This window comes from Onychostruthus taczanowskii, unplaced genomic scaffold (genome assembly GCF_017590055.1).
Source record: "Onychostruthus taczanowskii isolate IOZ18803 unplaced genomic scaffold, ASM1759005v1 scaffold7, whole genome shotgun sequence".
NCBI classification, from domain to species: domain Eukaryota; kingdom Metazoa; phylum Chordata; class Aves; order Passeriformes; family Passeridae; genus Onychostruthus; species Onychostruthus taczanowskii.
Genome location: NW_024504786.1, coordinates 14,280,326 through 14,423,309, shown reverse-complemented (window position 1 = coordinate 14,423,309; position 142,984 = coordinate 14,280,326). Strand labels below are relative to the sequence as shown.

The following is a 142,984-nucleotide window of genomic DNA, read 5'->3' as shown; positions in this document are numbered from 1 at the left end:
TAAACCTCTCTACACCCTCTCTTTCAAGCTTTTCTAGTAGAGACCTCTCCCACTGTTTCAGGTTTGGTCTTCCCCAGGCTCAAATCTGAGTACTTTTGGGCACCTCTTTCTAGATGGCTGTTTTCTGGCTCTGACCACCTGCTGACATGCTGAGGTGGGACAGAAAAGAGAGGAGGGAAATTATAAATCTAAAAGAGCTCAGTTTGAGGCAAATAAAAATCCCAGCTGTTCTGTTATCCTGCGATAGTCTATAGGCAAAAGTACAAGTCAGCCAACTCCAAGTTACTCCATGTGATAAAAAAAGATGCAAGAAAACAGAGGCTATGGGGGGGAAATGGTTCTTTTCCACTTGCACAGTTTTGACATTGGCCCTTTACAATTAAATAAACTAATATTGTTATTTTGATTTGTGGCTCAGGGAACTGAGTTAGTGATTACATTAACAAGCAATAGCAATGCAGCCATATGCCTCACAGGATAAATCAACCCTGTTTGGATTTACAACTGCATTTTAGTTTCAATTTTTCAAATTCCATAACCTTGAGTAGCCAAATATGTAATATTTTTCAACCTTATTGTTATTCTTATATCATTAAAAATTTTTAGAAAATATCAGCCCTCCAACAGAGTTTTGGCCAGGTTGAAAGCTGACTATTTATTCTGAGATGATTTCCAGTACTTTCCTTCTTTCACTCAAACAGCCATACTGTACATCTCATATACACCTGCATGACATTGTCCAGCAAGTGTCCAAGTTCAGTCCAAGGGAGCCAGATGCAAAAGAAACACCAGCAGAAGGTGAACATAAGGAAGAGATGGTGTCAAAAATTGAGTGCACCAGTGGCTCCTCAGAAAACAGTGAGAAAATTCAATACTGGCAAATATTTCAGTCCTGGCTTTGAGTGAGCTGACAAATTTTTCTTCCAAGAAATTTAAGATAAGGGGAATTTTGATATTGTGGATTAGACAAGATAACCTTTAAAGATGGCTTCCAACCCAAACAATTCTATGATGAAGAAGTAGATGAGGTAGCAGTTACTCAGGAAGAAGTGCAGACAGCTACGTAGAAGAGGCACAGGCAGAGAACTGGCTTTCCCCTCTCCAGAAACAGCAGTTTGGCTTCATGGAATGGGCACAGCATGAAGGGGAAGACTCCAGTTTAAATAAGGAGGAGGATGCATGTGAGTCACTCCTCTTGGCTACTAGCCACCTGTTTTCAAGAAATAGTGTTTCTAAGTGCTGAACAGCTCAGCCCGTGGTCTTCACCCAGGACACATGGGCAGGACAGTGGGGCTGGGGCTGCAGTCAGACCTGCCAGCCCTGATCTGCCACTGCCACCCCCAGGGCCATTAGTGCCACCCCTGTGCCACGCGCCCGCCACAGTGGCAGCAAGCATGACTTCCCAGGCAAAACTGGGTGATGTGTTGGCAGCTGGTTTATTGTCCTGCAAGCAGGTGTTGGCAAGGCCCTGCTCTGCATATGCCCACAGCTGGCTGTGGAGAGCCTGTTGCATGGAGAGCCAGCTGTGGGATGTGGGGCTCTCTATTCCAGAGGGGAGAGGGAAGGAGAAGCCCCAGGGCTGTGATCCTGTGCTACCAGACTGCTGCAGCTCAGTCTGCCCCATCACCAGGACAAATTGCCAAAGCTTTCAGGAAGTCTAGTCAAATTATCAGACAATCTTGCTTTCGATACACTTTTACTGACAATCCCAAAGATATTGAAGAAAAGTAAAAAAAAAAAGCATGTTTTTCCAATATAAAAAGCATTGCAAAACCCTGTCCCTACTAGGTTCATTTGTAATTCCATCATTTTTTTTTCAAATCCCTGCTAACCAACTTTCTTTGCCATTACATAACTCCATTACAAACAATTATCCAGACCCGTGTTACCACTTTTCTGAAGATTGCTATTATGCTGGTCTTCAGTCACCTGGCACAGCAGCGTCTGTATTAAAAACACCGTGACTTTTAAAGGCCTTGTGAGCCAGCCTATTCTGGCTGGGATTTTCCCAGCTTCTGAACTTCCTGGATGGAAAAAAAATCACTGCTTACCTTGTCTTTGTGCTGAAAAAAAGGAATTAATGACTGTTTTAGATAAACAGCAGTTTCTACTTATATCCAGAAGTCCACAATGTGCTCACCAGTTCTTTTGTTTAATTTGTGATAACATGTCAGCCACCCAATGTGCATTTCCATTTCTAAAAATTTGGGGGATGAGGCCTCATTCTTAGCAAGTACCTTTGTATTTTGAAACAAGAGCAGCCGCCATGATGGTGTGCATTGCAAGCACCGTGTGTTATCACACTGCAGCTCAGCAAAGTTTTTCAAGTGATGGCAGGAACACATGCTGGCTGCTTCTGATTACACAGAAGACCTAGTTTTTATGAGTTCTCAAATTTCATCCAGTGGATATACAAACAGATGGCCAATCTGTTTCATTCTGTACTTATCAATAAAGGACTATAAAGTCACAAAACACACAGCATCATATGAGATGGGAGGCATAGCAGGAAGGCCATAAACTGAGCTGCAGGCAAACCTGCCCTTCACCCTGGCAGCTTGCCAGGGCAGGACTTTAGCAGAAGCTAGAATATGGTTGTGCATTGCTTGGCCAGCCCAAGATAGAGCCTGTGTCAGTCAAATGTACTGGCTGGTAACATGGGTCTGTATACTCAGTGCCCAGGCAGGAATCACCACTGAGATGTTGAGTACCTTCAGATCTTTAGAGCCAGCGGGCTGGGAGGAGGGGTTAGTCTGTGCCAGTCCACTTAATCTACTTAGTTCTTCCTATTTTCTTAATTTTGCACTTTACTGCTTCTATGATCTCTGCCTCTTCTGCTCAACACCATTTCCACAATTACTAAATGCTAAACATGGAGACTGAACAGGAAATAAAAATTAAAAAGCTGTCAGAATTAGCAGGGTAAGACCAAAAGAAGCTTTCAGGTGTCACACTTTGTCCAGCCCTGCTCTCTGGAACAGTTTCCCTACTTTCCCCAGGACATTTCAGTCTGTTTTTTCTTTCTTCAAATCAAGCCTGAAAGCTCTTCTTTCCCCTTCAGATCTCAATTGGCTTTCTCAGTGAAATGGCTGTGGCTCCATGTGCAAACGGAGTGACACAAAACCTAAGTGTCCTACCTGGATCTAGGACAATGGTGGCCTTTAAAGAAATGGCAAGCCAGTTATCTTCAGAGTGCTGAGCTATACCTGTGCTAGCACTTAACCTTTACTTCCCCAATCACACAGGTACAATAGTTAGACCTTGCTGATTTTGTTATACCTTTGGAATAAGTTTCCTTAAAATAGCCTAGCCACAAGGGCGTAATGATGTGCACAGCTGGGCAAAGCTTTCTGAGCAGCAGGAGGAAAAAGAAAGAACATATGTGGGACCAAAATGCTCTGAGCCTGCAAATGACTGATCTCCAGTCATTCAAATGGCTAAAGATTAAGGACTCACCCAACTAGATCAGGAAAAAATCCAGACAAACAACCCCCCTCCCAAAAAGACAAAACAAAAAACAACCCAAACCGGAAAAAAACACCAATAACAAAAACAACAGCAAAAACCTCCCAACCACCAAAACCTATCAAATTTGAGGAATACCAGGCAAAAACAGCAGGGGAAAAAAAGGGATAAGGGAGCAATATTTATATCTTACATTCTGCATTTTCTCTCTGCCTTCCTATTTTACCGTGGAGCAAAGAAACCACTAGTCATTCTGTAGAAGGAGACTATAGAACTCTTATTTTAAAATGGAGCTCCTTAGTCAGGGACCTAGAGGTACTTAGAGCTCTTTTCCCACCTCAAGAATTGCAAAAGGGCTGCTTTTTTTTTTTTTTATTTTTTGTGCCTGGGAGCCTACAGAATCCAGACTTGCCAACACAGCACTAAAAGAACTTGATTTTGCTTGAAATGGGCTGCATTAATCTTCTTACATTAAATGCAGCACATTCTATTATGTGTATATATTATAGATCAAACAAAATCAATCGCTCCATTCTATCCATTCTACCCAAGGGAAAACATAGCAACAACATGATATAAATTCACCTCTGAAATCCTCTTCCCAGCACTTTTTCAAATACAGTAACAATAAACCAAAGTATTCCAGTCACTAAAGCTTCTACGATTAAATATCCACTGTCAGTCTAGCATCACACAATCCATTCTAACATTACACACCTTAAAGATTCCAAGTACTCCTGCGATTCCTATGCACAGCCACCATGGCATTCAGCACACTAATGTCAAAACCTGCTTCATCTCCTGTTCCAAACACTGATACAAAGGAGGAGTGTTGCAAACACATGAAATGACAGGGAAGGTTACTCCAATGTCCAAATAATTTGTTTTCTCTTGTATTTAACTTGAATATAAATTAATTGGAGAAAGCTTTGGTAATATTTTTTATATATTAGAGGGCATAAGAGCAGCAAATTCACTGCCAACACCATATAGCCACCATGAAACATATACCTCCCCCAGCCTCAAACACCCTCAACTTATTACCATTTAGAAATAGGTAGAGGGAGAAGGAAGGTCTGATCACGCCTTAACCTAAAATAACATTTTGCTTTGTCAGGTTAATTATACGTTTTGACATCAGAAACTGAAATTAGCAGGCGATTTTCCCCTGGGTTGCCCAGACACCGTAGAATGAATCATGCCTGCTCTGGTGCTGTACCCGGGACCACGGAGAACAAGGGATGGAAAGACCAACATATTTATTTCCTTACTCTGACCTCTGTGGCTAGAGAGTCATAGCCATGATCTGGCTTTGTAGGGGCTGTGATGTGGCTGGCTGGTATTGCTGTCATCCCAAGTGTGGCAGAAATGGCAGAAATGGCAGAAATCAGCTACCAATGGGTGCATTTCCACTGCCACAAGAGCATATTCACTGCTTTCCTTTGATCCTGGTGTGAACCCATGGCACCAGAGTTTCTCAAAATGTCCCTGAAACTTTCTGAAATTAATTTGATGTGACAACAGTGTTCAACACAAGGCATTCCCCTCGGAAAAAAATACAGCCAGACCTTTTAGCACTTAAATACACAGAAAACACTCTCCAAGTAACTAAGACATCCTCCTCCTCCTTGCAGCTATTTAGCACAAGATACCCTGTAGTTAGCCTAAGTCTTAAATCTTAGAAAGAGCACCCAGACACATATTTTGCTTGTCTCATTCTTGGTTTTTTTATACCTAAAGTTCTCCTGGCATTTTGTTTCCATGGTGGCTGCTTTTCAACTACTCCCGCTCTCAGGCCCCATTTCCCCTCATCCATTCACGCTGTTAAAAGCTCCCTACCTGGTGCGGCAGGGCAGCCTGAGGTTACCTCCGTCCACCCCTGCCCGCCTCCCTCGCTCCCGGGGCTGCTCCTGCCAAGCCTCGCCTGCTCCTCTTCCTCTCCCGGAGCTCCCTCTGCTGTTGGATGCAGCCGCGAGCCCGCGGGAAGCCCGAGCGCTGCTGCGGGCGCCGATGGATCTCCGGCGGGGCACGATAAAAGGAGCAGCATCCTTGCTGGTCACCCCGCAGGGTTGTTCTTTCTGGCCGGGTGTCAGAGCAATAGGAAAATTTGCCTTTATGTTCTGTCTCCAGCTGTTTAGCGTAGGACATGAGCGCAATGGTGTGGAGTAGCTGCAGCCCAAACTGCTGATTAATTACAAGAGATACTATAGGAAAGGAAGGGAAAACTCTGCCAAAATTTATGAGTGAAAAATAAGGCCCCAGCCTGTGAAAGCCATGTGCTTTTTCTGCCTGCTGTAGGCAGACTGGCCTCACACTATGACAGCCTTGCTAGAGGGCACCTACACACTGCAGGTGCCTGGAGATATGTGCCAGCTGCATCATCCCATGCTGAGCCAGGGCATGGGAGATTGAAGCCCCCAGCCCCATGGCACATGGGCATGAAGAGGGGGGATGCTCCCTGCAGAGCTATCTCCTCGCCAAACCCGCCAGTAACTTGTGCTGGTTTCTGCAGGGGCAGAGCCATGCTGCCCTGGTGGCCAGGGATGGTGCACGGCTCCATCCCACCCTGAGGAGTGTGACACGGAAAGGCACGGAGCTGTCCCCTGCTAACGCTGCCACGCTGGCACACTTGTTGCATTTGCCTTCGTATGTTGCCATAGGAACTACAGCCCCAGCATCTGCTCCTGCTGCTTCCTGCCACGCTGCCTCTGCACCCCACTGGGCTCAGCCCACTTCTGTTTCTCTGCCAGCCTGATCATGCCTCCCACTCACTCACGAACTCCCTGCCTCATCCTCTTTTTTGGGTGACAATCAGATTACTGCTGTAGCAGTTAATTATTGCATTAGTTATAATTTGCCTATTCATTTGTCTTTCTTCTTCCCTCCCACCTTGGAATTATTCCATCTCTCCATCCTTTCCACCTTCATACTACCTCTGCTGTTTGACTCCCATCCCCTTTTCTCTTGCACTCCTCAGGCACACAAAGCTTTGCTGCACTGCTCTACCCTTTCCTTCCTCTTTATCTCCCTACTACTCACATCTTCTGTGCTCTCTCCTAACACCTCTTGCTCCATCCTCTCTCCCAGTCCTCCTACAGTTTTTTTCACTTTAGACCCCCTGCCTACCATCTCAGGTTACTGCTTCACACAGATCTTCTCTTTCTTCTACCCCTGTGCAGGGGCACTGCCAGCTTCTCCCAGGTTTGATCCAGGCTTGTTCCTCTCCTACTCTCCTTGGCTCTTCTACAGTCAACAGCATTACTGTGCTCCTACTTATCCAAATACCCCAGAAACTGTATCTTCTGCCACCTCCTTTAGCCTTACTCAATCCTTCACAGCTCCAAATCCTCACTCTTCTCCAGGCTCCTTTATCAAGACTTCCAAGGTAAGCACCTTATAAATTTCCCCTTGTCCCTAAATCCCACCCTTACACACATTTCTTCCTTGTTCTCTGAATGGGAGAATCCAGCTACCTCCACAGCTAACTCTACCCTCAGCCTAAGACCCTGATCTATACCATTATTCCAGTGCTTGCACCATTAAGTTTCACAGCCTCTCACTCCTCCACCTCTGTCCCCATCCCTCTGGTTGTGTTGCTGTTTCTGGTGCCATTAATTGCAAATTCCCTTTGAAGCTGTATTCCTTTCTGTCTTATGGAATTGCTTTTCTTCTCTGCTGCCTTCTTTCTTTCCACAAAGACCCTTGGACCAGGACCCCAGTGTCCTTGTTCTATTCCCACCCCAGGCACATTATTCATCCTTCCTTGCCCTCATCTGTTCCCTACCCTCTCCACATGGGAGACTCCAGCAAGCCTATCTACTCCTTCCTCCCCTGTGAAGGACAAAATGTCTCCTGAGTGATGTTCTGGAGAGCACCTCATCTGCCTGGAGGGCTTCAGCTAACACCTACAGATCTGCTGGTCCCCACTCCTGACGGCTGTCTCTCCACCTTGCGTCTCAGCCAACCCCTATCCTTTCCTAGATGAACTGAGTGCTGCTAACATCACCTCCTCTGATTCTTTTACTTTTCCTTGCAAGTCCCTTGCATTTGCACACTCTGTTTTCCTACCAGTGAAACATCACTCTTTCTTGCTTTGTTTCTTTTGCTTCCACTTCTCCAGCTTCATTTCACCACCACAAAACCACCAGTGGTCATGAAATTGTAACATTTAAACTATTGCTGCAGGACATGCAGGAGGTGCATATGAGAGAGCAAATAAGGATGCTCTAAAGACATGGAATTTTCCACTTGCATTATATTTTCATACATACTTCAGACCATCTGTGGAAAGCTGTAAAATGACTAGTTTGAAACATATAAAATTGTGTTAGTTTACTTAAAACATTAATTTAGCAGACTCAGATCTCTGAAAACTCAGCAAAATGTGAACAGTTTTCTTGCATTTCCCAATTTTGCTCATCTTTTAACAACAAAAAGGTCTCAAAATTTAATGTGACTCAGAGTCTTCCCCTACCATCTGTGACTCTTGAACCCACATTTGGCTGCTAGCTTGGCATGTGTTACACTCTTCTGTAGTCTCAGGTACACATGTGCTTGTTAATGCAGCCTGCAGTAATTTGCATGTGTGTTCTCAAGTAAGGAGAAGTGAGGCCACACTTCACTATTTTGTAATGACACCTCTGGACCCTGAGATCAGTACATTACCAAGTCTTTTTTTGGCTTGTTTGCAGTGTTCCTTTAGGTACTTTTTGCACACTGTGTTGTCATGCTACTTATATATCTGGACTCAAATTTCCAGCTTTGAACACTCCCTGTCCATTGGAACAGCATCCTGGATACACTTGAAGTTAGCTTTGTGACCATCTCTTTCCTGCTTCCCAGTATTTGAGAAAGCTTCTTATATCTATCTAGTTTCAAAGTGCCATTTTGTGGCAATTCTGGCTGGGAGGAGACTGGCAGCTTTATGTTGCTGGTTTTCCCTATATTAAATTTCTATACTTTAGTTCCAAACTTCTGGAAAAAGAGACTGTCTGTGCTGTTAGCTCTCAACCACCTTTTTTTTTTTCCTCATAAAGAACAGCTTGTCTTACCTGTGCTTACTGCAGAATTTCTTCTTCACGTCTGAATACCAGTTGTTGAAGGTGTCTTTAAACACTTCTTGCACACCCTCTATGTGTGTGCCTTTTCCCTTGTGCTATCAATAAGTTCTTTTGTCTTTCCACTTCAAAACGAGCCATTCCTGTCTCTTCTGTCTGAGTTCCATTGCTAAACAAAATTCAGTTTGGTGCAATAGAGGGTGAAGGATGGGTACCCAAATTTTCAAATAACACAACCCTATGCTTGATGCTGCTGTGGCATGAGCTCTACTGGTACTCACATACATTGTTCCCCTGATCTGCAGTTGCTTCCATTGCAAATCCCTTTGCTTGGATGGCTAATCAGTAAATATGAATATTTATAAAATGACAATGAAATGTTACTAAATCCACAGTAAATTCACTGAAAACAGCCTAATTTTTCCAATTATGCCTACTTACTATGCCACTTTTTCTAGGTTTCCTGCAGTGACACTGGTCCATCACAATGCCTCCAGAGACACAACCTTCACACATGTAGAGTTCCTACACATTAACTGTGGTGGGAGTAGATGGCTCCAGCAGGCAAAAATTTTTCATTCAGAGCTTGTTTGCAGAACCAGAAATTAATCTCCAGGGGTTTAAGACAGTCCCACAGCCTCATGCCCAGCCCCAGGGAATCCACATTTTTCCCTTCTTTTATAACTAGGTTTTATTTTACACATAAACCTCTTGATAACAAGCAGCAGCTGCACAGAGCAGTGGCAGCCTGTGAGCGAACCAGGACGTTTCTTGTGCGAGAGGGAAGAGCCAAAATGCACCTAAGGAAGAACTCCAGGAAGGATTGGACAGTCAGTGTCTTGTGGTTAAACAAGGACTCCGTATCAGCACTACTCAGATGGGAAGCACTGTCTAAATTTGGAAGTCTGGAAATTGGGATTGGGAATAGAAAACAGGGAATGACTAGGGGAGATGCTGTGACCAGTACCCTCCTCCAGCGGGAGGAGCATGCTGGAAAAGGACAGACAATTGGAATGTATGTCAGGGAGCAGATATGCCCTTCGGAGCTCAGGTTCTATTCCTGCAATATTCCCCATTAAATTTTCCATCATAAGTCCAATACTTCTATGTGCACTGGCCAGCTCTTTGTGGTAACATCAGATATCAGGCAAATGATTCCTTCTATTGTCTTTGCATCTCCCAAAGGACCTTTGGTTTGAGTTTCTTTGCCAGCAAATAAGCAGCAAGAGGAGTTGACAGATCAAGATCAGTGATGATGGTAGGAATGAGCTGACCATGTTAGTGGTTGCTGTTTATTCTTTTCTGAACAAAGTACAACCAGTTTTCCCAGAGCTGCATGAACAGGAAGGAAGAGCTGATCTCTGCTTTAAGCATGTAATGAACAGGGATGAACTCCCAACTTGAGAAACTAGGGCTGGGGGTAGCTGAAGATCTCTTAAATTAAGATCCATTTCACTCTTTTTGTGTTACTTACTCCTGTGTGGATTTCCTAAATCTAGGAGAGCAGAATGTGTCTCAGAAATAGTGGCTGGTTTGCCAGGGGGAAGGACAAGGTGAGCTCCACGCTGCTGGTGTCCAGGCTTTTGGAGACACAAGCAAAGGAGGGTGCTTCCTCCCCTTTTGCTTGCCTGCACACAGCAGGTAGGCTATGTCCTGACCTCCTCCTTTTGGGCTTGGAAAGAACAGAGGAGAGATGGGCTTTCTACTCAACTCAATTAGCAGAGCCACTACATACAGCAGATTCCCAGATCATTGAGCTCACATTAGTATAAGACCCTTATATTTTCCTTTCCCAGAGCTGGATCGTTTGGAAAAGAGGCAAGCCACTATACCCATGGACAAGCTTGTTGTGCTCTCTGTAGCAAATGCATGGCTGGATTGGAGTTTGTCTCAAAGCTAATACAAAATCTGCCTTTGAAGTGCAGTAGGCATTACAGGGGAGTGGTACCTGCACCTCTGGGATGCCAACCTGCCAGATCTCACCTGGTTTGGACACCACAGCGGTGTCTTTGCTCAGCGTGGTACAGCAATTTTTAGAATACAGAAAAGCAAGAATAGATCAGACACACACAGCTGCTGGATCTCCACTTTTTCAAGATTTTCCCCCAGTCCATTCACTTGAGTTTTGTGGATGTTTTCTTACTGTTCCAATTCAAGTGTGCACAGGCTTGAAAAACACTGATGGAGGTCTTTGAAAACCCTGAATGCAGCCGATGGAGAGTTCAATCCTCTTCCACCTGGCCAGACACAATTGTGTGTTGACACCTGCAGACCAAAACTTATGAATTCATTTTCTGTCTCTAGGAATTTGACGGTAGGATGCAGCATTTTACTGCATCTCTGGTAAATCAGTGCCAATTTCACAAAGGACATGGGTCAGCAGCCAGAAAGGCTTGCACATATGACACAGGACCATGAGAGACCTCTCTTTCTGCTGCAATAAGAACTCGAGGTAAAGCAGGATATTGTCTACAGCAAGACTTTTATGATCTCTGTGAAAGTCGAGTAGACCTTGAGCTGCTCTGAAAACATCCCATGACATTGTTTATGAACTGCACTTCCAGAAGCTCTACCTTTATGAAACACAATGATACTTTTATTACAAACCTGGAAAACCCCAAGCTTTGAAAGAACAGCTCCTTTTAGGTCAAGAAAGCTTCTTTTACTTCACTTGGGGTATGCAATGGAACCACAGAAAACTGCATGGGTACACGATCCAAAGAGATCACATGGAGATCGCTGAAGGGAAATACAGGCCTCCCTTTCTTCCCATCATTGTGTTTGGAATATGTTTCCAATTGCTCTAGTCACAAAGCAATCAAAGAAACTTGTCTACAGTGGCAAACTGAAGATGCCCTATCAGACCACATTACAGGGTGCTACACAGTATTGAATCCTTAGTCACAACAGAAAAAACAACATCCACATGATTTTAGGCCACAATGCACTCAATTTCCATATGTTTTAACAGAAAAGAGAGCACAGATCTTCAAAGAAAATGAAATCTGCCTTTGGAGGATGCCCACGAACATGTTTCTTCACCCTATTAGATCTTTACCCAGCATCCCACCTTCCCTTGCATGAAATGGGGAAGAAGGGAGGCCACCCCCTGCAGCACCCAAGGGGCAAAGAGCTCACCAGCCAGACACCCTTAGCCCTTCAGACTCCAGCAAGCTCCAGTTCCCGCAGCCCATCCTTCATCATCTATCACCTGTGTTAGTAGGCTGTTCCCTAGGTTTGAGGGCAAACAAAAGCTTTGCTCATATGGTTTTGAGTGTGCAACATTTAGCATTCCCAGTCTTGGTCTGCTTGCATGAATGCCTGCTGGTTTTAACAGTTCTGCAAGGGAAAACAAAAGCAAAATTATTAAACAATGCAGCCATGGCCTCATGGTAACACAACAGCTGGGGCTGGCCACTACCACAAGGAGCAGCCTGGCCTCAGTGGGCTCAGGACCTGCTGTGGAGCTCTGGCTATGAATAACTTATCTGGAAGAACAAAGAGAACCAGTAACAGATTTTCTGTCATGCTCCAAAATCCATCAGAGCTGACTGAAGCCTGTTACTGCTATCTTCCAGTACTTGTTATAAAATGACTGCTATATCTAGCACTAAGAAACACTCTTTTTTATGAGGTCGCTCTTGCAGCATGAGTAGTGTAAAAACTGCACAGGAAAAATGTTTCCTTTTTTTTACTGCAAAGACACTTTGAAGATGGTCAGGCTAGGGAAGTAAACTCTCCTCAAACTACAGCACTTCTCCGACCTGAATGAGGGCTCCACGCCGGCCAGCCCAGTGAGCGCTGCACAGCCGCCTGCTGAGCCTCTGGGAAGGTGTCTGCAGAATGTGTCCCTTTGCTTGAAGGGCCAGGTGCTCAGGCAGGCAGAGCTCCCGCCGGCAGGGCTCGCGATCCAGCCGAAATCCCATCAGAGGGTGGCGGGCAGAGTATCCTAAACGGTCCCGAATCCCGGAGCTACCCGGCCCCTAGAACACGCGTCTCTGCCGCGGCCGGGGCCTGGCGCGGGCCGCCGGCAGGAGGCACCCGGGAGCCGTGCGGGGGCAGCGACACGGGGACCGCGCCGTGCCGGAGCTCCGCCGCCCCGCGCCCGGCCCAGCTCACGGCCCCGGGCACTGCCGTGCTGCCCCGGGGCTGCCCCGAGGCGGGGACCCAGAGCCCGCACGGGGCCGGGCCGTGCTCCGCCCGCGGGCAGCAGCCCCGCACCGCCCGGGTGCCTGCCATCGCCGCAGGGCAGAGAGCAGCTCCTCTCTCGGCGGGCACGCAAGGCCTTGCACCTTAAAGATCGCCTTGGCACTGCACTCCGGCACCGTCATTGCTGCTCACAAGGATTCGTGATGACGCTCTGGAAAAAGCCAATATTCTCCTGTTTCCATGAGCAGTAAGAGAGGCAGCCACAGGAGAATAGGTACCATGTTGTTCAAGCTGAGTCTGTTTACAACCACACCGTGAATGAACTTCAGAACGGTGGCAGGTTCTTAACTTCTCTTTCCGTTCTTATTGGCATTTTTTGCCAGGAAGGCATTACACACTGGAATATTAAAAAAAAAGAATAGCAGAAAGAGAAGGAAAAGCAAAGGCGTGCAGGGGAAACCCCACCAAAACCAACCAAAAAAACCAAACAACAAAATTAGGGAGGAAAGAAGTTTAGATCCCTAAAGTAACATCAGCTGCTGCCACTGCAGGTGGAGCCACATCCAGTCGCAGCTGGTCCCAGCTTGCTGGCCTGGGGCAAGGACTGACTGTCCGGGATGGGCAGAGCCTGCTGCTGCCAGGAGCCCCGTGCCTGCCGCCAGCCTGGCTGCACTCTGCCACTGTCATCACATCCTCAGCCCTGCCTGCCCTCCTGCCTGGGGCTCCACCGCTTGCGAGGCCCTGTGCTTCATTCCATAGATCTCCCCATTTCCACGGCTGTGACAGCCCACCCTGGCACATCCTTTCTCCAGGTATCCTGGGCACATGGCGTGGAGGAAGCACTGGGAGGGCTACAGCCATACCCACAGCTTCTGGGCGCTTTGTCAGCCCCTAATATACTGTTCCTCAGGGTCATGCCCTCCACCCCATGACAGCCTCGGGTATTCCCAGTAGTCCTCACACTGGTGGTGCCCATGCAGGGCTGTGCAAGCTCCTGCCTCTGTCAGCACAAGAGCAGCGTCCCATTGCAGCATCTCTGCTGCACCAGTGTGGCTGCTGGCTGCTACAGTGAACCTCTGCATTTTTAACCTCCCCACATTTCCAAGGGAAGGAAGCACTTCACCTTTTGCAGTTAATCTATTGACTGTTATGTGATAAAAGCCAATTCCTAGAGAAGATTGTTCCTCATGCCTCTTCTATCTGAATTTCCCATTAATAATTACTCAGTCTGTCAATCAGGTTTGTGGAGTTTTTTTTGTTTTTTATTTTACTTACAAGATAATTCTGTGTCTTTCTTGCTTCTCTCTGGTTTTAACGTGATAGCACACACAGACTGCACTGTGAACAAGTGAAACTGCATGTTCAAACTTCTGTGGAAACCACTGACAGGCTCTACATTTTATGATTTGAAGGTATTCATAATTCAACAGGAAGCTTTCAAAGTGCATACATATGTACATACATCCTCCTTTTTCTTTGATTTAATTTTTGCCTGCTTTTCAGAGAAAGTAGCTGCTCATCATATATCTGAACCATTATAATTTTTAAAGAACTGTAAACCTGAATTTATTTGCAATTGTTTTCTCTTTTTTTCCTACTCATCTGATTTTCAAATTACATTCCAATGAGTCTGTTTTAAATTCATTTTCCTATTGTTGAAAGACTCATGGACATCTGTTCTGCTCCTGCTGTGCTATCTGTATCCCTGTATCGATGACTGGAATCAAAATATCCATCTCTCTGCATAGTCCAAAGTCACTGTAAGATGGGCCTGACCTCTGTTCTGTAATCACATTCAAGGCATTTGACCTAATTTTACAGCTGCAGATAACTGCACAGTGCTGGCAAGGCTAGCAACCCCTTTGCTGTACCATCAGCAAACCCAGTACAAGGGGTGAATGGAAAGGTAAGAATGGTGGTAGAGATCTAAAAACCTCTGTAGCTCCCTGTATTCTGGTTCCCATTGTGGGACAGAGCAGCTGGTATGTTCTGGGATTGCCTGGGACACTTGGGCCAATTAAACAGCCTCTGGCTGAGCCCCAGTTGCCTCTCTACTTACCATTGCCCCCAGACACTTGTCCCAAACCTGCAGGGAGAGGAGGGAATGGCAGGGCTGTCCTGGACCATGCTGACACCACAGAAACGCCCTGTGGGCTCTGGGGATGGCGGCTCTACACCCCAGCTCTGGGGGCCAGCTGGTTTCCAGGAGCTGTAATCCTCATGGCACCATGGCTTCCATGCCTGGACTCCTGTTTCAGTACATCAGTCTGGGAAGACTTGCTCAGGAAAGAAGTTTCCCCATGCTTAGCCCCCACTGCCTCACCTCCTGGCAAGTCTGTCACGTAGAATGGAGTTCATCATGCTGAGCTGGGCAAGCACCCCAGGAGAAGGGACTAGAAAAAAAAGCCAGAAGAGATTTAATTTTGTAGACAAGGACACACACTTATTTACACAATGCCTGCAGAACACTGGTCCATCTTTTTGTTTTATTATTATTTCCTAAGAAAGCAAAACAAATACAACACACCAAGAAAAACTTTGCTGTTGCTATTACAATCAGCAAGATAAAAAGAACAATTCATAGTGGCCTTACAGCACAGGGCTACTGTAAGAATTGCTGACCTAGGGCTAATTTCAGCCATGTTATTTAAGGAGTCTCTTTACCTCGTGCTGACAGCATTTTGTACGGTGGTTCTGGGTGCTGGAACCACATCCCGATAGCCTGTGGGTACCTGTCTTTCCATTTTGTCCAAATACAAACTCTGGTTGAAGAGAGCAGCATTTCTCACAGCTGAAACACTCTCCCCTTTATGGGCAGAGCTGCAGCACAGAACCTATAACCTTAAACTGGTTTTCTGTGTGGTGGCTGTTGTCACTTGTGCTGTGCCTGGCACCCCTCTGTGGCACTTTCCCAGTCCATCTCCTGGCCTGAGGGCAGGCTGGGAGACCCAGCTGGTCGAGCCAGCTACCAGCAAGAGGCAGGAAGTCTCTGTGAGCACAGTTCTCTTAGGAAACTGCCCTAAACACTGAGGTGAGACAAGTTCAGTCTTATAAAAATAAATGTGGCTCCCCAGTGCTAGGGAATATTTATGTCACTTGACTCAAAATCAAAATAAAACCCAAAAAAAAAAAGAAAAAAAAAGGAAGAAAGGCAGTGGGAACCCTCAGCTGTAACATAACATGTACAATGTCCCCAGCCCCACAGTGCCCCTGGGCTGGGGTGGACTCTTAGAAACTGGGGGGCATTACACACCTTCTAGGGGAAGTGTCTCTGTTTTAATCCTGACATCAACCACTGAAATCTGTAATTAGCAGAGTGCTTTTCTGGAGCTGTCTCTATATCTGTAGAAAGGCTGCTCAAAGTGTGTAATTACTCAGACCCAACTGTCCCACAGGTGCCAAGTGAAGGATAGCCATGGCAAACTCCTCACAGCCATATTCCTGCTCCACAGGACAGGCAGGTGGGAATGCAAGCACCCTGAATGCAGCCTCAGGTGCTCCCAGGGATTTGGGACATTACTGCCACCATGCCCTGGGTCCTGGTGGCAGCTCCCATGGCATTGTGAGCAAGTGTGATGTACTTCGCCACTGCACTACTGAGGATTTTGCCCACTGTATTGTCCTGCCTGTGCCTGCTCTGCAATGTGCCTTACTGTGTTCTGAGAGCATCTACAGCCTTGAGAGGAGCTAGGAAAATGCCACTTCACAGATATTTTTCCTCTGACTCTTTTCCCTTTTCTTGGATCCTCTCTTTGTTTTCAGACTCACATGTGCTGAAGCAATTTGCAGTTACGTCTAGGTATTACATTGCCACTAAGTCCATTAGTTCATAGATTTCTTCTCCCATGGAGTTCCTGCAGCTGCTGCTGTCTTGGCAGTTAATTTCTTATGTATTTCCTTTCAAATCTGAATTGAATTATTGAGCATACATAATGAGGCACAGTAGGAAGAAAAAAGGCATATTAAAGCTGACACAGACCAGATGCCTCTTCCAGCCACTGCTGCACCAATAGAGAGTGTGGGTAAATGTCAGGTGAATGAGAAAAACTAGGATATAGACAAATACCTTGCAAGGATTTTATCATCAGCTACTTATATAAGGATTTTGAAAATTCCCTGCCCTCAGAGCATCACTGTTTCTCTGAACTTCCCAAGTATTGTCAGTTCAAGGGAGACTTTGAGAAGGAGCTCATTTACATTAGAAAAGTGTTGAATACTGTGGGAACCAATGGTTGAAAGAGTTCAGCAGAAAGGGCCTTCCTAAGGGAGCACAGCACATGAACAACAGAAAAAAATAACCAAAAACCGAGACACACAGTCAGCCTCCCTTCACCTCCCCAGCAGGATGACCTGCCCATCCTTGAGACTTCTCAGTGTCAGTTCCCTGCACCTTTGTTAGTCAGTGCCTGCCAGCACTGCAGCACACACACAGAGCACTCAGTGCCCAGGAGACACCGACTCCCCACCAGCAGCACCACAACATTGTAACTATTCCCTCCACTTTCTGCTCTAGCTTCCTATGGAAGGTCAAAGCCCTCACACTGAAGGTAGCCAGCAGCAGGGACTCAGCAGCTGCAGGGCTCCTGCAAAGAAAGAGCCTGTGAGTCAGAGGTGCGATCCACACGTGGGGGAAGAGAGTGCCCAGCAGCAGGAATATAGAACACATTACTGTAGAATAGGATGGGGACCCAGAGCTTATCCTGGGAGCACATCTACATCCTCCACCAAAACACTCATCAGGCACAAAGGGTCCTGTTTGCATGGACTGCATGTGCCATGCAGGGCAGGGAGCTTGGTACCCAGCTCCAGGGAAGCACAGCACTGATCCTAGGCCAGTGTCCTACATCTGCCACTTTGGCTTTCTGATTTAACCTGTGCCAGCACAGCTAGTCCTACAGCCCTCTCCAGTAAGCAACACCATGACCCTCAGCACCAAAGGCACTCATTCTTTATAAGCCTTATTGTGAGGTATACATGAAGGAAAATATGTGCACAACTCACAAGCAGGATAGAAACACAACTCTTTAAATCCTTCTCACCTCCTTTCTTGTTTCTAAGGCTCAAGGTCCATCTATTTATTTGTGTAAAATATACACAAATAAATAGATGCACATATTTTTCTCCCAGGTGTCATTTTCCCTGAGCTGAGAACTGCAGCAAGCACTCGGGTGGGCACAGCTGCCTTAGTGTTGCCCCTGTGCTGCCTAGAGGGGAACCTGGGGCTGCCAAAGCCAGGCGAGTAATGGCATCCCACTGCCCACCTGCTGCCTCCAAACCAAACCAAACCCCTGGCCTGCAGTCCCTGGCCACCAGCCTTCCTGGACCTCTCAGATAACCTCAACTGCACTTTTAAAAAATCTTATTAGGGAAGAACCTGGAAAATAGCTGTAAAGAGGAGCATATCAGCCACACATTTTCTGCATCCTCCTCTTCCAGCCTTGTTCAAAAGCACTGTGAGATGGTTTGTAGGCTTCTGTGAGTGGAGATGTTCATCAAAAATGTCACCTTCACCAAGTAGTTTCAGCTTGTTTCAGGGCTTCCTCATAGAAGTTTCCAATGGTTCCACTGGCGGCAGCTTAGCTGACTGAAGTGGAAGAGGATTTACACTTTCTTTTTTTTTTACCTCTCCCTTTTTTATTTCTTTGAATATTTGTTAAAGTGATATGAAGTTATCTTGGAAGAACTGGAGGTATTGACTTTTAATGCCAAGAAATAAGTAATGAAATATTTGTTCACAGAGTTTTAGCCTATGTGTTTATTTTTCAACTCTCCAAATTTCCAGTCTCCCTTGATGGTGAGCAGAGTCTACAGGCAAAGGCTTCTTGAAGAAGTGAAAACACAGAATTTTTAATATAAGTGGTCTATCACTTCTGTTTGTCAGCTATTTTATTAAGTGTTAGGAAAATAAGCAAATTAATTTTCCCACTGGTTTTATTATAAATAGATCAGGCACTTGAAGCCCTCCAGTTGTTTTACAATTTGTTTCACAAAAAGCAATCTGCCTTTCAATTCTGATGTTCTTCTGCATAGTAACAGAGGAGGAAGGTACAGACCTTTAGTCCTGATTTGTAGTTTGGTTTTTAGATCCACCTTCTTCCTTCTATATGAGTCACTTGTGGCAGCTGAGAGAGATTTCTCCCTCTCTGTGCACGAAGGAGGAGTTGCATGATACGTCTGCAGCAGCTTTTGGAGGAGAAGCCATCCCTCTGGCTACTGGCTAACACCTGCTCCAGCAGCCACCTGTGTCCCTGGTTCCCCTATGTATCATTTCATCCCTGTGCTATTCCTGGCCTCATCAGAGCTGATTCCTATAAACATTGTGTCCCGTAGGCTTTTCAGAAGGCTTTTCTTTCCAGCTCAATGGCAGAGGAAAGATGATGTTTTCAATCCCCTTTGACTGCAGGCTCTCTGAAAGTCCCCCAGGGAGGTAAACAATAGAGGCTGTTTATTAACAGAGGATCCAAGTGCAAAAAAGCTGCAGAAAGCAAACTGGAGTGAGGCATTCACTGAATGAGCCATGATAATCCTGCCTAAAAAATTGGTTTTGCAGAAAATAGGATCCAAATCAGGAAAAAGAACCATGTAGGTAAGCACTTAGAATGAGTCAGAGAAATATAGTATTTCCTTATTTTACATGTTAGTTGCTCATTTTTATGTTATCAGCCTGGGAATACAGCACTCCCATTAAGGTGATGTGATATCAGGCTGCTTTTATGGCAGAGTTTTTTGGGTAATCTGATTTGTAGAGAATTTGAGCTACTGCTTGTGTATCCTGCATGTATGAGAATTTCCTGGCTAGCCAAGGTAATTCCTTAGCTTCTTAAAAAGAGCAAACCCCCCCCCTTTCCCCACTCCCTCAGGGAAGAACTTTGATCACTCAAAGAGGCAGTAAGGTTAGCGTGCTCCAGGAGGGTCCCTGCAGGTTCCCACTCTGCACCACTCCAGCTCTGCCTGTCAATGTGCCCAAGCCCAGAGGTGGGTGGCAGGAGACACTGGGCATTGAAGGAGTCAGAAAAAAAGTTAGGCAGAGGAAGTTCAAAAATAGACAAGCTTTTCCTGTAAGTCTGAGTTATTTATTTAATTTGTTGTTGTTGGTTTGCGTTTAGGAACTTTTTTTTTTTCCCCTCAGTGATAGGGAAACAAAGAAAAGGAAAAGCTTTGGGAAACAGGCAAGAGAACAAAAAATCTTTCAGAGCAGAGAGGTGGAAAAGAGAAGGATTTAAGAGGACCAATATCAAGGATAAAACCTTCTCCTAGATACCCATCAGATTTTAATTCTGAAGAAAAAACAGAAACCAAGACAGCTGGAAAATTCCTTCCTCTTCTATCCAGGCTTCCAGCACTGCCATTTGCAGCTGGGTCCCTTAGCCCTTTCTGGTGCCCACCCCAGGGTTGGCATGCCTGTGATACCCACAGCCAGGCAGGGACACCCTAAGGGGTAGAACCTGGGCTCCGTGCCCCCAGAAAACCACATAGCCCTGTTGCCTTGGAACCCATTCAGTGCTGTGCTCTGCCTTCCCTGCCCCACCAGTGCTGCCCTCCTGGCCCATGGCATCCAGCCACAACCCCTCACTCTATGGGGCAGTGGAGAGCTGCACACAGACAGGATTTCAGCAGCAGAGGCTGATGGAGAGGAAGAAAGTCCAAAGGCAAGCCAACCAAACTCATGTATTGCTGACAAAAGGTGCATCCACACTGCCAAGGTCTCCTGCCATGCAGTGTCACCTCCTGGCTTTACTTACTTTAGTAAAGTGATCAGGAGCTTCACTCAGCTGTAAACCCCCAGGAGGAACACAGAATAACTACTATCTGCTGTATGTGTAACTGTCACCAGGATCAAAGCAGCATCTATTTCACCTGGAAAGAGGAAAACCCCCTTACCAATGCTGCTGGCTGCATACACCCCTGCATTACTCACATGGAACTGCCAGGATGATTTCCAGGCAAGCCTGATGAGATGCACAGCAATAACAGGTTATTTCATCAGTGGGCTTCACCTGAGGATCTCAGAGTGTTTTACATCACCTCTTGTCATCTTGGCAAACTCCTTTAAATGCTCCCCTTATGCCAAAGGTGGGATGGAGATGCCAGGGACTCACATGGTGGCTGTTTTAGGGCAGCGAATGAGATGCTGGGTACCAGGATCTAACTTCCATACATAGCTTGAGCCTGGCAGGAACATTCTGGGGTAGTCCTTCTGGCATGGGTGCCCCCACTTGGGACCAGACACAGCCCCTGTCCTGGAGCAATAGCTGGCATCATGCTCAGTGTGTGCTTAGCAAGTTAATTAGCAAAGAAAATAGAGGAACTTCCCCAAGCCTGCCCTCAGCAGCATCTCTAGTGAATTCTACTTTTTTCACCACAGAAAGGAGCGTCATCCAGAGAGGGAACATAGCCCAGCCCCTGCTGCACAAGCCAGCAGTGTGGGAGGGCTGGGGCCTCTCAGCCCCTGCTACCTCCACCAGCAGCACTGCTCAGTGAGCTCCTCACCTCAGACCCTGCCCTGCAGCCTCAGAAGATCTTGTTTGGTGTGTTCTCATTTCCCCTGGCCTCTGGTATCTGCTGCCTGTCAGTGACACTGTGATAGAGGCTCACATTCTGAGGTCTCACCTCTCTTTTTCACAGCCATAAAAGGGAAAGCAAAATGTTTAAATTTGAATGCTTTGAAGTTTTGCAGAATAAATAGACTTCTTCATGAAGATTGCAATGGGAAAAAATTCACAGTGTCTCTGTAAGACATAATAAATCTGGCATCCATTGCATTATCTGTGCATCCATGGCAAATAATACATTAAAGGCCTGAAAACAAAGTGCCTGGGGACACCATGCAACTAAAAAAAACAGGGAATCAGCTTTGCTGTCTTGGAAGGCAACTGGAGAATCCAAGGCACATGTAAAGATGGGATCAAAATCTACTGAGAGGGTTGCAGGACTTACAGAAGCATGACATTAATGGAATTCACTTTAAAGGCTCTTAAACTAGAAACATTTCTTTATAATGAGAGCTCTTTTCATACAGGATGCCCTTGGAGGCCTGAAGTGACTGTAAATGTGTACTTATGGAGTGTTATGGGCCTTCTATGCTGTAGAGAAAAAGGGTGTGAAAAATGGAAATACGTTTGGCATGGAGGCAGCTTTGGGCCATTTGTTTGTACTGTGTCTGAATTCCTTGCTGGCCTTGTTTCTAAATCATCATCATCACAAATCCCCAGCAGTTGAGTTATCTCCAATGGAAAAATGTCCAGGCAGGCAATGTGTAAGGAAAACACCCTCATACATTAGGCAGATCTCTCAGGCATAACTTCTAAACAAGTACTGGATGAAACTACAGCTCAAATGGATGGATTTAGATGCAGTTTCTAGCTACTTTTTAAACCTTTCTTGGATAGCTGGTTAAATGATATTTAGATAAGGCTAAGGCTCAAATGTATTGCTGTCAAGGGAAAACACCCACACAAACATTATAAATTATTGACTTGGGGAGACATTGCTCACTTTTGTTTGGAGAGTGTCTCAGCAAATATCAAAATCCTGCAAAAATGTTTCAGCTGGCCTGTGCTGTATAGAGGGTTATTCTCAGCTGCTGGGATCAAGCAGCCTTGCACACCCAGGGATGGTGGTATCTGCTGTAACTCATCTGGGTAGGGAACTTCTCACCTCCTTTTAGCTGCTTGGGATGGAGCACCATGCAGTTGGTGCTTTGCACCTTCCAACTCCAGCCAAAGGATGCAGAAAGGAGCTGAAGGAGGAGGAAACAGCCTGTGCCACATGAGGGATCTGAGGCAGAGTGACCTAATTGTACCACTGAACATCCTACCCCTGGAGCCTACTGATTAGCTCAGCCAGTGATTATTCCTTTTCCTCGAATCCCTGTCTAAAATATCCTGGGCCAAATACTAAGACAGACAGGACCTCTCCTGCCAGGACTGAGGCCACGTGCAGCATGGAGAGGAGAGCTGTCAGTGACACTGGGAGCACCTCAGCTGGCCTCACCTGCCCTCTGCCACACATGCTTGTCCCTGCTGTTTCAGAGCTTGTTGCCCTCTCTGGTGAGATGATGCATAGGGACCCTTGGTGCCCTGTGCTCCAGCCTTGGGGTCCAAGGAGAACAAGTTCTGGGAAACTCACCACTTCAGTCATCTACTGACCCACTAAATACTTCTCCTGGGGGGGAAAAAAATTGCAAAACCTGGGACACAGAGACAATAAGGCCTGCAAGTTTTGAGCAGATACATTTTTCATATTTAGGTGCACCTTCTCCCAAAGAGTCTTACCTTTTTCCCCCATATGATTGAGGATTCTTGAAGTGTACCTAAGGGGAATTGAACCGATGAAGCTCAGGGGAAAAAAAGACATTTAAGTAAACAAAGTTTTTTTTTATTTTTAATGAAAGCCCTGAGTGTCCAGCTGGCAATGCCGGTGCTGTTGGGCAGCAGGGGGGCCTGGCTGGTGGTGTGGGTGCTGCAGTCACCCTGTGCCACCCCGGGGTCACTGGGGTCAGAGGGTGGCTGTGGGCCTGTGGGGCTGACTGTCCCTGATGTGGGCTCTCAGTGTGGGCTGGAACGTGGCAGAAAAGGAGCCTTGTGCCCATGGCAGCTGCTCCCTGCATTGCCATGGCAACACATCTGTTTCCTCCATTTCCCCATTCCTGCCAAGGGAGAGCCCCAGCCCTTCTGGCATCAACACAAGCCCGGGAAAAATCCAAGTCTCAACAAAACACCTTTTCACTGGTCCCTCTCTGCCCAGGCCGCAGCCCTCTCTTCAATGACTGTAAAAGCCTTTACTCTGTCAAGGACAGAACATTCTCTTACAAAGAGTTTGCCTTGCTGCTGCAGCCCTGTTTTTTTAAAAAAGCACTGTAACCCTTGAGCCCTTGGAGCATAAGGGCCAGCAGAACCCCAGCACCCCTCCCCACCCTGGGTATCATCACACTCCATAAGATGCAGCAGCCCCCTGCTTCATCACCTCACTTTTTTCAGGCATGCAAGGTTTTATTTGCCCCCCTCAGACTCTTGATAAACACTATGGGGTTTTTTCAGGCTTTTTCACATTTCCAAACAAAGAATCTTTTGCTCTGCAAGATTTATGGCAAAGGTCCACTTGCAGCAGGTACAAGCTTAAGCTTCTTTTGATGCACAAGTTGGACTCACCAAGTCCCAGCCTCATTTCTCTGAAGAAAACAGCTACAAGTATTTGGGTGCTCACAGGAGAGTGTGGGTTATGGTGCTAAGGAGAGAGCCCCAGAGCTCTGGAGGAGCTGTGAACAGCACAGGTACTGTGCCAGAGCTGGATCATTGATGCTCAAGGTGCCTGGATGCTGGTGCCAGCAGGGATGGTGCCCTTGTGCAGCTGGTTTGTGACAATGGATGCTATCAGCGGGTTGGAAGCCGTGCCTCTCCATTTTCACAGCTCTGCGGAAATACTTGCTGGCAAAGGCAGAGCGTGTGCTCGGCGTTCCTCCGGCAGCGCATCGGGGCGGCCACGCCGAGCTCCCGGGAGGGGCTGCTGGGGCAGGAGCAACCAGCCCTACCTGCCTGGCCAATCCAGCCCTCAGCTGGCAGCACCGCTTGGCTGCTCCTCATCTGTGCAAGTACCAAGCCTTGCAAAGCCATGTCCAGCAGCTCAGAAAGTTTCTTTTCTTGTCTATTCTACTGATTCATGCCCCTGGTAAGCTCTCTGGTTTGAAAAAATATGTCCAGGCCCATGGCTTTATAGAAACTCTCAGGTGATTGAAGGCACAGGGGGAAAACCCCCCAAAGGTTAGGCTGTGTTTCCAAGGAGCACTGTAGCCACCATCTAGTAGCACATCTCTGCTGGGATTCATTTACCATGTCCTACCCCATGCAGAGTACAGGGCGGGTTCTGGCGTGCTGCTGGTGACAGTGAGAAGGGTCAGTGTTTCAGAGTGACACAGGCGGCACGCTGAGACCTTGCAGTGAGGATGTAGCAATAGATTTCCTGTATTTAAAGGAAATAATAACTTATGTCTCTTTGAGGCTGTCAGGTCTCCTCAGTGCATCCAGCACAGAGATGCTGCAGTCAAGTGGGTAAATAAACTGCCTCACGGGTAGCATCACCTTCAAAACACAGGTGAGAAGTGCTCTGCTGTCTCCAGCTGTCTTGCATCCAACCACAGTAAGGATGCCCCTCTCACGCTCCACCTCTGCATTGCAGAGGATCATGTGCCTTGGGAGAGGGACAAATGGATAAATAAGGTCACAAGTCTCCCAAGCACTAATCCTGCCTGTATTTTCTCCTCCATTTCAGTTTCCCAAAGCTGCTCTTTGCTTAGGGTATTATTTTTCTCTGTAGTTTTGTTTGCAACTTGTTCTGAACTCATCTACCTCCTAGATGTAGCCAAAAACGTGATCCTAATGATAACCTTGTGACTGTACTGAAGTTTTGTGCTACTTAAACTACTTTCTTGTCTCTGCTCACAGCAAAGAAACAGGAAGCGAGAGCTTTGCCAAAATATTTTACTAAATAAATAGAACTGCAGGCAGTCTCCACAAGCCAGTCCAACAGTGCCACATGACCCCAGCTGGCAAGAGACAAGGGTTACATTTAAATTTAATTTTAATTCAGAAAAACATCAACACTTATTTACCACAGTTCATAAAATTCATGTGACAAAATTCCTCTAACAGACAGTTTAGTAGCCCTCTTACTCCAGCAATGTAAAAGCAGAACAAATCAAGCTAGCCTGTGCTCCAGCAATACCATATCAGGCCAGCAACAACACATGCACTACAAAGTGACTCCTTGCTGAAATCTCAGGGTGCTCTGTGGCTCTTGGTGCGTCTGGAAGTCCTGAATTCCCTTGCCACCTCTATCAGGCTCCTAGGGGACCTTACAGTTGTCTGAAGCAGCTCAGGTCCACCTTTTGTGTAATTGCAGCTCTGTAAAGAGACATGGTCACTCATGTCCCATTTGGCCCATTGAGAGAGGTTTGGAAGGAGCCCCATCTTGCCATGACCATTCTTGGTGTCCATGCCACTGCCACCTGTCACAAGAAGGACACTGCTGCATGTGGTCCCCATACCCACTGCTTTAGGTGCATCTTCATGGTAGCATGGGAGAGGATGGACTGATAAAATCATTCTTGACAGTAGAATGGTTCAAGAGTGCCTGTAATGCGGGTGTTTGACTCCACACCCCTGGGATCACACACCTTGCCAGTGCTCCCCATGTGGTACCTGGGAATCCGGCCCTCACCAAGAGCCATCAAACCCCACTGTTCGTGATTAATTCACTCTTTGACGGTATTGCATTTTTGAAAACAACTTCCCTGCCAGCACAATCTCCTTCAAATGTGTTCCTGGAGCCAGAGGACTAGAGTGAGGACTAGAGAGAAGCTGGTCTGGGCTACCTTATGTGGAAGCTCTGGGGCCGTTGCCATTCACTGCATGTCTGCCAATCTCGTGTTCCCTCATGATACACCAAAGTTCTCAATCCCAGTGGGAACCAGGCAGGTCCAGCACAGATTTGTCCCTCAGGTGCTGTGCACCCAGTAACAGATAACAGCATGATGATGGGCAGTCCGTGTGATGGGAAATCAGGAGCTGAGCCTGGTGTGCCAGGCATCCCTGGGTGGAGGTGGACCTGCAGAGAGCTGCTGTGCAGAGCTGCCCTGCCTGCCCCTGCCCTGACACTGCCCCAGCAGGGGAGACACTGAGGGGCCCATCCTCACCCTCTTGTCAGACCCTCTTCAGTATCCATACTCCCGCAGTGTTCCCAGCCTTTGCCTGCGTGCCATGGCTCCCAGGCACCTGCTCCTCATGGGGATGGAGGCAGCAGCAGGGCAGACCTGCACCCTTGGTAGGAGGGGCAAGCAATCACGGAGGAAAAATAAGAACAACAGACTGTTTTTCATCTGAATCTTCAGGGCTTCTTGTACAACCCAGAGGAGAAAAAAAAATTTACTAAAGCATATCTTGCATTTCTCAAATGTAATATATGGAGATGTACAGACTCATGGCTACAGGGAATTTCCAGTAACTATTTGGCATGAAGTGAAGGACACACTGGCCCTAGCACTGCTGCTTGCTGGCGAGGAGAGGACATAGCTGCTGGTGGGGCTGTGCCCTGGCAGTGCCCTGGGCACAGTACCTGCTCCAGTTAAAGCCCACTCCCTAGCACACTTACTCAGGGAACTGCACGAGGTTTTCAGGGCTCAGCTATGTCAGGCCATGAACATCCCCTACTACCAGCACACTCCATAAACAGGGTGACATCTTCACCAGCAGCTGACATGGGCACAGGATCCCCTTGGCAGTTACACCTGTGCCATGGTTCCCACCCTGCTGGATGTGGCCCTGAGATGGTATCTCTGGGTTGGTGGGAAGGAGCAATGCTGTGAGGAGTGGACCAGCTTTCCCAGCCCTCCACATTTTCCAAAGGAACAGCATGGAGGTAAAAGCAGGCACTGTCAGGAAGTCTCCTTTGACTCTTCTGTGAGGCCCCCCATGCCCCAGGGGCAGCAGGTCCCCATGCCAGCTCCCTGCCAGGGCTTATCCAAAGGCAAAGCCCACTCAGGCTGCTGTGTTTACCACTCGCCTCCCTCCACTGGGACCACAAGCACCAGAGAGAGGTAATTCCTGCTCCATCTTGGCAGGACAGTACTGTCTTGGTATGAAACACCAAAAGTGAAACACATTATTCCTTACAACTTAAAAAAACAGAAATGAGGAAAAGATCCTATACCAAATGCAGGCAGCCCAATTGCCTTTGAAGCAATCTCCAAATCTCTTCAGATTTATGGGGGAGTATGTCAGATGCAAGGACTAGCAGCACCATTTCCCTGGCAGCGCAGGCACGTGACAGGGGGAAAGAAAGAGCCCTCACACTCCTGGCTGTGGGCTGGCAGGGCTCCCAAAACACCCCCCAAGCCCTGGCAGAGCACAGAAACCAGTGGGGGAGTTGCTCCAGTGGGAAGAGCTTTTTTCCTGGCCATTTTGCTGGCTGTTGGAGTCAGGCAATGGAAGGAGGTGCACAGGAATGGAGACCATGCAGCTGTAAATCCCGTCAAGTATAATGATGTTTTTTTAAGCATATTTTCTTGATTTCCCTCCCAAGGGACCAAACCCAAAAGATGGTTTCATCTTTAGGTAACCCAGAAACAAAGTGTTTCCCAAACAACACTGCAGTCTGACAATGGTCATTATTACAAAAGAGCATTTTATTTCTGTTTTTTCTGGGTGTACTATATTGCAATGTAACACTATGCAGGTCTATTATGATATTACAATTCTTGCTACAGAATTAAGTTTGTCCATTTGGTCAAATTTCAAAGTTTTTTCTTGGCATTCCTGCAGGACTTGTCACCACTTAAGCACATGAATTACTGACGTGCCAGAAAAGTGATATAAGACTTGGAGCAGGCGTTTTCCAATCAGAATTTGCAAAAGTTGTTGGTCTGGCTGGATGCACGAGGTCAGCACAAATATCCATCCTAATTTTGACAAAGGGGGAGATGAACATCTCCAGATTTTGATCACAAAGATTTGCTTGTCAGGCTTAATGTGCTATGAAGGTTGTCTTCTTACTTCTGATGCAATCTTTGTCATCTCTAATTCTGTTACCAAGGAAGATTTTTATTATTTTTCAGCAATAATGAAAAAATGCCTTGCTTAAATTCTGGAACTGTCGTACTTGTTAGGCACCTGATTAATATAAGTAGTTATAGAAACTCTTTGTATATATACAAAGCGTGCTAAAGTATTGTCCACAAAATGTCCATCCACTTTAAGTCAAATACTATTGGTCACAGAAAAGTCTAGTATGAATCACATGTGAATATACATATGAGCAGTACATGATTCACTGAGTAAATATGGCACTTTTACATATTTTCCTGGATGTTATAGAGAATTAGGAAACAATCTTCCATCAGCTGACTCATTCCTAAGCTACTGTAATATGGGTTTGGAAAATACACCCCAGAATAGACAGTAAGAGGTTTAGAAAAGTCAACAGTGCAGCTACCTGAGTTTGTTTCATTATGAAATTAACAGTAATGTGGTATTATATCATCCACTGTGAGCCTGAGGGTTGTCTACTCACAAACACCAAGCTGCCCAACCCTGCTATACATAAAACAGCACAGTTCTCCAAGCACGTGGCTTGGCAAGATGATGAACTGACCTAGCATCTCCAAAGGGACTTGCACTGCCTTCTTCTTGTACAGATCCTAGCTGCAGAGTCCTGTCCCCTTGTTACTCCCATCCTAGTGTCCATCCAATCCTTTAGAGCTGATCCAGCAGAAAATTAGTCCTTTTAGACTGGCATAGTTTTCTGCTGGCTTAAAAGGTTGATTTATCCTGTAGAGCAACCAGACCAGCACCAGACCTGTAAAGGTACATGAGAAGCAGCTGGAACGTGTTGGCAGGAATAGGGAGCATGGGAGGAGGAGGAAGCTGCCCCTTTTTGGTGACAGTGAGCTGTCAGACTGAGGATGCTGCCTCAGCTCACCAAATCCTTGGAGAAGATACAGTTATTAGTGTGAAAGTGCTTAGACTGGTATAGTTTATTCCTAGCAAAGTGAATAAAGATATGCCAGCACAAGGCACTTTATACTCATGTAACTGTGTCCACATGAGGGGTTGCACTGGTATAAATATCATCAGTTACAAACAAACCCCCACATCCCCTAAGTGATGTATTTACAAAAATGGCATAGAACACGTCTCCAACCTTCAGTTATGAGGTGTGCACAACTTCCATTCAGAAACAAGACCACAAACTACACATGAAACAGTATTACACACAAAATAAATTAGGGGTTTAAAATGCTACATCTAGGAATATAAAGACTTTAAAAAAAAAAACTTCAAATGTAATCCCATATTTAAAATCTAAGTAAGAGAATTATACAGCTCCACCAGTTACCTGGACATTTCAAACAGTTTACATTCATCAGGGACAACAGCACTTTGGTTTACATAATTAGGTTAATATGACCAATGAAATGTTTCTCTTCCTCACATAACATCAAAGTGAAATACATTTAGAATATATATACTGCCAAGCTGTTCCAGTAAGTGCATTCCACACAAAAGTTAAGGGTAGGTCTTATGATAGCTACATCAAATACAGGTCTTATATAGAACTAAATCAAACCCCTTAAAAAAAGCTTGATTTGATTCCTTCATGCCTGACCCAGTTTTGATTAATCTGGATCCTCTCCAGAACACAGCCAAGCATAAAAAATAAGTCTGACCTGGTACTGTGGCAAGCTCACACACCAAACTGCACAGCACACCCTGGATTAATGAGGAAGTTCTCACTGCAGTTTGTCTCCCCACCTCTGTAAGTTATCTCTTAAACCAACTGCATGCTTTTGTACCAAGCTCAAGAACTCAGAGTAACTGTAGCTCAAGACACACAATGGCAGTTAGAAAACATGTAAGAGCAACCAATCTGACAACTGTCAAATATTTTACATAAATTTGAACAAACAGCAATTCAACCTCTGCAATTTATGAACATCATTGCCTTCTAGAGAAATAAGGACTTATTCCTAGATTTCTTGTGAAACATTTATCAAGTGCCTGCATCTGACTCAAATATGTGTTGTTGGATACAATGAAGAGATCTCCTCCCAGCAAAATATTTTACTACTTTTGATTAGCTTAAATTAGCTTGTGAGCAGCACATCCCTTTAAAACCTGACTGAAAGAAATCAAATGGCTGGATTAAATAAACAGCTGAACATGGCTTCAGAGGATAAAGTTCCCAACCTGATGCACAATCATTGGAGATTACATTACTGTAAAAAGCAAAATTCCAACCGTAGGATTTACAATTTAATTACCCTCTGGGAGATGAAAACATAGCCTTCATCTCTGTCCTTGATGATGAGACTTGTGAGAAATTAATGTATTAATTTGATCTCATTTTTGCAAATCTGCAAATGTTCCTGTGCTGAGCTTGGTTTTATGCTACCCAGGCTAAATCAAGGAGCATATTAGAGGCTATTTACTCATCAGAAGCTTTACAAACTAAGTATGATTGCACTTTTTCTGGATCCCATTCCTAGAAGGTGCAAAGCAATTCGGTGGGAAGTGGGCTGAGGGGGCAGAGGGCACTTTCTCTCTTGCAGCACTGGTGTTTAAGGGAGAATGGGGTTTTTCAAGATAGCATTTCATCTTGCTGAGTTGACATTTCCAATACAGTGAGTTCACTGCACCCCTTCCACTCAAGTCAGGAGGAAATGGGCAGCCACATCCCCTTGCACTGTTAGGAAAACCTTTAATATGAGTCACTTTGGTCCTGATTCCACTGTGAACTGTGACCTTACTCTTCCTGCAGCAGAGAGGAAATCACAGTGAGTGCCTCCTGCTCAGTGCACTGTGTGAACGGGCAGCCAGACTGAATGGCCAACAGGCCCTGAAGGAGTTCTGCATGCTCCCTCTCACCTGTTAAAATACATAAAGAACCTTTTCTACTTGCTTAGACCATCTGAGAAAACCCTGTTGTAAGTAAAAAGAGATTGTCAGCCTAGATTTGATCTTGTTAGATGTTGAACACCTTCTACTGCCACTGAAGAAAAGAGGAAACAAAGGCATTCAACACCTGCAGCACCACCTGTTGAAGACCATGTCCCAAGGGATTAACAATAACTGGGAAGACAATATAATTATCTATTACAAACTATGCAACCCAAAGCATACATCTTAAACACAGTTTCCCTGGTGGGATTAGGAAATGGAAAGAAAAACCAGCAGACAAAATCATTTACTTTTACCAGTAAAAATTAAGTTACAGATGCCCTTCTTCTCAGGACAAAACAAACTAAAAATATCTTAAAACAGTGAAAAAATATGAGAAAATTTTATTTAAAAATATATGTACTCCTTACTCCAAATTTGTTTGTACAGAAAGGATTTGAAAAAGAAAAAAATAACGACAAATTAAATGCATATTCAGAGTATGCATTCTCTAGACGTTTTTGGTAGAAGTGTTATTTCTGTAAAACTGAGCAAGAGGTTATTCAGCTTTCATTTGCTCCCTGACATCAGAAGGCAAAGTTTCAAACAAGTTGTCCTCTACAGTGAAACCAGTCCTCTTCAGAGCTCTACACTCACCGAGCTCAGGTGGAAGGATTTCAAAGTGATTGCCTTTAATATCCAAGTAGGAGAGCAATGTCAAATTACCAATTTTAGGTGAAAGGACTGACAAGTTATTTTTCCCAATTTTCAGAGTCTTAAGTTTTTTGCAAAAGTACAGTTCATCTGGTACACTCTCCACTTTGTTGCAAGTAATGGAAAAGTACTGTAAACTCTGAAGAACTCCTATTTCAGGTGGGATAAAGCGAATGTCATTGTAAGACAAATCCAAGTATCTGATTTTGTTGCATAGGAATAGGTGGGACGGAAGAACCTCTATTTTGTTATGGCTGAAGGAAAGCCGCTCTAGACTCGTGAGCTTCTTTATATGCTCTGGGATGTAGGTTATACTGTTGTACCACAGCTTGAGAATTGTCAGCTTTCGCAGATGTTGAAAACTTACGATTTCTTCAATGGATTTGAGGTTGTTTTCCTTTAGATCCAATTCCTGAAGACTGAGAAGGCTGAAGACTGCATGAGGTATGCGCTCTAAATCACAATGAACCAATTCCAGCTGTGTCAAGTTGACCATTTTCTTCAGGTTGTTGAGCATCACTAACTTAGTGCCATCATTATGGATACACAATTTCTGCAGGTGACTCGAAACATCAACTGCAGATTGTGGGATTTTGGACAAATTACTTTTTATGTGAAGAACTTTTAGGCTTTTTAGCTCCCGAAAAGACTCCAGTGTAATGTTTTTAGAAATATCATGACTTAGGGAACCAATTAAATAGAGCTCTTCCAAATTTCTGAGGCCATACATCCAATGTGGAAGCTCTCTGATGTCATCAAACTTGACGCTCAAGATCTTGAGATTCTCCTTCAGAAAAGCCAAGGCGGCACTGTGGATCTTCACAGAGCACTGGTGCAATGAGAGCTCCTGGAGATTGTCCAACTGTGCAATGGTTGCTGGTATCATTACATTATTAATTATTTCAAGTTTTAAAGACTGCAGCTCAGTAATTTCAAACACTGTGTCTGGTAGTCCAGAAAGCATGAAAAGCTGTAGCTCCAAATGGCTGTGGGAGTTTGTCTGCAGCCTCTGTCGCAGTTTGTCTGCAGTCCACTCGTTGTTCAGGTTCAGCTGTTTCAGCTTATTTTCACTGACTTCAGACAGGAAGACAGCAAAGCGCTTGGAGTAGAGAGGATCGTACTGATCGATCATATGAAGCATAAAAGCAAAGTCATTCTTGACATCTGGGATGTCATCGATTCCCGTCTCCTGCCGAACATACTCAAAGGAATATTCTTTCAGTGAACGGTAGAACAGCCAGTACAGTGTGTAAAGGCATGTCAGGCCATAGATGCTGACAAAGCACAGGTAGCAGTAAGAGAGTTTAGAGAACAGATGTGCCATGGTGTGATTACAGCAAAAGTTCTTGTATCCTGTCATGTCTTCAATATCAACGTTACAGACTACTGTAAAATTAACTTCTGAGACAAGTGCTGTGTTGTAAGCAATAATAATAAGGAACTTAATTACCTTAAGTACAGTCTGGCGAACGTACATGACATAGAGTATATCACCCTCCTCAACATGCAGTCTAAATTTCTTCACCTTTTCAAACAGTGCTTTGGCCTGTTCACCTTCTTTTTTATCTAATGCCCCAGGTGTTCCCTTATCCACAACTAACTTCTCAGGGATTGATTTTAAAGACTGTGTCTTCACCAAAGTGCCTTCAGTGCTTGGCTGAGTAGTATTAGACTTGTTGATGTTGTTCTTCCTATTATCCTTCTCTTCAGAGTCTTCCCCTGACACTTCAGATAAAGCTCTTGTTGTCCAGGGAGAATCAAAACATTTCCCAAGTATTGAAATGAAGTGTTCAATTTTGGAGCTTGATCCAGGGAATTTGAACCAAAAGTTGCTACACAGCATGAAGACCAGTGTGTGTATAAGGACAAGGTAAGGGAAGTACTTGGCATACCAGTGCAGAGCCCGTTCATAGCACACCTGATTTATAAAGCTGTACTGCTGAAGGTCCAAGTCAGTCTTGAGTCCTTTCATTTCAACTGTAGCTGGAGGGGTGGATGGCTTCAGTGGTGGAAGGGGGGTGGTATCTGGTATTGTGTTAAACACATTTGAACTATTAGATTGGTTCTGGCAAGGCTGGACACGCTTTGGAAGGCATATTATCTTGTCTTGCATGACCTGGAACACACAAAAAGATATCTTTTGAACTGATGTACAAACAATGGTGGCAGCACCAATGGGTAGCTGTCCTTGGAGTACCTCCAGCTGCCAGGCATTCCTCCACACAGCCTGCTACTTGTCCCTACAGGCTGCACTATTATTATTCTCAACAAGACACTTGTTCTGTATGCCAAGAACTAGGCCACCCCTTTCTATCTACAGCTAGCTTTCCATAATTTGAATAAGAGGGCATTGACACAATCCAGAAAAATGAGAAATGTGGGGAATGCTTCCAGAAAAGACCAGGGATCTCCTGCTCTGCTCTCCCCAGAGACAGACTGTTACTGCCAGGTATATTCACCCTGGCCACATGATGTTCAGAGATAGCTTAGGCTTGACAGCAGCACAACTGCATTCATGTGGCTATACTCCCACACTGTGATGCTTTATCACACCAAAAATGGCTGACAAAGGGCTAATGTGAGCCTATCTATGCAGGGACATTATTAATCTTCAGTCTTAATAAAGACAGATAAGGACAGTCCTTTGATGGCATTTGTGTGTGCATGGACATAAATTTTATTTAGTTTCTCACACACAGACATAGAGTCCTCATAGAATCATAAAATGATCTTGGTTGGAAGGGACCTTGAAGATCATCCACTATTTCAGGGATGAGGCATCCACAATTTCTCTGGGAACTTCAGCCTGTTTCACTGCCTCAACATCCTCACAGTGAAGATTCCTCCTAATAGCTAATCTGAACCTACCCTCTTTCAGCTAAAAGCCCTTACTCCTTGTCCCATCACTACATGCCTGTGTCCAAAGTGTCTGCTACTGTGATATACACCCTTAGTTACGTCCTGGATTTATGTATCTCACAGTAAGTTGGAATAAAAACAATTTGTCTATTATTTCAGTCTTTCCACACATTATTTTCCAGTGTGCTTTCTCCAATCAAGCAGGTAAACTTAAAACAGATAATATAACCGATTATTTACTTTGTGTGGTTAAGCAAACATCTACTAATGCAAAATTTAGCTCTATATAAAGAGATTTTTAAACATGAATGTTTTATCAACTGAAAATACTTGAGAATGGAGAATACAGGCAAAACTATAGTGGATTTCATGTGAAATCTGAGACATAGTAAATCTAAATCCTAGGCTATGTAAGTGAGCAAATTCCTCTGAAATAAGAGCTCTGATAATGTATCCCTTAGCAAATTCCTCTGAAATAAGAGCTCTGATAATGTATCCCTTTAGCTTCATTTCAAAGTTGTGCCAAGAAATGTGAGATCCATGTTTGAACTTGTACTGTAACTTTATATTTTTGTGGAGTCATCCCAAACAGTATTTTTCATTTCTTTTCTGTTTTTGGCTCTTCAGCAAAATGTAACTAACAGTGACTGACGGTAATGTCAATTGTTTATGTTTCAGCATCCTCAGAGACATTTTGGAATGGAAGAGACATAATATTAGCTGTGGGTGTTGTTAATAAAATCAGCACATTAATTTCAAATCTCTTAAAAGCATAATGACAGAAATAATATTAACATCTGCCAAATAAAGAAAAACAGGAATTACAAAATTCCATTTTTTAAACTTTCAAACAGCAAAATGGTAACAAAAAAGACCCGAAGTTGATAATCTGTTTTGTTATGCCAAACTGAGGTGGAAACAGTGATGCAGACACCAGCCAAACCAACAGCTCTTATCTTATTTGGCACAGTTCCATTGACTCTAGTGCAAGTCTGCTGATTCACAGCTGCTAAAAGTCTGGTCTGTGTTATTTGATGTTGCTACTTAAACAGCTTTAATCCTGGGACCAGCACATTTTTGCTTTGTTCACGGTGAGCCCAAGAGATAAAACAAGATGGGACAGCATCCTTCCTCATTTGTGGTGTTTTTTCAGCAGCCCCAAGAGCACCAGCCGTTCCTGTCCCTCTGATTTACCTGTAAGGTGCAGCCGAACACTCCGATCATCAGCATGGCCACCGAGAGATAGTCCGTGAACACATCCCACCAGGGCTTCAGCACCCGGAACGCCGGCTGCTGCTCCGAGAACTGCCGGAACTCGGTCACAGGAATCATCCTCCTGCAAAACAGCGAGGCCAGCTCAGTCTCCTGCAGCTCAGACCCCTCACCTTGTGCCAGCAAGTGAAAAACCTCCTCTCTAAATGAACTCCCAGACGTGGCATGGAAGTTCCCAGCTACTGACACCCCACCCCAGAAGAGGGATGCTCCTGCTGTCCCTACACAGCTCCTGGAAGGGAGGAAGAGAGAGCCTGCAATGCCATCCATGCAGGCAGGCAAATCCCTCTCTGTGTTGACTCCAGCCACCTCTGATAGGTCAGTACGGCCTTCTGCATCCTTGAAAATCAGCCCACTCTGTAGATAGAGATGTTCAGCATCACACACATTAGCCTTGATCTGGCTGAAGGTCTGGCTGAAATGCTTGTCCTGCATTCAAACTTCACGCACGTTTTTAGTTATCATGTTTCACTCATTTCCACTTTATTCATAGTGGTTTCAGGAATGCTTTGGAATATTTTTGTGCATACTCAATACAATTTTAAATCTATTATGTTTTGAATGCAAGTTCCTAAAGTGGTTTAGGTAACCAAAACTACAGCCAGATCAAGGGCTTTATCTTCACCTCAGAACTGTAGGCTGACATCATCATGTCCTCTGAAAAATCAGGTAACACATGAGCATGTACAGGCAAAGCAACTAATATTAAAGTCTACAGCATACTGTGTAACTAACCCTGAGATCAAACCGGGACTGAAACTCCTTAGTAAGTTACAGTGGAAAGATAAATTCAGATGGGAATGTAACAAAAATACTCCCAAGGGCAATTAACAAAATTTGTCCATTAACCAACATCATAAATGCTCATCACAATCAGTTCATATCACAGTAACACTGGAAGTCTATAATCCTGATTCAGCTGCACACTGGGACCCATTAATGTGGGTTTGGTGACATCCATTTCTGGGCAGGCTTAGTGATAAGCACACACTTGCTGAGAGGCTGCTCAGGAACTTAGGGGATTCAGTTCATTCAGAGCCAGGGAACAGGAAGGGAATGATTCAAGCCCTAATGGCTGCAATTCATTGCAAGTGTACAGCCATCCTAAGGATTAAGAACTGACCCCCACTAACTGGCCATGCACATGTGGAAAAGGGTGCTCACTTTGACACCTTCTCAGGGACTGCTCTGTCTCTGCCTGCCCATCTGATCCTCAGGAGGTACCACAGTCCCCAGAGGCATAACATGAAGTCTGTAAATGAACTTGTGGTAGTAGCCAGGCTGGGGCTTTGCAGCTGAGTAGCATAAAAAATTTTGTTTATTGCTCCCGTCTCCGCATGCAACCCTTCCATGTTGCTTTAAGCACTACTTGGCCAGACAGGAGAATCCTCTCTCAGCCTCCTGTCCTTCTGAAGTCTGTCCCCAGGATGCAGGTGACAATGCCAGATTAAACCTGCACACACCTCTTGCACAACTGGCAACCCCCAAGATGAAGGCAAGCTGTCCTCCATACCACTTTTAAATTAACAGACCACCAGTAAAAATGATGGCAATGCAAGTCTGACTTCACACAGCCAGGTCAGAGGCTTGGCAGCATCCTTGCCAACAGGCCTGAATTGCTGCAGTGCTGGAAGAGGAATGCAGCATTTGTTATCAAATGGCAGGCAGTCAGGAACTACAATTCTGCTTTTTGTGTGCTTGTCTTGCAAATGTTAGCACACATATCAGGGAAGATATACCTCTACAGCAGAGAAAAGCTGGAGTGGCTGCTGGGACAAACGCTTGTTGCCTTTCACTCGTATGTTATAAACAGAAAAAGGAAAAAGTGGATCTCATCTATTAGAAGTGGCCCATGTAGCTCTAAGTACATGCCCAGCACTCCTTCAGCTAAACCTCTGCTGGCAGCTCCCAGTGGCACCTGAGCTGAAGAACATCATACACAATCTGTCTTCCATTCTCACATGCATTTCACTACCATTGTTAAGAATTTCCCCTCTTTTTCATTTTCACATAAAATGCAGGTGACTAGTAAGCTTTCTCTTTTTTTTCCTTTCAATCAAGCACTGAAAAACTTAGAAAATTCTCAAAGGAATCCACTAATACAAATGTTAGCTAAGCAGTTGCCATGCAACAGTCCTGCTCAAAGTTTTGTAACACATATACTACTGTTGGCTCAGGTTTTGAGGCCAGCTGGCTGACTGAGTGGAATGCCATCAGTATACCCAAGAATACCTATCAACAGATTGCTTTAAAATCACCACATTTTCTTCCCACCCCTGCAATAATGGCTTAGGAGCTCTTTTTCACATTCTGATTGCACAGCCTCTAGAAATCCTGTTTGTAATGCTTTTTTTTCAAAATTATAAACAATCTGAGTGTCAGGTAAAGACAGAATTATGTTTCCTGCAGTGGAGATTCTTGACAAAACACCAGTGCTCACATGCACAGAAATGTGGGGAGACGCAGGAGTCGCTGGTTAGACGCCCAAGCAACTGTGGGTCTGAGCCATGGTGTTATCAAAGGTGGCAGCACTGAACCAGGGGCAGTGCCTGACAGCAGATGGGACTGCAAACTATCTTGCAAATTACTGTGCAGGGACAGCTTTCAGACCAAAAAATCCTTTGGCTGTTGTTTTTTATAGGTTTCACTGTGTATTTTTAGGGGTCTTTGTTGTATCATATATTTGCTTTATTTCTCCTAAGTGATGTGTGGGGAATTTAGATGAAGGCAGATAGGTTCTGATAGCACAAGCACATGCTGCCCCGATGCCTTGTTCCCTTCAGAGGCTGTTGTTTGCATAGCGTGACTCCTCATTAGCAGAGTGCACATTCTGTTACCCGATTAATGGGCCAAGCAGAGGCAGAGCTCACACAGAAAGCCCTCTGAGCCACCTCAGAAAACCCATCCCTAGGGGTGGAAACTTTGCTGTCCAGCACCAGACATCAAAACCTGTCTGCCACTAATGTTTTTCTATATTGCTAAAAAAAGAAAACAAACATTACTGAATGATGATAATAGTACTGCACATAAAATAACAGTAAAAAAACCAACAACATCTACTGACAGACGATATTTTTTAGCTTTGGGGAAAAAAGATATTTGCAGAAACTTTAAATGGCAATTGAATGTGACGAAGTAGGAAAACCATTTTCCAACACTCACTGGAAGAACCCAATGGCTTCTCCCCTTGCTGTATTAAGAATCAAGGAAAATGCTGGAAAGAACTGCAGAGCAGCCTATTCTAACCAGCACTGCTGACAACTGCATGCAGAAGAAAATGACACCAAGTCACTTTTCATTTGTCTCCCACTTCCCTCTAGCTTGTTTTCCCATTCTGGCTTCTCCAGGGATGGAAAGGACAACTATCAGCAGCAACTCAGACCTCAGAAAAGACACAGCAGGTCCCTCCGGCTCAGAGCAATCCTGAAAAATCCCTCCTGGCCATGTCCAAAGCCCAGCTCTTTCCCACTGCTACACCCAAAGGTGCACCACTGCCAGATTCCTTTATAATCGCACACAAACCAGATCTACACAAGATAAAAGGATTTAATCAATCATCAATTTGAACAAATCAAGGTATGCTAAGAAGTCACACGGCAGCCCAAGTCACAGCACACCATTTACCACAGGACACCATCTCTGGGACAGCACACCAAGCACTGCAGCTTCTTATCTCTCCTTGTAACACGGAGATAAAAGACAAGGAGTTCAACATTTCAGCTGGTTGAACGTTTCAGTCTAAGACTGCATTACTAATTTGCATTCACTCACATCCAACGTTATTAAATTGCACAGTACATTGTAGCCGAAATGTGGCATCTGACTTATAGTAACCTACTTTAGTAAATACTAGAGCTCTAAATATTGGAAATTATTTTCAATTAAAACCAGAACGTGTTCTTTTTTTTCTCTTGCATTTTAAATAATCCTCAGACCCTAAAGAAAATAAAATGGTACATGAGATAAATCATCTGCTATTCTACTACCAGAAGGAAATAAAAAAGGAACTTGGATTAAAAAACAGTTGTACTGGCTGTTAAGCAGTGTTGTAGAACAGAGCTGTGGGTTTGCCAGATTAAATTAAAAAAAAAAAAATTAAAAAAAAAGAAAAAAAAGTAACAAAAATCCCAAAAGAAACAAAAGAAAAAACCCCCACAAGAACACTGGAGGGGAGAGAAATCAGTAGTGATTCTTATTTTAAAATTTCTAAGAAATGTAGAAAATTTGGTGAGAGAAAATGAATATGTCATAATAAGATTAAATACTTGAGTCCAGGTACAAGTGTGATACCTACTCTATCAGAAAACCCAACTACAGGAATCAGCTAATGCATAGGAGATTGGGGGCGAGACACAACAAATTCATGCGACCTAAAAGAGCTAAGGAGAATAAATAGATCCAAGTCAGAGACAAAAGTATTGGAACCAAATTAGACTTAATAAATCAACAGATTGAATCAAAGGCTGATTGTGAAGCACTGCAGCGTGGAGCAAACCAGCCTCTCAGCAGTTGGTTTGTATCAGCAGGAATAAAGGAAAGCAGTGAGGACAGTTTGGAAGTAAGGATGGCTAAGGAGAAAGCCGAGGCACCGGGCAATCCACATGATGTCCGTGGCAGAATAAAAGGAAATCAGTGCACGAAGCCGCTGCCCACGGGGAGCTCACGGGGCGGCTCGGGCTCTGTGGGCCTGACTGCCACCAGCAGCCCAAGGGACCCCGGTGGCACGGCTCGCTGTCACAGCACGGCCGCAAAGCCCTGGGGACAAGCCCTGGCCTTGGCTTAGTGCTCCACAGCACTAAGGGAGCTGCTCGGCATGGCTTCGTGTCCACCGAGGGGCTGTGCCCTGCCTTGCAGCAGCACACAAGGGACCCAGTCAGAGCCAGGACACACCGTGCCGGATGGGCAAACACATGGGACATGGAAGTGGCATGCCCCGTCATTAAGCTGCATTCACCTTGTGTCTTGAGAGACTCTTCAAAAGCAAAGACATTGAAGTTCAGAAAACAGCCCCACTGGGACAACCCTGAACAAAGCTGCCTTTGGCTTGCAGCACCTTCCAGGCCCCAGCCCCAAGCTCTTGCTAGGTGACAGTTGCTATTTTTAAGCGGATTCTCACAGAGTCACTTCATTCATTTCATGGAGCGGTTTGGCAGCACCCTCAGGACAAGTCAAGGGTCACGCTCCTGGGGAGAGCTGCACCACCAGTGACACCAGTATGTGGCACCAGTACGTGCCATTCCCACTGCCCCACCCAGGCTCTCAAGGCACAGCCTGTAGAAACACGGCAATTAAGAGCAGCACAGTGAGCAAAACAAAGGGAATAACTGGGAGGCTCTGCTTTTATCTCACCCAGGCAAGTCTGACAACATGTGTTCCTCACTGAGGCAGAGCCCCAGCAGCTCCTGCCACCGCTCCCCATGACAAGCTGGCCCCCAGCCTGCCTGCACCGTGCTGTCAGAGCTGCCAGCTGCTCCGCACCCTTCCCTAGGCACTGCTCGGTGTCACCCTATGGGTGACAGACAGCAGCCACCCCACGCCCTGGCTATGGCCTCCCTGCCCAGCAAAGCCCAAGAGCCTGTCTCTGTGCCCTGCTGACCCTCGTGTGACAGAGAATGGAGTCACTGCCGCTTCATGTGCTCAGGCAGGAGAGCAGCACTTGCCAGAGCTGTGTTTGCCATGCTACAGGTGTTACTCACCAGAAGTCAAGCCCTTGGCTATTCTGTCCTTCCACTAGTGGTTACTCAATCACATCACGTGTTGAAGCAATCAGTGTCATCCATTGCTTGTTTTGGGAGAACAATCAAAGCTGTGCACCAGAACTGGGGCTCCTGGGTGTCAGACAGGCAACTATCATCCAGAAAGTGCTGGTTTGGCAAGGACAGTGTATGAATTATATACCAGAGAGAAAAAGGAGAAGGAACATAGCTGGAGGAGAAAGAAATAGTGATATTGGCAGCTGGGAAGCACAAAAAGTTGGTGGGATTTCTTAAGCTGACTAGAAAAGATGTCAGCCAGCAGACATTTAACCTAATTTCCCTGACATCCCATCAATCCTCCTCAGATGCAGGATCAGCATCACCATGTCCCAAGAGTGGCACAGAGTTCAATCAAACCCCAGGTGGCAGGGGAACAGCCCTGATCCCCACTAGGGAAGGAGCTTTCTTCTTGGCATGAGGAGCCTTGGGCTAGAGGCTGCAGGACCACAACTGCAGCCCAGCTGAGTATAACACAAGGGTCAAAGCTCAGACGCCCTCAAGAGCCAATTCAGACTGGCGCTGCTTGGTCTTTCCCATCAGAGATCTACTGAAAGGACAGAATGCTAGGCCAGTGCTGCTCTCCTGGCTGTTTTAAACACACTTCATATTAGGGTAAATTATGAGATGCCTTTTGGGAATAGCGCTGCAAGAAGGTCTCTGCGCTGGTTCCCATACATGATTTACTGCCTATCCATCTTCATTAAAGGAACAGAGCACAGCTCATATTTAACACAAAACAAACTTGTGACCTGGCAGCAGGGACTCAGCAGAGCCCAAGGGCTGCGGGTCACGTGTGCAGGGGCTGCACACCAGAGGGTTTTTACACAGGACTAGGCATTGCACACTCCAAACCCCACCATCCTTCATTGTAAACATTTGTTACTCTGCACAAATATCATAAAGCCACTTTTCAAGTGTTTTGTGCTGTTTGGCCTCAGCTGCCATGGACCAGGAGGTGAAGTTAAGCTGGAGTGCTTCTCAGCACAGGGTCTGAGACTGCACTGAGAAGCAGAATTTTGCATTCATATTTTACCTGCTTTGGAACTGCACACTGAGACAGTTAAATAAGCATGAGTAGGGGAATTCTGCAGTCAGGTTGATGGTGATGTATTCTCAAAGAGCATATTTAAACAAAATCACTGGTCTGTGCAGAGCCCCAGGGCTTAGGGCAACAGTCTCCTCTAGACAACTGACAGACATAGCCTGGCATCAAAATGGCTTGCTGCTACCATCAGTCATATATTCTGTCGAATAAAACTTTGCTAAATTTGTATTTTTAGGTGGGACTGGGTGTCCAAAACAACCATAAGGAAAAACCTGTGTAATTTAACACAAAATTTGAAAAAATATCTAGCCATCAATTGTTCAAACCATTCTAGAAACAAACTTAGGAAAACAAATTGGATGTGAACCCTACAAAAATTGTGATCTTTTTATTTAATACTTTTCAAATCACCCATGCCCCAAAATTTGACCTGCTTGTTGGGAACACAGTTTTACTGCAGTGTGAACAGCTGCCTACAGCTGGCTCATTTATAAACCTTTGGAAACCGTGGATTTGTGTACTTTGATGTTAGCAGATGAACACTTCAGTTTTAAGCATGTGCCCAGAAACCCCTCACAGCTCCTGGCACTGCCTGTGCTGGCACCATGGATGACAGATCATGGACCTGCTTCATTTCATCACCTAACCAGGAGAGGACTAAAAGTAGATGCAGGGACAACACACCAAGCCAGGGAAACTAAGATTAGAGTAAGGGGGAAATATGATGATAAGGACTGAAATTAGTAACTCCTAATTCCCAAGAGGTTTATGCTCCATTCTTATCTGTGTATTCTCACACACATTGTACATGCAGTGAAATAATGTCTGAACGACCCTGACATTCGGTTTTGGTAATTATTTTGCTTCATGTTTGCACTAACCAAAATAGCCAGCATTTTGGTAAGTGTAGGTCCTTGGTCAGTTCCCCTGTAACATACAATAAAACCTCTACTACTGACTTCTTGTATTTGCAGCATTTCAGAAGACCAGTTTCCTTGCTAGGTTTTATTGCCATTGGTGTTTCCTGTAATATAAAATTAAATTTAAAAAATAATTTTAAAAAGGCATAAACCTTTTGGCTGGAAAAACTACTTTGAACACTGGCTTGTGTTGCCAGTGTTTGAAACATGATGGCTCCCTTTTTGTTCCGCTGACTGCAACGCAGATTGTCATAGGAAGAAATACCATCACTCTGAAGTAAGAAGTACAAACAAATGATGCAGTTTCTTAAACATAAATCCCATGTAAAGGAACTGGAAAGACATTAAAAACAAACCACTTGCATCCAAACAGTTATTTTTAACAGTCCATGAGTTTACTGTATTTTCAAACAAATTCATGTCCTTGTGGCTGAAGCTGGTGAGGAAATGTGACCTGGAGGAACAACAGAGTGAGTCAGGAGTTCCCACTGGGACATGGACATGTACAGCCTGTGCATGCCACATCAACCCCCCATGCCACCACTTCTCTAGCTGTAAAACAGAAAGGTATCCACTTTCTTTAGTACCTTTGGTGGGAAATATGAATGAATAGTACTACAAAATCATAACATAGCTTTTTTCCAGTTTTCTGCAATGCCTCAATCCAAACTGATAGCATGTCAGAACTCCCCTAAAAAGCCACTGAAGCGAATTTGATTTCTTACTACATGTTACTATTACACATTATACACTACCAAAATTAAAGGTTACAGTTGGTATTAGTTTATCAATCTGGAGAACAGACAAAATACAATTAGCTCACAGAAGACATTATTCCAGTACCCATAGTTTGGCAGTTCTACAAAACATGTGTGTCCCTCTGTGTCACAGCTGTTCAGAGTAGGGAAAGGGTGTCATTTTCAGATGCACTGACTGGGACAGCTACGCTGTGCCACCTGAACTGCAGCAAGGTCCCAACCAACAGCTGGAAAGCTGTATTCCATTATGTCAGCTGCCAGAACCGAGCTTCCCCAGAGCTGCAGCTCCACAGGACCACAACCATGGGCAAGACGCCAACAGGGGATTCAGCGCTGGACAGAACTGGAAAGGGTGTAACTTCCAGAAACATGCTGAATATCTAGCCCACTCCTTTCCCTCCAAGTTCCTGAGGCCCCTGCTGCAAGCACCCAGTTAGGTTTCAGCTGCCCACCTGCCTCACAGCCAGGAGAGAGCGTGGGGGGCATTCAGAGGCAGCAGCGAATGCCCCTGCTCTGCTCTTGGTACCATCTGCTGTGGCAGTGGAAGCTCAAAGACCCGAACCCAGAACTCAGAGGAGACACAAGGGTTGTAAAGAGAAGACATAAAGGACATAAAGAGGAAGCAACTTTAATAAACTACATTTCAAAATATATGTTGCAATTTCCACCTACATATACAGTAAGCGCTGCTTTGGCAATGAATCCCAGACAATAACCTTGTTGTTAGTTCCAACTGAGTCATAGCACTTTTTCATGTATTACACACCAAAAAGACTTCCTATTGTCAGCAGCTCTTTGACTAAAGACAAAAAAATGTTCAGTGCAAGATTCTGCCAGATAAAGTCTCAGTGAAATCATTAGGAGTTCTTTCCATACCAAGCAGTGGTCTGTGTGGAGCCTTGGCTTTGCTGAGCTATTTCTCCAAATCTAAAGAGAAGTACACTCCACGCATTTCCATGTCAAAGACTACTTCAAAGGCAATACTTACCATTTTTCAGCTCTGGGAGTAACATTCTTTGTTTATCAGGGCTATCACTCAAGATGCCTGCCCTCTTTCCAGAGCTGCAAAATGGTTTTAATGTGAGTAAAAGCCTTTAACAGCAAACCAAAGCACCAAGCAAGTGACAATCCAGTAAGTGATATTTTAGTACTCCTGAAATAATCTAAACAATTGAGAAAATAAAATCACATCAAGTTGTAATCAAAGTTATACCATGTTTTCCACAAACACTATCTAACATACTCAGATAATGAAGACAGAAACAATGCTGTTATAATGTCTCAGAACAGACAATATTACACAAATCAGTGCCATTCATCATCATAGAAATAGGTGCCTGAGGCTAATACAAGTGCTCATATTTAAAAATGTTCAGCTGATATAATTAAAAATTAATTCCTAATTGGGATAGGAAGCACAAAAGGTCCATTCTAGTCTTAAGCAGCTCAATCATCTGACAAGTTAGATAAAAACATTTTATGCAGTGACTGAGCCAAAAACATTAAAGAATTTCTGTTTTCATGATTTGGGAGACGTTTTCATATAAATAATCTTTTTTGCTCCTACTTACATGCAACACAAAAGAACTTTCTAAAACTTCACGATAGTCTCATAAAACATGGATCCCAAAACACCTTGATAAACATACAGGCATTCTCAGCCTGAAGCAGTTGGTAGATTTTCTTCCCCCAAATCATCCTTTGTTACAAAAATCCCTGACAGTAAATGGATGGTCTCATCCATACCCCTGAAAGAATAAGAAAGACTAAAATAGATAAAGCACGTAAATTGCATGTGATCTACATACACTCACAGAGATACACAGATACACTAGTAACTACAGAATCAGAATTGGTATTCACACAGGATGACTTTTAAAGATCAGGAACTGGAAAACCAACTACCTTCTCTACTGGACCTTCTCAGGACAGTGTCCATCCATAGACCACCAAAGAGGGATTAGCTGTAACCTCATTCCACCAAAAAGTCTGTTGCTGCATAAAACATTAAAAAAATGTAGTTTCTATCAAGCATAAACTGTAAGATAAAAGCAGTTGCTGGGGGGGATTCTGACAACACTATAGCAGGTGTGCAAGTATTTGAAATTATGTCATCATGGTTAAATGACTGCAAAGAGAAAATACTCTTTTTAGTCACGTTACACTCAAAAAGGGGCTTTTCCAAGAATACTGTCTGTGAACACTGGTGAAAACTACCTACCCCTGAGACAGCTCATCAAACATTCACATCAACTGGCAAATGTGATCTATAATGGTCCTTGCACAGAGCAGCAAACCCTCTGACAGCAACCTGCAGTTCTCAGCTGTTGCATTCTGCTGCAAACTGCATGTGTGTCAGGCTCTTACACTGCTGCATGCACAGGGCAGGGCTGGACCTGTGCTCTGCTTCACCATATGCTCCAGAGCAAGCAATTAGCCCACACTCCCACCTTCCTTTCAGTGATAAGTAAATAAATTGGAAATGCTCTCAGCATGTTGGCAGTCTTATTGCTGGGTTGTTGAATTCAGGAATTTGGGTTCTTTCATCAAAAAAAAGTCACTATGTACTATTGCCACTGAAGGGAGATGTGAGCTAGCATCTCCATTTTCAGCAGATGGCAGGTCAACCCAGGATTAGAAGTTGGTATAAAAGGCTGTATTCTGCTCACCTGGAAGTCAATGGAAAAGCTAAAGTTTGCTTTGACAGAGAGAAATGGATTTTTAATACTATGGTACAGAACCAAATGTTTTTACATGTTCTGGTTCAAATTCAGTGGAACTTTATACGCTCGTCTAACAGTGGCATTAGCAACTTGCCCTGGAGAACGGTGCCATGCTGTACTGCAGGGGAGGCCTTCGTTTTACTTTAAAACCAAGAAAGCACATGCACTGCAAGGCAGGATTCACCCAAACAAGTGGGAAATGTGCAAAACACATGCGTGGCATTATCCTACCTTTTAAAAATCTGACCAGATCAAACACCAGATTGTAAATCAGTCCTTCAAGGGAGAAGGAGACTGTACAGAAACTCTATACTGAAAAAATTCTGAATAAACCCTCATCTTGGTCCAAACCTATGACTCTCTGAATGACACAGTTGTAAAGTTTATGCTGTGTTTGATTAACTGCATGTGCCAGGCACTAAAATGTAAGATGAATACAGTGACAGAAAGTTCATCTAGGGTCTGACAGGCTGAAAGACAGCTCTAACACACTTTGCCTGCCTGGGGATGGGAAAGCAGAAGGGCCTGCCCTGTGTTATGAATGAAAGCAATGGAACAACTGACATAATCACACCTGGCCAAGAGGCTGAATCAAACCTAGTATCTTCCTAACCAGAAAGAGGTCCTAGAAACACAAACCCAACAAAAGTCACTGCACTGTAACTTAAATCTGCAACAGAGCTTTGTTGCACAAAATCCATGGGTGAACAGCTCAAGGATGAAGAAGAGAGTAGAGTTTCCATTATATCGAGCATGTGAAATCCAACACTTGTTAACAGTCCTTTGACAAATCATTTTAGAAGGAGAATGGCTTCTTTGACTTATTAAGAAAGGGTTTAAAGTATTTAGAAGGTTTGTTTTTCCTGAGGTCAAGTGTTTCATTTTCAGTGTGTTCTTTATTATATAGCCAGCCCTCCCCTGCCCTTCACAACTCTGACAATGGGGACAGCATCTTTCTACCAGGTTTCCTTAAAGAGGAAAAAAATATAAAATTAAACTCTAGCTCCTGTTACTGTGAATTGTTTGGATGGTAATAGAGTTGTTGTTTTTTTTTTTTAACTTCCCACAGCTCTCAAAAAGCCTGGGGTTGGGAAGTGCCTTTCTGGCGGTGAATATGGCCCACTTCAAGCAGCTGGGAGTGAGGTCAATGGACAATCAGGGGAACTGCTCCTCCCAGCACTCTGACCCAGTCCATTATTCTGGGTGTCACTGCGCTGTCCCTCCGGCACTGAGGCCACCTGAGCATTGTTCAAGGCTCCGGCCGGCCCAGCCCGGATGCTGCCCCCCTCCCCGGTCAGGGCTCCTTGTTGTGGGCCTCAAAAGCCAGATACCGAGGTGGGATGAGGCTGCCTCAGGAAATCAACTTCAACTGCTACAGGAACTGACTGCAAGATAGCTCAAAGCACTGAGTGAGCACTTGTAAGGAGAATTTAGCAGTCTCTGATTTCATTTTTCACTGAAATCCACCACTAGCCTTTTCCAATACTGGGGAATACCAAGTAAATAGATTTTTAGGCTTTCCATCAGAAAGTTTATTTCTAAAACTGCTTACTTGAGTAAATAATAACAAATAAAACACACAGAATGTTATACTATGGCAAAGCCTCTAGCAGGGCCTGTCAGCATTCAGACTGGAAGAAAACAGCAGCACGGATGCCACAAATTTAGCAAACTCAGAAAGTAACTGGAAAAGGAAATGATTCAGAAACCACAGGTGCTCAGCACCAGGCTGCTGTGCCTTGCTGGCAGCCCTGGGACACAGGCACTTGTGAGACAGCAGGAATACAAGGCCAGGTTAAAATTAGGGATCATCTCAGAACTGTGCTCAGCCCAGCTCTCCAGGCTGATCTGCACAATAGGAGCAAACAGGTTTTTCCAGAAGAAGACAGAGCCCAGGGGAGTGCTACCCTCTTGACTGCTTTCATCATACCAAAAAGAAAAGTAAAAGCAGGTCTAATACACCCGAAGGCAGGAGCGGGGGCGTGACGGGTAGGGAGAAGGCAAGATGTATAATTGGTTGAACTGGAAAAGGAGATTTTTAAATTATTATTTATTTCCACTGTTGTCACGTTTTTCTCCACTACGTTGCAAAGCACTTTTCTGCCTGTACAATCTTCTAGAGCATCATTCAAACCAACAGTGCTTTATGGGAGTGAACTTTACATGGTTGTCTTTAAACAGTGGTGCTAATAATACTGAATCTCTCGTCACAGGAAGTACTAACTCCAAAAGTAAAAAAAAAAAAAAAAAAAGAAATTATTAAAAAGCCAAACCATAACTGACATACTTATCTGAGCAATAAAAGTCCTTACTTTTACACACTTCAACCCTCATGAAATTCTGGTAGGATACATTCAGCGGTCTTTCATAAGCGTCTCATTTTGCTTGGTCAACTCTTTCTAATGAACTGGACTAACTGCACTTGGTGAATAATCGGCAGACCTGCCCATCATCCTGCGACAAGGCAGAGCTGGTTTTAAACCGATATAAAATCGGGATTTTTTTTTTTTTAATCTCTTCAAAAACCGAGATACCGACGCCGGAGCAGCCCCGGGGAAGGCACCGCCGGGCGCGGTGGCAGCGCGGCTGGACCGCCGCCTCCCAGTCCTGCTCGCATCCTCCCCCTAATGCGGGCTGGTCTGGGGCTTACTACCGGGGAAAATAAGGCCATGGGCTTTCCCCAAGCCCTTTTCCCCTTTCCCAAGCCGCCCGTCTCCACGGCGACTGTTTCCCACCATTGCCCCCTCGGCGGCCCCGCTCCCGGGAAGCCCCGCTTGGCTCCGGGCCGCCGCCGTGCCGGGAACCCCGGGGCTGCCCCGCCCGGCAGGGGATGCGGTGCGATGGACGGGGCGTGGGGGCTGCCGCGGCGGCTTCGCGGCGCTCCTCCGCGGGAGAGGAGCCGGCGACGATCCCAGATAAAGTTTGGCTCCTCCGGCACTGCCCAGGTTGGGAAGCGGCACCTCGGGTGCCGCCGGCGGGCAAAGGGAAGCCCCAGCGGCCGCGGGCCGGGCCGGGCCCCGTCTCTTCTCCCCGCGGGGGCGCAGCGCCGGGCCCAGCGGGGCGGCTCCGTTCCCGCGCGGCCCCCGGGGCCCCCTCCCCGTGGCGATGCCCCGTCCCCGGCGCGGGCAGCGGAGCGCCGCGGGAGAGGCAGCCGGGCGCGGCAGCGCTTACCTGGTGCTCGGCCGGGCGTGCGGCTCGGGGTCACGGGCGGCAGCGGCCGGGCGGCACCGCGAACATCCCGCGGCGCGGTGCGGGGCTCAGTGCGGCGGGCAGGGCCGGGCCGGGAGGCCGCGCTCCGCCCGCTGCCGCGGAGCCGCCGGTAACGGTACCCGGGAGCCGCGACCTCCGGGCGAGCCCGCGGCATCCCCGGCCGGAGGAGCGGCGAGGCGGGGGCTGCAGGAGCAGCCGCGGCACGGACGGGCCGGGCTGGGGCTGGGGCTGCTGCACGGCCCGCACGGAGCGCGGTCGGTGCCGTGGGAAGCAGCGGCGGGAGCCGCGAGTCCCCGTCCCCTCGCGGGCGGCGGCTTCGCGCCGCGTCGGGAGAATGACAGCACAAATTGTGATGGAAAGATCTGGACCTCAGCACGCAGGGCCGTGGAACGACTATAAAGAGAGCAGGCTGTAAAGCGCCTGGGACTGCATTAACAATGGAAAAGTGTCTCAGAGAGTGACAATTGGAAACACAAACTTCTGGCCCAGCAATTCAAAAAGCACAGTCTGAAAACTGCTGCTGAAAGAAACCACATGTTTAAAGGGACTTTGCTCTAACATTTCCAGAAAGATTTACGTCTCTGGCAGAGCAAAGAGGCAGGACAAATTGTGCATCAGAGGGAAGTACTTGCCCTCCAATAACTTGCCCCTAACCTTAGGGGTAGTGTGTGTATCCCCCTAGGGACACTACAAATATGTAAACAAGGAAATACAAATATATAAGCCCACTGGGGAGGAGTTAATGAAAACAAACACAACATGATGCCTCACAGCTGTTTTGCTGCAAAAATATTAACTACATTAGGATGTGAACCAAAGGTCTGCCAGGGATAGCTGTGGAGAATTCTGACTTCGTGTACTTTGTGACCGTCTGCTACAGGGACTGCTGAGGGCAGACTCAGGTTCCTCATTTGGGAATCATGGATGTGATTTATAGCTGTGGGAGTTCAGTTCATCATTTGCCTGAAGTGTTTGCTTAAGTGCTTGGTTGTGCAGAGCTGCTTTTCTCAGCTGAAACCTCAAGGCTTTCTAAGGCACCTCAAGAAATCAGGGTCTGAGTCTGACAGCAGCTGGAAGAGGATGTCAGCACAGCTCCCTCACAGTCCTTCAAAGCTGCCAGCCTAAAATATTTCAGCATTATTGCGCCATTACATAATTTTAAGTGTTCCCCCCATTCTTTGTGGGATATGGATAAGAAATAAAACAGGACAAATTAGCAAGATTTCCACACTGCCAAAAGCACTGGGTTTCTTTTTCTGAGCTGAAGAAATAGTTATGGTGACTGCTGTGTTCATTTTATTGGTTTCTTTCCATTACTCTTAACTCCTGGCAGTAGTTTAGAGAATCCCTCCCTGTCCTGGATGGTTTCTTCTTTCAAACATTTGGAGGCAGTTGTTCCGTTCACCCTTTCATCATCGCTTAGCTCATTTAATCTTTCCTCATAAGTCAGTCCCTCCTGTTACTTAATTGTGGTGCTGCTTTTCCCTGAACTCCCTCTTAGTTGCTCGTTTATTTTACGGTGACATGGTGGCCAGTAATCCTGCCATTGTTAACGTTTCCTGTTGTGGACTTTTGGGTTATTTTTGTTCAGAGTTACTGCATTACTTGGAGGACTGAGCTAAGCTTCCCCTGTGAAGAATAATTACAGGCAAGGTCATTGATACTGCAGTAGAAAACATGGTCCATGGATAAATATAGCTGCTGAGTTTGGGGATGGAGGCTTACTGCAGTTCTGGTGGAAGAAGGCCCAAAAATACATGTTTGATAGTAAACACACAACTGGGGCTCCAAATACCTTTGCTCTAGTGGAAAAAATTTGCTGCCTGCAGAAAACTATAATTCATTTGCAAATTCCTGCATTATTTTAAGACCATCTAGGCCGGTGAAATCTGAAGTAACTTTGGAGTATTTCTTTTATTAAAATGGTAGGCAACAGTAACTGGATTCAACCATCTGTATGAGTGCAAGGTTTTGACATGCTTTGATTTCACTGTTGCCTCTTTTTCATTGACTCCGAGGAATGCGGGACAGATCACATAAGAAATGTCATTATTCCAAACTTAGTACATTTGCCTTTTACTGACAATTGGCTTATTCTGTCATTCATAACTTACAGATTCTCCAAGTGTCATTGCTGCTACTGAGTGCTACCTTGCAGTACTTACACTGTGACAGAACCAGGCATAGGGTTTGATTTTCACCCGAGTTAAAACTATCACAGACCAGCCTCCAAAGTCAGCTGAACAATGTAAGCATGCCAATGCTTACATTGCAGTTATCCTCTGTTCATGGAGCCATGGGCTGATTCTCACGTGGGATCCAGGTTCAGGATGCCTAATCCTGAAGTTCTTTCTCGGGACCAACTGCCAGGTACAGTTCCCATCTTCTACTGATTCCTGCTCAGAGTTCTGGGCTTTTTTTCCCTCTCCAATCCCTTCATGATTTGAGGATGCACCCTGAGAAAAACACAAAGCCATCCCATACACTGAAGTCTGGGGTCCCAAGAGCCACACTGAAGCTGGGTCTGAGGGAATAGTGCTGCAGAAAGCTTGACAGACCACTTACCCACAGCTTCAGGAGAGATCAGGGTAAGAAAACCCTTTGGGGTTTGAGTGCCACAGCTCTGTCTGTACTTGGAAGCACACCCACAATGAAAATGCTTTTCATCAGTCATCTCTCCAACAACTGTTGAAAACAGCATAATCTGCTAACACAGAAAAGCTAAATTGCTTTCAGACGAAGCAGTGAAAAAGCACTTCTGTGATTTGATTCAGCTCAAATCCAAAATGCATGATTTGACAGCTCTAGTGTTTCTTAGCTGCTTGAAGTTTCTGTCAGAATTTCTTTTCCCTAGTTTGTTTTTCCTCTAGTTTCACATTTTAACCCTTCTCCCCCCAGATTAGTGCTTTTGAAATATTAAGTGCACCAGATGTTTAAAGAATAGCAGTGCACTGGGAATACAGACTTCTAAAATAAATTGCATGGATACTATGGGCTGAGTCTGGTGGGAAGCTGAAGCAAAGCTTCAGAGCATGATGAAGAATACAGCCATTTCTTAAGCCCACAGCATTTTCTAAGTACTAAAACTTGCTTCAATCAGAAGGAAAGCACTGAAAGAATGTTTAAATCTCACGAGCTCTCTGTGTTGTTCCTAAGTGAAGAAGAGCAACATTCATCACTGGTATGAATACAATGAAAGCAGTGCAACTACCTCGGGGAAGAATTTGGCCCAAGCAGTTGCATGGGCCCAGAGCTACTGACAGCTGTCCCACATATTGTTTAGAAAATACAGAGCTAAAAGACATACCAAAAGAAATAGAACAACCTCCCATTTTTCTTTGGCTGATCTGGAGCTCCTAGATGTGAAGGCTGCTTTACTTCTGTAACACTTCTGATCATCATTGTTCTTCAGTGATCTGTCGGAAAGCATCTTCGTAACTGAGGAGCTGTGCACCTGTGCCTGGTCCAGCTCTTGCAGCTCTGAGCCCTGCACTTCACAGGATACAGCATCTTATCTAATTTTAGATGTGATGCAGTGAGTGGGGGTAGCTCACACGAGGCAGGAGGGATGAAGCCCAGCAGCTCGAGCTCAGAGCAAGCACTTTATAATTATCAACTGCTACTTTCAAAATAACAGAGGCATTTATTACCACCAATGCACATTTATGGGTGAATAAACAAGCTGTAGCAAGGACAAACATTTCTGGTGGAGGATATTAGGACAAGAATCAAGCAGTGGCTTGCTGTCCTCAGGTGGCAGCTGAGGCTGCCCCAGTGCTGCCTCCCAGCCTTTCCCCTCTGATGTTCTCTACTGAAATGCTGTAGCTGGATCAGACATACACACAGGCTTTCTTCTGCATGGGAACCATCTCTTCCCCTCATTCAAGCACTCACAGAGAGATGGCTTAATTTAAGTGTTTGGTTTTCTCAACAGCTTTCTGCCTCTCACCAAATTAGTCTGCTCATAACCAAACTCATGCACAGAATCTCTACATTAGTACAATGAAGCTCTACTTTTAAGGGAGTCTCTACTTGCCAGAGCAGTGACCTCTCCTGACCAGTATCCTGGCTCCGTGCTGTACTGGATGGAGTCACTGGTTACATGACCTGCTCCCCTGGCTGACATCCTGCAGAGATAACAGGCTGTTGGTTGTGCTCCAACTTGCATCATGCTTTGGGCTTGAATGTTTTGAAGAGGATTCAAGACTTTCACTGTCATTAAACCAGCTTAGAATGTCTATGCCTAGTTCCCCTCCTCTGAAATTCTACCATGGAATCACCCACCCTTTTGTCCACTGTCTTTAAACAGTCAATTGTATATCTTTTACTGCTAGCAAACCAGTGTCAATAAATCATATTCTAAAAAGCACAAACAGCACATTCTTAACGAAAATATCTTTTACACATCTAAACAATAAAGTAAATGTTTGAGAAAGAAGTCTCTAAATTTTTTTCATGGTATTTTAAAACAGTAATCTCAAAATAAACAAGAAGAAATGTTTGTTAATCATCTGGAATTTTTAATTTCCTATTTTTCATGGGAACCTGAGTAATCAGACATATGGTATGCTTGTTAGCTGGGAAAGGGTCAGGATTAGAATAGATTCTCAAAATTAGAAAGCACTAAAATACAGCAGCAGTCTTGGCTGCCTAAACTTAAACAATGTTTTGTGTTAATTGCTCGAACAGAACAACACTGAAAAAACACCACACATCTAAATTATTCCCTGAAATTTCTCTTGATTAGCAGGAGAGGAAGTCTCAGGGGACTGGGGATGAGCTAGTCCGTAACTTACCTGCACAGGGGGTTATCTGATGGAGACATAGATAAGGAACAAAATGTGTTGGTGGTGTCTTACAGCTCAGTAGCTGTAAGAGTTGTGAGATTCCTAAGACAGTAGAGGCTGTTTAGATCAAACGAATAGTATTTTTGGATTTATAGTGCTAAACATCACTGAGCCAGCCAGTGGAAGCACGTGCTGGTGTCAGTGCTCCTGCTGGCTGGGAAGGTGCAGTCCATGAGCCATGCTACGCCGGCAGGGCAGGTGGGGGAATGGGGCACGTCAGCCTCCTTTGGGACTGGAGTCGTTCTCTCAGCCACAGGGAATCGATGGCAGCACACAGCTCCCAGAGCTTCCTGCGTCATGGGACGAGGCCCACGCAGAGGTGAATGAATGGGTCGGTGTTTTGCCGCTTATCCATGACACAGATCCAGGTCAGCTCCACTTGCGCCAGCGGAAGTCGGTGTGGATCCTGCACTGCGCTTCCTGCATTTTCGTCAGCCGCTTAACGTGGAAGGCATCTGACCCCACTGCAATTATGTCTGCTGTGTTCAGACTTGCCTCCGTTCCAGTGCTCACAGATAAAAGGGTTTTCTTCCGCTGTTGTTTTTCTGTCATGCATTTGCTCCTTGCAGTTCACCAGGAATCAATTTGAATCCAACTATTGGAAAAACATACCACCAAAAAAAGCTTTGGGATAGTTTACAATTTCAGCTCGGGCCACTTCCCTCTACTTCAGTGGGGGAACAGCCAAAAAGACCATGTATTTCATCACAGTGTTTGGGAACAGTGTTTGGAATAAGCTTTTGTGATGAGGGGGCATAAATAGCAATCTGTGGCCTACACTAATTGTCAGTCCAATGTCATGTTTATTCAGTCCTCATACACAGAGCATGCACCTGATATTTTCATTTTACTCTCACCTTTCCTCGATTGTCAGTGGTTTGGTCTCTCCTGGGACTACACCAAATTCAGCCAAGTCAGTGACTTCACATTTAAAAGTCTCTGTAATTTCTTTAATCATTATTTCTCTATCATTATTTCTTTTCTTCTCTTTAAGTGCTTTTGTATCCTCCATGTTCTGGCTGTAAGCCCTCACACAAGTAAAATATGATAGTCTGAGGGCTCCAGTCTTCCCTTGTCACAGCTGGAGATGTTTCTGGTGGATGTGATTTGCAGACTTGTCCAAGCAGTCCAGGCTGCATTGCCAAAACTTTCTATCCATATGAACAACTATCATACTATTCAGAATTAAGGCTGCATGTATTTCCATACACATATATAAAAGAAGCCCTCATGCAGCTGAGATAAGAGAGAGGGTTTTTTACTATAGCACAAGTACAAGGGGATGAAACATCCATGCAAGCTGTTTTAGTCTAGCTGTTGGTTGAAATGGATGTGGTACATTGACTCTTTTTTCAGCAAGAGGCTGATTATGTACTTACACTTGAGACATTTAAAACTCAATGCTTAAAAAAAACTTTCCCTATAGACTGGTCAATAATAATTTAAGAGACAGAATTGTGCATTTTTATTTGCCTGCCTTCATCTGCTGTATTGTTGTTTTAGAGCACTGTATATGACAAACCTTCCAGGAATCTCAAACACAAATTGAAGTTCCACTGAATCACTTAAAGCAGCTGAAAAACACCATCATAGAGGCCACACAACTGCATGGAATGTGATGAATTTCCAGGAATAGGATTGTTTCCTGGAGATTATTGTGTAAAATACAAGTATAAAGAAGGAACAAAGGTAATGCTGACAGTGTCTACACCACCAGGCTATTTTAGTTTGTGAAAAGAAGAATGAAGAAAATAGACATGCTGTAAGACCTTTGCTAGGCCAACAGGAAGCCTAGATGTCAAGAGCAGACTCTGAAACAAAGCAGTACAAAATTATCTCAGCATAAAATATAACTTCTCTGTGATTTTATCTTATAAACCAGATCCACTTTTAGCTTGAATGGAGTCCTAATAGAGAGGTTAGGAGCTTTATGTCCATGCTTCCATCCAGCAATAATAAAAGAATGACTAGTTAAAAGGCAATAATTATATAGAAAGAGAGGAAGTCTGCAGTTCTGAGGAGAAAGGGGCACAATTGATTTGGGGCACACAAGAAACAGGAAATCTGACCATCCATTTTCATTAAGAAATCAGTTCTGCTGACTAGGACTTACTCTGAAGCAGAGGTCATGCAGAGAACTTTCAGAAGAAAGTATCACGTAGCATGTGCAAAAATTTGGTCTCTGTATATAACAAAAGCAATCCTTCCAGGAGAGGGTTTTGCTCTTTTTCTTCAGAGAGACTCTGCTCCAACATACTGGAGGAAACCTGATTTGTTTTAAATAAGTGGACTCTTCCAAGTAGAAAATCTGTTATGGTTTCAACCCTGGAAGCGTTTGATCCTCAGCTTTATCAAGCAGATCTCAGGTTCTGACACTGGTTATTAGTGAGTAAAGTCTGCAGCTTCTACTTAGACATCAGGTGTCAAATTCAGGTGACATTGGGGTTACTGTTCACTGTGTTCCTCCTGGTTCAGGTGGTATTGCATGTGCAAAGATGCTTGGATGGCACAAAAAAGCAAGGTATAGCACTTCATGAAACAGGTTTTCAAATGCTCTCATATCTGTTACTTATTTACTTTTTGGTGCAGCAAAGAGGAGATACAGGAATTGAAAAAAAAAAAAAAAACAACAAAAAACAAACACTTACGTGCATCCAAGGAAGAACAACTAGCCACAGGCAGCTTATCAAAATTTAAAGAACAAGGATATGATACTGGAGTTATTTTTCATATTCACATATTGCCAAGAACAGCCTGTATCCATGCAGCTAAACTCCCTCATTGCCACCAGCAGAGCTACACCCAAACTGCCAGCAGGACACAGTCAGTGGCCTCAGTGCCCCAGTGTGACAGGGGAGGGAGCAGCCCAGCCTGAGCTGTGCCATGGATGCACCACACGTGCAGGATGAATGGGGAGTGTGCTGTTGCCTGGGCCCACGCCCAGGGCTGCTTTAGCTTCCCCCTGCATTTCTGCACAGCTGCAGGAGTGTCTGCAGGAGGGGAGGAGGGAGAGGCCGGCAGAACCACCTCCCTCAGCAGAACCAGCAGCTTGTGCCAGCTCATGCTATTCATGGAACTTCAGCTCGGCTCTGACAACAGCACTGTATGCCAGACAGATAGAACTCCTCCAGGCTCACACTGGGAAAACATGCAGCAGTGCCAGCCTCCCAAAAGTGATACACCAGCTTTGAACAGAGAACAGGAAGGAAATGTTTTTTGCCCTGCACCCGTATTTTGCCATTACCTCCACGGCATCTCAGTGGTGTGGCCTTTAGTCCATGCATCACAGTAGAATTTCCCCACACAAGGCACCACTGTGCAGAGGTACTGAGCCAGTCCTGAGGAGCTGGGAGAGCTGCCTGGCACAGCCCACAGGCCTCTGCTTATAGCCCAGAAACAGTCAAGCTGCATTAGCTGAAAAGGAAGACAGCAATGCAGGCAGCCCAGCCAGAATAGAGAGCAGTCTGCATTCCCTCTTCTGGCATGTTTGTTAACAACCACTGAGGAGAGAACTCCTACAGGATTTAGAAAAAAAAAAAAAAGTTGTCAATTACTCTTTAAGTTCCTTTTTCTTCCAGTCTAACAAATAAAGCCACACTACTGACTCAAATTCTGTGAATTTGACAAGAACATTAAGTCATTATGAAAAAACAGAAAGACAGGAAATGATGAGCAACTTTCCAGCAGAAGCAACAGCAACAACAAAAACCCTGATTAGTTAGCTTTGATAATTACACCCAGGATCATCCAGGCAATCTTGTTTTGCGCCTTTGGATAGGTCCATCTTCCTTTTCTCTTCTCTCATCTGTTTATGTTAGACTTTGCTGATGAAGTTAAAAGCTGAAAGGAGATTTGGTATGTATAGATGAACACTTGAAACTCTGATCCATCTTCTCACTTAAAAGTTTTGCTTTCTTCACCTCTTTCAAAGTTCATTAAATGTGGAATGGATTTATTGACTCAGAGGTTACTGCATTTGTAGTAACAAATACAGTTTCTGCAGATTTCTTAGGAGGAAGACTATTTACATCATATTCCCAGAGGTAATTAGGTAAAGCATAATGTTAATGATGCAATCTCTGTCATTCCTCTAGTAAATATTGAATGTGCTGGCTGATTTCAAACAAATATACTAAAAGAAGTCTCAGTTATACAGGAGTTTGTCCAAGTTGCATGAAGAGAGATAAGTGGCTACCTAGGGGAGGAAGACAGTATTTCCAAAGTGTTCCAGCCAAGAAAAAGCCTCAAAGATTAAGTTAAAATACCAGAAAACCTGTAAAAGGGAGGTCACTTTTAAATAACTCAAGTATGAGAAAATCTTCAGGGACACAGATCTGTAGACCAGGCTTCATTCCTTCAGCTGTTTATGAAATGATGCAGTATTAGACTTTTCCTCCTGGGTTTCAATCTTCTCAGCTTCCACCCAGTTATGAAATAGTTTGTCAGACTTCAGACTGATTGCATGCATCTCCAAGCTAGAAACAGTAATAATCACCTTCAGGTAGAAATGTAAAGACATTGTGTGTCTTGAAAATCCCAGGGATCCCCAAGAGTCCTGACACCGATGAAGTGCTTGTTGTACTCACAGGAGTCTCTGCTTACACACATTAGCTGGAAAACCACAACTCTGACACACAGCTATGGCTCCAGACCAGTTCTATTGTTCTATCCTCTTGGCTTTGCCACTGTTCCTTCAAGGCACTCACCAAAAGCTGCCTCAGGCACAGAAAGGCAAAGGCTTCAGATTTTTTTTTTTTTTTTTAGTTCCTGGTACCTTTAAAAAGCTGCCACTGAGAAATTACTAACTCCTGTCTTCCATCTTCTGTCCTTCCAACCTTGGAGAGTGGCAGGATCAGGAATACACCTTCATGAACATTCAAAGGATTTTGGAGTATGTTCTCCTACAAGCAAGCAACCATCCTATAATGATGTGCTAGTTGGTGCTCCAGCTGGAGAAGGTGATGCTGACCTCTGTGACTAGTCTGGGGATGCCTGGTGGCCTGATCACAGAGAAACATTTCTGGCAGCAGCTAGGCAACAATTTCACTGAAGCTGGTACACGAAAACAGTCACCCTCTTCATGGAAGTGAGCAGTTACACATCCCTTCCTTGGAACAGGAACACCCAGCTGAAACAAAGACCCCCAAAAGGCTGCCTTATAGCCTAAAATATGCACACAGAGAGATTTAACTAGAGAACAACTGCACAGTGGCTGCAAACTCAAAAGAGAAAATGCACACAGAGTGAAAGGACTGAATAAAGCAGTCCTTGGAGGCAGACATCATGGAGATAATCCAGGAGAATATCAGAGGATGCAGAGTCAGTTAAGAAAGCACCTTAGCTGGCAGCAATGTATTAAATAGATTTCTCAAATCAGAGAAATGAAGCAAAAAGTGACAATTGGGATTCATTGGAAATAAGCAAAACAGCAGAGGAACACCCCAGCTAACCCACTGTCTTACTTGTTTGCTGACATAACCCAATAGACACAACATTTTGCCAGATTGTAATGAAAAATATTATTAGACACTAAGAATTCGTCACCAGCAAGCTATGCATTTGATTTTTAAATCTCATTCATTCTACATAATGAAACAATTTTTTCAATTACATTTGAACATCATGTAGCTTTATATTGACATTCATAGACTAAAACCAGAGGGCAATACATGATGCCTCATGAAGTTACTCAGGACTTATCTACAGGTTCAAAATAACAAGTGTTTTATTTTCCCACTTATTCAAAATAAATGAAGAAAAAATTACTTTCCAGCAAAGCCACTTAAGGTACCTGAAGAAAATAAGATATTCAAGAAAAGGTTAAACAACAAGAACGATTTGAGGACTGAGAAGGAGAGTACATTTCAACCTAGTGACACAGCCTAAGCGATGCAGTGACTTCAGTGTCCCATGCAGAAAGAGATACCAGCAAAAGGGAAATTAGGTGAGCAGAGCATGCCTCCAGGTAACTATTCTGACATGGATTTGAAGTGGCAAAAAGATTAACAGAATTTATATTTCCCCCAGAATTAAGCTGTTTCTCAATGGAAAAGGATTTCTCATTTCCCAAGATGTTTTCCGTTTAATACAACTTTTGTAATAGTAACATCCATCTTAATAACCCAGCTTATTTCTCATCTTGGACTGATTAGCATCAAAACTGGGCAGACACCCTGACAGCAAAAAGTATACTGAATATGCACATTCTCCATTCAAATCCATACATCAAAATAAGGAATTCCTTACTGGTTTGCTATTTGGGTATTGCATTTGCTTTGCACAGTGAGGACAAACTGTGCAAAACCCCCAAATAAGCTTTCCATTCTGGTTTCCAGTGTATTGCTCCATACCGCAGAGACTGGAACTCAAGGGTGTGTTTACAGTCAAACCTCAAGGAGCTTACCTTATAATTTGTATTTAATGCATGTAAATGCTTTTTTCAAAGGGCCTTTTCAAAGCAGGTACCTGCAGCCCTGCCAGGCAGGCAATAGCGCCGTCAGGGGGAGACGCGAGGTACAATTGCCTGAGGCGGTGCAGAGTACGAGAATGCGGTAGAAACGCCTCATGCAAGTTCTTGGAGCATTTCAAAGCTGAAATAAATTGGCATCTCAATAGGAGATTAAAAAAAAAAATTAAAAAGGAAAACAAAACACTGCAGAGCTTTTCAAATTCTCACTTTAGTTTCCTGGGCAATACCTGATCATTTCTGAGCACTTACCTAGTAGCTTAATTTTTCAATCTTTAATTACCACACACACATACCTTTTACAATTGTGTAACTGTTTGTAAATGACTGCAGCCCTTTTGTTAGCGTTCCTAAGCATATAGACTCTCTTTCAACTGGAGATGTTCTCAGGATACATTATTATTTTGGGAGGGAAAGGCAAAGAAATGACTTGACAAATATGTCAGGTCCCCAGTTGCACAGGATGAATTTTCCACGCTTCACCAGCAATCTGATTCAGTATGAGTTTATTCAGCTTACACTAAAAAGCTCTTTGATTTTCTAGCACATTATTTTGGCTGAGAAAAAGTTCAGGTAAATGCTACTCCCTCCCCACTGACCTCTGGACTTAAATAACTGCCAAGGAGCCATTGAATTAACTTTATGAAGATGGCAGAAAGTACAGCTGTTAGCTAAACACTGCTAAGGATGTGAGAAGAAATGCTGGGAAGGGGAGACTCAGACCTACAACCAAAGCTTTCCCTTCCAAATAGTATTTTTCCAGTACCCTTTGCCAGCTCAACTCTTTCAACGCATAGCAAGGACAGCCTCTAGAATGACTGAGCTTGCCTCCCAATCTGTAAGTTTCTTAGTCCTTGTTTTATGGTTGGATACAGCCACTATGTAGGTCACTATGTATGGCCACTATGTAGGTCACTATGTGTTTCTATCTCCAGATGATCAGAAGTGGCACAGCCACTGAAAATCAGCCCTACTGTGCCCTTCCCAGCTCCTTCTCTCATGCCAACACAAGCCTGAATTCTCTTACATATCAGGTTGTAATTTTGTCATCAGCTGGACTCTAAGGGAGAGACAGCAACCACAGTGATTTAGTATCTCCCTGACCTCAATACAGAAGCCAAAGGAATGTTTACCTAGACAAACAGGAGATAATTTTCTCTGTCATCTAGAAAATTTAGGGACTCCTTTGCCTATGGAATTATTATTATGATTAAAATTCACTTAGGGGTGGGCTGTTAAAGAGAAAAAGCAGTTGAAATCAAATGGCACACAGTTAAAGACAGAAACCTCTGAAAAATGCAAGAAGGATTTTGCAACATAATGGAGCTCAAAGTCTTATTAACCATAGCAGCCTTCTGCAGCACAGCTTTGCTATTTTCTGTTAAAAACCCCAAACTGACCCAAACCAGAACAAAACAGCAGCTTTTTTTCAGGGGAAAAAATAATTCCCAAACCTCAAATTGTACTCTGCTTCACTTCTGTTTTGAGTCTGCAGTGTCCTGTAGCAATACTCCAGGGAAGCAAATGACTGAGATCTGAACTGATTACCCTGAAGTCTTAAAAGACAAGTTGTCATGCACTATTTGCTACTTCATTGCTGACTCAAGAACATTCAGCTCGTGTGCATATTCCACTTCCCCATCTGCTCACTGCTTCAGCTTCTCTCTGACAGTTGTGCATTTCCAGAACAAACATCTTTGATATATTAAGAACTAAGTGCAGGGCAGCGTAAAACATGCACCACTTTTCATCAAGGTATCAGAAGCACTACTCTATCGACTATTAATCTTTATTTGTGAGCTTAACTTATTAAATGCCTCCATTCCAACATAATAAATAATGTAACTATGTATGGTAGCCTACTGCAACCTGAAACCTTATGTAGAATTTCAGTCTCCTCTGCTATGGAATATGAGGCTCTGTTTATATCATGGTGGATCTGTGTAAATCTATGGCAATGAAAATCAACCTGTCTTTATAACATGCTAGCATTATTAAATACAGGAAAAGAGGCAGCTATAGCTGAAAGCAAGACTCAGGTACAAAATTTAAAATTTATTGAGTTTATCAGTTTTCTCTGAAGCAATGCAGGAAAGAACATGTTATCAGTTCAGACTGTTTAGTGGATTTATTTCTCCAGCCAGCAAAACCACACCCACTTGGCATAAAACCAGATTAAAATCAAATAAGATTCATATGTACTTGCCTTTGACATTGTTGTTCGTTTTTAGCTGTTTTTTATACCAGAAAACTTACCTATTTCCTTTTCATACATATGTTATAATTTATAACCACAGAAGAGAAAGAAAACAAATCTTTGTTTTACAAGATCCTTTTATCAAGACATCCTGAAGAACGACTAATAACTTGAAAGAGTTATTGGAATTGTACAAAGACTCTGAACTTTTGCTAGTTTTGGGTGGCAGTCAAGTACACTCACTAAGAAGTTACTCAAAAACTCAGCACCTTACAGAATCACTCCCTTGCACAGCCCCCAAGTTACTTCATCAGTTTTCTTTAATGAGACAGACTGCTTTGAAGGAAAAACTAGCAGCAGCTCTCATCAGCCAGATGCAGCAGTGAAAAGGACTTGCTCTACAACACCTGGACTAGCTCCTGCTCTAGTTTTTCTCCCCTCTTCAGTTTTCCACCCCCACTACACTACATTGTGTTGCTTTGACACAGCCACTTTGTCCACCTCATAAAAAGCAATACCAGCTTTGGGTTGCCTTAACACACACTGAAATACAACTCAGCAACTGCTGCTGGAGAACCAGAATCATCCCTAAGTAGCAGAAAATTTTCTACAGAGCACAGAAACTGCTATCACTGCTCCATAATAGAGCACTAATCTAGCTAAAACACAAGCAACCTGAGGAAAACAGAGTGTTAGAGATTAATGAGCCCACATATTCAGCACTAATCATGAGTTACACAGCATGGAAGTGTGACTATTTTCCCTTCTGTTCCTAAATTTTCAGGCAGCCAGTGCAGCCACATCAACTGAGCATATCTGTTATCTGGTAACAACAGTTCAAGACATGCTATCTACAAGTTCTTGAAGAGTTTTCTTAAATCTATCCTTATACTTTTCACGTCTTAATATTTTACTTTAGATAAACAAATTTAGTATATTGGTGTGCCTGTTTAATACCAGATTGTTATTCAATGTCTATGTATGTGCATATATGTAGCTATATATATGTATTATAATCTATGAGAAGAAGTCATGCCCATTCAGTTGTAATGTTGTACTATAATTAAAAAAAATCAAACAAAACCAAAGAGGCAGCCAAGGATAATTACTCTGCAAGCAAATACAAAGTTGCACCCTAAGCAGTTATCATAAGGGGAGGTGCTGATCTTTGTCCTGTTCTGCTGCTTTTGGTACTTGCCAGACTGTACCAGACTAATTCAGCTTGTTAAACCAGCAGAAAACTAGTACACTAAAGTGTTTTGCCAGGCTTTTGCATAGAATCAGCCCAGCATAAGGTCCAGCAAAAGCAAAAACAATGGTTAGACCAGAGAGCCAAAACACAGAGGTCAGACTGATGAACACCTTTAGCTATAATAAACAGCTTCATTAAAAAACCTTCCCAACTGTCTCATCACAATTGTATGCATTTCTGCTACTGAGCAAGGCCAATTTCAAATGATCAATCAATTCACTATTTACTTGCAGGTTAGCTATGTTTACAATGAAGAGTAATGAGCTACATTCTTTCTTCCCCTTGCCATCCATATTCTAGAAGCCAGAACCCTGACTTGAGAGATTTTCAGGCTGCATTGCCAGGGAGATTGCACTGACTGGCTTTTTTCCCTCCACACTTTTCAAATACTTGCTTTACAACATCTTTTGACAAGAGTACTGGTTCTGCAATAGATATGCAAGTATGAGGCAGGGGAAAAGAAAAGAAATAACTTTTATTCAGGGTGTTATAAGTAACACTTATCAACAGTAGCAGTAAATATAGAAATAGCATTTTTATAAGAGGAAGAAAGCAATAGCAAGTAATAAATGTACCTGTTTAACAGCAGGCCCATGAGCACTACAGACTGATACCTCCCTGTGTTAAGCTCCACGCTGCCAGAACTGCCTATGAGCAAGTTCTACTTCCCAGGAGACATTTCCCAGGAGCCTTGCTGGGCTAAGCAGTAATAACCATCTCTCCAATCTCTCCCATTACTTGGAGGAAATATTCCTCTCCCCTCTCTCTGAAGGTGGACTCATTTTCATCCTCTCTTCTCCACGTCTCCAAGTGTTAAATGCATAGGACTTGCATATCCATACAACTTGAAATTCTTTTTAGCTGCAGAGTGCACATTTGTACAAAATAACAACAACAGATCATAGGTTATTAAAAGTCGAACAAAGAGGGAATGGGTATTCACATAAATGGAGTAACAAAAAGAAGCAACAAGACATGGTCAAAATGCTCAAATGGTCAAAAAGCAAAATGTAATGGTCCTTTAATAAACACACTGGACTGAGATAATGCCTGAACCCTTTCAGATGCCAGTCCAGCCCCAGAGTGGGTTGCTACTGCCCCCTGCATCACCTACATGTCCTAGCAATGGAGCACTGGGAGAAACTCTTCACGTAATGCCAGGATGGAGCTTCTCCAGACACAGGAATTCCTGAAACATTGCTGTATCCTGTAAGCATAAAGGACCATAGTATCACTGGTCACTTCTTCCTAACTACTATTCCCCCTGCCTTGCCACAGCCTACATTACTCGCTGTCATGCTGGAGCTACACTGCTGTGTCTGCAATCCCTCTGGGAAATGCACTACTACGCTTGCACATTTGAGGGACTTGCCCACCCAACAAGGCCAAATAAAGTGTGGGAGCTTGATTCATTCCTGATCTCCAGATATAGTCAGAGTTCTGCAAAATCCTTCCTAGAAACAATCCACAGGATGATGTGAACTGCCTCCTGCTTTCAGAGCTTGTAGCCATATATTTGCTCCCATATTTATTGTTTTCAATAATCCTGGCATTTATTGGGGTAGAAAGGGAAGAGAGAAAGAGTCACTTATTAGAAATGGTTATAGAACAAACTTCAGATTACATTCTTGAAGATGAAAAAGCCACATAACCAAGGAAGTATGTTAACATGATGAAGATCTACTGACTAATAAAATTTTAGCTGTTAGAGTGACATTATATGTATATAATAATGTAGCCATGAAACCAAAATATACAAATCTGTAGGAGCATGAAAAAACCAGCTTTTAAAATCATCATCTGCTTTATTTTACTAACCTCTAGGTGATTTTACTACCACCTCGATACAGGTAAGCTGCATCATTTTTTATTAGTTATTTCATTTCATGTCCAAGAAAAAAATGGCCACAGTTCCATAAAATTCACTAGGAAGGTTCTCATTTTGAAAAATAAAAATACTTGACTTTTACTTGAATACGTAACACTACTTGTAGTCTGAGCTTTTTCCCTTATTTTAAGGACACGGAGTCAAACCCAAGCCTGCAGAAAAATCAATCAGGTATCATTTTGCATTTCAAGAGAAATGAGATGTTTGAGCTAACATCACATGCAATACTTGAAATACATTCATGATTTATTATGAGCAGCATTATTTATGGCAGTTTAGCCACATGACAGCTGTATGTGCCAAGCTGGGGAGAGAATCATTGCCCACCTGCTTCTCCCAGTACCATTTCAGTCTGCATTTTATACTCACCCAGCTCACACAAATTAAAGTGGAAGACTTGGAAATGGGTCTGTAGCAACAATTAAGAAGGAAGCTTTGTTCTAAATCAACATAAGAACTTCTAATTCAGAATATGAAAACTGTGTTGATAAGGATTATAGTTTTCATGTCCCACTGCTGTTCATGATCTTCACACTATCCTGTAGAAGACAGACCTGCTGCCACATAGATACAGACAGCTGGAAGCAAACTTCTGAGCTTTGCATTAAATGCAACATCTCTGACAAAAAAGAAAGAACAGTTCATAGAATTGTAATGCAAACAAAAATTTAATCTTTAAACAAAATGTTCATGATACGGAAGATCACAATACAAAGTTCTTAAACACAATATAACACAAACAAGTTGAAAAGCCTTTTTTGATTGGAAATTATTATTTATACAAAGACTAGATGCCAACAATATTATTGTACAAAGTTTGACAGTGGATTCATAAATTGATTCCCTGAAAATTCCCTTGTTTTGAAGAAATAGTGAATATTAAGGTAATGGCTGAAGTGAATTCAAGGAATTCAGAGTTACATTTTTTTCCATCCTCAATTCTAAGCACTTGGATTAGGTTTCATGGTACAAAAGGGATAGTAAAGGCACACTGTGGTTTGAAAACAAGGCTAGATATCATAGCCTTTACATGCTCCAGCTTTTGTCTGGGTATTTTTTAAGCAACCAAACATGCAGATAAAATAATCCAACCCTCGTGAGGGGGTGCAGAGTGAACACATTAAAGCCTGCAAAAAATGTAAGCCATTTAGCCTATAAAACAATATTATTCATTATACATATTATTTCATTATATATTTGAGTCTCAAATCCTCTACCATTTTAGAAATTAAGTACCGTTCTCCAAGTTATTTCTGCTAATTCACTCCTGACAAAACTAATGTAATTTATTTATGATAATTTTTCACCTTCATCAGCTTGGTTGATTATGGAAAAGGACTGATGCATTCCTAAAAAGTTGAAGCTATTGGCCAAGTCAATTACTTGCTGATTTAACTTTTTCAACACAGCTTCCTAATTTAGGAAAAAAGCTTTAAACAAAATGCTAATTTAATCTGATAAAAATTATTAGGCTGCAAGTCTTAAGTGTCAAATTCTGGCATAAAGTGTTCTTTAATGTTAAGTTATGAAGTCCAGACAGGCCTATTGCAATTATTAACACAAGTCTTGCCACAGGGGTGTAAGTTAATGCATTGTGGTTTAATCACATGTACCACAACGAGCTCTGTTGATGAACCATGTCAGTTCCTATGGGACTGTTATACAACTCAAAATTGAGTTTGGAGAGTTACATATGGACATTATGAAACACTGTTCAAGCAGCACTGGTCTGCACATAAACACAAATAACCAGTTTAAACGAAACATTTCTAGAACTACATAGAAAGCAATTAGTTTTACCACATTTTGGTTCCCTGAGAAGAAAAGTGCTGCAACTACAAAGGTCTTTGGAATACCATCAGTACAGTGGATAAGCATGCAGCTCTTGCACTGCTCCTGCAAAGACATCTTACTTTCATGTTGTCTTGGCATTTTCATTCAAAATAACATTACACTCCACAAAACTGGCAGTGGAATGGGAGCAAGAGATGACTAAAAGTAGTCTAGTACTAAAACCAGTTTTGTCTGTGATGATTTGTTATTACAAACTGGAATGCAGTTTGTTAGCACACTTCTTGAACACAAAGTCATTAAGGGCATTAAGTCATCTGCTGAACCCGTAACTGAGATTGGTTTTTGAAAACTGTATTATGTTAAAGATTTAAAGTGTATTTTTGGAAAGAATGCTAACCTCTTCTTCCCCAGGGGCATAACTTATGTTTCTGGTGAACATGATAAACATAATGAGAATTAAGACTTCAAATATAATAAAACAGCGCACAGCAGAAGAATGAAGTCAGGAAACATTTTATTTCCATCCAGTTTCGCAAGTATTAAGGATGGCATAAGAGTTTATCCCACCACTATGATTTATGAAATTATTACATCCCTAGAATAGGCAAAGCTTATAATGCTTCCTGTCTTTTCCTCCCAAATGCTTGTAAGTTTTGTGATTATTTCGTTTGTTTTATCTGTGTCTTTCTGTCCCTGTCTAATACAAACTGCAAACCTCCTTCATCCTCTCCCCAGTAACTGGGTGTGGAGAAGCTGCACTGAGGCAGCCAGTAATGAGAAGTTATAAAAATATTAATCAGCAACATACACTACACTAACACCTGGGATGCTCACAACATACAGAAGACAACTTTGCAACCATACTGTGTTCCATTTGCCACCATTGTTTCTGAAGAGCAGTAAAGTAAGGTTGGTTCTCTAGGACATGCGCACAACAGTTACTTCAGATTCTTCTGATTCCTCCCAGTTTCTAGGCAACAATTAATTTTGTATTTACTATTTTTAAGATAAAATGCTGAAACCAGTTCTAGGTATTTAATAGCAAGATTAAAATGGCATCTTCCACAATTATAGAATTAATGCTTAGTACTTGTCAAAAGCTTTTAAAAATTATGTTGAAAAATTACTTTCCATATACCCCATGCAATTAAACTGCTCAAATAGTTTAAACTCTTAATTTAATACATCCTAAGTTAGAGAAGATTTCATATTTAGAAACTAATTCCAGACAGTTCTTAAACCTCGTATGGCAGGAATAAAACTATTTTAATCATGACTATCAACAGAAAAAATTCTCATAGGAAAAAAGTATATACACTCTCACTATAGCCAGGCAATCATCTCTTCTTTTTCAATACTACTACAAACATTTAGCTGAATTATTTCAATCAGTAGAACCTATACAACAATTCATGTTCCAAAATTCAAACATGTTTACCTGTAAAAGGCTGCATCTTTTGTTTGAATCTGAATAAATTTTTCTTTTCCAATACAATCAACTCAGTTCAATGCTTTTAAGTTTAAGACTGATTTGTAAATTGCTCTCTCTCCTTCACTCCTCTCAACCTATACAGATCTTTAGAGAGATATTAAGCAAGACTTGTAGAATGCAACAATGCAGAATTTCATTTTAAACTTAGGACTTATCTGAGCATGTCTGCAAACGCTCTCTTACACGAGGTGGAAGTGTTTTTAACAACCTTTCTTCAACAATTAGATTATTTCGCTTTAAGAGCTGACATTCTTCCAGTTCAGCAGGAAGTGATTCAAGATAGTTTCCAATGAGCTCTAACTGAACAAGATTCAGTAGCTGACCCACAAAAGGGGACAAATTCATCAGACTGTTATTTCCCAGAAGAAGAAATTGCAGCTTTTTGCACTGAAATAATCCATCAGGCAGCATTTCGATCTAGAAAAAGGAAAGAAAAGAACAAAAATAAAGCACATTAGAAGGTGTTGGCCTATGTGCAGCTGCATGTTTTGACATTTCCCCTTTTTATTTTAGGGTAAAAAACCCTCTTCGTTTATGAAAGGAAAAGGAAGACTGTAATTCCTCTATCATTAAGTGATCAAGTGCTTGAGAGCACTACAATGGTTTTATTATCCCTGTTTTCTTACAAAGCAGCTTAGCTCCTGGTACAAGACAAGCCTGGAAGGGGGAGCACATCCATGTCTGCACGCAGAACTGCACGCAGACGTGTGCAGGTGGCAGGGGAGAGGAAGAGCCTGCTATTGCTAAGAATCACTTAATAAAGAACAAGCACAGACTGTGGAGAGACATTAGCAGCTCCTGTGGTGGGAAACCCGTACACACAATTATCTGTGCAGTATCCTGGCCCACTCTACTGACACATAACATCCAAAACCAGCCTCACCAATGAAAACAATTATAAACCTCAAAGAAGCCACAAGCTTGAGCTCCACACTAACAAGTCAGACAGTTTGGCACTGATTGTGAGGTTACCAACCACAATTATTTCCCTCCTCCCAGTCATACACCCGAGTTGCCCATCAACCAGCTGTTAATGCACTTTAGCTTTCAGCTTGATGCTTTAAGGTAAACATTAAACACTGTTCACTTCCACTGGAGTACTACATAGGATTGACAACTGCAGGGAAGATCTGTTTCTGCAGTCATGCTAACTATACCATCTCTGGATCAAAGCCCTTAAGCAGCTACAAACCAGGATAGTACTTATTCAGTATTATGCAAGCTTTGCTGATACTAAAGCTTCAGTAATTAAACAAGCACCACCCCTTTTTTCTGGATTTACTTTAATCATGAACACTACAAAAGCTAGAGGCTGTTCCAGAAGAAATAGCAGCTTAAGTCTATTTTTGGTTTTGAATAGTAATTCAAAGTTCTACTTACATGGTTTTTTGTCAAAGCCAAGTACTGCAGGTTGGTCAGATAACCGATTTCTTCAGGGATGGAGGTTAGCTTATTATAGCTAAGATCCAAATAGTGTAACTTTCTACAAAGAAATAGCTGCAATGGAACATTCTTAATATTATTATAATTTAGATACAACTGTTCCAGGTTTGATAATGCACCAATCTGCACTGGGACATATGAAATACTGTTGTGCCACAATTTTAAGCAAGAAAGATTCTTAAGATGTTGGAAACTAATTATTTCTTCCACTGTTCTGAGATTATTTTCTTTTAAGTCAATTTCATGCAAATTGTTTAGGGTAAAAATGGAATGGGGAATGCGCTCTAAATCACAGCAGATTAGTTCCAAGGTTCTCAGGTTTACCAGCTTCTTCAGGTTATTTAGCACTATCAGTTTATTTCCCTCATTATTGATAGACAAGTGTTGTAAAGAAGGCAGAAGATCTGTAATCACTTGAGGTATACGGGAAAGGTTGTTTTTTAAGTGAATCGATCTCAGATTTTTTAGCCCCTGAAAGCCATCACTGTATATGGAGTTGTGATGATCTAGCATGAAATATCCTGTTAAACACAGTTCTTGTAGGTTTTTTAGATGAAAGACCCAAAATGGAATTCTTCCCATCTCACTAGACTTCAAACGCAAGGTTTTCAGATTTTCTTCTAAAAAGTTGACTGCTGGATAATCCATCGTTAGTGATGAGTGATAAACATTGAGTTCTTTGAGATTGACAAGCTGGGTTACAGCTGAAGGAAGTTTGGCTTCAGGAATAAGTTCCAGGCTTAGAACTTCTATTTCTGTCAGTTCAAAGACACTGTCTGGAAGACCATTTAACATGAAAAGGTGAAGTTCAGTCTTGTCTTGGGAGTTTCTTACTAGTTTATTTTTCAGTTTTTCCACTGACCATTCATTGTTAAGATTTATCTGTTTGAGTTCATTTTCACTCAAATCAGACAGGAATATTGAGAATCGTTGGGAATAAAGAGGATCATACTGATCTGCCAAGTGAAGAATAAATGCAAAGTCATTCTTCACATCAGGTATATCAGTGTAATTACTTTTCTCTCTCAACTTCTCAAAAGAGTATTGCTTAAGTGAACTTCGTAACATCCACCACAAACTATAAGTACAAGTTAATCCATAGAAGATCACCAAAACAACATAAAATGAAGCCAAAACTTTAAAAATTTCTGCTAGCGAATAAACACACTGGTACCTTTTGTAGCCTGTAAAGGCTTGAACATTAACTACACAATCAATTTCAAGTGTAATAAATGATAAATAGTAGGGGACATAAATTACTATTATGACAACTACAAAGACTTTCACTATAATCTGTTTCATATACACTGTGTATACTACATCCTTTTCTTCGGCATGTACTCTGAATTTCTTCACTTTTTCAAATATAGCTTTAGCTTGTTCCCCTTCTTTTTTGTCAAGAACACTGGAATTTTCTCTTCCAGTCGTTTCCAAGCCATGTTGTGAATATGGCAGGGACTGTCTGCTGGCCCCTATGTCTCCTGAACACTGAGGTGATGAAATCACTGTTTTTGACTTGGCTATTGGCAACTTCCTCGCAGACTGCTCAGCAACTGTTTCTGAGAGGGCACGCGTTGTCCAGGGAGAGTCGAAACACTTCTGAAGAACGGCTACAAAGTGCTCAAGCCTGGAACTTGTACTGGGATAGTAAAGCCAGAAATTACTGCAGGCTGCAAAAATAAAGGTATGCAAAAGCACTAGGTATGGAAAAAATTTGGCAAACCAGTGAAGCTGTCGCTCATAACATACTGCATCAATGTAGGAATACTGCTGCCGATGGAGATAATTCTGGATTTTAAGCGGGATGATTATCGGTGCCGTCGAGCTAGCTGACATGTTAAGGTTGGCTTTAACTAAATCCCAAGGCACAGCACAATGATTGTCAAATTCTAGCTTGCAAGGAAGACAGCACAATACTCTGGTTTGAGTAAGCTGGAGAGCCCCAGCAAGCACAGCAACTAGCAGCATTATCATGGTGAGGTAATACCAGAAGACATCCCACCATGGTTTTAGTATGTGGTAGGATGACTGGGCATCTGCTAAGCATTTGAGTTCTGTTAGCGTGATCATGACTTTCACCTGTGAGAGAACAGCAGCTGGTAGAAGAAAAAAAGAAAAGAAAAGACATTCTTAGAGAGTTGTTAAAAACAATTTATCTTACCATTGAATATTTGCAGTCTATTATTGTTATCACAGTTCTAAATATGTGTAATATGTGACCTGGACTCCAGAGCATAGCAAAAGGATCCAAGAACTTCTGAAACCTGACCCCAGCCATCATCTCATGGATTTATTTTAAGAAAAGATACTTGGGAGTGCAAAAACTTAAGGAGTGAAACTAGCATGAAAGAAGCTATATTAAAACCAAACATTTGAGTATTGCTGCAGTAGAAGCAACAAAGAGGTCTAAGTCAAAGAAGTGGCTGATGTATTATTAGCAGTCCTTCACTACCATCATAAACTTACGTGATTTATGAAGAATTCCAAAATCAGAGCTGTACATTAACATGATGGCTCTTGTAATTTAGAACTTTCTAACAGATTAAATAATTCTGCCCAATTAAAAATACACAAATTCCCAAAAAGCTCTTGTGTATTAATTGTGTATGTAATACACAATTATTATTGTGTAATACACAATTATTATTATTATACATAATTCCCCATCTTCTCCCATCAAGAGAATTAAGCGTATTGGCAGATTTAAAATTAAGGTGGCACAATGTATTATTCTTCAATATATTCTTCATATATATACGTGTAAATGGCACATTTAACTCCCAGAAGCATAGGTTTGATTCATACTTACTTTACTAATTAAAGAGAATAAAAAACATAGCACTGCTCAGTCAGGAGGTCTACACCTTTTAAAATTCCTTGGACATGCCATCTTTACATTTGTCTTCATTCTGGATGGAGAAAACATTGAATACACTTATTTAATGGCTTAATGTAAACAAAGAGCAAACATTTCAGCTTTCATTAGACTGCTGCCTCATTATGCCTCCATTAAGCTCTGCATTGCTACAGCTACATGAAATGGAACAGGATGTATATACGTGATCATGCAGCATGCAAAGTCAAAATTCTGCAGTCACAGCAACACACAAATCCCTGAACACCCAGGGAAACTGCCTACAGCTAAGCCCTGTTTCAACAAGGAAGTAATTTTTTTCCCCAGATAACTATGAACTTAGGAAACTGATCCCCACGTGGCTACACTCTCAGGCAGTTGTAGACTTTCAGACTGATAAGCTGCCCCTGAGCCTCCTTTTCTCCTGAATGAGCTCCCTCAGCTGCTCCTCACAGCACCTGTGCTCCAGACCCTTCCCCAGCTCCACTGACCTCCTCTGGGCTCACTGCAGCCCCTCAATGTCTTGTAGTCAGGGGTCCAGAACTGGACACAGCACTTGAGGTGGGACCTCACCAGTGCTGAGCACAGGGAAGTGCCCTGGTCCCCCTGGTTACACTGTTTTTGATACACACCAGGATGCCATCGGCCTTCTTGGGCACATGTTGGCTCTTGTTTATAATATATTGGTACTGCACATTTCAATTTTAAACAGAGCCGACAAACTGTTATAAAAAGTCAAACCTGAACCTGATTCTTACTCCACATTCAAGTGGAAAAAATTACCAAAAATAAATTAACCCTTCTTGCAATGACAAAGCTATTTATGATAGAATACAAAAACTTACCAGGCCCACCCAAGTGAAAGCAGCTGAAGAAGGACTGGATGGTTACAATACACTCCTGTAAGGAAAATAAATTGTCATAAGATTCTGAAATGTTTGGACTCTAAAAACTGTGAGTATTAGAACAGCTGCTCATTACTGCTTCCACAACAGCATTTCAAAGAGCCAACATCTATGAGTAAAAGATCTAAGAATCTACAAGATGCCACCCCCTTCAAATTATCTACATGTTCACTATCTGAAAGTCACTTTTCCTAAAGTAGAGATAAAGTAATGGCTTCTCTCATTGTCCCTTTTCTAAGCACTAAAAGCCATTTAAACTCAACAGTTTTTGCATTTACGAAAAGTTACAAGTTCTGCAGCTGAGATGCTACACAGCTGAAAAACAGCAATTTCTTTAATCACTCCAACTTCCAAAAGCACATCTCAAACACCTTTAAAATGAGTTCTTTTGGCATAATTCTTGTGGTTTGAATATAAATTTGTCAGTATAAAAGCACAAAGAGATACTAAACCCATTCAAACTAAGGCATTCATTCTGCAAAGAATACCTGGATCATGTCTTGACTCAAGCCAAACATGCTTGATTTGAATGTAAACAGAAGAAAATCAAAAACATTTTTTCCCTTCCAGCCTAAAATTTAAACCACTCAATTCTTCTTGCTTTAAGTTTGTTATAAAAATGTTAATAAAAATGTTATAAAAAGGAAAGACTTGGGACCTCTGTTAAAGTTGTAAAGAACACACAGATTAATACATTAAATGATGCAACAAAGTAAGATCAAAAGGTAAAAATAGCAAATTTTTTAAAAATAACACTTGAAAAGTCAAAATTATCACTGAATTGGCTGAGAGTTTAACATAGTGTGAAAGGTCTAATAAGCATGAGGATGGGAGCAAGTCTTCCTGACAAACATGTAAACCTCATCAGGGACTTAGGGAGATACTAATGTTTTAAGATGATTCATAGAACTAAATGCTTACTGGAGTATTCTTGGGGAATAAGGCATACCTGCTCAATACAAGGGACAAAATTCAGAGTACAATAAAACAGATAACACTCTTGGATAAAGCATTTTCCCTAAAATTTACAAAAAGGAGAACAGAAAATGAAACTTAATTCTGTGAAAATCATATTGGTATACTTAAGAGTATGCATCACTCAATATACCTTTTTCAACCAATGACATAATGCTGAAAAAAAAAAGTGCTTTGTTTTTGTACAGACTGGGAACTCAATCTGAGGCTGACCCACATAACTTCGTGAGGTCTGTTTCTATAAAGTCTTTGTCACCTCTCTGCCTTGCGGTGGAAAGCTGTTAGTCCCCATTCCAGAAAAAAGACTACATTCTTGCTGTGGTTTTACAACACTTTCTAGCAAAAAGCAAATATCACAATATTAAGCATTTAAGTACTTGAAAGCTGGTCTGGTGAATGGCTACTTGTTGAAGTCTTCCCATGAAGAATGTGTATCCATTACAAGTCTATGTTTATGAAATCAAGCTTCCCATTGGAGGAGTAGGCAGTATATAAAATTGTAACATAAACATGTGAATTATTGATAATAATTTTGCTGAAGACATTTTTTTTTCAAATCCTATCTGTATGCCAAGAGTGGCTAATCAAATGGAATAATGCTGAACCATAATGGACTTGATAAGCCTCATCTGCAGCAGCTTTCAACCCATATCAAAGCCATAAAAGCTTTTCAAAGTGGCCTAACTCAATTGGCAATCTTTCTTACAAGAAGAGAGAATGAAGCTTAGCCCCAGGCAAAATGATGACTTCAGGAGAGTTACTCCAGACCAATACAGAGACACAAGCCAGAAAAATAATCAAGATCACTAATATCAAGGTAATTTTTAGTTACTTCAAGACTTATTAAATTAGAACAACAGAAACATATCCAGAATGTGAATAAAAGGCTCTCATTTTGAAAAATATTATCTATAAGCATCAGACACCCACCACCACCACCCCCAGCTGCCAAAAGGGTACTTAGTATTGCATTACTCTGTCATTTGGTCATTGCTCACAGAATTTTAGGCACATTTAGTCAGGGATGTCTTTGCAGCAAGGCAAAAGGGCTTGTTCTCCCTAAAGGGTATTCAGCTGGTGTTTCTGACATACTAATTTAATCAAAATAGATTTATACAACTAAAGCTTTATACAACTACTTGACAGGTACTCCCATGGCCCCTCTGTCTTGCTTTTTTCCCCTCCCTCTCAAAGAAACACACCCACCAAGTTTTCAGGCAGTCTCTTTAGACTCTTGCAGCTGCTTCTCAGCCTAGATAAGGAGATGCTGACATATTAAGTAATGTATCTGTTTAATCAATTTTCCATCAAAAATCATTCCTGAACTACAGAGCCAACTAAGCTTCTAGCTAGTTTAAATAGATCACTTTTTCTTCCCAAGTTTTGGATGGAAAGTTCAACAATGAACTACACACATCATCGGTTTTGAGACTCCCCCAGTGAGATTCCCAGCACCTGCTTATGGTTTCATATGCACAGCCTGAGCCTTGCAAATAAACCCCCGTGAAAATTCCCAAAGGAACAAAAATAAACAAACTTTACCCATACACACACTCATCACCCAAACCACATCTTTCCTGGCAAAACCTTCTCCTTTTATTGGCATGCTACTGCTCCCTTTCTCAAGTATTCTGTAAGCAACAAACAGGTACTGCAAGAGCTCTGGCGCAGGTGTCCCCATAAAGAATGACACTGCCATATTACTCTTAGAAGCAGCATTTACATGACTGGCTCTCCCTTTATCAAGCTGTGATTCTTTCAGAATCTGTACTTTGGTCACCTGTGTGCATGCACAGATTCAGTTGTAGGACCTTTTTGACAGGGATTGTGGTTTTGAATCTGTATTCCATTGAATGCTGAACAACACAAGATTAGAGAAAGCTTCTTTCCAGTTCCATCTGAAGACGATCACAGGTGACAATTAAACATGTATAAGTGATTATCCTTTTGTACTTAAAACAAATCTAAGGACATTGCCACACTCTACAATAAAGATCATGTTCGTCAAGCACTGGATCTTCAACTCTACATTAACATTATTCCAAGTTTGCCATATCAATCTCTTAAATAATCAAAGACCTAAAGTCCTTCCAAATACTCAGAAATTACAACTACAGACAATCTCAACCCTGTGCCTGCACTGGCCAGAGGCCCTTGCTTTTCTTAAACACTCCTGCTCTCAAGACAGCTGAACATAAGGTGTAGAACAGTAACAGTGAAGTTTTACGCTGCTCAAAAATCAGTCTTTGCTCTCTGGGGAATGCTTACATGAATCTATACAGCCAAGTAATTTCTGGGGGAAAAGAACTGTAAACATATTTTAAAATTTAGTGAATTAGGCTACACTAACATTTTTACTTTACTTTTCTCTGTTACAGCTTCAGAGTTAACTGCACAGCCCACAATTTGATTAAAAATATCTTGAAATGAAGAAACTACTACCTCACTCTTCCACTACCATATCTTCATGAAGCTGAGGAAAACAAAAGTAGAAGATGGCAAGTACATCTCAGCTTCCTGAACTACCTAAAAGCTTGAACATTCCCAGGTTCAACACAAAAGGCCTTAGGTGAAAAAAACCCCAAAGGTAGTTTCACCCTTCTTTCTATCTCTGGTACACTTAATGCAAGACAAATACTTTGTATAGTCTAAAGTTATTATAAAGTTGCAGTCTAATCTAAATTGAAAATATGCTTAACTCCAATTTGATTTGGTTTATAAGCACCAGACTTACTCCTGAAATCTGACTGTGCAGCATTAGATATGTTACATTATGCATTTCCTTCCTATGCCTGCAGCCTCCAAAAAAGACCAGTCTTCCTTGAGCCATATTAACTTCTCATTAAATACCACTGATATCCACATATTGAGCCTTTTCTCTATTCAAGGAAGGCCAGTCAAGAGATAAACTTTGGTTCTAAAATCTGTCAAACACTCACTAGGGAGAGGAACCACATTAAAAAACATTCCAGTTGTTTAAAATTACATACCTGTAGGCCACAACAGATAATGGCCCACATCAGTTAGCTGTGCCCAAGTGCATGAAGTTACTTGAGCTTAACTCTCACTAGCAGATAGGAGGGTAAAAACAAGTCCATTAGTCCATTAGTCCACAACTGTTTTGAAGATTAAACTCTGTAATGAAGTTGCATTATAAGATTTGCATTTAAAAGTTGTGTGCTTTTTATTTCATTCTAGTCTAGCCCATAGAGCAATTTCAAAATATAAGTTCACATTCAGATATAAATATTTTGACTAGTAAAAGCACTTTCTCCAGCCCTCTCTTCTGATCTAAAAAAGGTCACAACCTATGCTCCTAGAAAGTGAGAAAAAGATTTAGTTTAAACTCAAGTTTAAAACCAGAGACAGATTAGACAATCAGTTTACACAAAAACCCTACAAAATAAAATGTAGAAAAAGTGGTAAGTAGGTACAAACCTAAGTTTCTGAAAAAGTATATTACAGAGTTAAATAGATAAGACTTCTACTAGTAAAAAAATACAGTAAAACGAAAGGTAGACCACCTTTGTTTTCATGTAATTGCATGAACATTTCTGATTTCTTTGAGAACAAGCTGTCTACTTGTCCAGAGCCTATAACTCCATTTGTAGCCATGATACTTTCTGAGATCCCTAATGATGAATGACTCTGAATCAAATCTGAGCATTACTAGTAAGCAATGTTTTTTACAGCTTTACTGTCTCAGTACTATTTTCAAACTCAGAGATGCATTTTTAAAATATACAAATTAAGGTTATAACTTAAAACTTGAGACATATCAGCCTCTAAAATACTGACTACAATAAATATCAATGCAAGCATCTATTCAGAAGAGTGCTTTATATTGCCATGCAATAGATACTTATCTAGTGTCATCCCAATATTTAATTAATAATTTCTATAATTTGTCTTCACTGGAAATTCTAGCACTCTTGTTTGCTCCACTAATTTACATTTCTCCAAGCAGCTGTATATTTCACATATTCCACTTCGAAAAGGAAATTATTGGATGAATGTGGCAGCAATGATGTCGCTCTCAGAGCAGCAAAGCTGTCCTTCACTAATGCCCAAGAAAATCCTTGCAGCGACAAGGGACACCATCCCCATACAAACCTGATCTGGATGTCTAAAGAGCCTTATGATCTCAATTGGAAAAAGGAAACAAAACCAGAATCAGAACTGCAAGACTAAGAATGCTCAAAGGAATGGTGACTCAAGAAAGCAGAGTAAAGGAAGGGGCTTTCTAGCATAAGGGAAAGAAGAATGAGAATATAGTGGGGATGGAGAGAAAGGGAGAGAATTGTACTGGAAATGTACCTGCCTTCTTGGGACAGAAACATATAGTCCATAAGTGCTCAGCTAATGCTAATTTAAACCACAGGAGACAACAACTCTCTCCAGAGATGACTGCAGGCATGCCACGCTGTCAAGCATTCCAGCCCAGATGTGTCAAGGAAGATACCAGGAAATTAGCACAGATCACACTCTCAAGTGATATCTAGAAGAACAGGCCTCCTTTGTCCCATCTCCCAATTAGGTTTTAAAGTCAGTAACTCAGTTCTAAAGATACTGCAGTCTTTACTTCCAAGTTCCAAAGAAATCTTGGAACAAGCCTGGAACATTAAATATGAAAAGTCCTCTTGGTGCTTCACCTGTTCTTTCCTAAAGAAGCATGATGACACCAAAAGCAACCTCATCAGTCCCAGCCCAGGTCTTTTAACTGCACCTTTGGTAGCTCTCCCAGAAACCATCTTACACAACAGCACACCAAGTCCTTCATCCCAGTACTAACACAGCTAACACAGAGTCAGACACTTTCCAACTGCATGAAATAAGATTTTTCAGGCTTGCTTATTATACCTTTTTATTCTTGTAACCATGTTTTTGGGTCTTTCTCATGCTGGGAAATATGACTACATAACCATAAGACAATGGTATGAGCAGCATCCCTCCAGCATTCTGAATGAGCATCAATGGTATCTATCTTATTTTGCATATCAAGATAAGTATTACAATAGAAAAATAATTTTTATCCCTTCAGTTTCTGTAATTCAGAGATATTATGACAATTCATTGTGCTGCCATGCTCAGGCCACCAGAAAGCAAAGCAGAGAGAACACTAGATAATATTCACAACTTAAATACTATTAGATTTTTCTACAAGCAGATTCTTTATTTATATAGCTTATTGTCTTCAAGAGCAGTAACAGTACTAAGGACCCAGCAGCATAAAACAGTTAGAATTATATAACAAGAGACCCTCTTTCCTTGGGAAAAGGCAAGGAGTTGCTCATATACCCTCTTTCCACTTTCAGTGTCCTTCTCAATAAAACCATAAATGGCCAAAGACATTTGGAACAGCCAAGACCACTTCAGTAACCTTACTGGAAACCAGTTTGAAATAAGAGAATATTCTCAGAAGGAAGAACTTGGGAATATGTCCACAAACCTGAACCAGCTCTGAATTAATTTCTCAAGCACCATCAAAAGTGCTGCTGTCACAGCAGAATAAAGTACGCTGACTACAAATCCTACTTAAGAAGGCAGGTAAGCATTTGGGTGAATTTTGTCATCCACAAGATATCATGTTGCTATAACTAGGCTATCAACATCATTTGTTACATGGCAGTGTAAATACCGTATTACTCAGGTATTAACTAAAGCAGGTTCATATTCCGATTTGCTTCTTCTAAATAAAGGAATAAGGAATTCAACCACACTGCAATTAGACAATGATGCCAACATTTTTCATACCACTTCTGCAGAGAGCAGAATACTGAAATCCAGTGGTTATAGTTATTCAGAACCTCCATTCTATATTAATTTCCTAGCTCAAACATTGCTTTCCAATACAATACCCATACCTAACCTAGTTAATAATTTACTTCTGACAGCCGAATTGCTTCATGCAAGTAATTTTATTTCTTTCCAGCTCAAACTTCTCAACTGTAAAATTATGGTAACGTTTCTGCTATTCTCTAAAAATTATTAAATGAGGAATATCATACACTAGTAATTTCTTACTAGGTATTTAGCTGTTTTGGATTGTCCTAAGCTTCTGTTTGGTTCTGAGAACTGGAAATACATGCTATTCCTTTCCCTAAGGAAAGGAATAGCATACTGGTCAAACAGTTATCACCTTTGTCTGATCTCAGATATATTAATTTGTATTTGTAGTCCTCATTCTACCTAGAATAATTCTGATGTTTCTAAAATGTGAACTGTTATCTAGTACAATAACTTAAAATTTCAACATTTGGCTGAAAAAAGGATACCAAAGTTTTTTCAATATTTATAGACTGCTAAGACCAAGCAGCATTCTCTCAGGATACCAGACGCTGAGAATGGAAACAGCAACTGAGGTCACAAAAACATGATACCAAATGTATTCTGTCTCTGCAAGATAATTATTACCATGTACAAATTTAGCCACAAGATTTAAGAATGGTCAAAAAAAACCCTTTTCGTTTTAATTTTTCCTGATGCTGTGTAAGATTAATGGAGAACTTTCTAGAAGGGAATATTATTACTTCCACAGACAAGAACTTAATTGCATCTAGGAAAATATAATTATCAGGGCAGCAAGACAGAAACACATTTCACTCTATTAGTTCTGACATCAGAAAGCTGATTCGGATTTTCAGTAGAGGCTCATATCTCCTTTTAGAAACAGCAGGTTTTCATCTTGTTTAACAGGAAAGACAGTTACTCATGAATGCCAGCCTGACAAACTGAAACACTTGATTCTAGATGTTTGGTCTAAACAGCTAAAATAGAATAATGAGAACAGATAAATTTCCAATTGATATCTGATGCAACTTCAGACACACTTTTTGTATGCCAGCTCTCCTGAAACCCATCTTATTGTCTTTTTAAAGAATATCCCCACCCCAAAGTAAGAAAAAGAAAAACTTGGGACTGGAGTCAAATACAAGCCTGCTTGAAATGGAAATTGAACAGGCTTTACCAATCCTCCAGCATTGTACAATCTGGCTGCACTACCCCCTGAGCCTCTTCAGTATCTTCCTGTTCACATTACTCTGCTTTATGTAATTACTAATTGGACAAAGCAACCAGCTACATCTTCTCTTCTTTTAATAAAATGAACAGACTGAAAGACAGATTTCACATGGCACACGCTGTGTGGTAGTGTATGCACAAATTGGGTGCCTAAACATAACTGTACAGTTCAGAGCTGCACGTATGCATGGGATCAGGAGAGCTGAAAGCCATGCTGTACCTATCAGAAACATCTGCTAGAACAATGCTAAGTTTCAGAACCACAAACAAGTGATCAGACTTGAATTCTATAGTAAATCCACAGTAATCCTGCTTTGTTTCCTGAACAAACACAAAGTTAGTTCAGGACCTCTGTTCACGCGTTGTACTTCCATCAAACCCAAGTGTGCTGTGCAAGTCTCCAACTGTGCAAAATTTCCTTTTTTGAGCAGGCTGTCTGAAGAGACCCAACAGCTGGTAAGGTTTTTCAGATAGCAGTATTAACCAGAAACACACTTTGGTAGGAAGCCAAGTTTAAGAACTACAAAAACAAGAGTCAAGGTTTTATCATCATCTGAATCAATTAAGAACTTTAAAGCAAAAAACGTCTAGCCCCATATTTGTACAAAACTAAATAATAATTTGAAGTAAAGCAGACACTGCTTTTAACTCCTCTTTGGTAAAGCACTTGAGTATTGACATATCCCATCTCACTTCAATTAAGCAATAATTTTCCCAACTTTGTAGTCAGTGTCACTGCAAAGTTGGTATTTCAACAATGTTAATGTTTAATAAAAAGTGTTTACTTGGAAAAGACACTGGAAAAGCAACAATCAGTTTCACACTTACATTGGCATAGGTTGGAAATTAAAGTTTATCTTGTGAATAATTTAAACACAGGCTGGAAATAAACAAAACTAAACAAAAAGAAACAAAGAAACAAAAATATTGTGAATATTTAAAAACAGGCTAGAAACTTTAACCAAGTTTTAGTTAAAAATTTTCAAATCCCCTCCCTTCTTCAAATATTTTGGATTACACAACAAATACACACCAATATTTTGCTTTCATTCAGATGGAAAAACTAGTTCAAAGAACTAATACTTCAGAATTAAAATCACAATGTGCTATTATTAAATTTCAGCTCAGTAGATCCTCATATTTGGATGCAGATGACTTTTTTAGCTACCATAAAGTAGCTAAATAAATATTTCACAACCTGAATTAGTCACCGAATACTGGTATTTTCCACAGAAAACTAATAATGTCTGGGAAATAAGGGGTTACATTTTCTGGGGTTTGAAATAAGAGCTCCAAAAATCGATGTCACTTTAATTAAGGCTGAGCAAACTACATGACCACGGGTTTGTAGCTGCTGTGTCACAAAAACTGAAACTTTGCTAACTAAAATCACAATTCAAACTACTATCTCACAAAGAAACAAAGTGTTTGTAACAATGTCTAAATTCTGCTCACAATTAGTAGCAACCAGATCGTGTTACTATCACGTTCTTATTGGTATCACTGGACCCCTTACCAGCATTTTAATCGCTTTAGTTTCTCAGTCAACTAAATTCTCAATTTCAGAATAAGAAGTTGCATTCCAGTTTACAGCATCCAAACATACTTGGAGGCTGAGCCCTTATGATGAAAATGCAGTCATATAATTTTATTTATTTTGAAACAGAGCAACCCCAATGATAATTAAACTGAAAAGGTCCATTACAAGCTCTCTACAATTCCCTTCTGATTGTCGAAAGACCCTAGAATCCTCAGGGGTGGACATCAGAAGAGAGTATGTCAGCACTGTCCCTTGAACTGCTTTTGTAACAGCGTTACTGAGAGCTGCATCATCTGCCTTCCTTCCAAGGTACTACACCACTACAAAGCACAGCCTTTTCATGTGGGTAAGTTTAAATCAAATAGCTGGGGAAAATATTCATAAGATTATGACCCTTTAGTTCAATAGTGAATTACAATTTGATTTCAACAAGCTAAAAATTAAATCCAGAACTCATTTGTAACAGACTAACAACTCTTGGGGAAAACAATCCCCAAACCCAAGCCTAAGTACAATAAACTGAAGCCCACTCACCAAGTCTGGTAAAACTCTAACTGGAATTATATAACCTATACCACTTAAACATGAAAGACAGCAGATGTAAACTTCAGCATATTAATTCCACTTTGCATTTCTCAACTTTCTACGTGGCGACCCATGATATCTGAACCAAATAGCTTCATGACCACAGCACAGACTGCTAACTTATCTTTAAAATGAGTAACTGCAAAAGCAACTGGCAGAATAACATTATTAACAAGACAACAGCTGAACAGCTGTTATAAGGATGCCTAAGGATAAATACAGCCCACAGGTTAGCACACAGAATACAGAGAGCAGCATGAAACATTTAGATAGGCAGCACAGAGACCCATAAAAACCACACCTGATCCCCTCAGTCACATGAAACATCCATTTCTAATCCTAGCTGAGTAAAGCTTTATGGCTATAGCAGTAGGTATTGTAAGCTGAAGTAGTGTTATTAGTGCCACAGTCTCTTTTGCTACCTGTAGCACATCAGGCAGAGCACGTACAGCAGCAGATAAAGCAAGACAAGATTTCCCCCTCAATCCCTCTTAGAAAAATACTTCTTTGACAGTGACATACTGCTCTGCAAGGTTAATTTTACAATGCTGAAATATGGATGGATGTTTCTTTAGCACTATTGGTCCCTTTCTAAAAATTATTCAACATTATTTCATTAACTTCAAACAACAGCTGTATTAGTAACTTGTAATAAACAAAAGGCAATTTTCTCCCCATAAAAAAAACATGCTTTCCCAAAAGAGGAAACAAATAACAAGCCAGACCAGCAATTCCTTTCTCACAAAAGTGTAAGGGAACTAGCAAGTTAATATTGCACAATTTCTGAAAGCTACACGAATTCTACTGAAGTTATAAGTCAATTGCATTATGTGAATGTAAAATTCAGCAAAATGTAATAATATATGTTAGTGTAAAACTCTCTGATAAACATTTGTTATCTGGCTACAACAGAACGCCTTAAACACTCAACAAAAGTCTTCAAAAATCCCCCCTCTATCAGATATTAACTACTGGTTCTCTGTCATAATCATTCTCATTTCCACTCTCTTTTCCTTTCATGTGCTTTGTGCTGCTCAGGGCCACAAATACTGAAGGAAAGTTACATCTTCTATTCATCACATTGTCATCTGAGCTACACATATTCTGAAGAAAACATGTACAACACAGATGGTCAATACTTAAATTCCACAAGTACTGTAAGATTTCACTACTTAAACCTCATGGGTTTTCCTTCAACACTCTCGTTAAGTTAAACAAGACAGATCAGTAAGGCCTAATCTGTTGTCCTCCCTGCTAGGAAGGTACTTAAGAAAAAAATCCAACACAACTGAAACAACTGATGCCTTACCTTATCTTTTCAGCAAACAAAGAAAGCAGAGTCAGCAGAAGATATAGCATGAACACTCGAAACCATAACAAACCACATCGCTTCTAGCTTGTTTGAGAACTACCTCACAGGTATAGTTTTGAATGACCGCATTAGGGGCCAATTCAAAGACAGCTTACCTTACCAGCATAATTAATTACATACTTAATATAAAATTAAGCTTTAGGGAAGTCTGCTTTAATCACTCCTACATAACTAGTCAACTGCAGCATTCACTACGGCCAAATTCTGACCCAAAGCCAGGAAGATGCCACAGTTTCCCTGCGAAGATGGGCACAAAGTCAGCCTGATGCCACTTGCACAACTCAGCCAGGGCGCAAAGAGGCTGCGACAAGATCCCTGACTAGCTGGGACGAGAAACGCACTGGCCAGGCAGGAGAAAGGAAGAACACGACGAACAGGACGGTTCTTGTTCGACACGCAGAACTGTCAGGCCTCACTGAGTTAACTCTTTTCTCCCTTGCGGGGAGACTGGCACTTGGCTCGAGGGCAGGTGCCGCCTGCACTCCCGGGGCCGAAGGGTGGCAGCTGCTGCCCGGCCGGGCGAGCCCGGGGCGGCGGAGAGCGGCCCCAGGCGACCTGTAGCGCCCGGGTCACCCGAGGACACGCGCAGATATCGGTTACGCAAACCACCGAGCGGTTTTCGCCGAGCTCCGCCCGCGGGCCCCGGGGCGGCCACAGACCCGCTCGGCGCCCCACGCCCGGTCCCTCTCTGCCTCGGCCAGCCCGCGAGGCCAGGGCAGGTGAGCGGCCCCGCTGCCGGGCGCCGCCGAGGCACGGGGCGCAGGCTCGCCGGGTCATCCGACGAGCGGCTCCGGGCACCCCGCAGGACGGCAGCGCCCTCCCGCTCCGCTGGCGGAGGGGCAACCCCGGGAAAAGCGGGGACTGGGAGAGCTGCCCTCGGAAAGCCGCGCTCCGCGCCGCTCCCCCTCCTTCCGCCCGTGCCTCCCTCGCACGCCGGGGCCGCGGGGCACCTGTCAGCGGCAGCCGCCCCTCCCTTACCTGCCGCCGCCGCCCCCCGGCCCGCCCGCGCAGCGGCGCTGAGTCCGCGCGCTCCGTCCGCGCGGCAGCCGGCGGCGCAGCGCGAGGCACCGGCTCCAACCGGCGCGTCTGGGGCGGGCCCCGCCGCTGTCACGTTACCGCCCGCGCAGCCAATGGGGCGCGGCCGGCGGCGCCGCTGACGGGCCGGGGCGGGGGAGCTGCGGCGGACAAAAGCGCCGCGCTCGGCCCCGGCCCGGCCCCGCCGCTCACCTGCGGAGCCGCCTGACCGCCCCTGCCGGCAGAGCGGGGAGCGCCCGGCCGCCTCAGAGCCCCTCGGTGCGGCGCCGCGGCCGTGCCGGCCCGCAGGCAGCAACCCCCCTCTGCGTGCCGGCTTTTAAATAACCCGAGCCGTTGGAAGAGGTGGAGGAAGTGAGAAAGCCATTGTCGCCGGCCGTTAGCAAATAAAAATAGACACGGTGACACTCGCGAAAGGAAATGTAATCCCAGCGGAGGCTTCGGTAGGGACAGGGTGCGGATCCCGGAGCGGCCCCGAGCCCCGCTGGGGGCGGGCGGAAGGAGCGGGGCTGGGGATGCCGGGGATGCCGGGGAGCGGTACCGCGCGGGTGCGTTCGGGATGAGCTCCCGCCCCGGCCGGCACCGCCGCTGCGTAGGTCCTGCTGCACCGGGGGTCTCCTTCCGGGGCCAGGGACACCCAGCGCCGGCCACCCTTTCTGACAGGAACAGTCAAAAGTCGGTGCGGCCAGACTCTTCCATGGCTCTTAGTTCCACTAAAAACCTGATACCGATATTATAAAGTTCACAAATAAACACAACGTTTTTAAAAAGTCATAATTCATTTGACTTTCCTACTGCACCTCCTCTGGTGGGCATTGCAGCTCCCTTCTCCAGATGTCTGAAGAGGCCAGTTCTGCTGGGCAAATGCAGGAAAGCCTGAAGGAAAATTTTAATTCCTACCTAGATTTCTACAAAAACTGGGACAAATGGGTTTTGTCTCCCTCCTCTTAGTCGTGCAAACAGCTCAATCTATTCAAGTAATTGTCCTGACATATTTTCATTAGTAGTAACGCCATTGCAAGGATCTATCTAAACTCTATTTACAGTATAATTACACTCCTTACACTGGCTCTGCTATGGTAATGTTTATTCTCTGTCCAGTCATCAATTTCGTGGGAAGAGGGACTATTTTCAAAATATTGCTTTTCCTCCGTGAAACACAAAAATCCTTTTCTCTGCAGCAATACAAAACCATTCATTTTAAATAGCAAAGACACTAAATGTTACAAAAGCTAATAACTTTCAAATTGTATTCACAGTTTTCAAACATGTACTCAGTACACATTTAGCTAGTAGTGTTAGTTTCAATTTAAAAGAGACATTAAAATATATAATACTTGTGAGGAAGTACAAGCATTGCACTGAAGCCAAAAGTGAAACTAATTAAAACAAAAGGGAACTGCACTTTTTAATCCAAACTTGTAGAAATACCAATGAAGAGGTGTGTTGAAAAAAAAAAAAAAAGACTGTTTTTCTAATTTGCAGTCCCGGTGGTAGCCTAGCAGGAAATGTATTTGTTTTAGGCTGACAGTTTCTACTTAGGGTATGTACGCTGATAGTAATCTAACCTCAGAGAAACAGCTACTGTCACCACAAAGATGTCAACATCGTGGCATTGTCTGCAATTACCGCTCCAATAGTCATTGGTGAGGTTTGGTAAACAGCAGAGAGCAGGCCAGGCTCTTCCCAGGAGACCAATTCCCTTTTGTCTCATGACCTGCCACCTCCTTAGCTGGCTGTATCATCGAGACAAATTTGCTGCTCTATTAGGGTTTCCCTGAGGAATTATTTCATCTGTTTTACAGGGAATATTTCCCCCTTCTGTGAGCAAAATAAATAAAAGTACATCTGTTTTATAATCTTGCTTTCTACTAACACAAAAATGAAAAGTCTTTCTCCAGGATCTGCCGTATTTTCTTTTTGTCAGCAATATACTAGGAAGACAAATTCATGTTTGACTAAATTATAGAACCAAGACTGAATTAAGTCAGAACACGGAAGTTAATGTTCACAAGATTCATAATTGCTTGAGCAGAAGACTGCAGCACAGTTATCCAGGTTTAGTTCTTTACTGTGATACTGAGTAGCTCATAGGGAAGCACAAGGGGAAGACTCAACCCTTCAGTCACACCACACCGATCTCTGAGCAAAGGAAATATTTTGTTAACATCTTACTCAAAACCAGCCCTGTTTTAGCTGCGCAGCTACTCACTGTATACGTAGCCAATCAAGCTCATCTTTAAGGTTAGCTTAGTGACAATTATTTCAGGATGAATTTCTTCCACTCTTTTTCAAACATTATTTGGAACATGTCCTTCAAGCTCCAACACCCTTTCTATTTGCTTGTGACAGCCATCTATAAGATACTGAAAAACAACAGCTTGACAATCCTGTGAAAGTTGAGCTTCCTTTCACACATCCTGCCATCCCCTGATCATTTTTAACTTGCTATTTAGATGTCACAAACACAACTTTGAATATATATGTATATATATTTATAATAATGATTCAAAATGTTATGCTCAGTGTGACTATTGGGTGTCCAGAGCATCTGCTTCAACCCCTTCATTTGTAAAATTTTGGGAAATCCCATGTAGTAAGAAAGGGAAAGCAGTATAGGAAAGTGCTGTATATTTAATAGGGCAATACATTAAAAATTTCACTTTAAAACATTTTCTATTGGAAATTCTTTTTAATATTACAGAGATGATATTTCTCTTGTCTTTTAACCCTCCAGCAGTGCCTGGGGTTGCAGGAGCAGCAGCATCTTGATCATGCTGGCAGCAGTATCTGAAGCTAAGCCTGTTCTGTAAATAAAGCACCCTATGACAACTTGCCTTGTGATCACCAAGTGCATTTCTGCCTATCTGATTCTCAGGATCCTGTCCATATGAAAGGCTTCCATATGAAAGGCTACAGCTGCCTTTCACAATCCGACCACAACTCTTTAACTCCTAAACTCCATACTACCATTTATTTTCCTTAAGAGAATAAAAAATATGTCAGCTTCATAGTTATTCATATAATTCCATTTAATTCCTTGGAACATCCTGATTATTATCTCACTTGCTTCTTTTGGCATTTGCTAAAGCTTCTTTGTCTTCTGCTGACAATTTATAACTCACATGTTCCTTACTCTCCAGATCGTTGATTCCTGGTGCGCTAGCGTGGCTGGCAGTGAGCAGCAAAGGCGCTCCTGCAGGGCGGGTATTTTAGGACAACGCTTCCCTCTGCTGCCGGTCCTGCGGGCAGTCACGCTCTGCCTGCCCGGAGGGACCTGCGCGCCTTCCTCCGCCTCTCGCTCCGACAAGAACCTGCTCCTCCCGGACTGCGCGGGACAGAGCGAAACTAGCAAAGCTCAAAATAATTCATGAATAGGATAATCATAGAAATTTAATCTAGTATCAACTGGACAGAAATATCAGTATACTTCTCAAGACAGGAGTATCTCAAAGCCATAGATATGTGAAAGTCTCAGACCCCTGGGAGTCTCAGGGTCTGACATTTCATATTCCCTCCAAAACCCTGACAGCTTTATGCCAGATGAAATTAGAAGAATATATAAAAATACCTTATACCTAAATCATCAGGCATTTCTTTCTAGTGTGTAAATATATAGGGCCATGCAGGAAAAAAAAAAAAAAAAGGACAGTTAAGAATTGCCTGCACCTCTTGTGACTCTATGAAAACTAAGTTGGTGCTACAGTGAATTTTAATTGAGTGCCACACTTCCTACCTGGCCATCTGTTCCAAACTGCTTGCAATAACCAGAGTATGACATTTTACAGGGGGGTTGATGGAAGCTACTATATTCAGATACAGCTGTCTTGCCTTCAAGTCATTCAGTGGTTGCAATATTGTCCTCAGCTTAGGGTGGGTGTTAGAAGGAAGGGGAGAGAGAACTGCAGAGATACATGAATAAGACTGTGCTTAATTCTTGCCCTTCCCAAGGACAGGAACTGGTCCCAGTGCAGTACTACACGTGCTCCTTACTCATTTGTAAGAACACCACTGAAAAACATAGTTAAGCATTTTAATGAACAAAGATTCTGTTCACATATTCTACTGAATGAAGGCTTTTAGTGAACTTCAAAACATAGGAAGAAGATAAATAAGCTGAAGACAGAAGAAGGGGAGTAGAAAATACAGATATAATTCTAAAACAAAATTCCCCATTCATGAAATTTACTTTGAAAAGGTAGACAGAGAGACAGAGACTTTTTCTGTTCCACAGAAGAAATGTCAAAAGATTGGATCAAGGTGGTACTCACTGTTGAAAGGTAGAACAGATAAGAGTGCTGAAAGCCATAATGAGGTTAATTGGAATAAGCCACCATTATAAAACAGGAAATAGATAGGTGGTTCTTGATCTGTGCTCAAAACAAAGCCTGTGCTAAGCACACAGAAGGTCTAGTTAGAAAATATCATATGAGAAATATTTCACATGGAAAAAAAAAATGTATTCAAAGAGTTTGGAGAAGAAATATAGGGCTTGAATAAAGAAACCAGAATGTGAGGATTAAGGAGGCATTCTGAGTAACAACAAAAGGGAAAGGAAATAAAAAAGCAAACTCAACTACATAAGGTGGCATAAGCAATGCTTTTCTAAGCAGGTTGTTTTCCAGTCATTGTCTTGTTTTTTCATGCTGAAGAATCGGATTCTCTGTGTCGTGTCAATGGTATTGAATTTTTGCCTCCTGGTGATCCTTGCATCTTGTTGGTTATTGGTAAAGTCTCTGTCTGAGACTTTCCAAGGAATTTCTAAGGTGGACTCCAAGTAGACAGCATAAGATGAGTATTTGTCTTCCAAGATCTTTCAACACAAAATAAATGTTTTTTGGCTCTAGCAGCCATTTCGGCATTATCAGCTCACATTTGATGCTTAATACTGCATTACTAATAATTGCTGTATGTCTGCTAGAATGCTACTGACAAATAATAAAAAATTAGTGCCTTAGTATTCAAATACCGTTCACTCCTATTGCTCAAAAAATGCTTTGACTCCACTGTACTCCATTGCAAGTACAAGTCATAAAAAATGCAATTAAGAATCTAGCACTTGAAACACTACATCACACAATTTTCTGCAGGAATACACTTCAGTGTATTCTTATGCAGATCCTGGTTTCTCTCAACTATCCTAGGCCTCTTTCACTTATACTATCTTATTTTTTACATTTCATTCACCTTGCACAGGGGTGAGAAATTTACACCTAGTAAATATTCCATAAATGCCTACTTCTGTTTGCTCAGCACTCTTGCAGAGTCTTGAATTTCTTGAATTCAGCACTTGTCTGGGGACAACTTTATGCTTGCTAGAAATCAGAAGTCCTCCAGTAGGGAACTCCTGACTGTGTTGTTTAATGTCATCATTGTTGCTTTACTTGTTAGGCCTCAGACATGCAGCCCTGATTTCAACTCGGACAGCCCAAGAGGGTCACTCCCTTCAGCTTTTCTCATGTTGCTGATTGTAGTCCCCAGCTAATTTTTCATCAGAAGTTGCTGCTGCCTCAGGTCTGCAGCCTGGTTTAGTGTGATATTGCTCCCCACTTTGGGGTAATCCAAATTAAGTGGATCAGTTAAACACTTTTAGTTACAAGGTTTCGCTTTGTATTATTTTGAAAGACTCCATTTGGGATCTACCAGCATAGGCTCTTTCCCATTTAACTTGCTCTTACAAAAAACCAGTATCTGCTCCTCACCTTGCGGTCTCAGATGCTCAGGGAAGCTGTTAGATCAAAAGACCAAAGGCAAATTATTTGTCTTTCAGCACACATTTAAATTGGATCATCTCCTCATTCCCTTCAGCCTTCTTTCTAAATGTGTATTTTGAGATTGTTCAGTGATTTATCTGAAAAAATTATTCCCAATATCCTCCCAGAGAGTGTACACACCAGTTCTCTACTATTTGGAGCCCGTGCTAGAAAAAATGTCACACAATCATTTTCTGCTAACTTGTGGAGCCCATAAGAAAAAAGTGTCTCTGCTATGTCTCAACAGAAACTTGCTTTATGTTTTCTAGAGAGCATGGGAAAAATAAGACAAGAAGGTCTATTATACCAAAGTATCTTTACCTCAATTCACATACAGGGAAGGTACCTCTGGAATTTGTCAGAACATACTTCCATCGTCATACCCTCTTTCATTTTTATTAATGGCATGATTCTACAGGGGGAAGAAGCTAATTTTGTCCACAAACCCTCACAATATAAAAATATTAATTTTATAATGAAGTCAAAGATACATAGACACAATATAAGATCAGCATTGGTGGTATTAAAATATCCAAATAATAAATTAATTGTTTGTGGCTACTGCTAAGAAATGCTAGAGCTTTCCAACACCTGCTTCACTCTGCAGTTGCATTCAATTTTCTTTCTCACACTTTCATTAAAAATGTATGAGGTCATTTAAAATTGGAGTCCTCTCAGCATCTTCTAAGATTAGATCTTTAGAGGCAATAAAGCAAGTATAATCTGAATTCCAGGATCACATTAATTGGCTATTATGCCTTTTTTTAAACAGTGCCAAGCTTATACAGTAACTACTGTCTGATAAGCAAATGGTAACAGTGCAGCCTACCAGGAAAGAAAAGAAAAACTCATTACTTTAATGAGAATAAAAATAAATGCTTACAGCACAACCAGTTATGGGGAGTTCCTTGGCATATATTTGGAATGTGTAATCACAAAACAATGTAGTCAGATATGTGTCATACAGCTCACCCCAAATGACTGAAAAATCCTATGCATTTGTTTAATACTCCATACTCTGAGTAGTATGGGAAATTCTCACTGAAGTGTTTCCAGCTTCCTAGACTTCCCTTATGCAATCCAGTGTGAGTCACACAGTGTGGGAGCAGAGTCACATCCTCTTCTCCAATCCAGATGCTGGCAGGACTCAGCCTTTAGGAATAAAGCTGGGCTCGTGAGATATTTGGGTGTACTTCTTCATCTGTATTATCCTGCATTCTTTTCAAGATGGCACACTAATTCCTCATCTCCTCAAATAAGGATTTGCAAAAGACAAGATTCACACTCTTTCTTGAGCAGGGCTTGCAGCCACACCATGGCAGACTGTGAAGTGGCAGCAGGGCCATGGGCTGGGGGTAAGGATGGTCCCTCCCACCCGAGAGACTCCAAATTATCCATGGCTGAGAGGTGTGTGGGTGTCCTGCCTAACACACTGCACAGGCACGAGTACAGGACACCGAGCTGCTGCAGACACCAGCCTGCCTTTCTGTGCTTCTGCTTGAGAAGCAGGGCTTGAAAAGCATAGCTGTGCAATTCTGAGGGAGCAAAGCAATAGAGGAAGACACTAAGAAGATGAATTGTGAGCAAAGAGATTCTCTCATCTGCTGTCCAGTTGACTTTGTAATGAGAAAAATAGGCTTTTGTCCATTTCTTGTTAGTAAACAAGTCTGTGACAAAGACTTGTATGTCCCGTCAGTAATTAAATGCTTTTTCTTGTAAACAAAAAAAATCTTTAGGGCCTTAAATTCATATAAAAAGGAAATTACCATACATACCTGCCTTTTGGAACTGCCACATATAATGTTTTATTTTTATGACTTGTGTAATACCACTTTGGAAAGTATTGGCTATATACCAAGGGAAAGCTGATTTAGATTTTATGGTTTACATCTCTGCTTTGATTTGACCAAGATACAGGTTCATTAGAGTCCTACCTACTGCAGCTAGGGCACAAAACTCTGATGGACAAAACACAGCTGAAGTCAGCTGATTTTTTTATGGACTGTTAATAGTGTGCTTTGGCACCCAAATTCTGCCAAGTAATTTTGTCCTCTTCAACTGAACTGCCTCACTAATCAGTTTTGAAGTGTAGAAACTCCTGACCTCCTTTCATATTAAAAAAAAAGAAAAATGGAGCTTGATTATATGAAAAGAAATTAGACTAAAAATGCACTAATTCTTGCTTCTAATGAATGGGAATATCTGAAGCTGCCATGGTAGACTTCTATCAAAAATTGAGGAGGCATTATTAAGCAGTTACAAAATTAGTGAGATGCTTCCAAACGGAACCTCATTATAAGATACTTGGGGTCCTTAAAAAAGGTCAGGAAAGTTAAATTTGGGTGATGGCAAAGTTACTTTTAAAATATAGAAATAGATAACATTTTTATGTATGAAAGATAAATCTAAAAAAGCAAATACCTCGCCACACCTAAATTTATTACTTTAGCTGAGCCCTGGGTTTCAGGACTGATGTAAGTTTATGAAAACTGTTGAATGCTGTATTCATCAGACAATGTATTTAATCGTTAGGCTCAGTGTTCCTCCTGTTTTCCCTGCCGTGCCAGAACTTGAAAAATTCTTTTAAGTTAGTGATTTTTGAAACAGAAGTTTTGGACCTACATACTGCTCAAAGTGTAGGAAGGCTGGACTGCTTACTCAATTTCTCTATCACTGATGAGACAGGCCTCCTTCAAGACCATCTGACTGATATGCAAGGTGAGGATTTCCTGCTTAAAGCACAAAATACCATTACATTTTAAAAAAATTGTCCTTTTGGGGGAAGAATTTGAAAAATTGCTACTGCATATAGGTAGCAACCACAATTTTCATAGCTGTCCACAACTACAGCAGACTTTGATTGTTGCAGATGTTGGACCTCTTATATGGTTTTCATATTACTTCTGTTGAAATTTAAACCAAAACTGTTGCACCAGAGGCTACAGAATTATAACTAAATGAACAGACACTGCTGTCTTTGCCATGTTAGTTAAACTGCAGTGGATCCCATTAACTCACATGCTCAAAAGATTCTGTAACACCTACAAGAGTCACAGTCTTGCAAGAGAGGAAATGTCAGTGCCAGCTGGAGCAGAAAATACCCAAAACCTCCTGCACTCAGCAGACCATCTGTGCTGGCCTGGTGAACACTGCGCAGCACTGAGGGCAAGAACTCAAACAGTGCTTGTTTCATCCTCTGAGCATGCACCAGGAGGATCTTCCCAACATCCCTTCAGCTGTCTGTATCATGGGCCTAGAGGAGACAAGATGATGCAGAAGCCTGCGGAGCATCACAGTTCATGGACTACCCCCTGACAGCTTTGTACATAAGTCATACATACATCAATGGAACAAACGGCCAATAGTAGGCTAAAGTTTCTTTTCTCCCCTTTTTAAGCTCCTCATGACATAGCAGAGGTTGGGATCTGCTGCCCTCCAGTGCATGCTTGCAGATGTCCTCTCTGCCAGAGGACTGCATTTGGAGACCACTAGAATTCTCAAGAAGCATTAAAAAATTTTTAAAAAACTGTTCATTTTTTTGTGTGTCTTATTTAGGATCTAAAATAATTGCTGGGACTTGTTTCTTAATTTTGCTGTATTGTTCTGGCCTTGTCAGAGTATTTCTACATCCAAGAAGAGTGTTCTAGTTTGTTCTATGAAATTAGTTCTCTTCAATCAGCTCTTACTCTTTAATTTTCTATGAATATATACAATGATTATATAGATAACACAATACATATGGTAATGATATGCAAATAGTGTATATATCCCATTTTATATCTGCATTCTGCCTGTAATTGTTATCTTTGTGATTCTTACTGACACATCAGAGAACTTTCTAGTATCCACATTAAAAAGAAGCAATGAAGACTTGCTATAGAAAGTATTTTCTCACTGGCTTGTACAGTTCTTTCAAAAATATTTATCTGTATTATTGAACATTCTTGAGCAAGAAATGTATTTGACAGTAGGTCATGCCAGACCCTTCTAAAATCTGATTTATGGGTTCTTTCAGCTCTGCAGAATCATAATGGGACTTAGCATAAAAAATTAATTTGAGTGGTACGGCCTTTCTCTTAAACAATGATATGCAATGATGTAAACAATCATTACAATGGTGTTGAGATTAAGGCAAACCAGTTCTATAAAGATTTATAAGAGCAGGAAAAGTAAACTGTAAAGACATTGCATATATATATATATATATATATATATATATATATATATTTCTAACTGAATAATCAAATTTGGTGATGATGAGAGGTTGATTGAAGGGAACTTTTTCATTTACAAATTGAGTAAGTCTCCATCCTGATTGTGAAAGGGAACCTTAAAAATGCAGATTCTGTGAGTTTATTGAATGCCTTAAGAAATCTGGAAAATCTCATTCTTTTCCTTATAAGTGGTAAACTTAGGCATGAGATAATTTCTTACAATTTTGACACTTTATTCCCTCCAGAAAGGCCAAAGCCCAAGAAAGGTAGCCAGTTAGCCCAGTTTTCCCAAGAAAGCGCCGAGTTTTATGATGTTTGGGAGATGCTACGTACACGTGTGTGTGTAGTTTCATAACGTACCGGGGACAGAGAGACATTTCTAAGCCTCGGTTCTTCTGCTCCGCACTGCGCGCGGTCCTCTCGCCCTCAGCAGCTCCTCACCCGCGGCGGGACGGGCGGACCCGGCCTCGGGCTGGGGGAACGGGAGGGACGGGCGCTCTCCGCCCCTCAGGGCGGTAGGACGGGCGGGACAGCCCTCTCCGGCCCTCGGACTGGAGGAACGGGAGGGATGGGCGCTCTCCGCCCCTCAGGGCGGCGGGACGGGCGGCCCCGCCCCATCGGCAGCGACGGCGGCGGGCGGCGGAGGCGGTGTCGGGGTGGTGAGTGTGGCGAGTGTGGCGAGTGTGACGGCGCCGGCCGGGGCGGAGGCGCTGCCCTCCGCCGAGCACCTGCGGGGGAGGCGGCTCCCAGCCCGAGCTCGGGGTGGCCGCGTTTGCTGTCCCGCAGAGCGGCCGGGCCGGGCCCGGGGAGCCCCGGCTCTGGCCGAGGGGCCTGTGGGAGAGGGCGGGCGGCCTTGGTGCCCCGCAGGTTCCGGCCGCCCCAGCCCCGTGCTGCAGGTTGCAAACACGTGTGGGTGGGAGCGTAAGCGCGACACAGAGTGGCTGCATGGTAGAGCTGCTCTACGAGGGGGGGGAAAAAAAAAGTAAGAAAAAACCCCACAACCTCATCCCGCTCCTTGAACCGTATGGTAAAATTTATTTCTCCGCGCACAATTTGCTCCGTTCCTTGTAGATTATGGAAGTAGAAGTGACAAAATGTTGACTGCTGTGATAAATTTTTCTCAAAGAGAAGGTTTTAAGTTCAGTGCCTTTGCCCAACTTTCCTGAGTACAGTGATTTTGGCAACAGTTCTCTTGGCTCAATAAGCCATCTATTGCATATAGGTGGTAGGAAAAAAAGTCCTGGAGAGCCCTCCACTGGTAAGATGGCACCTTTTCTTTCTCCAAGGCTTTCATCCTCTAGACAACAAGAAGAGACAGTCCTTCAAAGTCCTGACAGCATTTAGCTGAGGTATAACTTTTTCTAGATTTGCATATCCAAAAATATGAAGCCCGGTACAAATATAACGTTTATTTACATTATGACATTACTGTGGTGGCAGACAGGCTTTCAGTGTTTGTAGTAATGTTTGTCACTGAGGATCCACAGTAAAATGAAACTATTTGTTACCTGAAAAAATGCAGCAGCTTAAGGGGTCAGACCAAGTGTCATTCGAGCTCTGTGACATGTTTTTTTTAGAGATGGAATAACTGAAGCTCAAAAATGAAGGATCAGGAGCATTTGGCCTTTTGTTTCAAAGGAGAAAAATCAATTAATTACAAAATTGTAACTTTTAAAAAATGCCCCAGAGGTTCAGCAGCATCCCAAGGTCAGGGTACTGTATGACCAGGAGGTTGGGCAGCTGTGAAGGGAGCAGAAGGGCCTACAACTCAGAGATTGTATCCATGCTGGAACAGTTAGAAAGCACAGCATGAACTAAATGATTGTTAGTACACAGATGTATTCATCTCTTTCCCATGACCAAGTCAAATTATATCTTCCAGTCTAATTTAAGTACCAAACCTGAGTTTCAACCCAATTAGCAACCAGAATGTTGCTACCAGTTGCACTAAAAACATTTATGGCACTGGTCTTTCTGTAAGCCTTGCTTATTTCTCAATCCTCTAAAAATATAGAAAGCTGTAGGAGTAGTAATTTGTTATCCCTTTTCCTCTAACATGTTAATTTTCCTGTTTTCTCTATGGATATGCAAGCCTGAATTCCAGGAGGACTCACTACATGAATGCTTCAGAGCACTGAAAATTAGAATGGGACGAAAAGAATTTCTTATTTAATTTCTGGGTTTAGCAGACATGACTCTTGGCCAAAGTACTGATGTCTGACTCCAAAATTGAAAAAAAAAACCACCATTAATAAGACTAAGAAAGAAATGAATATTTCTTTTAACTCCCCCACAAAGATCAGTGAATTTTCTGTGTTTGAAGAACCTTACACATTTTGAAGAGCGTTGAAATGGGGTTTGCAGTACTTCTCTAGCTGCCTGGCATTGTGTAACTTCCCTGATTTGGAAGAAACTTTTTATCCCAATGATAAAAACTCAACTTAGGATAATAGAAACCATCTCTTTGATGTGTTTTACGCATGCTTGGCTGTGCTAAAACATATATGGGGTAATAATTGAGAGTGCATTCATCGTAAAAGTAACTCTCTTGAGCCTGTGGTATGTCTTAACATGTCATATAAAATTATACTGGGAATGTGTGTGTTTGGAAAAAAAAGAGTCAAAGTAGGCCTTGCTTTTTCTTTTTCTTTTTTTTTTTAGGATTAGTGTGTGGGAGTGTATCTGGTTATATTAAAGAGGCCTTTCCCTTTACATCCTTGAAGTCTAAGTGGAGGTACTCAGAGTTACAGATCAGAAAAGAGGCATTTTTAGAAATAAAATAAGTCATAAAAGTACTTTATGGGAGGCTTTTTCATTTTATGCTCAGTAGTCTTGTCTCTTGAGTCTGAACAAATGCTGTTCAGTTTTCACTGGAAAAGTGTCACAAAGATAGGAACAGTGGGAGAAGTGTTACATGCCAGTGCCTGTTCTTACTGAGGCTGTTCAGCAAAGTCATTTCCATTATGTTCCTCATAAAGTTTTCCCAGTTTCTACACTTCTGTGGTATTAAAGGTGGATATAATTTTTTCTTCAGGTATTTTAGGCACTTGTAGAGACTGACCACACCACAGTTAACACAGGTCTGCTCCTGCTCATGCAGTGTGGTGCTTTTGTGTGATTGCCTCGTGTCAAATAATGTTTCTGTTTTTTGGTGCACCATGGCACTAATGCTGGAAATATTTACAACTGTCAGTAATTTTTCTTACTTGCAAGTTAGTTCTGCATGTAAGGCTTGCATGTTTTTGTTTAAGTTTTATATTTCTCAATACAAAATGAAACAGGCAAAGATATGCGTGTTTGTCTCTCTGCACTAACAACTGCAAGTGTTCACAGTGGGCTGCAAGAGTTGTGCTCTCTTTGGTCTGACCCTGGGGAACAGCACCAATGTCATGGTTATGTTTTAAGATACCACCAGTATGTTACACAAGTAGTTTTTGTAACCTTAGACAAGGGGAGCAATAGAGACCTTAATAATATTTTTGATTTTGCATAGTTATTCTCAAAGATAACCTTGAATATGCTAAGTGGTATTATTAGAAATCACTTGAAATGGATTTTCTGGTCTTTTTTAAGCACATGTATTTCTTCTGTGTCTTTAAGAATATCTGCTGACTGGTGTCAAAGATTTTCTTGCTGTTTACTTTCATTAGTCCTCATACTAGCAGAGTTTCTTCTTGTAAATGAACATAAATTGTTTACTTGCAGATTGCTAAATGCAATGGGATTATGGGGCTATTTTGAAGGTCTAATTGAGTTGGCCACAGCTCAGTAGTGTGTGAGAAAGACCCTAATTTCAGAAGTGGGACTGAGTTTGTAGCACAGGAGTAAGAGAAAGGCAAAATCGGCATACTTTTAAAACTTAGGCATTGAAGCATCTTTGACTGGCCTTTTCTATTAGTTAATAAGTGTAAAGGACACTTTCTTGCTGGACTAAAAGCATTCTTCTTAATGAAAACATCATCTTTTACTGTGCTGTTGATTTACGTTTTATCACGAGGCTCGCATGGTATCGTTTTAAGAGGCAATGACATTCCTTTGTTTCTAATACAAATAGTATGGTTTGTTTGTTTTTTTTGTTCTCTTCCTCTTCTCAGGTAGCAAAGCCAGGGGCGGGGAACAGAAGTTATGTACCCTTTAATGAGTAAATGATGGAAAACAAAGTTAATAATTATACTGCTGTGGCTACTGTGTTTCTGACATTAGATTTGTGGGTTCCATGTGTCTAACATATTTCAGTCATTGTGGCAATGTAATCTAACATATATTTTAAAGTATCTTCTGGAAATAGTTGCATGAAGTACCAGTTCTTATTTCTTTTTGATAGTTATTAATTAACAGGACACATTTTCTCCAGTCTGTGAATGATGTTACTCTACACAAAGTGCCTTTTCTAGCTGTTTTCAGCTGTGGGAGATATTTAATGTTTGCCAAATCACTGTGACAAAACTTATTGTAGTTACATAAAGTTCATAGGCCTCCCTCTCCAGTGTGACTGGTCATCTTAATTATCCTGATTTCAGCATACCTGATTTGAAGCACTTTGAAATGGAGACAAGTTTTAAAGATGTGTAAGTTTTAAAAAATTGGGCTCTTTTTATATTCTATATTAGCAATTTTAATAGCAACTTTTATTACACAAACATGTTCACAAGAATTCTAACAGAGACTTTGAAGCTTGAATTGCATTTAGTCTTACCTATTATTCAAAGAAAAGAAAAAATCAATGTTTTCAAATAAAGGAAACCTTCCTTCGAGATGACACTCAGAAACATTTTTCAGCCCTGTCAATTAGAGAGTTTCATCCTCTATGCTTACATCTGTGACCAGGAAATCATTTGGTAGCATTTATTTAATTGAAACAAAATCACTGGGGGAAGAGGAGAGGATCTTGTCTTAAAATTGCTTAGTGATGTGTAGGAGCTCTTTCCTAGAATCTGTAAGGTTTTTCAGGTCACTTATTTATTATGCAGGCATGTTTCTTGCTTCACGAAACTTCTGTTGCCGTGGCGTTAAGCTAAGAACAGATTGGCTTTCCAGATCCATCAAACATTCCAGCTCTGCAGTAAGTATTCCTTCGGCTCCACAGAGAAAACTATTTCATATTTCATGCAATGTTTTAGAGAGGCACTAGTGGATTTAGGTAATGATGAATGAGAATTTAGGATGTTTTTGTGTATTTTCTTGTCAGTCTGAATTCAAGCTATTATGGAAGCTTTAATGAAAGAACATGTCTATAATTCTGTGTAATTACTGAATTCAGCTGGCAATGGTATATTTGAGAAAGCATGAAGGAGGGTTTTCATGCTGAATCCAACAATACCATACTTTGTCCTTCTTAACAAAACCCTTCTGTCTGTATGTTTTGATCTTGCAGACAATGCCCTTCAGACACAAAAATACAAGACGAATTGAAGGCCTTGATAGCAATGTGTGGTAAGTAAGAGGAAAATATCTGCAAATTTCAGAAAATGTTCTTGGCTGATGTATTTTCCTTCCAAAAAGATAATTATTAGTAATAAGATACATGGCAGTTGCTATCTCTGCTGGAATATATTATATAGAAGCAGTGACTTAAATTCAATTAAAGGTATGATTAATTTTTATTTTTGAGCTTTAAATGTTAGGCTTGGGCTTCTCTTCATCTATTAAACCACGTAAGACAAATATAATTCATGGGCATGGTAGTATAGCTACTTTTCAAATTTAAATGTTAATTTAAGCACATGTTGAATAATGTGTTTCAATTACACCTGATTTGTGTTTACCAACCAAGTCAGATTTTGTTACAGCCATTATACTTGTTTTATAATAAGCCCTTATACTTGTTTTATAATTTGGCTCATTATTTTTAATACATCTTTTTCTAGGTATTAAATTGGTCTTACAGCAATATTGCCATCACTCATAAATATGGAATTTTCTTAGTTGGTGAAAAGACTATTTTGGGCTTACCTTAGTTGTATGTATGTGTTGCATTAGTTGTGTACATATACACAAGGTGTTTTGATGATTCAGCCTCAAGCTAATTTTTAGCAATTTGTATTCATTTTTGACAGGACTGTGATGCTATGTGGGAAGTGTTATGATGGGGAGAGGGTTGTTTTGTTTCGTTTTTTAAATCTTGTTAACATTTCAGCAGGGAGGAAAGAGTAAAATGTAAAGCTGACCTGTGAAGGGAGGAAGGAAAAATTGTTCAAGGATCCTGCAGGCTATTAGAAACAGTTAATAGGCAGCCTGAAACAGTCTGTTGCCTAAAATTACTTTTAAAAATTATAGCACTCTGAGGTGACTGGGTAGTTTAAATGACACCTTCAATTCACTGACTTTAATCTTTAGGACATTTAACGTGCCTGGTATTCAATTTCTGCATACACCCAGAGTAATTGTGTGTTTGTGTATCTGCACATCTAAGCACACTTCTACCAGAAATGTTATTCTATGGATGCAGACCATCAATCTTTTCTTGGGTGCCCTCTGACTCCTGTGATCACTTACATTATTTCAGCCCTCAGCTCTCCATTCTACTTAAACCTGTTCCCATTGCTGTAAATTTGGCAACTGAAATACTTTTGTTTTGTCTTCCAGTGCTAATGAATAAAAAGATAACTTTATCTGGTATGTTAACTTTAAGATGCTTTTCCTTCCAGGGTTGAATTTACAAAGGTGGCAGCAGATCCCTCAATTGTTAATCTTGGTCAAGGCCTTCCTGATATATCCCCTCCCAGCTATGTTAAAGAAGAGCTGGCAAAGGTAGCAGCAGTTGACAGACTGAACCAGTACACCCGAGGCTTTGTAAGTATTGTGGAACTCCAGGACCCAAGTTCAGTGGAAAATGTGCCACAGGGAAAAAAATAACTTTAAATTAGTTTTATCTATAGATCATAGATATGTCCCAAATTAAATTAATCTAGTAGCCTTATCTGTTACAAATGTACTTCCTCTGTGTAGGCTTCTTCGAGGCAGAATCCTTCAGCAAGAGCAGAATGGTAGAGCAGGTCTGGGAGGTCTCTGAGGAGCAGATTCAGTTTAAAGAGTGTAGGTTATACATTTACCTCTGACTTTGGTCAGTGGGAACATAATCAGACAGTACAGTGGGAGAATGAGAAAGAAATACTTGATACCACTTGAGACAGCACCTCTAGGATCAAGAAGAGATTCACCTACAGAACTTAGTAGGTTTCAGCGGAGACTAGGAAGGGATGAAAACAGGAAGTTTTTGCCCCTAGAATATATTTATTACATGTTCTGAAGCTGGCCTGTAGAGTTTCTGTCTTGAGCTGGGTGTGAGTATATGGCATTTATCATTGTCCAAGGCAGGGTATTCCAGGGGATTGTTACTGTTTTGGTATGATCAGTTCGTTGTTTGGTTTGTTGGTCTTCTCTTTCGTGACAAGTTGTATTGCCCAAATAGCAATCACGTGCCAGGACTGCTACAAGACCCTAAGGAGTCTGTCAAGTGTTTTTCGAGCTGACCATGTTTTGCAACAAGGGCAGAGAAGCATTGTATAGGCCACTAGGCCAGAAACTGTGTTGGTACTTATGGTATCACTGTGTGCGTATTCCAACATAACTTTTGGAGAGTCTGCATGCATTAGAAATGATGGGGAGCAGCAGTGGCCAGCACTTGCCTAAAGAACAAGCTCTCACAGTGAGCAGAGTGGAGGACTGGGCAGCTCTGCCCTGGGGAGCAAGGCATGCCCAGAGATACTGGCTGAGGCAGCTCAGCTCCCCTGAGAACAAGCCAGGAAGTCAGTCCCCAGATCAGGCTCTGCAATGCTAACCATAGTTAGACATAACCCAGTCTTCACTGGGCAGCTCCAGGGTGACACAGCAGGTCTAAGGCCAAGCCACAAAAGGGACCTTTAGCTATGTCCAAAGAGTCTCTGCAAGTGTGAGATACACACATATATACATACATATAAATATACACGCATAACAAAAAATTCTGTCTATGTGGACTTGAAAGAATGAAGCAATTATTTTATGTCAGATACACGCAAATGATATCCTGAACTAAGTGAAGTTCTGGGCTAAGCATTATTGTGTACATCACCCACAATATGGTATCTGAAAAGTCTTTGTTCACCAAGCAGACAAGGTTTTGGAGGAGCCTTGGCACAGTGGACAAGGTCACACAGAGCATGGGCTGCAGTTGTGTCTGGCTGCTGAACTGTAACAGACTTTACCAGCTACTAAGAAGAACATTTCAGCTATGTCAAGCTGAAACCACGCCAAGTCTACCTTCTGACAAATATTTGCAGACCGATTCTGTAAAACTATTTGCAAATCAAGCATAAATATAATTTTCCTAATGCATAGAATTGTTCAGTACTTATTTCTGTCACTTTGTTCTTTATATCTAAATGGTTTAATATTCCCATTATAATTATGGATATTTGTATATATACTGCAGATAGTAATTAAAGAGGAATTTTTACTCATATTCCCATATTCAACCTTTGTACTTCATCTGCAAACTTGTGCACTTCTAAGGTTTTTGAGCACAAGTATTTGTGGTAGCACACATGGGAGGGATGAGAGTGAATGATGGCCATCCATCTGAGAACTGAGCCATTGTGTCAGCTGAACTCAGAGCTCTCAATGACTGTAGGACCATAGAGTGGCCTGATGTGGCTTGGGTGCTGCAGCATTCCTGTCCTGCTGACTGGCTCATGGCAAGAAATGGCTGTCATTTGAATCAGCAATGATTTGTAAGCCTTAATTTATGGTAATGTTTTTGTTTATAGAAGGGTTCATGATTTAATGCCTTGTGTGTCAAAATATAATGTTGAATATTTGAGAGGATTTTTGTTACATAGTTGCATTTTCTCGAGGAGCTGTTTTCTACTTCTACCTGGCATCCCAAAAGAAAAAATATTTTTAAAGTAGGAATCTTGCAGTTTTCCTGAATAAACAGAATTGCGCCTTCTTATTTCCGTGTTGTATATGCTCTTTGTTGCATGTTTGTTTTCTTTTATTTGCACATTTTGAGACGAGTATGTTAACTGCCATGTTCCTGGAGGGCACACAATGGTGAATGGTACTCTGAGGTTTGGGATGTGACTATATGAATAAGTATTTTGATCACAAGTGCTATTTATCAGCAATATATAAATACAATTAAAAGATTTTCCTTGCACCAAATACTTTTAGTTGAAAGATAAGAAAGGAAAGAGAAGGAGCTGAAAGGGACTCAAAAGGAGGTGAGGGTGAATTAGTGTCAAGAGTATTCCCTTCTCTCCTTCTGTCTCTTGTCCTAGCTAGGCTATAGGCTATCTGGACCTACTCTGTGATGTGATAATATGAAAGAAATTAAAAAGCACCAGACAGAAAAAGAATTTCCGAGTAGATGCAAATAAATTGAAAACAAGCTTTTCTTTCCTAGTGTGCAAAAAGTTTAAACCCTGTTACCTGTTAACAGCCATTTGCACTGAGGGCTAATGTTCTATTTTTCTATTTCAAAATGTAATTGTTTGATACACGTAATAAAAAGCCCAAACACAGGCTTTATACATTGTCAGGCAGGCTCCAATCAGTTACTTTCTTTTTGTTTTGAACAGGGACATCCATCACTGGTGAAAGCCTTGTCTCAAGTCTATGAGAAAGTTTGTGGAAGAAAGATTGATCCTCTCACAGATATCCTGGTGACTGTGGGAGCTTATGGATCTCTCTTTAGTACAATACAGGCACTAATTGAAGAGGGAGATGAAGTAAGTTTTTACTGGAAATATTCACATATACTTGCAAACATGACAGTCTTTTTCTTATTTGTCTACTTCTAAATATAAGTTAATGTTGGGGCTTCTTTCTGTCCCTATTGGTTTGATTTTTTACAGTTGTACATCTGACTTATGAGTTCATAAGCTGTGATTAGGAGACTGTCCTTTGGATGTCTTCCTATCACTCATCAATTTACAAACACCTTTTTTCACACTTAGGGTATCTGGCAGTTTCTTTATCACTGTTACTGTTAGGTGACACAAAACACACTGAGTTCTTGTTTGAGAAAACATGTGGGATGTTGTCTGCAACAGACAGCTAAGGGTGGCACAAAGAATTGTTGGTGTTTGGGTAACCATTGTGTGTGAGGTTCTGTTTTGGGCCATTGCATGGTGGCAATGTAGGTAGCAGAAAAGTTTGTTAGTTACCATACTAGCTGTGATGACTCAGCTCTTCACTATTATTGATGTCTGCCTTTTTGACAATAATATAAAAAGTCATTTTACAGGAATATTTCTGTCCATAGTGGACAAAACCTTTTTGTGTTGTTGTATATTTTGCTTTCAGTGTTTCATTTGTTTCACTTGTATATTGTATTCTCAACTTGCTTTTCTGTTGCTCTGATAGTCTCTTCTCTTTTGTTTGGAATAGTGCTATCATGCACAGTAAACTCTTTGTTTCTGATACTGATGATTGTCATTTTAGGTAATAATAATAGAGCCATTTTATGACTGTTATGAGCCAATGGTCAAGATGGCGGGTGCAAAGCCTGTTTTTATCCCACTAAGATGTGTGAGTAACTTTTTAAAAATTACTGATTATATAAAGTTTCTCATCCATGTTCAATACAGTTTGATGAACATCTATACGATGCTTTTCTGTATCATTTTTTGAAATATCAAATTACATAAAAATGAGATAGATTGCTAGAGTGAAAGTCTGAGACAATGATAATCCAAAAGAGAATATTTTATTAGTGTTGGAGAAGGTGCGACAATGTTTCTTATTTGCTTTAATTTGTGCATTCTGAAAGCTGATTAAAACTGCTTTCTTTAGTTTTTAGTGCAAATTATGGAAGGGGGATCCATGTATCAGTACAATGTCTCTGTCAGTTGGTTTTCAAAAGGTTTGGTTCCTGATCCCTGCAGCAATCCCTACCATGACAGAATACAGTTTCTTTTCCAAAGTATGCTTGCTAAATAAAGACTGATCATGTAGTAGATGTGTTTGCTATACATACAAGAATTACTGTTTCCTTTATTGTCAAATAGGCTATAGGTTAATTGTCAAATTGGTACTGCTGGCATTATGCCCACAGCTTGCAAGGATTGTCCTGTATGTGCCAGCTGTGCCTTGTGCAGCCTTGCACAGGAAGGGCTGAGGGCCTCGTTGGGCAGCACTGTTGCAGGAACACCATGAAATCAGAGCAACACAGAGTGACAAAACCTTCAGGACTTGCAGTGGGAGTAGGTGAGACTGTTCCTCTGGAAGTCCATCTTCTAGGAATGTTTCAGATGACAGGGCACCTCCAAGCATTTTCTGTTTCACACCCTTGTTTTGGTCTGGACCTCTCCCAGTCATTGCAGCTGTCACAAGGGTAGTGTGGCCATGTTCCATGCTCTCTGTCCCAACTGGCCCAAGCTTCTTAACCATTTGTAATATTTTAGGGATACTTGTATTGGGTAGTATATAAACTCCAAAGACTCAGTAGTACAGATTTTTATCTCGTTGGCCATTTTCATTAGTTTAAGGAGGAGGAAAAGACCTTGAACCCCCAGTGATCAGTCTTTTCAGTCAAGCGAGCACACATTTGCTCTATCCTCTGGCAAGCCTGTAAACTCTCCTGACATGTGACTGGGGTTTCTGCACTACACACTGTAATAATCAGCATGTGTACAACAAGATCCTGGAAACCAATTCCTGCAGGGGCTTTAAGACAGACAGTGGTCAGAGGAGTACAGCCACTGTCACAATAGTTTAGCTGTTCCTAGAACAACCTTCTCTTAGGTGAGCGAGACAGATTGGATAGGTTGTCACACATGGCTATGAAAGTATTAGAGTGTGATAAGTTGAGCAGCTCTCTTTAGGCTGCAACATGTATTAAAGTCACATATAAATTTATTGTGGCTTTGTTTTTTAGGTTTTTTTTGTTTTGTTTTGTTTTGTTTTGTTTTGTTTTGTTTGTTTGTTTTTTAGAAAAATGATGGAAACTCCGCATCTAGTGCTGATTGGGTCTTAGATCCTGTTGAACTTGCAAATAAATTTAATTCCAAAACAAAAGCAATTATTCTGAATACCCCACACAACCCGATAGGCAAGGTAAGAGTCCTGCTTTAACACCTCTTTAATGTCAAAGAATGCCTTAAATACTGTGATTAATGTATTTTCCTTTACTTTTCCTTTATCCCAGGTTTTTACCCTGGAAGAGCTCCAAGTAATAGCTGATCTCTGTATTAAACATGACACCCTGTGCATCAGTGATGAGGTGTATGAATGGCTGGTGTATAAAGGGAATAAACACATTAAAATAGGTACTGATTTTTTGTGGCATCTTAGAAGCGGTGGTGGAATGATGCTGTGAACTTGCCTCCCAAGGATAATGCTTGCTGGAAGAAGCTCATACTTCAAGTTTTGAAATTTTGCAATGTTTAGGCTCTAAGGAGGAGATCATCTCTCTTTTCTAAAAATTATTTTAAAGAATAATTTCCAAATAGAATTTCCAAAGCTTTTAAGTGCCTTTGGAGCAGATATCCATAGAAACCAGTGGGACTGATGCTTGTAATCATATGATCTTGTGATCATGTGAATTTGCCATCCTTATTCAGTTACTTTGTTGGCCATGACAAGTATAGCTGCTGTTACTGTATATGTATTAGTGCTTTGCTGAAGAACTAATAGAAGGAACAGGAATTAGAACTTCCTTCTCAAAGCTTTGTAGAGATAATAATGAGGGAAATGGACAATGAGGAACACAATTATTTTTGCTCCACTAATTATAAAGAACTAAAAAATATTATAAAAGTCATTGTGGAGATGGTGCATGAGTACTGTCCCTCGGAAGCATGGAGACAGGGTTAAATACTGGACATTGAATTCAGTGAAGTAAGTCCTGCAAGTGCAGTATGAAAGCCTGTTAAATCTTCAGGTAGTGTTGCTACAGGGGTAAAGCACCATTGCAAGAACAAACCAGAAAAACAAATAATGATGCCAGGTTCTTGATCCTCTTGTTTTACTTGCTCCTATTTTCACTGAAGTTAGTGGAATCACTCCCACTGCCTCAGAACAACTTAACCTAGTGCCCATTACTGAACTCCAGTGCCAGTTCTATAATAACTACAGCTATGTATTTCTCTGAAAATTTCTAGTCTGGTGTAGTTGGTGGCCTCGGGTTGGCTCTGCTGATGTGTTTCCTTCTCAGATGTACAGATATTTTGTTTCTCATGGTAGCATCTTGCATGAACTACCTGTTCTGATGTACTTACTGTTGTATTGAAGGCACATTTCAGTCGTGTCCAATAGAGGCATATAGTTAAGATTAAACAATGAAATCAAGACACTTAAGTATAAATTAGACATGAAAAGACTTACCTTTTTTCCTAGCTCTGGCACTGGTTGAATGCTGAATAACTTTGCTTCTGGGGTTTAATTCCATATTTGTAAAGTGACCATAAAATCCATTGGTGGGGGCTACACCATTGTGAAAATTGAATATTATGAGTAATAGAAAGAAAATTATATTAAATGACCTTGCAATACTTGTTAGCTTAGCTGCACAGTTGCTGATCATCCAGCTGCAGTACATTGATTGTATTGGCCATGCACAGGCTGTGAGTCTGTTTTGAGGGTGACCTAATTCCATGGCTGTTGTGGTTGCCTTGATAGTGATACTGTCTCAAAGACCTTCAGACATGGAAGAAGAGGAACATTTTGGATAGATTAATGTGATAGTAATCTGAGTCACTGCATCTTAAAAGATTACCTAACAGTAACTGATCATGTGTCCCAGCTGCAAAGTGAAGTCAGTTGGATTAAAGATTTCTCCGTGGGCTTAGCAGGTGTTTCATGTCCTTAGCATTTCATGCAAGGCTGTCTTCAGAATCAAAATCTCTGTATGGTGCAAGGTAATCCTTTTTCCTTTTCAACAGCAGCAGGTCCAAACACATTGTCAACTACACTTCATCTTATGGACAGGTGGTGAATTCTTAAGATTTTGTATCTCCATTGTCATCAGCATCTTAATGCTTCAAACCAAAACACTGCACCAATCCAAAGGCATTCTGTAATTTAGCATAAAATGTAAAAGTACTGTATAAAGAAAATGCAAATTAAAGCCCAGAAAGTTAGTCAACTAGGTTTAGGTATGGATTCTCTAATAGATCTCATTATATCATCTTTAGTGTTAAAAGTACTCTAGAACTTTCAGGGTAACACTATAAACAATAACATTATTTCAGTGAAAGAAACAGGCTCTGCTCTTTTTTTACTGAAGTTTCTCATATTCCTTATTACTTTAAGTCTACAAAAATAATACAATAAAAATGAGTGTGTTATTTCTCTATTTTTAAATTCTTGTGTTTCCATAATAACCTCTACATATTCTATCCAATGCAGTGACACTTTTTTTTTTTATTTGTGGGAGATACAAAATGGATATTGCATCAATTTACAGGATCTGATAGTTGTTCCTTCATACAATTTAGCAGGGGTTGCTAGCCACAGCTCATAAAATTAGTACAGTCTTTGTGCTGTCACTGAAGCAGTTTTCTGCAGCATATAACACTTCATCATGTTTCCCATCATCTGACTTCTGTAAAAATGTGGACTTCCTCTGCATTATGATTAGGGTTGCCCTGACAGATTTAGAGACTGCACCTCATAACTGAGGATTCTGAGCAAGCCACTCAACAAGCTGAGTACCATCCCAGGTAATAGGCTTATTATATGTTAGTTGCACTTCATTAATTTTTAAATTGTAGTCAGACTTGGTTATGGTGTCATATGATGTCATATATGGTTGCCAAGTGGCACGGAAAAATTTCCCACTTTGTGTAAAACTTGTTTGTAAAAGCAATGGAGCTGCTTCCTTCTCTGTGCCCTTGTACTGCTGCTATTGTTTGATATGCTGTCACATTCTCTCTCCAAGGTGGAATTTCTGTGACTATGTGGCAAAACAGCCTTGCTAGAGGCCATTAGCTTTGAAAGCCAATTCTTTCTGCAGTCTGTGAGAGCTAGTTTGGGTGCCTCTAGGAAGTGATCTGTACTGTTGGCCTAGCTTGGTAGAAGATACATCTGTTCAAACTTTTTCTTTTCAAGGTCACAGAGTAGTTGAGTATGGGTAGGCTAATAGAAAAATCAGTTTCTTTCATGCTGTTTGGTTTCTCTTCTTGGTAAGTTTGCTCAAAAAATTGCAATACATGTTTTCAAATAACTGAAAGACTTATGGCATGTCTAATGCCCATAACTGCCCCAAAAACTTCCTTGTGAAATTCAGGGGTTTAATTTGGAAAATCTTTGTTCATTGGTTTCACTAGAGAGGAGATTTAACAACTGACAGATTCATTGGTAGTGGTTCTAGTATGCAAATAAGGTGAAGTCAGATGTTGGTGACTACTGTAATTGCAACCTTGACTGACTTCGTGTCTCAGACTTAAGTGTGTCTGGATTTGTCTGTTTCTCTTGAAATTAATTAAGTTAGAGTCCAAGGAGAGTTTTGCAGAAGCTGTATAGAGAAAAAAATTTGCAAACTACAGAAAGAGACCTTTGCTCTGTTATCTCCTTGGAAAGGGAAAAAAGGGTTTTGGTCTCCTATCAGATACAGCTGCAAAGACAGAGACAGGCCCCTGTGAGTCCCTTAATCCTTGCAGACATTTCAGCTAACTGCTATTGTCAGTCAGTCTCAGGTCTGTTCAAATTGTACAATACAGCATAATTTATTTACTCACTCTGCTAGTTTTCTGGCATTCTGTTGTTTGGTTCTGGGTTAGAAGTCTTAGTAATTATTTTGTTTTTCTGATGTCTGAGACAGCCAGTGACACTGAACTAGACAATTCTAGTAAAGTGGGTTGCAGTGCCTGAGTTAGTGTTGTGTATAGTACTATTACCAGGCATCAGAAATAATCTGTCCTAGGGTGAATGGGTAGCCTTAGATAATATTTTTCTTATGGATAATTGTGCATTTTTGCTGAGGATAATTCACATGTAGTTTTCAAACTGTACCTCTTATTTTCTGTCTCTTCTTTCTCCTTTCATTAATCCTTACCTTCTTTTCATGCTAAAAAGCACTGGCCCATATATCCTTTCTTATTTGTTACAATTGCTGTAATTTTAGAATATTCTCATTGTTTGCTTAAGATGCTGCAGTGAACATACAGCTCTGAGCTAGCGGCAGTGCACTTGTTCAAATTACATGGCATATGTACCAAATTAATTTTATTTTATGTACAGCTATGTTGCCAGGTATGTGGGAAAGAACAGTAACTATAGGAAGTGCTGGAAAAACATATAGTGTAACTGGCTGGAAGGTAAGAGGAATCAATATAAATGAGTTAAAGTATATAGAATGCATTTATTACTCTAAAAACACCTCTGTTTTTATGACCTGTGTTCTGAACATTTCTGGCAAATCTTCATGTCTCCAAAATGTGACAATACCATTCAGTTGGAGCAATTACCTATCTTTAACACCCATGTCTTAATTGTCTTCTTGTCTTGTAATTGATAAACTCTTGAAAGCATAAATTACTAAAAAACCCACCACAGTATGTTGTGTTCAAAATCAGTAAAGATTCTTGGAGAAAACATGGATATTATGATGTTTTAACTTACCAGTTTTCCCATCTTGACTTTTAAATATGTATCAGAAAGTGAAAAAAAAATTTTAGCAACTAAATTCTTCATTATGTGTTCAAAGTGAACCACAGCATATATGATGCAATAGTGAGCTTTTGTTTTATATTCAAACTGGCTTTGACACAGGAGCTTAAGAGATGGAAAGATTCTAAACCAATTAGAAATAACATTTCTAATAAATGTTCAGTTGGATTTCTAACCCTTGTTATATGAATAGTTAAAAGTTTGATCAGTATCCTATGAGAGATGGGGATAAGGGAAAATAGAACTGCTGTCTCGAATCTACCATTTTTTAAAGGTGTCATACACTAAGCTTTGTGTAAACCAGCTTTTTCTTAATAATTTATCAAAACAAATTCTTAAAATAGAAAAACTCGAGACTGGCTAATTTTTAGTATTTGTTATCTCTTAGTAACACCACTGCCTGTAAGTGTAATATATGCATCCTTTCCTCCCTTAGCTTGGTTGGTCCATTGGTCCTGAGCACCTGATCAAGCATTTGCAAGTTGTTCACCAAAATACACTATACACTTGCCCAACTCCATTACAGGTAGGTACAGATGGGGCAAAGGAGATTGTTTTCTGGTGTAAGAAAGCTGTTGGCCTCATGTAATAAAACAGTAATCACAACAATGAATTTTTATTTGTCAAGATACATATTCTAGTGTGTAAGAAGAGGAAACAAATTTGATCAGCACACCAGACATTTAAAAAAAAAAAATCAGTCTTGCAGATTCTGTTATCTTGTACCTACAAACTATGTGTTGCATAAAATATGACAATCGTAATGGTATCCTAGCAAATATAAATGAAAGTTCTGTCTACTAGTGTCTAGTATTCTATGGTACATTATCATCAAAAAATTAAATTTAACTTCAATTCAGATTGTAAACCCTTGTGTCCAGGACTCTGACTTCTGTGTATGATCAGTGCCTAGAAGAAGATTGGGTGTTTTGGGTGATGCCACAGCACAAAGTAACGAGCAGATTACAGATGTATCTTGTGTAATTTGTGTGGTGATTTGCTTAATATGGGCCAGGACTGAACAAAAATCCACATGATTTCAGCAGGAAGTGGGAGTGTCTGTAGAGTACTGAGTGCTAATGAGTACTTTGGACCTTATGTTTCCAGGAGGCTTTGGCACAAGCATTTTGGATGGACTACAAGCGCATGGATGACCCAGACTGCTACTTTTACTCCCTGTCTCGAGAGCTGGAGAGCAAGCGTGATCGGATGGCTCAGCTACTGAAAGAGGCTGGACTAAAGCCTGTCATTCCAGATGGAGGATACTTTATGATTGTTGATGTTTCCACCTTAAGTCAGTATAAAGTTTATTAAAGAGCATGTGGAAAGTAAATTTGGTTAATCAGAAAATTCAGCTTTGATTTTAAACTATATTCTCATCTCATATGCACACATATGTGTGCATAGTGTTGTCAGGGGTACTAACTGGGATTGAAATTTTCAGTTTCACCTTAGCTGGTAAGGTGGATTTTATGAGCTTCAGCAAAGCATTTGTGATCTTAGCTTGTTGTCCATGTTTTGCAAAGGTCTGGCAAGTTTTTAGAGAGGATGAAGGAGGTAGGTAAACATTCCTATTTTCAAAACATCTATAATTATGAAAATATTTGAGAGCCAAGCACCTGGATAGCCTGAGTTCATACCATTTGTATTTTCCTCTTTCTGGTCTTTTTTCTGTTTTTTTTTTCTTTGTTTTTCCTAATCTGAAGTCACACCCTAAAGGTTCTTGGAAGCATTCTGATCTCTAAGCACTCTAAAATGCTACCAAAATTTACAAACCTTTTGAAAATTCAGGCTATGGTAGCTTCAGAGGAAGAATTCACACAGGGGAAGGGTTTTTTTAGTTCTGCATTTTTTCACTAACTGGTCTAAATGGCTTTTGTCATTCAGGCAGAAATGTTTAAACACAGAAAGATATCACAGTTTAATCATGCGTCAGGAAGTTTTAGGTACCCCAGTTTCACAGATGAGAAAACTGCATTTTCAGGGATTATTGCTGTCCATGCAATAAATGCACTCTTCAGTACCCTCCATAGCCCTGATCCCCAATAGCCAGACTTCAGGACTTCTTGGAGTATTGCACTGGAGGCTTTCTTCTAAGCTACATGTCTGAATTTGCTTTGGATGGAAAACAAGTGCTCAGATCAGAAGGGAAAGGTTCAATCTGTTGGCCTATTTTACTTCTTAGAGTATAATTTTAAAATTATATGTTAAAATAAAACATATATCTTCATTCTTAAGTATTAACTGTAATAAAATGTTGTTAATGAATGCCTTCCCATTGGAGTCTAGGAAATCTTACAACATATTTGTTTTACATTTAGATGTGGATCTCTCTGATGGAGATGAGAAACAACCTTATGATTATAAATTTGTCAGATGGATGATAGCATCTAAGGTAAGATGTCTTTGTCATATTCTAGTTTTAGAAATGCTTTTCTATTGAAAGCAAGAGCAGTGCAAGTGTAATTATTAAATAATGTAGTAGAGATGTTCCATTCACAATTTGGTGTTGCTGATAATGGTGTGACTAAAATATTTTAAGTATGTTGAAAATGTACACTGTAGGTTTGTGCTACATTCCAGTAGTTTTTTTCAGGATGCTTAAGTGTTAGTTGTACAAAAGTACCTTTGAAGTATTTTGCCTAAGAGAAGTAATTTTAATTTAGTACAAGCCTAGCTAGTGCATACAAAACTGAACCTTGTCTTTCCCTCATGTGTTGGGAGGGAGAGTTCTAGAAACAGAATAGTAAAATTGTCATGCTTAAACCAGATTTCTTATACACGTTTAAATAAGCAAATGCTATTTCTGTTTTATGTTTCAGAAACTGTCAGCAATTCCTCTTTCAGCATTCTGTGGTCTTGAAACAAAGAAACAGTTTGAAAAATACATACGTTTTTGCTTCATTAAGGTAAATTTGTGTCCTGAAAATCAATGCGGTGCAGGAATCTGCAAGAAACTGACTTACATTTTTCCCAGGATCTCTTGTATTGAAAGCTTTTAGGAACATAAAGTTAGTTTGATGTAAAATTCATCACAAAGTATCTTCAATTGTCTTTTTGCTGAGGGACTTTACACTATAAGTGTAGGTGGCATGGCTAGGAAGGGCAATTGGCAGAAAATAACTGGATGGGTAGCCCTTTTAAACTTATTGTATTGATTTTTAAACATTCTTGTTTCCCAATTTTTCTATAACAGAGTCAGCATAATGGAACATGTGCAAATCCTGAGCTGTTCTGTATAGAGATCAGAGCCTTAGCCTGAAACAGTAATGAAGGGGAGTTTCTCCTTGTGTTACTTACTTCTTTTGATGAGGTGTAAAGACTATGGTAAAAAAACTGAGCCAGTAACAACCAGGATGAAGTTACTGGTTGTACCTGTGGCTGATAAACAGCACTAATGGTTTCAGGTTAGACTGAGTGTATGACTCACCAGGCTGGAGCCAAGCTACACAATCTGGAGGGATTATGTTTAAGTAGTTCACAGCATAACATGGTTGCAAGGAGTTTGAAAAATCCCAACTGTACTCACAGGGATTAGGAAAGTGTGCTAGCATGTCTCCAAACCAGAGCTGCTAAGTTACATCACTGCATTAATGCCATGAATTTATGTAAGTATTGCTTTCATTAATTGGGAAAATATGAATGCTGAGATGATATCTTTTAAATATATCTAATAAATATTTTCAAGGAATCGGCATTGAATTCTTTGTATAGTCCAGATTTGTACCTAACAACTGTCAATGAAAAACTGGCTGAAAAGATATTTACAGGATGCAACTGAAGTAATCAAATACTGATTTGAGATTATATAAACATGACTGACTCTTTTCAGGAACTCTGTACTTGCAGTAATAGTGCTGTTTCTTGTTTTGCAGAAAGACAGCACACTAGATGCAGCTGAAGTAATCCTGAAGAACTGGAATAAACAGACAGGCTGAATTTTCTTATTAACTCTTCCATATAGTATAACTATCTAATAGTAGGGTTTTTTTAAATTGGAAATTTAAGAAAAAAAATACTTAATACACTACAGAATTAATATGACATTGTAAATAACTTTTTATTGATACCTGGTGAGGAGTTAGAACAATGATTTACTGAAGTGTGGTTAATGCAACTCAGAGATTATTTTCAATCTTTTAAAAATAAATTGTTTTTCTCTTAAAGAAACCCCAATGGGATTTTTTTTAACTGAAAGAAAAGATTTATAGGATTCTGTGTAAAAGAAATAAATTATATAGGTATTTTAAAGCTTACAAGTAAAAAGGGGGAGGTGTTTTTGGTATAAGATAGTATGGGAACTAGAGAGAGACTTAGAAACGTCTTAGTTTGTGAAAGCAAATAACCTGCAGTAGAGGAAGACTAAGACACATGGCTCATATTAGACAATTGCAGTGACTCTCTACATACCTGCCTACCTTCTCTGAAATTGCATCAGTTTAAATAAAGTGAAAAGTGCTAAGTTACATAATTACTATTTTATTTCCCACAATAGTTACGTGTGGTGTTCTGAAAGTATTCAGTCTTCAATGCAATTATAAAAGTGGCATCTGGAATAGGAATTCTATTTACTTATGGCTACCTTGTATTTATTACATGGATGAATCTACAAAGCAAAATAGAAAAAACTTTGCTTTAGAGGCTCCTTTACAATCAGATGTACAGTGACATAATTATTTGTGTCATTATTTTTCTTTCCATGTTACAACATTGGCAATGTCACACCAAACTTACTTCAAACTCTTTAGATCTAGGAGTGCCATGGAGGTGGGCCCACTGCTGTTCTAGGGAGCTCAACTAGCTTGGTTTCAAGCACAGTATATAAATTACTTGTTTCAAAGGAAGTCAATATGGAGAATTCCTTTCTAGCTACCTCCTTTTTCACTTCTTTCTGCAATCTTTTGATCTGTGGATGGGTTTCCCACTCTCACAAGCAATCCAGGTAGGTGACTTTTTAAGACTGTGTGCTATGTCCTCTGTGGTCCTTCTATGTTCTTCTCACAGGCTGTCCTGCTTTCAGATGGGATAGAATTAATTTTATTCTCAGTACCTGGTGCTGAGATTCCCTGATTCAGCATGGGAATAATGTTGATAACACACTGATGTTTTGGTTGTTGCTAAGTTGCATTTATCCTAAATCAAGGACTTTTTTGTGTCTCTTGCTCTGCCAGTGAGGAGGAGCAAAAAACTAAAAAAAGCTGTGAGGGAACATAGCTGGACAAGTGACCCGAACTGGCCAAGGGGATATTCACACCATGGAATGTCACACCCAGTACATCAGCTGGGGAGCTGGAGGGAAGGGGGAGCCCACCAGGGCTTCAGGAATGGGGTCTGGCATCAGTCAGTGGGTGCACTGCATTGTGCATTACTTGTTTTTCTTTTTTTAAATCCTTTTTATTATCATTATTATTTATTATTATTATTGTTGTTCTTTTTTACTCTGTTTCAATTATTAAACTGTTTTTATCTCAAACTACAGGTTTTACTTTTGATTCTTCTCCCCATTCCACCAGTCTGGGGTGGTGGGTGAGTGAACAGCTGGGGGCTGCTTGTTGCCAGCTGGGCTTAAACAATGACACAGCTCTTATGGTGCAAAGCCTGAACAAATTCAGTAACTTCTTTTGCCACTGTTTTATTCATTCTGTGATCACACAGCTGGACTCTTAACTGAGTTCCATGAGACTGTGACCATGACCAGGACCTAAAAAAAGGTTTAGAAACTGGCCTTAGAGAAGAGCTGCTAAGTATTTTCATTAATACTTCTTGGTCTTGGGCTTTTGGGAGTCCAGTAGCAGGGACTTCCATAGTCTTTGTAGCTGTCTTGCTATTCCCCAAATCTCACCAGAAGATGGATGGCTGGTATTTTGAAAGTGGTATGTAGTCATTGTGTAGAAAAATCAATTCGGAAATTAGATTTACTTAGCTGATATTTCAGAATTAATTTAATTTGAAAATTCCTATATTAAATTCCAGGATAAACTACTTTTTAGACACTAAATTTCTTTGAAACGTACACTCTAACAAATTTAAAATCTGTTTATGTAAGTTGCACTAGGGAGCTGGTTTTGCAGGAACTGAGATTGCAACACACTACTGAAGTACATGATAAATCAACAAACCATTACAAAGGTCCTTTAGACACACAAATAAGAACCAGTGATTTGCTTTCCTTAATGTACTGTTCATTGTGTTTGAATATCCCATTGCATTATTGTTGAAATGGTACTAGTAATATTAGCAATGTAAGAATTGCAGTTTAATTAAACACTTTTATTACTTACAGTAGCCAAAGTGAGAAATTTGGTGTGAAATTTTAAGAAACTCTAGAATGACCAATGAAGAAACTTTTAAAATAGGATTATTGTTGTGACTACAGTGATGGGTAAGAACAGCTGGGGACAGCAAGGTAAATTTTGTGTATTATTAAAATGATCTGCTGACAGAGTGTTAATAGTGATTCTTCCATCTGCCACATCAACCACTTTTTGTCTGCCCAGAGACGCGCCAGGGCCTTCTCGTCCTTCCTCAGCCCAGCGCCAAAGCACAACCGCTGTGGCGGGCGACGGCAGGAAGGAGGAACTGAACTTCTCCTTTCGGGGAATTGGTCTCTGCTTAGTTTCAGAGCCAAGAACGTGTTGCCCCCCCCATGTACTTCTGTGCGAACTCGGGACAGTTTTGCTCACGCATGTCTCCTGTGGGAATTCACGAAACTGCAGGTGCAGCTGAACCGGGGCCCGCGCGGTGGGCTTAGGGCCGGGGGTGCGTGGGCTTAGTGCAGGGGGTGTGTGGGCTTAGTGCAGGGGGTGTGTGGGCCTAGTGCAGGGTGTATGGGCCGCTGCGTGAGCCGAGAGGAAGGTCCAGCCCACGTCCCGCAGCCCGGGGCCCGCCCCGGCACCAGGGCGGGGCAGCACCGCGCGTGCGCCCGCCCCTTCGCGGCACCCGTAGGAGCGCGCGGCGGCCCCGCCCGCCGCTCTCGGGATTTAATTACAGGGGCCGCTCGGCCGCGCGCTGTCCGGCACTGCTGCGGCACCGCCGACATGGCGTCCACCAGCCGGTACGGGGGCGGTCTGGGCGCGGGGGGCCCGAGGGAGGAGCGGGAGCGGCTCCGGCATCGCTCCCGTCCGCGGCACAGACAGAAGATGGCCGCGTCGCCCCCGCTGCCGCCTGGGGACTGACCGGCGGCCATCGCCGCCCTTGCTCGGCCCCGGTGCTGCCGTTTTAGCGCGGCTCTCGCGGTGCACGGCGCACCGGCCCCTCTCCGGTGTCCTGTTTGTCGGGGCCGTTCCTCAGGGCGGTGGGCGGTCGGGCCTCGGGGCGCCAGCCCCTGTTTGTGCGGGCCGGGCTGGGCCGGGCCGGGCGGCCCCCGGCTGAGCGGCCTCTGAGGGGCTGAGCTGGCCGCCTCTGCGTCTTCATTGCTGGGCAGCGCTCCGAGGAGCTGCCGAGTTTTTTTGGGGATTTATGCCCTGTGTGGGGAGCTCCTCGTCAGCCACAGCTCGGTGCGAGCGGCGGCTCGGCCTGGTGTGTGCCCCGAGCGCGGCTGTGGCGCGGCCCGGCCGGGCCGAGCCCTGCGGGCCTGAGGTGGTTCCGCGCTCGTCCCGCGGCCGGGCAGCCACAGGTGCGGCCCCGTGTGCCCCCTGCTCCGCACTGCCTTGAGCCGAGGTGCAGCTCCCTGGCCTGGCTCCACCTTATCGGGGCCTGGAAACTGCTTTTAGGCTCCCACCCTAAATCCGTACCGCCACTAGACTACAGCGACCAGACGGGTTTCGGGTTCTGAGTTCTTTCCTCTTGGAGACATACCGAGTTTTTCTTTCTAGTCTGAGAGCCCACGAGCAGACTGGAATGACTCTGTAACTCCTGCTAAACCTGTCCTAGGATCTAGGAAGTGCTTCCGAGTAGTCTCGCTGCAACTCGGGAGTTATTTGCTGAGATGGCCCTTTATACACGTGCCATGCATTTTCCTTGGGTGTAGGTGGCTTAGTAAATTGATTCCATTGCAAAGAGGACAGCGTGTAGGTGTAGGTAGATAAACCGAGTTAAATTGGCACGGGAAGATGAGTTTTTGCAATGTTTTATGAAGGTAAAGTCTGAACAAAACATGGTTGGTATTCTTTGAGGCATCTGGTGTTTTTTTTTTTTTTTCCTTTTGCTTGGTGTGTCACTCACTGCCTTTTATGTAATGCCAAATGTCAGATAATTGTGAATGCTTTGTCACCAGTGTTGTCATATGAAACTTGTGGCTGGGAATAGAAGGAAAGTAGTCTAAAGAGGTTTCATGTACTGTTTTGGACATAATTTACATCTGAAGATCTTGTGTTGGCATGCTTGCTGGAGATTTTAATATTAATAGTTATGTTGGTTTTCAGTTTTAGTTTCAGGTTGCAGACGTTTTTGTGAACAGTCAGTGGATTAAATTGTTCATTTTTTTGTGTTCTAGACTCATTAGAAAAATCTAAAAAATGAAAATTAAGATGGGAAGTATAGGTTAGGCTGAATTAATGGCAGAAATAATAGTGGAAAATGGGGTAACTCAGAGTAATTCTATTGGAAAATTTTTTACAATTGGATGGATTAAAAATTTTTTTTTTGTTTAATCAGATGGAAGTTAGTAGTCATTATAAATTTTTTGAGATCAGCTGCTGTACTCTTGTGCTTTTAAGCTTGAGCAAAATGGCTTTGTGGAATACGCAGATCCCAATTGTAAACACTTTTTACTCCAATTTTGAAATAATTTGTTTTAGTAGAATTATGTAACTGTTGTTAATATAAAGTATTTTAGCAGCAATTGGTTGTTACTTTAGTCAGTAACTGAAAGCTGTTGTATTAAATAGTGCTTCATAGGAAGTTGTAATTCTTGAAGATCCATGGGTGTGAAAGAGATCCCTGTTTTCAGAACTGCTTGTCATGTAATTGCCTTAGGAGCTGATTATTTTTTGTTAAGATTTCACTATTAATTGCATAATTTAAAATGGAATTTATTCTTCAAATACTTTAAATAAACCAGTGTTTGAATTGGGAATTTTCCAAATATACATGTTGTATGTGCACTACTTCCTGAGTTAAAAACCTGGTAAATAATACTGTTCTGAGTAGGAGTGAAAATGCTCATTTGGAATGAAGAAATCGCTACTAACTTCGTGGGAAACTTCATTTAGCAGTAATTTAAACACAGTGTAACTCAATCAGGTCTGTTATGTAGATTTGTAGTGTTTTGATTTGAAGTGATTTTGGTACAAGATGCGTTACAAGAAAATTGTAATTTAGGTGATCTGAAGTCTTGATTGTCCAATCTAGTGTTACAGCATTCATATAAAAAGTGCCGCTCAGGTAATCAAGTTCATATTCTGTCATTTAAATCATTAACTGCTGTATGACTGAAGTGTTATTATCATGAAGGAACTCTTTTGCTTTTGGTATACAGCCTGCTGGTTTAATAGTAATGAATAATTCTCATTTGTTCCTTAGTTTGGATGTACTTCCGAGGGTGACTTGCCCAAATCATCCAGATTCCATTTTAGTGGAGGATTACAGAGCTGGTGATATGATTTGTTCTGAGTGTGGGCTAGTAGTAGGTAAGTAGTTATTAATATTTTTATAAATTACCATGTAACCTAAATGGTGTGTATAGGTTTGCACTCTCTTGATGCCTAATTGTGGATGGAAGATTTGATGGGGTGTGTGTTTGTTTGTTTTGTTTTTTTGTGTGGGGCTTAGATTTTTTTGTGATTGTTTGCTAAAAGCTTACTGCTCTGAATACCCTGTCTTCTGGTAACTTTTTGCACTATGAAAATAATCAAATTCTCTTTAAAGACTGAAAATTTAAAATGTGCTGTGATATGAATCAGAGCATTGCGCTGTCTAGTCCTGTTTTTATTCATGACTCTTCTTCAGGAAAGTATAGGAGATGTTATAAAAGCCCTCAGTGAAATAATTTGCTTATAAGAAAAAAAAAAACCAACAACACAATACAAAACCAAACCCCAAACAACCTCAGTTTCCCAGTAGCTAGAGGTTATCTTCTGCCCTGAAAGATTTATCTTTATATGGCTGCTGGCATGTGTGTTTGTTAATCACTTCTCCCAAGGCTTTTAAGACTATCCTAACTTTTCCCACTGGAATTTTGTGGAGCTCTTTTACTTGGTTTGTGTAGCAGCAACTTCCACAGACAAAACTGTGTTTCTAAGTATAATGGAATATTTGAAATGAAAGGCGTTTTCTTTTGTTTGAGTGAGAAAGAGGAAGTTGCCATAAAACCTGCTGTATATACATTTTTATGTGTGTTTTCTAGGATGAGTGTCTTACATGCACTTTACTGCCTTTATTCCTTTTATCATGGGAAGCTTTCCATGCTTGTATTATGATAATCCTTTAAACTTCATTGATTTCTGTTAGTTTGTTTTTGGCCATTATGTGAAAAAATCCTCCTTGAAGGGTGCATGTTTGTGTGATTCGTTCAGTGCTGCTAAATATTGCAAAGTGTTTATATCTCTCTTTCCTTTACTGTGGTGGTTTTGTTTTGCCTTGCTGAATTAAAAAATTTTCATAAAAAGCTGATGGTTACGGAATTTGTGGTGAAAGTAATACTAATTTAGCCAAGCAACTAAAATAAGTCTTTTTATACAAGAGCAAACTTCTACATAAATTGTTAAAGTAAATGTTAAAGCATTTAAACATGAGTACCAGTTTCCTTTAAAATTATGAAACAGTTTAAAACCTTGAAAGGAAGAGTTGCAACTGCTTTATTAAAAAGAAAGGGTGGTTTAAATTGCATAAATTCTGATAAAGGTCAGTTAATAAATTTACTGGTTAAAAATTCAAAAATCCATAGCAGTATTTCCTACTCAAATGTGATTGTAAGCTTCTCAGTTACTGCTTAAGAATACTTTGGTGCATGTTCAGCTCTTTGCATGGCTGTCACCGAGATTGAGCAAAAGTTTAGAAAAGTTCATCTTGATCAGTTCATAACTTTTAAGTTAGGTCTGGTATTGGGAGAAGAGGAAAAGCTTTTCCTTAATAAATGTAATTTTTTGGAACTTGAAATTTGTCAGAAGTCTCACTTCATGTACCTTCTGTTACCTAGTCACAAGGAATTCTTGCCTGAAGAGTTTATCCTGTTTTTTCTGAAGTAATAGCATTGGTGAATTCTTTAGTTCAAAATCTTAGCAGTTTCAATGAGCAGGATCATTAGAATATTAATATAAACTGTTTCTGAATTAAGTTTTTAATGTGTTTGTAATTATCTTAGTGCAGTTTACCACCAGCATTACTGGTAGGATAAAAAATGATTTTTAGGTAAGCTTTCTGTGAATTTCTCACCAAAAGGCTTTAACAGTGTTGTGCTGATTGTTCTCATTCTGTGTTGCATTCCTTCAGCTATTTAGCTTGCCTCTGTGTCCAATTCCTTAGCTAGGGTGTCCAGCAGGTAATTTGGAAAACCAGTTAAATAGGGTGACAATAAGTAATTGAAGAGAAGTGACCAAAGAGAAGTGTGAGCACTAAATATTTTCTTGCCTAGTCTGATAAGAAATTTAGGGAAGGTGTAAACCAGATGCAATCCTTGATGCCTCTTTTCTGGAGATGCTTGTGAAGTAGGGATGTTTCAAAGGAGTGAAGCCAAAATTTAGCTTTCATGTGTTCCAAATGCAACTCTCTCTATTTGTAGCAGATTCCATGGGACACGTTCCCCTTAAGAGACTAACAATTTCACTTCCTGTTTTTGCATAGAGAAGTTTTGTTTCAGGGCTTGCGTGCGTCATGATCACACGTGAGCAGAGGCCCCTGAAAATATATTTTGGGATGGACTAAAAGTTACTGGGATCTTTCAGTGAAGGGGATCATTTAGAACAGTTAACCCTCCTCATGCAAAAATTACTATACCTTGTAGCCAAAGAAGTGCTACAGGTTTATTTAAAAATATTATTTTTTAGTGTCTCCAGAGTGCTGCTGGTGTAAATGGTAAGTGCTGAATTTGTGCTCTTACTTTACTGCTGTAAAGTACATGCTGGTAAGAGTTCACTGTTTGGGTTTTTTTTGTGTGGTTTTTTTTAGTGTGTGTGCAGTTTAGCTGTAGACAGAACTAATAGTCTTTGACTTAACTGAGAGTATTTGCATTTGATATTTTTCTTGCTTGCTATGGTAAAGTACCGTAGTTGCTTATTTATGGAAAGACTATAAGACTGTTATATGTAGAACTGTGTTGTAGGATAAAATAGCTAGTGCATAGATAGTTTTCAGGTTTGTAATCAATTTTCTGGGAATAGGAGTTTAAATCAGTATTATCTTGCATTTATCAGGTCTGCAGTTGAAAGGGTAAAGCAATAGAAAATTCTGGGGGAGCAGGAGGCCAGGGCACAGAGGACCTGATCTCTTTATTAAGTGGATTCCATATTTGAGGCAGACCTGTATGTTGCAAGTACTACTTTTTAAAGGGATTGTTGAGAATTTTTTTTATTAGTTGTTTTCTACTTACAGGTTTTATTCTTAGTCTCCATAAGATTGAAATTTAAGTTAAATCTAGTATGCTGGTTTTTTTTTTTTTTTTTGCACAGTATTTTCCATGTGTTCTGAATAAACTGGTGTTTTGCTGTGTTGTATTAAAATAATTTAATCTTGTCATTGTGACTGAAGCTGGTGTTGAGAGTATTATTTCAAAATACTGCTTCATTCTACTAAAAGCTCTCATCTGCCTTTTCATGATTACTTTTTGTGGATTAGTTTGTGTTCTGTCTTTTCATGGTAATTATTTCCAACTTGTTAACTTTTCCTTCTGCTAATTGCTTTTTGCTTGAAAGGCACTTGGAGGCCTAAATTATAATCATCCATGAAATTTTGATATTAGTCTGGATTGACATGCATTTGAGACTTAGGAAATAAACCTAGACAGAGTTGTTATGACAAGAATAGTGTTTTATTATCCCTACCTTTCTCCAGTCATTCTAAGCTATGTGCTACGGTGAGGGTTCATGGGCTGGTGGGGGAGTTCATGGGCAGAGTTCTTAGGGCTTAGCTCAGTGTTCATTTAAAACGTTCACCATATCTCATTCTGCAGACAGGGTTGGTAGGGGGACAAGGGTGTTCAAGAACAGAAGTGCTAGTAAATCCTCTTTCTTGACAGGCAGATACTTTGCTTACTACCTTATAGGCAGTAAAAAAGGCTGGGAATCAGCTCATATGCCAGAAGGGACTGAAGAAAGCAGAGTAAAAGTGGAAGACAAAGCACTGAATTTTCTTGGCCTAGCAAGGTGGTGATGTGAATTTCAGTGGAGGATAGGAACAAATCTGGTGGCATGTACTGCTATGTAGTATCTCAGGTACAAGGATTCCTCAGGTTAGGAATACCTTTTGTAGACATTCCTTAAACTTCTATATAGATAGCTTCATTAAATTTTGTCTTAGTGCACAGGAGTTAAGCAGTGAGGAATTTATTTTCAGTGTGTAGTAAGTGATTTTCTCTGGCTGGATAGATCTGTCTGCTTCACTAGGCAGGTGTGGCTGAGAGAAACAGTGCTCTGTTTCAGTGGATCTGCTTTGGGGAGCCTTCTTTGGTAAAAAAGCAGAAGTCTGTCTCCAGCTGATGAGGATCCTTGGAAACACATCAACTCGTTAAAGCTTTGAATCAGATGATGACCAATATTCAGACATTTCTGCCCTGTTCTGTGTATTACCTGGGTGTTCAGTTGAAGAATTTTAGGGAAAAATAGTCTGTAGTCTGTGGTCAGCACAAAGGCTGTTATAAAAATCTGTCTGAGGATTTGTTTGGCTGATGCTTCTGACAAGTTTGAGATCAAAATGGTGCATTGTAATTTCAAGTGTGGTCCATGAAGAATACGTAAGATTTGCCTATACTACAGGGTTTTTTTTTTTTCTCTTGGTAGAGTAGTAAACAAGTAGGAAGGGGTTTCACAATTGTCTCTCAACCGGCCAGTTAATTACTCAGGTTTTCTGTCATTAGGGATAAGATTGTTTGCTTCTGAATAGCTGCTTGTTTTTTTCTGAAAACCAAAGAAACCTTTTATTCCTTCTCAGCTGTTTGTAGTATCCAGTAACTGGGGAAGGTGCTTAAGTACTTCTGACTTGCATCCAGTAGAGGGCAGTTACATCCATAGGGGAAAAATCTTTTAATATTTGGCTGTATGTTCAGGTTTACTCCTTTCTGCAAGTATTGTCCATCTTTAAAACAGTAATTCTTAATTCAAAGAATTGCTTAAAAAATAAGCAAAAAATCTTTAGATATGGGTATGTATTAGCAGCCTTTACATGCTTGGTGTTCAGACTACTAAAAAGTGTCTGACAGAAGTTGGTTCTTGGAAAAAAACTCTCTGCGTTCAGAGGAAAGCTAATTATAAAGTATACTGATGCTTAAAGATGTTCTGAATAGTTGAGTCTTGCATGAGCATTCACAGACACTTAATACAGGAAATTTATAATATGAAGAAAGTAACCTACTTGCCTTTCTCAGCCAGCATTTCAAATAGTCTGTTTTAATTCTAACCTTTTTCAGCTTTAAAGGCAAAGGGTGATGCTTCTAAGGGTTTGGCAGTAATGCTTGTAAGAGTGGAAACAGACTTCAGATGTTAAAAGTTAGCATATTTTGTCAGGCTTTGTAACACACTGCTCTTAGCAGTTTTGAAATTTGAATATTTCCTGGAGGGTGGGGGAAGCTTTCTAGTTAGTGGGTTTTTCGCTAGCGACCTGAGGCATTTGAGGGCCACTAATGGTTCCATTAGGTGATTTTCTAGTATGTAACAGTAACATTTTGAATCAGCCTATTTAGGGAGTGGTTCTTGCTTCTTTACCAGGCTGACAAGGTAATTAGGCAAACAAGGGCTGGAAACAGTCTGAACTCCTCTGATGGAAAAAGAGTCTCAAGTACTGTGATGTAGGGTAGATAGGGCACAGCATTTTTAATTGAGATTCTGTAGTTTGGAGCATCCTTCACAAGTATTTGAGTCGTTAATCTTTTAAATTACTCAGGTCCTGGGGAGGTGTAACTTCAGTTGACCAGACTTGTCCATGTGATCATTTAACATTTCTACACTCATTTGCTTCTTCCAAAATCATTATGCAAGCTGATGGCTTAGGAAGCCTGTAAGTCCTTTTAGATTTGTCATCATTTTCATATGCAGGAACTGCTAAGCCTTTGTTCCTGTAGCAGTCATTTGCCTGAGGTGCTGTACTGTCTGTTTCAATCCATAGTTGCCTTTTGGTACTGGTGTGATGCTGTTGATGTCTGGCAACTAGTTAAAATCATCGGTGGCTTTTTTGTTTCTTTGCTTGTGGGGGTTTTATGTTTTGTTTAGCCAACTGAAAGCCTGCTTTAGTTATTTTAACTGTCTTGTGAATAGACTGGTGTTGCTGGTTGTGATGATAAATTGGTGGTGGTGACAATTCATTGAAAACAAGATAACTTTTACAAAGAACACCAGTGTCTTACTGAGGGCTGGAAATTTTGTAGAAAACGTGGTGACTGTAAAATTGTGTTCATTTATTTTTTCCCCTCTCCATGAGTTTATTCTGTGGTAACATTTAATACATCTGGTCCTTAATTGACGGTATAAGGTTGAAAAATGGAAAAAAAGGTTGTGTGCTACCATATGGGGCAGTATATAAGCTAATAAATAGAATGTGGAGTAGATACACCTGGAGTGTGTCTAGCTCTGGGCTTCTCTGTACCAGGAAGAGAGACTTGCTGGAGCAAGTCCAGAAGAAGGTTGCAAAAGTGATTTAGGAGTTAGGAGAGTCTTGAGACCTGAAGCTTGACCCGACTCTGTTCAGCCTGGCTCTGTGCAATTCCATGTCTTCTTCATTCCCCCCAGCTTGTAGCCTGCTCCTTAGTTTTTTCACTGTAGTTTGTCACAGCACCTCATTACTCTGCTTAATAAGGAGCTGACTGAAACTTAAGTGTAATCCTATGTATATATACACACATTTATATTGAAATTTGGCATTGTAAAATGCTTTTAATTAAAAGTATAATATATGTGCTCACTAGATGGCAGCAGATTCCTTAACTAACGGTGAGAAATCATTCTCTACTAACAGTAGGTGTTTCTGGTATGCAGAGTGCAAATCAGCTTTTAATACTGTATTTATGCTAAATTTAAAGTATTAGTTAACAATATGCAGAACTCAATGCAATGTACAGCTAACATTAGAGCTCCTCTGAAAAGAACTTAAGAACATGCCTTCTCAGAAGTGTTTCAAGACTGGATATGGAAGATTACATTGCTCATGAATGCCATCATATTTCTTGTTTTGGTTAGACATATTCAGTATTAAGCTATCTTGTCTTCTTATAACAGATAGTGCAAAGTGCGGAAGGAGAAGAAAATACATATGTTTTATGAGTTACTGTAAATTTTGATGTGTAGCTATTTCAAATTTGCTAAGTTTCAAAAACTGCTCAAAAGTCTATTTTAAAATAATTTTTGAGTCTGACCCGAGTTTGGTCTTGCATTTCTGTAACACCTGCTCTTTGCATGTGTCACTTGTGAAGAAAAGTAACCTTGGCCTGAGGTTTTCCGTTCTGAGTAGCACTTGTGCATTTTATTAAATGAGCTTTTCAGATGATGAGTAACCTGAATTTGGTTACCAGCCAGGGAAGCTGGCAGTGTGTGTTTGCACTGGACCCTGTGTGTTAGACTGTATTTTAAAGAGACACTGAATACTGGAAGAGTAGTTTATGAAAAGAAATGGAGCAATGGAGAAAAATTAATCTGTTCAGAAAGTACTTTGGGATATCAGCCTGGAGATACATGCAAAAACAACAGTTTACAGGACCAAATCCTTGTGAAATGCATGTCAGAGGAGGAAACTGAGAAAGTGAACTCATCTGTTAGAGGAAAATCAAATTAAGGAGTACCTAATGTGACTGTATGTAGTGAAGCCCTTTTGTTCAAAAGGACTCTATGAAAAGGAAGTAACCAAGGAATATGTGGCCACTCCCATCCTTATTGCAGTTTTAGAGGGTTGTCCAAACCAATACAAGAATGTGAGAAATCAGAGACAACTGTATAGTGTACTTATTGGGAGCTTTTTTACTCTCATGTTGGACTGTTGGACCCATATTCCAGCTTGGGAAAGCCAGTCAGCAGGGTATGACCTGGAAAATTCAGTTTAAAACTTGAAATCTTTACTCAGGACCAGTTTTCAAGGCTTTCTTACACTGCCTTTTGTAAGACTAAGTGTAGTATTTTAAAGTTTTGCTTTGACCACTTAGAGTGGGGCTTAATTGCATCTGTACCAATAGCACAGTTCCAAAGTGTTTTTTCTGTATTGAAGAATTAAAGAAGATAAATGCTGCATTTTGTTTCTTGTTTTAGTTTCTTGTTGAACGGGATAATCCAGCTAATCTTGCTTGTGGCTGAATATGTTTTCCATCTATGGGAACCTGTGGGCTTATTTGTTCCATTTTCATTAGTACTTCTAGCTTCTGTCACACTTTTATAGAAGCCTTTTGAAAGATGGAATGTGCTGCCCAGGATTTCTGTATATTTTCTGTGACACTGACAGTACACAGAAAAACTGCTTTTCTGTAGTAGCAGGTTTCTTGGCAAAACAAAGATATTTGCATACTGCATCTTAATTACACAAATACTTTATATTCAGTGATTTGTTCTACTTAAGCTTTTCTTACTCTGACATAGTAGTCTCAGTCTTCCGTTTGTGATGTGTTTATCAAAGCAGGCAGTGATGTAGAACTTTTTTGTTAGAGCAGGAATGGTTCATAACTCACAAGAGGCAGATCCCTGAGTGAGTCATTTAGGTCATTCCCACTTGTGTGGAAAAATATTACATCATTGCTCTGTACTCAGTGTTCTATTTATACCATGCCAGAATTTTAAGTACATTTTTCTTTTTTTAGATGCTGTAAACAGTATTGGGGGTTTGTCTAAAAGTAAAGTTACTGCTAGGCCATAGAAGGAGCATTACTGAATCAAATATTTACAGAGAGTCCAGGAGTCAGAGGAGCACACTGTCTGCAAATTCAAGCTTGCCAAGGGTGTGGGGGTTGACCTTTGTAGCAGAAAGAGTAAAAGGCAGCACAGATTCGTTCTATCCTTAACCCTGTAGCTTTTCATGGTTGTTTTTTTTCTTCTTCCTCTTGATTTTTATTAGAGCAGTAAATAAAGGTGGATCCATGGTTGTGAACAGGTCTGACAATATTGATGAGAACACCTTTATCCTAAAGTTTTTGGTTTGGTTTTTGGTTTTTTTTTGGTAGCAGTTTCTTTTGGTTCATTCACAGCTTTCAATTTCAAGCATCCTCCTTGCATAATTTTATGTTAAAAATTGAGTTATTCTGTCAGAATAGAGTTCTCTTGTATCCCTTGGGGAATTCTGCAGTTGCATCACTCTGTCCGCACTTTTCTGCATTTTCTCCAGCTTCAGATCTTGTATTGTTTGCAGACTGCTTTTTTTCTGTCTGTGTTCACCAGGTTAAATCGGCCTCTGATTTTGTTCTAAGACTTTCATACTGTAAGCTGTGCAGTCAGTGCTACATTTTTTTGCAGACATTTCTCTGACAACAAACTTAAACATTGATAAAGGTGATGAATTTTTCCTCAGGTTTAGCTAAGGGTGCCAATTATTCTGAAGTTTCTTCTGAGCCTATTCTGCTTTACTGCAGAACACCAAGAAAAATGTTCCTTTTGTTTTCTTTCGTACATGTGTTCTTAAAAATTCTGTAGTATTGCTCTGGAGGCAACACCTTTGTGATGCAGCTTTTATCAGCTCTTTGAATACAATGAGCTGTGCTGGGTTTGGGGCTGGGGTTTGTGTTTTCTTTTGTGTTTTCCCCCCCCCTCCCCTCCTCTAAGTTTCTATTGTTGTGTTTACTGTAGGGCTTTTGCCTGCATCAGAATGTTGGTGAAAATTATTTCTCAAACTGGTAAGTTGCTGTAGGAAAGGTTTAGGTGAATGTGACATTGAGAGGACTGCAAGGAAAGTTGTTTCAATCAGAAGATGTGGTGCTTTTCCTTTTTATTCTGAATCTGTACTGAAAATCTTCCAGTTACAACAGGGTTGTTTGTGTTTAAGAAAAAGTAGTTGAATATATATATACCTTATGTTGATACTGTCAAGCATCATGAAGTTGGGCAGGGTCACAACTGTCTTCAAGAACAAAAACTGAACTGCAAAATGTCATCAATGGTGGGTTAGAAGGTACAAAATTGGGAGTACAAAGGACCTGGAAATGATTCAAGAGAAGTAATTTACTATGGCTTGATGGGATTGTGCATGATAGGTAATGCATAGGTACACTATTAACACATGGCAAGTGTGATAGAACTTGTTAAGTTACAGCAACTGAGTCATTGAGAACAATCCACAGGCAGTCCTGACTTCAGCTTGAAACTGAGATCTTGATTCCTTTTGTGTATTGGAAATGCCATGATGTTCTTAATGGATAATCCATAAAGGTGACAGTTCCTGGTTTCTGGATGCATTTCTTTAGTTATTTATGTCTTCTGTGCAGCTCTGGTTGCATTTTTTTTTCCATTGTAGATCCTGAATGTTCTGGTTTGTTGTCCTGCCAGTTACTGCTGTGTTTGGGAGTGCCGGCAGACGGCCTCCTCAGAGTGCAGAGCTCAGATGCCAGACTTGGTGTTTCATGCAATATTTTAAAGCATTGTGTCAATGTAGACTGTTGCCTTGTGTTCTCAGGTGACCGGGTCATAGACGTGGGGTCGGAGTGGAGAACGTTCAGCAATGACAAAGCAACCAAAGACCCATCTCGAGTCGGGGATACCCAGAATCCTTTGCTCAGTGATGGCGACTTGAGTACAATGATTGGCAAGGTAACACTGGAAATGCTGAATTTTACTGAGTCTTTTGATTTCAAGTACCAGATGGTACGTCCATAGAGAAATGACACAACATACGTATTTTTGAAGAGATTTTCACCTGAACTGAATCTTTCATCATCTTTCAACAGTGTATAAAATGTGGGCCTTTCCTGGGGATAGAAGGAAAGGGCCAACCTTTGCAAAAAAAACCAAAAAGTTTGCAGTGCTATGGGGTTACTTGCTACGCTTAGATATGTTGCTATAAATAGGAAAGCTGATGTTGCAATTTTAAAAGAAGCATACTTTGACTTAGCAAGTGTATTTGAGGTGGTTCTGAAATTAATGTTGAGATCTCTATAGCTAGTGCTGCTGTCTTTTGGTTGTAAAATCTGTATCAGATTCATATTGGAGACCTGGAGATCACAATTTACATGTTCTTTCAATTAATGTTAAAACATTAAATGTAGAATTCTTTTGTGGTGTGAGTGCCTCAAAGGAAAGTATTAGTCTATCCTTGGGCTGAAATTTTGTGGTGCAATCATATCCTGCTGTTTGTCCTGAGAGCAAGCAGGACTAGCCACACAAGTGCATTCCCTTTAATGAAGCAGTGACCCAGGTAAGTTTTAATTGTTGTACTTTCTTCTTCATATTTTACCGCAAGATCCAAATTAATTTTTTGTGTGTTTCATGAAAAGGGGTGCAATTGCTGATTAAGAACTTTTTGCTGCTTTGTGTTTTCTCAGAAGTTTTTGTCCCAGTGATATTGCTAGGATGAAGTGCCTAAATATGTATGTATAGGACAGTGTGCAGCATACTTTTCGTCCAAGAATTCTTAAAAGTGAGAAAGTCAACAAGAGAATACTGATGGGCAGCTAATTTTCACCATTAGTGAAAAAGAAACCTTCTCTTTGAGGAAATGTCCAGTCAGTTTGATTCAGTCAGCAGGATGACCTGAGCTCCTTTAGAACCTGTGCATTGGAAAAGACAAAAGGCATTTCAGATAAAGACAGGTCTTGTGTCCAGGTGATCAGTGACTTGTGCTGCTAACCCCCTTCCCTCTGGACAGTCAGTTCCTAATTTGGAATAAACAGGGATAGCAACCTTAGTGAGAGAGTTAAAGACACACAGGAACTTGGATGAAAAGTTTGTTTGCCCATGAAAACTAATAACTTTCAGAGCTAGACATTGAACTAATGAAAGTTTTTCTGTGAAGCAGAACATCCCAGAATAGGCAGGAGCAAACTTGCTGTAGCAGAGTGCCATTCCATAAAGACGAGAGTTTCAGTGTGGCATGATTTAACCTATGAGAACTGAATAAAAAGTGCTGGAGCTGCCAGGATTGTGTTTGGGATTGTAGAGGGGGCAGTTGGTCCAACTGTGGATACTTTATTTGCGCAGGGAGGAATTGCAGAAGAGGTGCATTACTTTCCATGGGAAATTGAGAGTCCCTTTGACAAACCCCAGGATGTTGTCTGCACAAGAGTTCCTGTGTTTGTCTTGCTAGTAAGCAGGAGCTCTGCGATGTCAGTTCCTTGATGTGAGCTCTGTATCAGGGACTGCTTTTTTTTCAGTTGTTTGGAAGGAAGTGAATGGCTTTAATGAGAAGATGCTGAAGACATCTGCCAGTGCAGAAAGGGCATGAATTTTGCAGCAAGGAAGTAGTACATTTCTCAAGCAGTCATCTGAAGTCCCTGCTAGCAGTAGGTTGGGATGTGGTTGAACACTAGATAGACAGTGGTTGAGCAAGGGTGAAATTGGTGTAGTCTTGGAGAGGGTAAGTAGTATCTGACAGAGTACAGAACAACCTTTGTGAGTTCCAGAGAATGAAACAAGGTAAGATTATTGTTTTCCCAGTTAACAGCAAGTTTTATTACGGCCTGTAATGGACCCCATATTTGTGTGCCAGAGATGGCTTTCATATGGGACAGGACCAGGGCTATGCTTGACATAGGACTGCAGATAATAAAATCTTTACAGCTGACCTTCTCCATCCTTGCAAAAACACCCCCACCAGAAAAACCTCTAAAACACCCACCTGTGTTGTGGGAAATCCAACAGAGAAGGACATGGTTAATTCTCATGGCATGTCACGTTAGATCTGTTGTAGACTCCTGGGAATGGAGTTGGAAATGGAGTCTCAACCACTTACAACAGTATTGCTTTGTAACAGTAGAGGAAGAGGGTCAGTTCTGCTTCACAAAGTGGTTTGTCTCTCTTTCCTCTGGGAAGGCAGGAGGTGCTGCTCTGGGGCCCCTTCCTGCAGGGATGTGTGATCTGTATGTGTTAGCTGCTCTGCCTGTGCAAAGGGATTAATTCCTAATTGGCCTTAATGTGTAAGGAACCCATCTGTCTGAGGCAGCAGCAGGAGCCTGCATTGGAACAATTAATTTGTCTGTGAAGAGGAGGGTGAATAGCATAGTTGGCAGTGCTGGAAGTAGTTTGAATTCCACAGGCAGGTCTTCAGGATACTGGCACAGAGCTGTAACTCTGAAATTAGATACTGTATGCTGCAATTGATCTGATTACAATGCAGATCAATTGGAGGCATGGTGAAGTGTCACGTTAATTGTGACTTCATTGCCAGAATGTTATATTTATTTTTAAAATTCTAAAATAAAATTAAAGAAAAATAACAAGCATTTTTTAGTTTTGCTTTGATACAGGGAGCTCTCTTCTAGGAATCTAAAAGAAACTGCAAGTTTCGTTTCCTGTCTTGTGGAAAGTGTCTTTTGTCACCTTTGCTAGTTAATGGATTCCTTTTTTTGTAGTAACTGCAACTCCAAGAGAATTTGTATTGGTTGAACAAAGATCTAATGCAATCTCTTGGCATAGAATTCCTATCCTTTGATCCGATCTCTGAAAGAAAGCTGGCTTTTGTTAAACTGCATGGCCTGGATCTGGAAGTGCTGTATTGATAAACGGAAGGTATCAGGGGCTGATGATTGAAAAAGGAGAATGGATCCATCAGACTGATCCATGTGAGCTAGTTGTACTGGGTAAGAAGACTGCTGGATCTGGGGGCATGCCTTGGTGCTGTGGTTAACCACAAATCAGTGATGTGGGTGATACTGATCATACTTGCTGCTGCTGTGGTGAAATACTGGGGTACAAAAGTGTTGAATGCCAGCATTGTAAACCTGACCTCCACTGAGCCCCTTCAGAGATTGTCACTGTTTGCTTTACTGCATTTTTTCACTTTAGTTACCTTGAAGGGTGTTTCCAAGATTGTATCCAGGAGGTTTCTGTTGTGTTTGAAAGCCAAACAGGTAGAACTCCTGACTCAAAGGCCACAACTGTAAACCACATGATTCATAAAGTCAACTTCATTTCAGTTAAAACTGTGTGGCTTCTGTCTTTTTCCATGAAGGGAAAGGAACTCCTAACATGGTTGTCAAGGGCTGAAATCAATAAAGCATTATCCCTCAAAGCTCCAGAAGGAAAGTAGATGGTACATTTAAATGACAAATGCAGGGAGAATTTCTGTGGTTTATGTAAGCAATTGAGGTGGAAGAGTTTTCCACCCTTTTTATAGTTGTGAGTTGAATACTGGGCATGGCTCTTGAAGAGGGCTGTCATCAGCAAGGTAAAATCCTTGTCTACTTTCACTCCATAGAAAAAGATCTGAGGTCTCTGGGAAGCAATTCACAATTTGAGACTGGTATAGAACTTGTTGTGTGGAGCAGTGCTCGATTGAGTTACTTTAAGTGATGTTTATCTGCACAACTGTTGGAACTGATGCCTTGAATTAAAATGTATAAAGCTGGAAGATGTTTGCTCTTGAAGTGAGCAGGAAGTGGCTTAGTTGCTTGTATTATTGATGATACAAATTTTTCTTTTCAGGGCACAGGTGCAGCAAGTTTTGATGAATTTGGGAATTCAAAGTACCAAAATCGCAGAACTATGAGCAGCTCTGATCGTGCAATGATGAATGCTTTCAAAGAAATTACGAACATGGCAGACAGAATCAACCTCCCTAGAAATATAGTTGTAAGTTCATGTCTCCCTTCCTTAAATTGTTCTGGCATTGACTTAGTTAGCATAATATAATGAGCACATGAATTTTTGATATTGCTGCTAATTAAATGGCCTAGAGTTAATTAAATTTCATCTTCTTGTGTTGAAGGATCGAACAAATAATTTATTCAAGCAAGTGTATGAGCAAAAGAGCCTGAAGGGGAGAAGTAATGATGCTATTGCTTCTGCTTGTCTCTACATAGCCTGTAGGCAAGAGGGTGTTCCAAGAACATTTAAAGGTAAGCTTTCGGTGATACAGATTGAATTTTGCTATGAAGGAAAGGTTTAGTTATTGTCACTGTAGGAGGTTGGTTTTCTTATTCCTGGACTTTGTCAAATTGGTTGTTCTCAGCTGTAGCTCACCTTTGAGGGAAGGGTAGAAGGGTCTGTGGGAATTTGTTATGTTTGTGGAGTAGGCTCTAGGGCATGGGGGTTTTAGCATTTGAAAATTATTTTGACTGTTGGTGAAACTTAAAAAGCATTGCTTTGATCAGAAGATCGTGGAGATTGTTGTAAATCATTTAACTGAATTTTAACCAGCAGTTCTGTAGTAAATCTGTGCAACTTTTCCCTAACAGAGATGCAATTCTCTAGCATTCAGTACCAAATTTCCTTACTAAGTGAGGTGTATTAATTAGTGCCTTGTGATATATGTGCACTGACTGAAGTTTCACAAATGGTCAGAACTTATTTAGTGATGGTGGCCTTCAGGACATTGGCCTTCTTTGTGGATCTTAATATATTGAGAATCAAGTTTGATTATTTTGGGGGCAACAAATGCTGTGAAGCCTAGGATTTAATTTATACTCTTTTTTTCAGAAATATGTGCAGTGTCCAGGATTTCAAAGAAAGAAATAGGCCGGTGTTTTAAACTTATTTTGAAAGCTCTGGAAACCAGTGTTGATTTGATTACAACTGGAGACTTCATGTCACGATTCTGTTCTAATCTGGGTCTTCCCAAACAAGTACAAATGGCAGCAACACATATTGCCCGTAAAGCTGTGGAATTAGATTTGGTTCCTGGGAGAAGCCCTATCTCTGTAGCAGCTGCAGCTATTTACATGGCATCACAGGCCTCTTCAGAGAAAAGGACACAAAAAGGTAAAACTTGACTTTTTTTTGGTCTTTTTTGGTTTGTTTTTAGTTTGCCATGTCTTCCTTCCTGAAAGAAACTTCAGTATTGCTGTAAAACTTGGATGAGGCCTGTGCAAACAGTGATAAGCTCCATTCTAACTGCATGCAGCAAGGACCAAACCAGGATCTCCCAGTCCCCAGAATGGACATGGAGCAATTGGCTATACTCAGTGTAAACTGAGTTCATTTTCTTCTGGTATTAGGAGTTGGATTCTTGAATGCAATGGACCAGTGCATTCAAATGAGCATAATAATTTAAGTTCACCTTTGCTAATATTTTTGTTTCCATTTTTCTGCTCTAAAATATTCCAAACAGGAACTTGGTGGCAGTTGCAGGAAGCACTTGGGCTTTGGATTACATTGACTCCTTAATTATTCCTGCAGCCAGTGAATTGCCTGCATTAGTACATGGTCCTTACTGTGAGCCTGTGGTAAAGATGGAAAGTGTGGGAAGGCAAGCTTTGCTGTGGACCAGCTGGGGCAGATTCCCTGCTGGTATGGGGAGCCAGTAAGGAGTTCAGGGCTCTTGAGCCGCAGAGTAGCATAGATCAGCCCCTGGGGCTCAGGGAATGAGGCTACAGGGCAGTGATGACTGAGGAAAGAAATTTGCTAAGGCTGCAGGGGGTACAACTTGATGTGAGAAATGGATTCAAGTGCTCCACTGAGTTGTCCAGAAATGTTGAAAATGTAGCAATTTCTTAATGGAGCATTCCTTTTGGATAAAGAATAGCTTTTATCTGTCAGGTTGTGGTGTTTTGTTCTGCATTTTTAACTGCTTGTGTCCCTGGAGTTTCCGTCCTGTTGGCACTTTCCTGTGAGTGATCTGGGGCCCAGGAAGTTCAGTACCTTCATCCTTGCTGGTTGTGAGCTACTGGATTACATCTCTTAAGAGTGATAATTAAAATACTGCTGCTTGCCATAGACACCACAACTCCACACTGCTCCAGTGTTTTTGGACAGTGCTGAAGCTTTTCATGCAGTTCAAGGCTTCAATTCCTGATTTGACTAACTCCTGAATAAATTTAAGTTTCTGTGCATCTCAACCAAGTGTTCCCTCAGCTTGTTAGACAGTGGTGTGTGCCTCTGCCATATTTCTTGGTGCATTTTAAGATAAATGTATTTAACTGAAGGGATCATTTTTTGTCTGTGACTCAGTTTTTTGCTTGTTTTTGCTTATATTTAATCAAAGCATAAAAATGAAGATCCAGAAGTTGATGATGGTTTGTTAAAATATTGGTGGTCCTATGTAGTAGATGTTTCTAATTACTTTTACACTTAGCCCTCTTCCAATTTAAAGTTTGTTATTCCACAATTTATAGGTTAAGCTAAACTGTGGCACATAAGACAGACTTACGTATCCAAAATATTAGTCACCACAGTTAAAACCATTTGTAACAGGCTTTTGGGGGAGTTGCAAATGAAGCAAGTGTCCAGTGCCTCTTGATAAGTTATGCTTGATGGTTTCTTGATTACAAATGGCAAAAATAAAACTAACCACTTCTCTGCTTTTTGTTGTAGAAATTGGTGATATTGCTGGTGTGGCTGATGTTACGATTAGACAGTCATACAGGCTGATCTATCCTCGAGCTCCTGATCTTTTCCCAGCAGACTTCAAGTTTGATACTCCAGTAGACAAACTACCACAGCTGTGAGATTGCAGAGGGTTAATTTCTGTTAACCCTGCCCCCCAAAAAAAACCCCAAAAAACCAACAAAAACAAACTCTTTATTTTTGCCTATAATAAAGGATGTACAAAGTGTTAATATTGGGTCTTCGTGTTGTGGAACTGGAGGATATGGAGATGGAGCAAACTGCTGGAAGGCAGCATACATTCCAAGGGTGAACAAGATGATTGTGTGGCATTTTGTATGTATATATTAGTGGAAGTAAATATTTAATATCTGTTGCAACAAATTTAATTTGATACTGTTGTACTTAGATTTCTTTTGTAGGGATCTAGTAAGATGTATTTTGGAGAATTTAAAATATTGTGTAATTCCCAAATAAACTGTTTTCCAAAAACACCATCTTGTGGTATGACTGCAATGTGACATGCATGTACTGTTGTACATGCTGAGAACTGGAATGCAGTCCATGGAATGGTGGAGTGAGCTTCATACTTGTGGGCTTTGTCACAAGGCTGCTTAAATGCTCACTTTACAGACAATTTCTGATTTCTGGAGTGTTCTGGTAGTTGTAGGGAGCTGTAGGTGTGGGTGCTTGCACCCAGGATGTAAACAGTTGCTGAAAAGCTGTTCTAAATTTTGTACAGCTGCTGAATATTTCCAAACTGGTTGCAAAAGGATTAATCCCATCCTTGGCACACTCTCCCTGATTCTCACTCTCTCTGCTATGAATTTGAGGTAATGACAAAGCAGCTACTGAGAAGCATGAGGACTCACTTCAGTTGAATTCCTGGTAACTTCACGATGCTTAGTACTGTACAAAGAAAAGTAAAAAGTATTTATAGTATAGGTTTGTTAAATTTCTGACCTCCAGCCCTGCCTGCAGTCTGGCTGGCCTGTGCTTATGTTCTAAGTGAGCACTTGCTGCTTGAAGTGATATGCCAGGTGCTGAGTGAAGGCCTGAAGTTGTTCAGCCGTGCCCAGACTAAGAGCTTTGAACACTGGTTGCCTCCTGACAAGGATCCCTTTGTGTACAAAGCAACAAATGTGCTTAACTGGGAATCTTGTGGTTCTTGAGATTTTGTATCACAGGTGCAAATGCAGTTTAACTACACAAATAACAGCTGAGGGGTCAGCTTGCTGCACATCTGGTCTAAGCCAGCCAGAGGGAAGGCTGTGTCCAGTGCTAACAGCAATTAGTAGCCCTCACTGTTAGTTTGCTAGTTGAGCTTTAATCCTCTTCTGCCAGTAGTTACTGGAAATGTGGAAACTGAAGATTTTTTTTTTCTGTAGGTTGTAGTTCTCTTACACCTCAGGAGCTGTTGGTTGCAGCCATGAAAAATTCAGGTGCAGGTGTTAGAGAGTGTGCTCAGTTGTTGGCAGGGCACACGTTCATTGTCTTATGCCTTTGACTTTGTTGCAACACTTTCTATTATCTGGGCGTTCCTGGTCTTGGTCTGAGCTATTCTGCTTGCATCCTCTGTGAGCGAAGGTGGGATGCTGTGAATGTGCTGGGCCTGACCATTAATGCATTGCTACACCTTGGGAATGCAAAGGTGGAAATTATTTTACTGTGAGTGTTGCTTTCCAGCAAAGAGCTGTGGATTAAATCTGCTCCATGAAGGTTAAAAGTGACTGAAATGTACATTGCCCAAAATGCTCCTCTTAAATCCTTTCGGGCATTAGCCACGGGCACTTGACATGTGACGGCTGAGTGTTTGCAGTTGAAATTGTTGCACACAGCAAAGATTGCCTGGACAGGAATTTAAATAAATCTGTGCAAAGCTTTGAAGGAGCTTTGGAGGCAGATGGAGGCAGGGAAGTGCAATCCTGCCGTGACCCTGCGGTT

General features: G+C 41.6%; 4 protein-coding genes across 8 annotated transcripts; 2 read left to right on the top strand and 2 right to left on the bottom strand.

The window, feature by feature from the left end:
* Positions 1-27,828: 27,828 nt before the first annotated feature.
* On the bottom strand, positions 27,829-51,687 carry LRRC8C (leucine rich repeat containing 8 VRAC subunit C). Its single transcript, XM_041421521.1, has 3 exons — positions 50,318-51,687; positions 35,867-36,008; positions 27,829-33,929 (listed from the first exon to the last, which is right to left on the bottom strand). The coding sequence occupies exons 2-3, from the start codon at positions 36,002-36,004 to the stop codon at positions 31,659-31,661; spliced, it is 2,409 nt and encodes an 802-aa protein (XP_041277455.1). The 5' UTR covers positions 36,005-36,008; positions 50,318-51,687; the 3' UTR covers positions 27,829-31,658.
* A 17,610-nt stretch (positions 51,688-69,297) lies between these two features.
* LRRC8B (leucine rich repeat containing 8 VRAC subunit B) lies at positions 69,298-88,107 on the bottom strand. Its single transcript, XM_041421617.1, has 5 exons — positions 87,965-88,107; positions 75,435-75,489; positions 74,545-74,644; positions 71,673-73,831; positions 69,298-70,709 (listed from the first exon to the last, which is right to left on the bottom strand). The coding sequence occupies exons 4-5, from the start codon at positions 73,803-73,805 to the stop codon at positions 70,437-70,439; spliced, it is 2,406 nt and encodes an 801-aa protein (XP_041277551.1). The 5' UTR covers positions 73,806-73,831; positions 74,545-74,644; positions 75,435-75,489; positions 87,965-88,107; the 3' UTR covers positions 69,298-70,436.
* Positions 88,108-98,526: 10,419 nt separating this feature from the next.
* Positions 98,527-118,748, top strand: KYAT3 (kynurenine aminotransferase 3). Of its 5 annotated transcripts, none has more exons than XM_041421628.1 (15): positions 98,588-98,644; positions 101,020-101,065; positions 102,956-103,047; positions 103,360-103,418; positions 104,633-104,777; positions 107,546-107,695; positions 108,411-108,497; positions 109,902-110,024; positions 110,116-110,236; positions 114,150-114,226; positions 115,015-115,104; positions 115,686-115,872; positions 116,900-116,973; positions 117,401-117,487; positions 118,454-118,748. In XM_041421628.1, exons 3-15 carry the CDS (start codon positions 102,958-102,960, stop codon positions 118,514-118,516), a joined length of 1,353 nt encoding a protein of 450 aa, XP_041277562.1. In that variant the 5' UTR covers positions 98,588-98,644; positions 101,020-101,065; positions 102,956-102,957; the 3' UTR covers positions 118,517-118,748. The 5 variants fall into 5 exon arrangements, with proteins under 5 accessions (XP_041277559.1, XP_041277562.1, XP_041277564.1 ...); XM_041421629.1 differs by lacking the exon at positions 98,588-98,644 and adding an exon at positions 99,262-99,334; XM_041421625.1 differs by lacking the exon at positions 101,020-101,065 and having other exon boundaries at positions 98,527-98,644.
* A 2,749-nt stretch (positions 118,749-121,497) lies between these two features.
* GTF2B (general transcription factor IIB) lies at positions 121,498-141,273 on the top strand. Its single transcript, XM_041421776.1, has 7 exons — positions 121,498-121,632; positions 124,041-124,147; positions 134,241-134,374; positions 138,203-138,349; positions 138,486-138,615; positions 139,196-139,477; positions 141,029-141,273. Exons 1-7 carry the CDS (start codon positions 121,616-121,618, stop codon positions 141,160-141,162), a joined length of 951 nt encoding a protein of 316 aa, XP_041277710.1. The 5' UTR covers positions 121,498-121,615; the 3' UTR covers positions 141,163-141,273.
* The last annotated feature ends 1,711 nt before the right edge of the window (positions 141,274-142,984 follow it).

Bases quoted from the DNA above. Each gene is read 5' to 3' on its own strand.
- LRRC8C (XM_041421521.1), bottom strand. From the start codon at position 36,004: ATGATTCCTGTGACCGAGTTCCGGCAGTTCTCGGAGCAGCAGCCGGCG. The intron at 33,930-35,866 runs GTAAATCAGAGG...TGTGTGTTCCAG, and splicing joins TGTTCGGCTGCACCTTACAG to GTCATGCAAGACAAGATAAT.
- LRRC8B (XM_041421617.1), bottom strand. From the start codon at position 73,805: ATGATCACGCTAACAGAACTCAAATGCTTAGCAGATGCCCAGTCATCC. The intron at 70,710-71,672 runs GTAAGTAGAACT...TCCTTTTTCTAG, and splicing joins TGGCTTTGACAAAAAACCAT to ATCGAAATGCTGCCTGATGG.
- KYAT3 (XM_041421625.1), top strand. From the start codon at position 98,554: ATGGGCGCTCTCCGCCCCTCAGGGCGGCGGGACGGGCGGCCCCGCCCC. The intron at 103,048-103,359 runs GTAAGTATTCCT...TTGATCTTGCAG, and splicing joins TCAAACATTCCAGCTCTGCA to ACAATGCCCTTCAGACACAA. The intron at 110,025-110,115 runs GTAAGAGTCCTG...CCTTTATCCCAG, and splicing joins CACACAACCCGATAGGCAAG to GTTTTTACCCTGGAAGAGCT.
- GTF2B (XM_041421776.1), top strand. The intron at 124,148-134,240 runs GTAAGTAGTTAT...TTGTGTTCTCAG, and splicing joins TGAGTGTGGGCTAGTAGTAG to GTGACCGGGTCATAGACGTG. The intron at 138,350-138,485 runs GTAAGTTCATGT...CTTGTGTTGAAG, and splicing joins ACCTCCCTAGAAATATAGTT to GATCGAACAAATAATTTATT.